A 101,405-nucleotide genomic window follows, 5' to 3' on the forward strand; every position below is an offset into this window, starting at 1 on the left:
CAGTTGCCCAGAGCTCAATATAAGAACATAAGACACACCTGTGCCCGTGGATTTCTGTTCCATGACCAATGATTCCTGCTTACAAGGACACTACAGCATGAACTCAACTTCCAATTATAATGGACACTTGTTACGTTTAACCCTTTTGGGGGGTTAACGTAAAGACTAACAGACCACCAGGGAAAGACTGATACAGCCTGTCAAGATAGTGCTTTTCTTAACAGTAAACACGTGCATATATCAGGAGTGGAGGAAGAGGTGGAACAAACCGGTCTGTGCCAAAACAAAAGTCAAAAAGCAGGGCATCTTAAAACATCAAAAACACAACGGTGGCCACAGCCCATAACCTAGTGTAAATAACAAACAGAATGTCTACGTGCGGCAATGTATGGGGTACCCCGTCCTTACCTAGCCCCACATGCCCTCCACAAACTCTTCCTGTCCATCCGTGAGCAAGAGAGACCCCCCCATGAAACAAGGGAGGAGAGCCTTTAAAGCGGGACTCCGCTGGTGATTGGTCAGATAGACGCAGGGGAGCCAATCCTAAAATACCCCGGGAGTCCACAGGTGGTGTCAATCTTCCTCATCACCAGCACTGCCTGCCTTTCGGTGTTCCACCAGTTCTCTCAGCCTCTAGATGGCGCCACTCTGGGAGGTCACCGGAAACAAAGAACACAAAAGAAACACCAACAACTCCCCTGACACGTAACAACACTATACTGAACAGATAGGACACCAATGTTGATGTTATCTGTAAGTGTTGTATCTGTTGCACATCTGTCTGTTCCCCAGAGAGAGAACCCTCATCTTTGGCTCTTCCTCAGCTTTCTTCTTTGTCTCTAAAATATGTTTTTTTAGTTCTTCCTAAGGTCAGAGGTGTGAAAATTGTATAGGTTGTAAAGCCTTTCATGGCATTTTTTTTTTTTACATGGAGCTGAAAATACATGTAATTTGATTTAAATTCAAAAAGCAAATTTCTGACTGAATTAAGACTATAAAAGTAAAAATACGTGCGGAGGATGACACTTTATATGGATGATTAATTAGTATTCACCAACATTAATTTTCGGGGCAATGGTACTTGAGAAGGTTAGGGTTCTTGGTTCAAGCCCCAGTGCAGACAAGTCCTTGATAGTTGTACTGGTAGCAGGAGGAAATGCCAGAACACCCGCACTTAGGGGTATATTCTGCCTTCGCCAATATGCAATTGGGATGGGCTCCAATACCCACCCTGCAACCCCAAAGAGATAAAGCAGTCATGAAAAAACAAGGCAAAACATTGAAGGTTTGCATGTATGTCCCGTGTGGGAATGATTTAATAATTACAAACAGGGTCACATGTGAGAAGAAATTTATTATACAGCCAAATGATGGATTCAACATTTCTGCTTGGAGACATTTAATAACCAAGGACACATTTCCTGTATTACTAACGCCGTCGTGAATATGTTAATACTCCTCTCCTTCCTCTTCTCCCTCCCCCTCAACGGAGTCGACTCCCACCTCCTCATAATCCTTCTCCAGAGCTGCCATGTCCTCCCTGGCCTCAGAGAACTCCCCCTCCTCCATGCCCTCACCCACGTACCAGTGCACAAACGCACGTTTGGCGTACATGAGATCAAACTTGTGGTCGAGCCGAGCCCAGGCCTCGGCGATGGCGGTGGTGTTGCTCAGCATGCACACAGCTCGCTGAACCTTGGCCAGGTCTCCACCAGGGACCACAGTGGGGGGCTGGTAGTTGATACCAACTTTGAAACCAGTGGGGCACCAGTCCACAAACTGGATGCTGCGTTTGGTCTTGATGGTGGCAATGGCAGCATTCACGTCTTTGGGCACCACATCACCACGATACAACAGGCAGCAGGCCATGTACTTGCCGTGGCGAGGGTCACATTTGACCATCTGATTGGCGGGCTCGAAGCAAGCGTTGGTGATCTCAGACACTGAGAGCTGCTCATGGTAAGCCTTCTCAGCAGAGATGACGGGAGCGTAGGTGGCCAGAGGGAAATGAATACGGGGATATGGCACCAGGTTGGTCTGGAACTCCGTCAGATCAACATTGAGGGCACCATCAAAGCGAAGGGAGGCGGGTGATGGAGGACACAATCTGGCTGATCAGCCTGTTCAGGTTGGTGTAGGTGGGACGCTCGATATCCAGGTTCCTGCGACAGATGTCGTAGATGGCCTCGTTATCCACCATGAAGGCACAATCAGAGTGCTCCAGGGTGGTGTGGGTGGTCAGGATGGAGTTGTAGGGCTCCACCACAGCGGTAGACACCTGTGGAGCTGGGTAGATGGAGAACTCCAGCTTGGACTTCTTGCCATAGTCGACGGACAGACGTTCCATCAGCAGGGAAGTGAAACCAGAGCCGGTGCCACCTCCGAAGCTGTGGAACACCAGGAAGCCCTGAAGGCCAGTACACTGATCGGCCTGCAGACACAGAGGAGAGTCAGTATCACACAGGAGATTCACTTTAATCATGTTCTAGAAAGAATTTACAAATGTTCTCCACGGGATTCCCTCACCAGTTTGCGGATCCTGTCCAGTACCAGATCGATGATCTCTTTGCCGATGGTGTAGTGTCCTCGGGCGTAGTTGTTGGCAGCATCTTCCTTACCAGTGATCAGCTGCTCGGGGTGGAACAGCTGGCGGTAGGTCCCAGTACGAACCTCATCTGCAGAGACACAAACATCATAATTCATCACTGCTGTGCCACAGAGGACCAGATATCGTCATTATTTGATGAAATGTATCTTAAGGGGATCATATCTACCAATGACAGTGGGCTCCAGGTCCACAAAACAGCCCTGGGAACGTGCTTTCCTGCTCCGGTCTCACTGAAGAAGGTGTTGAAGGAGTCATCTCCACCTCCAAGAGTCTTGTCACTGGGCATCTGCCCATCCGGCTGGATACCATGCTCCAGACAATAAAGTTCCCAGCAGGCATTGCCGATCTGGACACCAGCCTGGCCGACGTGGATGGAGATGCACTCACGCTGGGAAGAAAGAACAATACGTGAGCTTGTTTAAGCAAATCAGAGATGCTTCATTTATTTGGCTGCTAAAGGTCACCTTTATCAGACCGTATGACGTGGATAAATAGGGACTTGCGCCCCCTATCTTGGACAGAGAGTATCTGCAGCAGGAGGCACCTCCCTGCACCATCCGCAGGGGACAGAAAATGCCTGACAGCACCCCCACCCCCACCCACAGGAGGCTGCTCTCCGCTTTCCTCACGATTTTTTGTCATCTTGTCTTCACATCCAAACGCTCTCCTTTCTTTTGCAAAACACCAGCACAAATGCAAATTCGACTGGGCACGCGGCGCGTGCACGTTATCCTGGAATATTCCACCTGCTTTGGCTTGAAGGTGAAAAATGAGCCCGAGAACACCGTAAATATAGACGAAATAATCATGTTATTCATTTCTGAGTATTATTTAATTGAATTTGAGAAATCTTTATCTATATATGCTTTAACAAATAGAGACGAAAACGTGAATAATTCCCGTTTGAGTTTTAATAAAGGACAAAATATCATCGTTGCTGTGTTTTTAATTAAAGATGATGACATCAACTCCATCACCACCTTAGATGCTCCTCCCTGCTTTGTCCAGGCATCCATTTGCAAGATAAAGGATGCAGTTTTGATTTATTGACACGAATAATTTATTGGAGAAACATTTATATTGTTGGTGTTAAAAAATAAACGAAAGGAGCAGGCAGCCCTTTATCAAGCCTGACTCTTTATTATCCTCTTTAGAAAAGCCGACTGTGACGCGCCACGTCCATGATGCTCGGTTCTGCCTCTTCTTTCCTCCTAAAATCGCCCGAGACACACAAAAAATCACTTACCATGATTAGTTTGAAAGATTCGAAGTGAGGAGAAGAAGAAAGGGTGAATAAAGTCGGTGTGTTTGCGTTGCGTGTAGAACCCAACGGGGTCAATGCAACAACTGCTGAATGGGAGGGCGGCGCGCTCCTCTTTATAGGCCGGGCAGAGGTTCGCTCCTGCGCAGAGGACCAACAGCTTTACTAGCGATTTACACAATAGCTCTGCAGAGAGGTTGACGTTAAGCGATTGTGTCTGTTTGGGAGATCGAATTAAATATCAAATCACTGTTTTTCAAATGTTTCAGTGATAACAGCTGAATGAAGTGTAAAGAGAATTTCGGGACATATTTAGGAAGCAATAGCGGAGAGGGATGGTGTCCCAGCTCTCTCCCACAGCCTCCTCATCTTCCTCATCATCTTCTTCCTCCCTCGATGACCCAGAAGCCCTGCAGTGACGTCATCTGGTGGGGCGATCACGTGGTCCGTGTCCTCGCTGAAGGTGCCACGCTTCTTCTGGGGAGTAAATGAAGCTACAGCGCGAACATTTCAAAATTTTAGTGTTAAAATAGAATCTTCTCAATATAAATGAATCAATGACTGTATTGGGGTTAAATGTGAAACTATTGGACAAATGAAGTCAAAGATTTAAAGTCCAAGTGTTCGGAAAAAGAGCTAACTTAAGCAAAAAGGAATTAAAGCCTATATTGTCAGCTGTTTTTCCTCCTCCTCTTCCTGCTCCACCCACGCAGCTGTGACTCCGGGATGATGTGACCAGCTGAGAGGCAGGATGGGAATGTTGGAGATGGGAGTGGTCCCTCAGTGTTCTGCAAGAGAAGAATGTGGTACCACAAAGAATGCTTCCACCTGTCACAGCAGCATCCCTGAGTGTCCATTTCAAATTTAGCTGTAATAATAAAGAAAAGAAGACATTCTTACAATTGCAATTGTGTAATTAATGGAATTAGTTCTAAATATATATTGGACATATTAAACATCATCATGGAAAATTTTTCTCACATTACTGGTGCAGATTTCTCCAAAAATAACTCACTCATACCTAAACTGGTAGAATAAAGATGAGTTAAGACATAAAGGAAAAGTCAATAAGGTCTAAGCTTCCACTCTGTGGGTGTGTTGCACTGTCTTTTAAACCGACTGAAAAATGTATGGTCCTTCTTATTGGACACTGAAATGTTAAACCATCCAGACAAGAGACAGGAAGAATGAGCTTTTATGTGTGTGGCTGCTTTGATGGCTGGTGTGAACAAAAGTGTGGAGCCATGTTGATGCGATGCTTTTGTCTTACAAAGACTGACCCCATCATGCATTTATGTGAGCTGAGGAAGCACTCCTGTAAGATGTGCTTATGCTTTTATTTCTTCCAGGCCCTGCAGGTCATCACACTGACAGATTTGAAAAGCAAGGTGACTGAGAGGCTTCACATTTCCTCCCACAGCAGCTGCGGCGCCATCGCCACTGCTGCATTTAAGCTGCATCACGTGACCACCAGATAAAGGCGGTTTGTCTGGATACTTGGCTGTATCTAGGCAACTAGGCTATTTCCTAGCAACGGCTGCACTCTGGAGGCTGGGGGTTGGGTGTCTGTGGTTGTCTGTGTTCTCCATGGCTGTCCTCCATGATTGGACAGAATGACCTTTAATTCGAAGAGACAGGGAACTAAAAGTTGAGTAAAATTCAAATAAAGGTGTAGCATTTTTTAAAAAATAAAGGTGTAGCATTTAAATGTTTCTTTAAAATACTCGAATCCAGTTTTCTCATATGCGAACAAATTTTCGATTTTTTTACAGATTGCATTCATCAATCTTCCTGTGAACTATTTTCTATGGCTAACCGGGTCTGTCTGGTACCATCACAACCTAAGTTACGCAGCATTTTTCGGACACAATGACCCGCAGCGGGATGGTGGGACACGGGCGGTGTCTGGAAAGGCGGGGCTTGTAGAGAGGGGAGCGCTCCACCAATGGGAAGCTGCAAACTCAGACTGGCAGGATTTCAGCCAATCACGGAAGAGCAGTCGCCGGCGCGTCGCGGGCTCGCTTATAAAGCAGTCCCCATCCTAACGCGCCATCTTCTCTTACATCGACCCTTTAGTTGTCGGATTGAGAGACAACGTGAGGAGCTTCTTCATCCCTGTTTTGTGACTTGTTCTGAACAATAATGGTAAGAGCTGTCCAATGGAATCATTCCTTCACGTTAGTTTTACATTTCACTTGACAGCGCTAAAAAACCTAATTAGTTTTAATATTTGTTTATAATAATAATAATAATGATAATGTTCCTGGAGAGGTCTCTGCTGAGAAGAATGAGTTTTAGGACGGTACCAATTGTGTTAACATTCGTGGTTTGAAATGACTGAGCCATAACTGTCTGTGACGGAGCTGAACAGAACTGTTCATCATATTCGTCAGTGAAGCTGCGTAAATCGACCTGAACGCCCCAAAAATCCTCCGACCATCCAAATATCGACCAGCAGCCTCACATTCAAGGGTTCGAACTTTCATCTGCCCCCTTCGTTCGTTATAAACACGTTATACTTTGCTAGTCATGGTTTTACTTGTCTTTCACCTTTCTCGTGTTGATGGTCGCTTAGCAACCATGTGGAGGAACTGCTCAGAAAATAACTTGGCTGTCTTTCGAGAAATGAAAGGAATCTCTAAATTTATAGTTCCAACTTATAGACATTCATTTTAGCATTTATACAGTTTTTTATTTAACCACAAAGAGCGTCATACGGTCTGATTAAAGGTGACCTTTAGCAGCCAAATAAGTGAAGCATCTCTGATTGAACAAGCTCACGTATTGTTCTTTCTTCCCAGCGTGAGTGCATCTCCGTCCACGTCGGCCAGGCTGGTGTCCAGATCGGCAATGCCTGCTGGGAACTTTATTGTCTGGAGCATGGTATCCAGCCGGATGGGCAGATGCCCAGTGACAAGACTCTTGGAGGTGGAGATGACTCCTTCAACACCTTCTTCAGTGAGACCGGAGCAGGAAAGCACGTTCCCAGGGCTGTTTTTGTGGACCTGGAGCCCACTGTCATTGGTAGATATGATCCCCTTAAGATACATTTCATCAAATAATGACGATATCTGGTCCTCTGTGGCACAGCAGTGATGAATTATGATGTTTGTGTCTCTGCAGATGAGGTTCGTACTGGGACCTACCGCCAGCTGTTCCACCCCGAGCAGCTGATCACTGGTAAGGAAGATGCTGCCAACAACTACGCCCGAGGACACTACACCATCGGCAAAGAGATCATCGATCTGGTGCTGGACAGGATCCGCAAACTGGTGAGGGAATCCCGTGGAGAACATTTGTAAATTCTTTCCAGAACATGATTAAAGTGAATCTCCTGTGTGATACTGACTCTCCTCTGTGTCTGCAGGCCTGATCAGTGTACTGGCCTTCAGGGCTTCCTGGTGTTCCACAGCTTCGGAGGTGGCACCGGCTCTGGTTTCACTTCCCTGCTGATGGAACGTCTGTCCGTCGACTATGGCAAGAAGTCCAAGCTGGAGTTCTCCATCTACCCAGCTCCACAGGTGGTCTACCGCTGTGGTGGAGCCCTACAACTCCATCCTGACCACCCACACCACCCTGGAGCACTCTGATTGTGCCTTCATGGTGGATAACGAGGCCATCTACGACATCTGTCGCAGGAACCTGGATATCGAGCGTCCCACCTACACCAACCTGAACAGGCTGATCAGCCAGATTGTGTCCTCCATCACCGCCTCCCTTCGCTTTGATGGTGCCCTCAATGTTGATCTGACGGAGTTCCAGACCAACCTGGTGCCATATCCCCGTATTCATTTCCCTCTGGCCACCTACGCTCCCGTCATCTCTGCTGAGAAGGCTTACCATGAGCAGCTCTCAGTGTCTGAGATCACCAACGCTTGCTTCGAGCCCGCCAATCAGATGGTCAAATGTGACCCTCGCCACGGCAAGTACATGGCCTGCTGCCTGCTGTATCGTGGTGATGTGGTGCCCAAAGACGTGAATGCTGCCATTGCCACCATCAAGACCAAACGCAGCATCCAGTTTGTGGACTGGTGCCCCACTGGTTTCAAAGTTGGTATCAACTACCAGCCCCCCACTGTGGTCCCTGGTGGAGACCTGGCCAAGGTTCAGCGAGCTGTGTGCATGCTGAGCAACACCACCGCCATCGCCGAGGCCTGGGCTCGGCTCGACCACAAGTTTGATCTCATGTACGCCAAACGTGCGTTTGTGCACTGGTACGTGGGTGAGGGCATGGAGGAGGGGGAGTTCTCTGAGGCCAGGGAGGACATGGCAGCTCTGGAGAAGGATTATGAGGAGGTGGGAGTCGACTCCGTTGAGGGGGAGGGAGAAGAGGAAGGAGAGGAGTATTAAAATATTCACAACGGTGTTAATTACACAAAATTGATTGGTTCCAAATGTGTAATTCACAGTTTCCTCTCAATAAAGTTACAGTTGCATGTGAACCTGTTTGTCATTATTTAATAATACATCGCTCTGATGGCAACACTGCTCATTTAATCATCGTTTCCATTTTCAAGATCGTGCTTTAAAACAGTTAATAGTTCCTGGAGGAACCAAATGTTTCAGCCCACAGCAGGAATGAGGATCTGGTGCTGCAGTACTCGCTGTGGCCACAGGAGAGCATTTAACAGACTGAGCCTCGATAAGCTGTAGATGGTTGAAGAGTGAATTGTTACGATACGTGGTTGTCCAGGACCCGAACGCAGGCAAGACACAGTGATGAAAGGTCCAAAAATAGGTTTTATAGAACAAACACAAAAAGGACAGTCCCCCTGGACTGCCGGGAAGCAACAGTTCTTACTCCGGGTGCGCACAAAGAGCTCCAGCGTGGAGCCACAAAAATCACCAAAATCTTCAAAAACCAACAATCCTCCGACACCGGTAGGCCGGAGTCTTAGTACTTATATAGGCGGCTGATCGCTGATGGCCTGCAGGTGCGCCAGCCGGTGGCCGGAGCACTGCTCCACCACGCCCCCTGCAGGAAAAACACAACCAGGAAGCCTGGACCCCAACATGAATATTGTTATCAAAGAGGTGTACAGTTGATAGAAGTCGAGGTCTATCCATCCATCCATCCATCCATCCATCCATCATCTACCGCTTATCCGGGGTCGGGTCGCGGGGGCAGCAGCCTAAGGAGAGAAGCCCAGACTTCCCTCTCCCCAGCTACCTCCTCCAGCTCATCCGGGGGGATCCCCAGGTGTTCCCAGACCAGTCGAGAGACATAGTCTCTCCAACGTGTCCTGGGTCTTCCCGGGGGTCTCCCACCGGAGGGACATGCCCTGAACACCTCACCAGGGAGGCGCCCAGGGGGCATCCTAACTAGGTGCCCAAGCCACCTCATCTGGCTCCTCTCAACGGATGGCAGAGCTTCTCACCTTCTCTAAGGGAGAGCCCAGCCACCCTACGGAGGAAGCTCATTTCGGCCGCTTGTACCCACGATCTTGTTCTTTCGGTCATTACCCAAAGCTCATGACCATAGGTGAGGGTAGGAACAAAGTTCGACCGGTGCAGAGTCCGCATTACTGCTGATACCACACCGATCCGCCTGTCGATCTCCTGCTCCATTCTTCCCTCACTCGTGAACAAGACCCCGAGGTACTTGAACATCTCCACTTGGGGCAGGATCTCCTCCTTGACCCGGAGAATGCACTCCACCTTTTTCCGGTCGAGAACCATGGCCTCAGATTTGGAGGTGCTGATTTCCATCCCAGCCGCTTCACATGCAGAGGCGAACCGATCCAGTGATCGTTGGAGGTCACGGGCCGATGACGCCAACAGGACCACATCATCTGCAAAGAGCAGAGACCCGATCCTGAGGTCACCAATATATCCAGGTTTGGGGTTTTTTTTACCTCCAATGATTTGTTTCTGTGGTGAGAATATTTAAAAAGAAACTGTTCATATTTTGAGTGCAGTGTTTAATTCTTACCACAAGAGGCACTAGAGATCCACATATGAAACCAAAATAAACTTAAATAGCTCTCAAAATACATACTATTGAATCCTTTATTGATTTGTTCCTTTAAGCAAAGAGTAATACGATTTTATATCCTGCACAGGACAAACCTCACATCTCTTCAAATATTTATTGCTGGCATTGTAAAACGACAAATAAAAGGATCAGCAGACTTCCACATCAGCCGGCGAGTGTCGACCTCCGGAAAACCTTTACTCATCCAACCTCAGAAAGTATACAAATAAAGACACCACAGGCTTCCTAACGAAGAACAGATGTAGTCAAATGCTTGTTCAGCATTTTCACAAGGTTAGAAAAAAAGGTTTGTGCATTTTAATCGGGTGATGCTCAACAAAGACATGAATTAATGCTCCACAGAAGACAGCTTAAGCTTCATAGACAGCTTTATACTCCTTCAGGTCTGACCCAAACCAAATAGGTACATGAGCTGTGTCAGAGTTTGCTGCCGTCTTTGTTCTTTCAACACTTTTTTTGTGGACAGAAGACAAATAAACCGCTACAGAGAGCTGAGGAGGTGGCCGCCGTGCACGAGCGCATTCAGCCACAGTCCTACATCACAGGAAGTCTTAGTGTGACCCGGAAGAGCAGGAGTTTGTGGAACATTTGGACCACTTTTATACTTTACTGCTCCAAAGGGAAGTTGGGAACAAAATGTAGGAGATGGACCACAGCAGGTAGTACCCACAGGCGGGGGGGAAGGAAGAGCAGAAGACCATGACGATTCCTGGTGGCAACAGGCACAATGCTGTGTTATTATGAATAAAAGCTACATCAGAACAAGGAAAGACCACTAAAGAAAGTGCAGAACGCTTATTTTTGAACAGGTTAAGAGGATCTTTTATCAGGAGTTCTGAATACAGAGCTGGTTGAATGAACGTGGGTCATCCCTGATGGGAACACATTCCCAGGACATGCAACTCCTGCTCCGACGAGTCCTGAGTATGTTCAACCTTCTGCAGACGCCACATGTTGAAGCAATGAGGAAGGACAAGGTTTTTACCTCCAGCATAGACAACCTTCTTCCAGGCCTGGGACTCCAGCACTCTGTCATGGGGGTAGAAGGTCTGACGGATCATGAAGATGATCATGGACATCGCCAGGACCCGTAACAGGGCCAGATTTCCCCCTGACAGCAGAGAGGCACTGGACAGTATGGCTGAGGAGTAGATGCAGGGCAGCCCACGGTACATAAAGGGGATCCCTGAGGACAAAAGAGTGAGTAAATAAAGAGCAAAGTGAAGATGAAGAGAAGAAAGGCAGAGCGGAAGCTACCGCTGGAGAAGAAGCAGAGGCGGACGAACACCGAGAGGACGTAAAACATGCACAGGATGTTGTCAAAGAGGTCAGGCGTCCTGAAGAGCAACGAGGTGGCGATCCCAAAGGTCGTGAAGTCAGCAAAATCGTCCAACTTGGCACCTGAGTAGGAAAAAAGAAGCCAAAAGGAGTTTTATTGTTGAAATTATCTGCAGCACTGAAGGACACTTTAGCTGCAGCACAGGAGACGTGTAAGACGTCCACATGGACAAAAACATCACTAAAGTGACCGGCTGATTGATCCCGGGGGGATTTCGGTGTGACCCAACATGGCCGACCTTATCGAACCACGTGTTCACCCTCTGTAGAGACGATGGAGCGTTTCGGGGCTGAGATGATTCGGGCCGCGGCCGACATGAATGAGGTGGAATTCCACAGCACGGGGTCAACAATCCAAACAATTTCAGATATGCACAGAACCCAAAGCAATGGGATAAAATGGACAATTGGAGCATGAGCCTGTGGAATTAGGCCGCTTAATCGGAAAGTTATTGTTCATTTGACAAAATAGGTGGGGGGCACAACACCATCCACCTGCAAAGTCATGCAGAAAAAGCAGGTCTGGACACAAAGCCCCCTGAAATGTGCAGCCATGTGATCTATTGTGATGCACCTGAGCGCTGTTTTGGGAGAAACTGCGAAAATGTGAAGGTCGTCGCTGGGAGCTGTGGAAACGGGCGCTGATGAGTCGGGTGGCTCTGTGAGAGCTGCCTGTTGGGGGGGAAAACAAGCTACTGCGGCACTTTTCACATGGTTGTTGTTTACTGCTGGCGAGTGGTGAGGAATGAGGACCAGTCAGCACAGTTTGCTGGAACAGGTCGATCCGATATTCAGCTGCTGCACAAAGGCCAGTAAATAAAGTAAACAGTGATGAAGCAGGTGATTCACCTGCAGTCCAGGATGAAGCTCAGAAGTGACACACCAACATTCCTCCATGCAAACGCTTCTCAGCTCATTGAATCATAACAACAAAAGAACGGAGCAGGTCCAGAGGACGATGTCATATTCCCAGTTCACTCTATCATCCCCTGATCTCTCAGGATATCCCACAATGCACCAGTGACATGGATCCATTTTACTGCCTGGTTTTACTGTGTCAGGATCTCCCGCTGAGGTTTTCGGTGCCAACGGCTGCAGCGTTTCACTCACCCAGTGCCGAGCAGGCATTGAGTCGCCTGGCAACCGCTCCATCTGCCAAATCCAGCAGGTACCCAATCAGAACCAGCCAACACGCAGCGTGATGGTGCCTGGACAGAAGAAGCCAGCGTTACCAGTGGCAACAAGCCCTCTAGATACAGCCCACTCCTCCTCACTGAGAACCACACATAGCTTTTGTCACACGATTCCTTCGGACGGCTCCGATTCAACCCGACATGTCGGGAAGACATCAGGAGGAGTTTCCGTGCTCGTGACATTTCCACATTGAGGTCAGAGACAGCCTGTCGTCCTCGAGTCCTCTCACCCGTTCAGGCTGCTGAGGATGGAGGCCATGCCCATGACCATGTTGGCCACCGACAGAGCGTTGGCGGCATTCTTCCGTGCAAACTCTTTGATCTGCTGTCTGGTGGTCCGATCAGTCAGGAACAGCTTGTTGGTGCACTGGAAGAGAGCTGAGACCACAGGACAACTGCAGTGAGCAACCCTCCCCGTCAGCTGGGTAACGTCAGGGTGAGGAAGCTAAAGCTAAAATGGCTCGTGTTATCAGGTGATCCTGCTGGTCCAGAGATGTTCCCACACTGGTTCCCTTCCTGGTTCTGGTGCCATTTTAGCCCAGAGTCTGTCCCACAGACTTGTTACTATTGTTATTGGACATCACAGGCAGCTCGAATGCTGCGAGGTGAGGAAGCTCACCGGTCTTTAAGAGTGTCGGAACAGGTCTTAAACCAGCAGATATCTGAATGGGGGAGAAGGTTGTGGTTGCTAAACCATAAATGCATGCTTAACACCATGTGTTGGGAATCCTCACAGCCTCACATTTTAGCATGTGTGTGTATGTTTTTGTCTTCAAAGAAAAAAATTACTTCAACATTGATTCCTGCATCTTATGTAAAAGAAGCATCACTTACCAAGGCGTATGTTTATTGGACGGAGACCGACCGTACGATACACTCATCCATCAGATCACTAAAACGCATTTGTTACTGTACAGTGGATCATTTACAGCCTGCCTGGTTAACTACATTAGCTAGTTATGTCTCTAAACTAAAGAGCTCGGACATTTGACTGTTAAGAAAAGGAAACAAAATGGCCACAAGACACCAAACTGCAACATACGAGAAACAAAGGATGTGAAAAAGGACGGACACACACACACACACACACACACACACACACACACACACACACACACACACACACACACACACACACACACACACACACACACACACACGCACACACACACGCTGGTGACCACAATGACGGTCTGGGGGCTCCTGTAGCTGCCACATAACCACCCAGTTTAACACGTTAGCAACCCTTTAAGTGTTTTTTGTCACCCTGAACTTCCTGTGATTCCAAAGCCAGGTGAGTTCAAGACTTTTCATCTGAAAGAAAACAGTGAGTGAGATACAGCAGAATGCCAACAACAACTTAGACTTTCACTGTGACAGCATGCTTGTTTCGTAGCTCCAACAGGACGTTACAGCGCTGCCACCGGCAGCCTCAGCGCTGCCTGGCTCAAACGCACACCCCTGGTCCCCAAAGCTGGAAAACTACCATAAAAACAGGATCTGATGATATTCAAAAGGATACAATTGGAAAAATATCCTGATTTACAGTGTGTCCTGTCATAAAGTGAGGAGAGGCCCAGGTTTGAAACCGTTGCCGTGGTTACCAATAAGCTGCAGCAACACTGGGACTTTGAAGACTGAAATTTTAAAAGGTTGAGAAGCTGCTCTAATGATGCCAACATGTTGCTAGGCAACACCATTTTTCAGAGATAAAAGGATGGAATTTTGCTCGTCTCCTTTTTCTGTTTTCACGTCCAACTTTACTAAAAAATGGGGATTTAATCGGCAAATGTGCTGAAGGAAACGTTTCATTTGGAACACGTGGACGGATCCACGTGCGCAGCTACAGGAACTAAAATAGGGCGAGTCACTTGTGGGGCTGCAGGTTTTTTAGCACCGTCTTGGTCACTAATCCAGAGGGTGAATGCAGAGAAAGACACACTGTCAATTTCAAGCAAGTTGTTATTTCTGGGCTGCTGCTAAATGAGTGCAAAGCATTATGGGAAGGTGCTTGTTACGCAACCCCCCTTTCCTGTTACCTGGTAACAACTAAGCAAAAACAAGAAAAACTACTCAGAAAGAACCTGGAGCGAATTATAAACTCCTGAGATATTGTGAAAAATGAGCCAGTTAAACTGCAATTAATCCTAAACAACATAATTGATCATAAACAACATAATTGATCACAAACAACATAATTCATATGTCTAAAGTGCATATCATTGTCCTTATAATGAAGTCATGAACTACATTCATAAAAAGCAACAGGACAAACACACTTTCCATATTAAAGGACATTAATTTTGCATAAAACTCCTGGATCGTTTGTATTAATTCGAGTAAGGACTCACCGGAAGACGGAGTCAGGAGGATCATGACTGTCAGCTCACAAGAGAACAGCTAAAACATCAGAAATAAAAGTCGTCCCGTCACAAACAGGCCCAGTTATTAAAAAATCAACTATTAAAAACGTTACATGAGGAAACAGCAGAAGCATTTTGATTTCAAACGTTTACATTTCTGCACTTTTTACCGAAAAGTGTGAAAATGTTGCCTGAAATTTGATCGTTTACATTTGAATCTTTGTTCGGGCTCGGCTGCTCTACACACGTACCAGAACCGAATCAGCACCGAACCAGCACCGAATAACGACAAAATATTGATCTGGGGAATGACAGAACGTTTTGGGGAGAGGGCGCACAACTGCGTCATTGCGGGAGGAAGCGCGCAAAGCGGCCGCGGGGCGCGCGGACCCGTCTAAACCTGCGAAAGCGTGAAGCTGCGTGCACGGAAACTGCGCCTCATCTTACCTGAGAGGACTTCACAGTCACAAATCCACAGATGGAGACGATCTGAACGCGCACGCAGCTTCACACGCACTAACTTCAGCGCGCAGCTCCGCCCTATTTTTATTTTCACAAGTTGGAATAAAAGAGATGTTTCGCCGAAGCCGAAGGTTCGAAATCATTGGTTACCAGGAGGCTGCAGCGCGTCCTTTTAAAGCCCAGATCAATCCGCTGGAATATTCCACCGGAAATGACGCCAATCGCCTCCCCAACCCACATGCGCACACACGCACGCACGCACGCACGCACGCACACCACTGGGGGCATCTCAGGCTGTCTGCCTCTTTTCCTGCTTATTTTATTATTTTAAAAGTGAAGCAGAATCAGTAAAATTCTGAACTTTTTAACGAGAACGTTGAACTGCTCAGGTTTATCACGAGTGTTGTGCCTCTGGTCGGGATCTTTACCTGCGCAGGTAAAGGCTGATCAGCCTCTGACGGCTTGATCATGAAGTTTACAGTTGAAAGGGGACTAAAATTAAGAAAGTTGTCCAGGTCTGATCTGCCGTCGGGTCCTTCAGTCTCCAGCTGTCAGAGACTTTGAGAGTAAATCTAACAGTCTTTTTCTGATCAGATCTTATGAGAGTCAGTCAGACAGGTTCTGCCAGTCAGACACAGCAAGAGGATTCACCTGTAGTCGCCTGTAGTCACCTAGAGTCACCTGGAGTCACCTAGAGTCACCTGGAGTCACCTAGAGTCACCTGGAGTCACCTGGAGTCACCTAGAGTCACCTGGAGTCACCTGGAGTCACCTAGAGTCACCTAGAGTCACCTAGAGTCACCTAGAGTCACCTGGAGTCACCTAGAGTCACCTGGAGTCACCTAGAGTCACCTAGAGTCACCTGGAGTCACCTGGAGTCACCTAGAGTCACCTGGAGTCACCTATAGTCTCCTGGAGTCACCTATAGACTGGGAACCAGTCCAACTGGTTTTTCTGATGTGTGATGCTGCCTGGACGGACCGTACCAAACGCCCCCCTCCAGGGGTGGAGCTGCATCACTTTGGGTCATTTTGCTGCTGCACCGTTTGATCCGTTCTGGGATTTTTCAGGCCTCGCAATTATTTACTGAAATTTAATTTGTGAATTTGAGACTAAAACTGAGGATGAAACTTAAAAAGAGGGACGATCTTTGTCCTCTGTGGCGTTCACACGCTGATGGAAGCGTCTTCTCTGGGTTGTTGCTCCGTGTAAATGCCAAGAAAACCAGTCTACCGCTGCACCCCCCACTCTAACCAGTTAGAGTTGCCACAGATTTATCCGGTTCCGCTGATGAGCTAACTCACTTCAGGTGTGTTACCAGGGAAACACACACACACACACACACACACCCTGTACTTGGATTGATTTGGACTCTACCCCCCCCCCCCCCCCCCCTCCCAACAGAATCACAAAAACACACCAGATTCTTTTGGGTTTTTTAATTATGAAACAAAAGGGCAGCGACGAGTGTGTTCAGTCACAGATCCAGGCTGCACAAGGAATCTGGAACGATTTCACTCGTGTGGAAAATCAGAAATGAAACAGTTAATTCAAAAGGGCGAAAAAGTGCAGCTCCGGTAGTTTGCTATAAAAAAAAACGTCGCTTTCTTGGGCACAAGCGCACGAGTGTGTGGAAAATCCAGTTTAAGAGCATCAAACCTCGGCGTTCAGTTATGGGGTTGAGGGACGAGAGGGGAAGACGGAAGAGTGGAGAGCACTGAAGGAGCCGGAGGAGGAACCCAGATCCGTGGGGCTTTTTCTTCGAGTCCGCGGGAATTTAGGGATTCTTTTAAATTGGAGGGTGAAGAGAGAGGAACGTTGGGAATTACTACAAATGTGACTAAATGTTGTTGTTGTTGTTGTTGTTGTTGTCGCCACCGGACGGCCGTCCGGGTGCTTTGGTGTCACGTTCGTTGAGGTTTTAGGTCATGTGATCGTATTCTGTCAACGACGACGAAGCAAATTGAAGTCAAAGGTCAAACGCGGCTCCAGGTCAAGTCCAGGTCTCACGTGGCCCGAACGTTTTGTCTCACAATTATTACAAAGAAAAAAAGCAAACAAAACACCGAAATAAATAAAAACCAGGGATGTGAGAGCAGACGGGGCTCGTTTAGAGGGAAAGGAGCAGAATTTTGCTGACCTCGGCGCGGGCCTGAGGTCAGGATGAGGTCGTCGGGGGGGCGGGGGGGATTCTGTCCTTCATGAATCGCTGCCGGCTCTGCTAACAGACCTGAACCAGTCTGGGTGGATCCTCTGGAGGATGTGGACCGTGACACACACACGTGCACGCAGCGACACGGGAAAACAGGGGCGGAGACAAAGGCTACCTGCTAATTAACTAGCCTCTAATGTTCGTTGTCATGGCAGCGGTATCAGTTTTATACAGAACGTCACGTAAAAATACAAGTTTCATTTGTTGTTTTGAGATCTACTCAATCCTGTAAAGCTCGTTTTTTAATTCAAAGCATCAGTAACTGTGAGGCTGCTTCAACTGCACTACAACAAAACGACATTAGCACCAAAGTATTCTTCTTCATAAAAAACAGACCCAACAGCTGCGAGGCGGATGTGGAAATGGTTGATCTGATGACCTGAGTTGTGGACTGAAGCGGCGTGTGACTAGAAGATCTGCGCTCGTCTCCCAACGGCGCCAAATCAAACAGGAAACAAAGGAGAGCAGAAGGCGTGAGAGCAAAAGTTCCTCTACAGAAGTGAAGAAAGCAGGTCGAGACACAAACATGAACGCAGCCGGGCCCTGAACGGGCCCAGGACACAGTATTAGAACCCAGCCAAGCTGGAGGGCAGTTCGGGTTAGTTTGCTTGTTTCCCCCCAAATATCATAAATTCATGTATATAAATAAAAATTCAGTGCTGTAAAAGATCTCTGACTCCACCGGGTGTGACCCATCGTAGGAAGCCTAACTGGGCCGGTGACTACGACGCTGCAGCGTGTAAACGGTGGGGTTCTCCTGCGTTCAGTCCTTCGTGGGAAACACAACGGTGAGGAAGAGGAGGCGTTACGGCGCCGTGGGTTCGGTTCGACGCCACAAAGAGAGAAACGCTTCTGCTTGTTACGTCGGGTTTGGTTTCGGTAGCAGCCAAGCACCAAGTTTGTGTTGAGTCTGTGTGTTTGACATCACTCAGTCATCAGTGTGTGTGTGTGTGTGTGCGTGCGTGTGTGTGTGCGTGCTGCCATCTATGACGAGCACGGCTGCACGTTGATGGCGTGGGCGGCGTAGGCCTGCAGGTCCACGGTCGGCGCCGGCTGCTGGCCCGGCCGCGCGTTCATCAGTACCAGGTTCCTCATGCAGCCCGCGAGTCCCACCGAGAACTTCCCTCCCGTCATGGCCGCCGTGTCCGGGGCGCCGCCTGGCGAGCCGTTAAAGATGCCGAGATTTGTGCAAATTCTCGACGAGATGAAAGCTCAAAGGGAGCGAAGATGGAGGCAGGATGTGACGCAGGTGACTCACCCAGGTAGACGTTGCCTTTGGTGTTCACCATGATGCTCCTGCCCCTCGACTGGCCGTGCACAGCAGCTCCTCCGTCAATCTGGATGTATCCATCTTTGCCGGTTCTGCACAAATCAATATGTTGATACCAAGACGGGTTTTCAGGTTTCCATGGGAACCAAAGGCAGCTCCCGTGGAGCCGTACCTGACCGCCGTGACCTTGTGCCACCTGCCATCGTTGACGGCCTCTCTGGAGAGGATCTGGGCTTCTCCGCTGCCCAGCTGGTAGCTGCACATTGGAATCAGCGTTAATAGAACATGAAGAGGGGCTGAAACACACCTGTGTCAGAGGTGCTGAGTCACCTGAAGACGAGGTGTCCCCTCTGAAGGCCCAGGCTGATGAAATCCTTCCCTCTCCCGTGTTCTCCGAGTTCCTGGAAATAGACGAGTTCAGTGTTTCAGCTGCTGCCCAGCAGGGAAGCGACCGGTGTCCCTGGTTCATCTCTGGGGTTCCAGAAACGTCAGCCGGGGGACACGTGAGGGCGCCGTGCACAGCACCGATGTGCATTTTGTTTGGCGCGGCAGAAACAAAAGCACTGCTAATTCTAGATGAAGGTCAGATCAGCTGACGTCACCTAACAACATTGTGGTTCCACCCTCACGTTTGTACAGACGTCACATTAAAAAAACACCCGCCAGCAGAACAAGAGTGTGTTTGAGAGGGTACCTTTTTACTAGCATGCACCTTTCGCAAATGGCGAGCGCCATTGGTCTCCTGAGGAAGATGGAGGGTGAATTAGAGAAGCAACATGCACTTATTTAGTGGTGTCCGATCACGGCCAGCCTCAACATGCCCAACAATTAAAAACAGCCGGTAAACGGGCGCACGGAACCAAACACGACGAGTGATGCGAGGAGGTTCTGCAGATGAAATAATGACGTGTGTTAGGTCGAGGGTGAGAAGGTGGGCGGCAGGACGTGAGCAGCGGGATTCGGGCCGGAGCGGGAACCAGCGAGGAGCGGGACTCACCACCCCCTGCCACAGGATCAGACCATCAGAGGAGTCGGTACTGATCTCCAGCTCTATCGTTTCTGGCGAGTCGTGGGCACTAAATCACAAACAAAGTTGTAAGTACGTCTTTACTTTTCTCTTGATTTGACGGGCGAGTGTAAAATATAATTACCTTCGTGGGAAAATGGATTTTGGAAGTGCGATGTATCCGTCCTTGTGAAAATGAGCTTCGAACTGATAGGGTGAATCTGCAGAACAGACAGAAACAGACGGAAGGTCACTCCTGCAGCGCCACCCAGTGGCAGAACCCCGCAACAGCACCGCCCAGGTCCTACGGGTGTTAGAAGGGAAGCAGACAGCACAGGCCCAAGAGCACGGAAGAGAAAGAGGAGATGAGGGAGCGAAGAGCATCTCTGACCCGCTGGAGGCTTTCCTCTACAGCACCAAACGGGTCAGTCCAGAATTCTGATAGATGGGACAGTTCTCTCCATCATTTAGACGCTTCAGAGGGAAACTTGAGCTCTGTACCGTGAGAAGGAGCTCCAGGAGGAGCGTCACACATTAAGGGGTCACATCTGTGACCTTCTGATGAGACTCAGCCTGGGTCCATGCACAGATACGTCACAACAAGCCTGAAATCCAGCAGAACATCTGGACTTGGACGGACATTTGTTAGCAGTTCTGCTGGTGCAGCTTCTGTTTTAAAGCCACGCATTCCCCACGGAGACAGAGAAGAGTAGGAAGCCGCCTTTCAGGCACGGATGAGGCAGAATTCCACATTTCCTCAGGGTTAAAAAATGATCGATTTTACGCCCGAATGCAGATTTTCAGTAGGAAAAAAAACAAAAATGCAGATGCACGTGGGGGGGGGGGGGGGGGGGGGGCGTCCACATGGGAACATGTTAGATAACAGCAGATAACAGACGGCTGGAGCTGAGAAAGGCCCCCGTTAGTCCCCCGTCAGGCAGGCTGAAGAGCTGATACTGTACCGTTGGCCTCGCTAGCTTCAGAGTCCCACTGGGTCTTGGAGAGGCCTGCGTGCAGGATATAGCCATGAGAGTGCAACACTTTTAGTTAACCCCCAGCAACCTGCGTGCACAGCGTGTGCACGAGACATATGGGCTCATTTCTGACAGAAAAGTAGGCGTTAACTCCTGGAAAGGAAGTGCCCAAAAACAGGGCCAGTAAAAGTAAATAAAGTTCTGATTAGCGCTCGTTTGGAGATCATCCAGATCCCCCACAGAAGATTAAGATCAAGTCACTGGAACAAATGTTGGCACCAGAAGATCTGATTTTAAAGGCAGAGCGATCAGAACCATGTGACCCGTGGTGGAAACGCATCGCCCTGTCACATGGGTGAGGGACGAGCTGAGGGACAGGTGGTCCGGACTGACCTTCTCCACAGGTCTGGCCTGTGTAGGCGGGGGGACACACGCAGACTCCTTCAACGCAGATGCCGCCGTTCTGACACTGGCGGTTGGTCTGGCAGACGTACTTCAACACCTCGCAGCGTTCCCCTGGGAACGGGAAGGAAGGTGTTGGAGCTCATGGAACCACCGCAGTGACCAGAGCAGACGTGTGGACCACGCACCTTCGTATCCATCCTGACACAGACACTGGTACTCGTACTCGGCGCTGGACAGGCACTGACCTCCGTTCAGGCAGGGCCGGCGGTCGCAGGGGCTGGCGTCCACACACTGGCGGACAGCTCTGCTCTCTGTGAAGCTGTAGGACAGGTCCACTTTCTTGTTGTTGATGGACACCTGAGCAGAGCAGCGCTTTAGCATCCGACACCTTCAAGAAGCCTTTATTCTCTCCGTGCTTCCTGAAGGAAGAGGTCTCACCTCGCCCACGCATCCTTCAAACAGCTCGCTGACGTTGGCGGGTTTAGGCAGGATGTCCATGTTGGGGACGCCTCCCAGGTACATGGGGGTGTGGACGTTGAGTCCCTGCGCTTTTCCGGGGGAGGATTTCCTCTCAGTTGGGCCTTGGTCCACCCTCAGGTGTCCGGCCCGCTTGTTCCGCTCAGCCACAACTGTGTGCCACTGGCCCAGGGAAACGGGCTCAGGACTGAGGAGGACCGCCTGGCCTGGACATCACAACGGTCCCGCAGAGGGACGTGAAAGAGTTTAGAGAAAGTAGCTGAAATGAGGCGACGTTGGTGCACAAAGCTGCACGTTCAGAGCCTGGAGGCATCTTTAGAGAAACATGTGGAACTGTTACCTGTCCCCAGTTCATATCGGAACTCTACGTGTCCGTCCACCATGGAGATGGACACAAAGTCTTCCACTTTCATTTTCTTCCCTCCACAGAAGAACATCAGGCCGTCTCTTTCCAGGGGCTTAAACTCCAGCTGGACGCGGAGGTCGTCGTGGATGTTGGTCAGCGGAGGATAAGCGATGTACGACTCCTCGCCATCGAACAGCGGCGTGGTCACCAGCTCCCCTGATGAGACATTAATTCAGCCACATCAAAGGCCCCAACCATGATGCAACCACGGACCCTTTTCCATGGTGTCCCGCTCCTCACTGGACCAGAACCATCCTGTAACACCACATCTTACCCTCCATGCATTTGTTTCCTGATTTGCCCAGATGGCAGCGGCAGTCGTAGCCCAGGCCGTTGGGCCGGTTTATGCACGTGGCGTCTGGTCCACAGGCCTCTGTCCAGGTTTGGGGGACAAAGACAGACATGAGCTCAGAGGGATCTCAACTCCGATGGCGGGGGAGGAACGTTCCGGGTACCTGAGTGACAGTGCAGCGAGGAGTGATGTTGGCAGTTGCTGCCTGTGAATCCTCGGGGGCAGCTGCATTTGTACAAGCTGGCCTCAGAGTCCTCGCAAGCCCCCCCGTTCTAAAAGAGGACAAAAACAAACGATACCTCCAGAGGCCTCTGGTTCTGGAACCAAGGTGCCGGTAGGGATGGGGGTGGACTCACCTGGCACGGACGGTCTTTGCAGGTGGGGCAGTTTGTGACTCCTGTGGAATTGCGATGGAGGTCTTTGAAGATCACTTCCTCCCCCTGGATGACCAGCTGACGGATGCAGCCTGGACAGCAGCCAAATCAGGACGCGTTCCAGGATAAGATCATGTGACGCTGGAGCGCCGGTGTCTTACCAACAAACCCAGTCTTTATCCCTGCAGTCTTAGCAAGCAGAGTGTAGTTGGGGTAACCACCCACATGCAGTTCCTCGTTCAGATCCAGGCCCTGGAACTTGCCCTGGGGAGAGCAGAGGTGTGTTTGTGGGCCATCTAGAGGGCTGATATCCCAGCGTCAGCGGTACCTGCGAGCTGCCGTTGACGGGCTCCCCTCCGTCCACCAGGATGTAGCCCAGCGTGTGGTTGCGGTGCAGCTCCACCGTGTGAAACTCTCCCAGTTTGATGGGGTTGGGGTCCCGTATGGTGGCCATCCCCGAGCCCACGTCGAACCTGAGACCGCCAAACACAAGCTGAGTGAAACGCCGTTCCGGTGATTTAGCAGAACTTTGTCAACTGACCTGAACTCCAAACGCCCCCCGACGAGTCCCAGAGAGATGAAATCTGCTCCTGTGCTCCTCTTCTGGCCGTTGTAGAGGATCATCCCTTCACCACAGAGACAGCTGGGTGAGAACTTGCACCAAGACAAGATGTCCAACATGCATTTTCAGAATCCATCTCAACAAAATCCATCGTTTGAGTTGCTCAAAGCCGTCCAAAGGTTTTTCTTTGAGTCACTGACAGATTCGTTCAGATGGACGTTGCTGTGGTGCAGCTGGATGAAAAGCAGCATGCTGAGGGGAGGTTTGAAGCCAACCAAAGCCAGACTAGAACCTGCCTCCTAGAACCTGCCTCCCAGAACCTGCCTCCCAGAACCTGCCTCCCAGAAACTGCCTCCTAGAACTTGCCTCCCAGAACCTGCCTCCCAGAACCTGCCTCCCAGAAACTGCCTCCTAGAACTTGCCTCCCAGAACCTGCCTCCCAGAACCTGCCTCCCAGAAACTGCCTCCTAGAACTTGCCTCCCAGAACCTGCCTCCTAGAACCTGCCTCCCAGAACCTGCCTCCTAGAACCTCCCTTCCAGAACCTGCCTCCTAGAACTTGCCTCCCAGAACCTGCCTCCTAGAACCTCCCTTCCAGAACCTGCCTCCCAGAACCTGCCTCCTAGAACCTGCCTCCTAGAACCTCCCTCCCAGAATCTGCCTCTCAGAATCTGCCTCCCAGAACCGGCCTCCCAGAATCTGCCTCCTAGAACCTCCCTCCCAGAACCTGCCTCCCAGAATCTACCTTTTAGAACCTGCCTCCTAGAACCTGCCTTCCAGAACCTGCCTCCTCTCTGGGCTTCAGTGGGAGTAGCTGCATCACGACACCTTTGCTCCCCCTCCTCCTCCTCCTCCTCCTCCTCGTCCTGTCCCCACATGCTCAACAAGCACCGGAGGCTGATGGGAAGTGGCTCCTCTGGACCTTATAAATGAGGAGCCTCCCATCCTCCAGTCATGCACCTCCACCATTCTGAGGCTGTCCTCTCTATGCTTTACAAATCAACATTCCTGCTTCATTTGTCCTGACTGACAACAGACTGTGTCCATTATTGTCCCCATTATTGTCCCCATTATTGTCCCCATTATTGTCCCCATTATTGTCCCCAGCTCGGCCTCGCTGTGTCCAAGTTCCTTCTGGTACTGTGACTCTGCAGAAAAGGCCATGCAGCATCTCTCACAGCTGGGATGCATTAGGAGCCTGATGGAGCCGCAAAACAGGACTGTCAACGTCACACTTGACTTCCTGTTCTCAAGCTTTGAGACTCACCAGCGTACAATATGAGACCTTCCCACCAAGAGAGGTGAGGGAGAGGGGGGAGGACGCGAGACGCAGTGAAAGTAAACATGTGGAAACACGACAAACACAGTAAGTAGCAGAAAACACAAACACTGTCAAGATTCAACGTGGGAAAGTGCACAATGATACACAACAGGTCCGTCCGAGCCCTCTCACCGTCGACGTTGTCGGGTCTGAAGGTGACCTTGATGTTGAACGTCTTGTAAGCGTTTCTGATGGTGGGCAGGGTGAGGTAGGACAGCGGCTCCTGGGCGAAGTACGGCATCACTCGCTCTGGAAACCAAGCAAAGAAGACTCACTATTTAAGCAGGGTTAGGGTTAGGGTTAGGGTTAGGGTTAGGGTTAGGGTTAGGGTTAGGGTTTGGGTTAGGGTTGGGGTTGTGGTTGGGGTTGGGGTTGGGGTTGGGGTTGGGGTTGGGGTTTGGGTTGGGGTTGGGGTTGGGGTTGGGGTTAGGGTTAGGGTTAGGGTTTGGGTTAGGGTTAGGGTTGGGGTTGGGGTTGGGGTTGGGGTTGGGGTTGGGGTTGGGGTTGGGGTTGGGGTTAGGGTTAGGGTTAGGGTTAGGGTTAGGGTTAGGATGCAGCTCTGCAGGCTCACCGTGGACCTGCAGCGAAGTGAAGGCCTCAACTTTCCCCTGTTTGTTGGAGGCGGTGCAGACGTACGTCCCAGAATCCTCGTGGGTGACCCGAGGAACAGTCAGGGCGTTGATGTCCTGGAAACACTTGGAGGGAAGTTCTCCTTCCAGCTGGGTGGAACCAAAATCAAGTCTTAGTCACCAATAGAAGGTGACTCCCCTCAGCTCATTTCCACTCTCCAGGACCTTCCATTTTGGACTTTTTTAACGAGTCTGACCTTGGACCATCTGATCTGGGGTACGGGGTATCCTGACGCCACACAGGGCAGAACTGCATCCGAGCCCACCGTCACCTCCTTCTTCTCAGGCAGAGCAGAAATTTGCGGAAGAGCTGTGAAAAGAGGACGGACGGAGGCTCCAAATCAGCAGCTCAGGAAATGAGGATGGAGGGTTGGTGTGGTCACTCACACTGCACGTTGAGGACCACCTGGGACTGGACGGAACCCACGTCGTTGGTGGCCGTGCAGCGGTACTGGCCGGCGTCGGCCTCCGTCACCTGCTCGATCCTCAGCATGCCGCCCTTCACCATGATGTGGGAGGGAAGAGCGCCGCCCACTTTGCTCCACTGCACCGTGGGCTCGGGGTCGCCCAGAGCCTGACACTCAAACTCCACGGAGTTGCCAATCATCACCGTCTGGACTGAGGTGCGCACGTTGATCATCACCTTGGGCAGGGCTGCAGCAGAAACAGGAACAAAGATGAATGATAGCAGGATGTACAACGGGCTCCTCTAGCCCCAGCCACAAGGCGCCCCCTGCTGGAGAGGGGCCGCGGCTCCTGTCGAGTGCTTGCTGGACCTTGGATGGTCAGCCTGGCGGCGTCCTGGGCCTGACCGTAGCTGCTGCTGGCCCTGCAGATGTACACTCCTTCATTGCTCTGCTCCAGGTTCTCAATCCTGCAGGAACACATCAAAGCACATCGAGGAACAGTTAATAACACCATTTATTACATCGCTGGGGTGAATAGGGGAGAGTAGGCGGGGTCACCTGAGCACGCCGTCTTTGACGTGGTGATTCGGGGGCAGGGCGCCTCCTTCCTTCAGCCACTCAATTGTCGTATCCACGCCCCCTAATGCCGAACAGGTGAACTCCACGGCGCTCCCCTGAGCCTTCACCTCCACCTGAGGCGACACCCGGATCGCCAGGGGGGCTGCGGAGACGAGGGTCAGCGTTTCCTCTTACTCGGTATTTTCTCATTTCTGGGGGTGAACTCACATCTGACGGTGACTTTGGCCACCACTTGGCTGCTGCCAACGCTGTTGCTGGCCACACACTTGTAGCTTCCAGCATCCTCAGCTGTGGCCAGGTTGATCTGGAGGTCGCCGCCGTTAACCACGGCCCTGGGGGGCAGCCTTCCGTCGAGCCTGGTCCAGGAGTAGGTCAGGGGGGGGGTACCGTGGGCCAGGCACTGCAGCCTGATGACCTCCCCGACCCGGACAGCCACGTTGTCAGGCAACAATGTGGCGTACGGAAGAGCTGGAGAGAAGAAGGAGAAGACACAGAAATCATTTGTTTGATTCGGGTCACTGAAGTCTCGGAGGAGGGTTTGAAACCCGCTGGTGAGCGCACGCCAACATCCCAGAACTCACTCTCAACATCCAGCTTGATGGTGACTTGGCTGCTGCCGATGCTGTTGGTGGCTCTGCAGATGTATTCTCCAGAATCTTGGCGGCCCACGTTGGGCAGCACCAGACTGTTGTTCACCACTTTGTGTCCCCACGGCAACGGAGAGCGTAGCTTGGACCAGGTGATCACAGGGGCTGGAAAACCTGGAAACAGTTTCAACGTGAGCAGATCTGACATGAGTGCCCCCATAAGGTCGGACAGTGGACCCGAAACTGGAAAACCATTTTAGAATTGCGAAACCGTTGCCGTGGCAACGTCCGTGCAAGCGTGGCCCGGGAAGGTGTGATTTTACCATTGACGTGACAGCGCAGCGTCGCAGTCCGACCCTCCACCACGACCATCTGGGGCTGGTCCACAGACGCCCTGGGCTGTCCCTCCACGCTGACCTCCACTCTGGCTTCAGTCGAGCCACCGCTGCTGCGAGCCGTGCACACGTACGTGCCGCTGTCCTCTGGACGCGCCGCCAGTATCTTTACAGGAGGGAAGGTTGACACATCAAAGGCTCTGATTTCAAAAGCTGCGGCAAATGTTGCCACGCGCATCCATACCTGCATCACAGCATTGGTCTCCATGGGAACGGGGCTGGTCAGCATGATCTTACGGTTACTGTCAAGCCTGTGCCATGAGACAGAGGGGCGGGGGTCTCCGCTCGCCTGACATTCCAGGTTGATGGGTTCCCCCACCTTGACCCGGACAGGCCCAGCAGGGGTGACGACGGCCACAGGAGAGTCTGAGGACGCGGACACAAGCACAGCTGCATGGCTCGGCCACTAGAGGGAGCTCCGCCCCTAAAGGTCGGAGGGAGCGTGTCCACTTGTCCCTGTCCTTCTTACCTTTCACGATCAAAGACACAATCGTGTGGGTGATTCCGAATGGGTTGCTGGCCACACAGCGGAAAGTACCGTGGTTGTCGGGCTGAACGTTGACGATTGTGATGACGGAACCGTCGCGGCTGAGCTTGACGTTATCTGAAATTCAAAAAGGCCGTTTTCAATATTCTGAGCATTCTTCCGTTAGTCAGGCCTGGAATAGTGAAGGACAACGGTGTGGAGGTTACCTGGCAGATGCTGGCTGTTGGCCACCTTCCACTCCAGCCTGACAGGCTGCGCTCCACTGTAGACTCTGCATCTGAAGGTCGCCGTCTCCCCGACACGCACCACGGCGCTGTGGGGCTCGATGGCGATGATGGGGCTCTGGAGACCTGCAGCAGGAAGCAGAGAGCACGTTCAGGACACCGGCGTCCTTGATTAATGATGCAGGAACGAGTGGGAACGAGGGTAACGTCCAGGAAGGAGAGCATGAAGGTGAGATCATGGGACACCAGCACCGGACTGGGCCTCCCGCCCAAAGGTCCAGCTGAAAACTACATTTCTGGGGTGAGACCATGAGATCGCTGCCCACTGAAGCGGTCATCACAGAAACATTTCCGTGAGAACACGTGAGCACCTTCTGGAAAATGATTTTAAATTATGATGTGAAAACTTATAAAATATGATGGTATAAAGTATCAAGTATGATTCACTTTGATGCACGATGTGGGCAGGAAGGTTCTGGACTCATGGAACCTATAGTCAGACCAACAACTATATTCGGACCAGATCTGTTTGGGTTACGCACGTGAAGAAGATGAGGTGACGGACACGGAGACGGTGGCCTGGCGAAGGTGAGACGAGGGGTTTCCATGGCTGCCCTGCACCCGGCACACATACTCCCCAGAGTCCTCTGGCGTGGCTGAAAGGATCCTCAGCTGGTTTCCCAGAACCTGTTACAGCAGATGAGGAACGTCAGTGAAACCTTTGCTGTGTGAGGAACAACAACGAGGAACATCCTCATCTCCACACGGTTCGTCCAGAGCTGAGCAGGGAGCCACGACAATCACACGTTTCTGAACAACCTGGTGGTTGGAGGAGAGACGTCCGCTGGCCCTGGACCAGGTGACTCGAGGAGGGGGGTTTCCAGAGGTCACGCAGTTGAGGTCCAGACTCTGGCCCTCCTGGACCTCAGCTATGGAAGGCTGGATGGTGACTACTGAGGAGCTCTGATCCGCTGCACAAACAGCAACACGTCAGGATTTCAATCATCCAATCATGCATCAACGCTAACGTTACGCTAACGTGAGTGACAGGTTTGGAAAAATGAAACGTATACTGGCCGTACTGGGACAGAGAGGAGGGATATTTTTCCGATCCTTTAGAGGACAGTGTTTGAGGACTTCTCACCTTTCAGCACGGTGACTTTAATAGGGGCACTATTTGAGCCAATGCTGTTGCTCCCAACGCACATGTAAGTGCCCGAATCCGAAACCGTGACGTCGGGGATGAGCAGGGTGCCGATATCGGTGCGGATCTGGGGAGGACACGCAGAGGCTGAACCAAGGAAAGGAGTTCTGTGGCAGCAGGAATATTCATACGCTGACATGGAAAGACTGAGTCTACAGAGGACAAACCACATCTCTTACCTTTCGCCGACGCTTGGAAGCAACACAAATATGACGTGTGACGCTACAGCGGTGCTAGCTAACAGCAACACAGAAGCTCTACGGGGTGAACTTTGAAGACGAGACAAGAGCAGTTTCACTAAATGGGTTTGGACTTGGGTTTTATTCGGCCTCCTGCTTTGTACACGTGGCTGTGTGCAAACCAGGGGCAACATTTCTGATGGTTGACTGGGTGGCTGTTAATGCCCGGTGATCTGTGCTAATCACAGCAAACACGCTGTTATTTTAGCCGAAAACCCATGAGAATGAGTTAGAACTGACAGCTTGAGATTAGTCCGATGAAGAGTTTTGAACTCCAAAGTCTGGATGTGGGACAATGGCACTGGGAAATCAAGGTTTCCTCTGGAAGAGCGAAGGTTCCACCCAGAAAGATTCCGTGTGGCGACTCTTCACTCTTCTCAGAAAGAGTTCTGCTGTCAATCATCCCTAAATTCTAACAGCAGTCGGAATATCTGAACCTTCATGAAGGTTGAGAGCCCTCCGGTTGGGGGTAAAACCCTTATTTTGGGGGTCTTGGGACCAGAACTCATGTAAGAACTTGTAGGTCTTTCCGGTCCATTAGCACCCAGGAGTTTGGCTTGTTCGTGCACCGCTGCGCTCGGCTGTCAGAGGCCCAGGAAGGCTGAAAACCAGCTTTCACGAATTTTGGAAACACCTCAGAGGGGAGGAGACAGTGGAGGGGAGGGATTACTGCATCTGCGCAGGGAGGGGGGCAACTGGACAAAGCTGCTTAGCTCTGACCCGTTCACCCGTGAGGGGCAGGCTACAGCGAGCGGGCTCAATGGTGTCTGAACCCATTGAGGAGTTTTCAAAGCGATCCGTTTGCCAGAGCACACAGAATTTCTGCGTGGTCGCACGTCAGAGCCCGGCTCGCCCTGGGAAAGGCTGACAGGACGCCGCCGCTCTCTGAGGCAGAACTAAACAGGCCCCCGGGCCCTCGTGGAGCTGAGCAGGAATCACAAAAACTGCTTCGGTCCAGACGTGCACGGCCGGAGCCCAGCAGAAGGTGTCGGGAATGCCGAGGGAATACCGCTGGGACAGGTGATGGACAGGGACCAGGATCCATAATCAATACCGATACCGATTAGAGGTGGAACGGTCCCGATGGAATCAGCAAATCGAGTGTTTGGGACAGATATTGAAAGGATTTAGGATTCTCCTTCAGATATGTTCAAGGTCGTTTTAAACACGTTTGACCTTGGAGCGACTGATTAGACCATCGAACCGTCCTGATGTTTCCCACAGATAAAAAAATCATCACGGGAAAGAAAAGATTAAAAATTCTATATTGCAGCATCCGGGCGTAACGTCGATTTTATAGATTCCCCCCTTTTGTAAATAAAGTTTTGACCCCTGCCCCTAACGAGGACAGACAGGACAACGGAGGAGCGCTGACACGTGACGGCGTGCACAGTCAAGCAGACCCAGAGACATCGGCTCAAACTACGTGATTCAGAGACACGTCCGGAATCAGGGACACGATGATCATGCACTTAGTGGACGGTGAGGACGAGGTGAGTGGTGGACAGCTGACGAGGAGACAGACAGACAGAGAGACAGACAGATGGACAGACCTGCTGCTGCTCATTACGTCTCTGTAACACATCGAGACTGTTGCTTTTAAACTGATGGAAACCGTGCGAGGGAACGGCCTGATGCAAAGACAACGTCAAACAGGGCGGGGCCAGAAAGTAAACGGGGAAATAAAGGAGGGAGGAGACAACAGAGGGGAGATGGTCAACATTTCAGCAGTATCATGGAGATCCTCTGAGACAAGAAGGTGCAGCCGTGGAAATACTTCATCCGTGCACGTGGGTGAACCTGCCTGGCACGGGGGTCTCACCTGTGGAGGCATCTGCCCCCCGTTCTTCAGCCACCTGAGCTTCGGCGTGGGGGACCCCGTCGCTCGGCAGTACAGCCTCAGCGTGTCCCCTTCGTGGACCTCGATGTTTTGGGGGCTGACCTGGACCTGAGGCTGCGTCCCGGGACCACTGGGGCCGGACTCTGACACAGGACAGAGGCTTTTTAAAGACACGCCCCCAGGAAGCTGCCAGCACCAAGACGTTTGAAACCTACTGTGGACCACGAGGGCGACCCGGGCCGTGTGCTCGCCGTGCGTGTTCAGCGCCTTGCAGCTGTACTCGCCCTGATCGGCGGCGTCCACCGAGGCGAAGGCGAGCACGCCGCCTCGGATCAGGGCTCTGGAACTCATCTTGTTGCCTGGCCCGCCTGGAACAAACCAACATTCACCGTCAGTTCTCTTCCCAAAGTCCCAAAAGTCCCAGAAACACTCACGTGACGTCCTACCCGTCCACTCGATGGCGGGCGTTGGATTCCCCGTCGCCGTGCAGCGAAACTCTGCTCGCTGGCCCTGCTGGACACTCAGCACCGTCGGGGAGGCGGCGGCCACAGGCTGGGCCCCGTCTCCAGCTGTGGAGGGAAACAGAACCATCAAAACCGCGGCCCGACCTTCTGGACTCAGAGAACCGGAGGGTGAGAAGAGGGACGTGAAGGGGGGCCAGGACTTCGTGCTGAGCTCTGGCAAGAAAGTGATCAGTCGACAGACCCACCCCCGACCCCTCGGGGGGGGGGGGGGCACCGTGGATCTTCAGAGCAGACAGAACATCTAATGTAGCAGGGAGACCTCATCCTGGCCTCGGAGCCCACAGCCCCCTGAGCCAGTGTGGCTGCTGCTCCCCCCTGATTTCAGCAGGGGAGGGGGGGGGGGGGCGTCGGGGGGGTCAGGCCGCTTAAATAGATGAAAACATTCATCTCTCTAAATTTGCAGACAGATTAATGTTTTCTTATTTGCACAAATGCAGAAGGTGGCGCCGCATGCTAACGCTAATACGGGTCAACGCGAGGCTGTCGGTTCTGATGGGAGGAGCATGTGATGGGATGTAGCACGCCATGATGTTTGAAGCCCAGAGGACAGATTCCCAGTGTAGCAGGATTCCAGGACAAAACTGGAATGAGCAAAGAAGAAGAAGAAAAAGAAGAGGAAGAGGGAGAAGAAGAGGGAGATCCCTCCATTCTGAGAAATTCTCCTGTGAATCTCAGTGAGACGCACTCTTAAAAATAAATGTGAACCCTCCTGGAAGAACTAGATACCACCTGGAACTCTTTAGGTTCTGATCGGTTCTGCTGAAGATGTTCTTAATCATCTACTGTTAAATGTGCTCGTTATTACAGCATCATCATCATCAGCAGTCATGAACCTTCATCTTCAATCTGTCCGTCTGCTCACTGACGATTCAACTTCTAAGGTTTTCACCTTCCGTCCCGACCCTTATTTTTAAGAGTGTGTCAGCCTTCCTCCCTAAGAGCTCTTCTGAAGGATGAACATGCACGCTTTCCTGCAGTGATGGAGCCCAGAGAGGCAACTGGGAGCCGGTAATGCTCATGAAGAAGCCCTCAGAGACCAGATGTGAAGCGGGTTAGCACCGCCGGCTCAGACCTGGTGGCTACAGGAGAGCTAGCAGGCTGCCCAGGCCTCCCGGTGCAGATGTTGGTGCTGGCATGCGTGAGACAGAAGGAAGAGGCAGCAGCTGCTGCAGAGTCCAGGAGGAGACAGGAAACCATGCCCACTTACGCTTTCTGTGTCCTTCAAACATTTCATAGGCTGTGTAAAACATCCGAGTCTGTGAGGCCTCTGGAATCATGGGAGGGAAGGAGGAGGGGGGGGGACAGGTGAACTGACAGGTCAGCTTTCAGGGTCACAGCAGTCTGCCTCCCATCAACCCCAGAAACCTGCGGCTCAAGGCCTGTTCTTCCAGGAGGAGGAGGAGGTTCCCCTTGACCTTGGCTTTGTCCTCAGCTGGTCCGGAGCTGGTGTCTGGACCAGCCTTGGTTCCTGCTACACCCTCCTCTCATCAGTCCCTCCAGGAGTTTCCAGCACCGGGATCAAGGTGGGTCCGGAGCCTCTTCCTGGTCGGATCTAAAATCACTCCTCTCGTCTCCGTTTGTGCCATCAAACAGCTCATTTGGGCTCCTTTAAACCCTCTTTGGCTACTTTGTTCTTCTCTGACGCAACAGTCCTTAAATGGGATTTATTTTATCAAACATTTCTGTCAACATAGAAAAAATTGTGGCTGGAAACTCCTGGAAGGACTGATGCCGATGGTCTGACTCTTATCTGCACAACATTCCATCTGCAGCACATTTGAGACACATTCAGGTTCCAGACGTCCACTTACCTGTGTGTGTGTGTGTGTGTGTGTGCGCGTGTGTGTGTGTGTGTGTACAGACAAATGCAGCGAAGCCACAAATGAGACATGCAGGTTAGTTGCACGACGCAGCTTTTAAACATGGAAACACTTTTTACAGCTTGTGGTTACGAGTGAATTAACAAATCAGTTTGGTCGTCCGTCGTCATTTTTAATCAGTTTTTGCTTTTTTCCACAAAATAATTCACAGTAAATATAAATACATTGCAGTGTGACACGTGTACATCGGTTGGGAAGACTTTAAAAATAACAGAAGCACCTTTTGAGCCTTAACGTCGAAAAATAGAACAAAAGTGTTACAACGTGAACCTGGGATGTCCTCAGAAGTATAGAAAAGTACTTTCACACAAAACACATGAGATTTTAATCTTTTGTGATTTCAGGAAAACATCTCAGGATTTCAGTCAATCGAAAATATCAGAACATCAGAAACATGTGCTAACGGATCAAATCTAACGTGATCAAGTGTCGATCCTGTGATAAAAACGGTCACTAATAGTCATCAAACACGCGACAGGAGCATCAGGAGACGTCGGTCATGTCAACAACAAACAAACAAACAAACTTTCAGCTTTGAGTTCTTCTGCTTCCTTCCGAATATTGAAGTTCTTGAATGAAGCGTTGGTGGCAGGTTCACCCACTGTAGCACCCGTGGTGCCCCCCATCACCCCCCCGGACAGGAAGTGAGAGACAGGCTCCGCCCCTTCTCACACCAGAGACCAGCGGCTCCACCACAAGCAAACAAACCACCACCGATTCATTCAAACCACCAAGGAAACCGAAAAATGGACCAAAGTAAAGAAGCGAGAGAGGCCAGAGCGTCGTAACTGTGTTATTACTCAGATGTGACCTGGGATTCCTCAAATTTGTCCAGCAGTTACAGACAGACCACAAGCTGTATTTCCTCTTATTAGGAGAGACAAAGCGATTACAGACAAGCAGAGCAGGCAGGGATGCACCGCAGCACACGGGTACGGGGAGACGGCGCCGTTACGGCCACGCCCCCCCGCGGGTGATTTCATTGTTTCATACAGACGTAGTTCCCATTATTACCTTGAACAGGTTCTGGGTAAACAGCTTCCTCATGTTCATCCAAATTAAGCTGCAGAATTTCGCTCTTTCGAGTTCAAACATACTAAAAGATTCATTTATCTGGTTTAATCTGATTGAAATGAGAGGAAGCGGATCAGCACCAAACAAAGTTTGTGGTTTCTGAGCCACGAGGAGCCGTAAATGTAAAACGGTGCATCGCCGCTAACGACAGAAGCTTCTGTTAGAGCTGCTAGCTTCAGATGCTGTTAGCGCAAAGCTGAGTGTTGACAGTGCATGATGGGAAAAAAGCTGAGAGCGCATGCGTCGCTGCAAGCTGGGGGGGGGGCTCGGGTGACAGCTACGGGAGCCAGCGTGGTGCTGGGCGATGGAGGCGGCGGGAGGCGCCGCGGATCACGAACCTGGCACGTAGAGGATGGCGCTGCCCTCGTCCATGGCTAACATGTTGGAACCCGTGCAGACGTACATGCCTGCGTCCTCGGGCTGGACGTTCTGAATGGTCAGGATGCCGTTAAAGTCCATGGCCCGGTTGGGCAGCTTCCCGTTCCCCATCCGGGTCCAAACCAGAGTGTAAGCTGGCGACTGTGGCCGAACAAAGAGACGAATGAGGAATGGGATGGAACCGTTTGACCGTTAGCATGTGACCATGTGACCATGTGAGCAGGTGAGCAGGTGAGCAGGCTACCTTGCTCTTGGCCGTACAGATGAAGCTGACCGTCGATCCCACCCGGACGCTCTGAGCTTTGGGCTCCTCCACCGTCACCTCGATGGCCTTTGATTGGACGTCTGAAAAGAGCAACAGTTCAGCGATGACCTCACCCCCGCCGACCTGCTCCGCGTTAGCCGCGTTAGCCGCGTTAGCCGCACGCACTTGTGACGACGATTTCTGCTCGACTCCTGTTGGTGCCGCGCTGATCCCGGCACGTGCACACGTACACGCCGGCATCGCTCGCCTGGACGCTGGGGAAGAACAGCTCCGCTCCTGCACAGAGGTGGGAACTCTCTCAGAACACCGACAGAACCGCGTGGTTAAACGGGCCGTGGCGGCGCCGGGGGAGGGGCGTTACCTTGTCTCCGCCTTTCGGCGCTGCCAGAGATTAAGCGCCCGTCCTCCCTGGACCAGTAGTAGTAGTGCGGTGGGGCGCCCGACACCTGACAGCGGAGCGTGACGGCGCTGTTCTGGGACGTCAGAACCCTCTCTGGATACACCTTCACCACCAGGGAGGCCGCAGCTGCAGGGGGCAAAGGTCACACGCTCGTCACCTCCGGCCCAATTTTACCGGCTCAACCGAAGTCTCTCACCATCGTAGGGGCGACACTTCACTCTGTCCTGGGGGTTGCCCACATACCCGGGAGCACAGCTGGAGGGGGGAGAAGGAAGGCACCATGAAAGCGGCGTCAACAGCGCTGCTGAGTAAATCAAACGCACCGTTCGCAGTACTGGCCCGTGTAGCCGGGCTGGCACGCCGTGCACTGGTAGCCGCCGTTCCCAAGGCTCTCACAGGTCGGGGAGAACCTGCACGGTGCCGACAAGACAAGAGAAAGGTTTCACACTGGCCAACGGGGGGGGGGGGGACCTGCCCCGGTTAGAGTCAGAGCTCACTGGTTGTCTGGGTCGGTGTGGGGGCAGGCGCAGGGCTGGCAGTCCTCCGGGGTCCCGACCGTCGGGTCGCCGAAGAACCCGGGGGCGCACTGCTCACACAGCTCCCCCTGAGTGTTGTGCAGGCAGCTCTGAGTGAGAAACACAGCAGGTTAGAGAGGAGGCCTCCAGGTGTGTGTCCTGGCCTCCAGGTGTGTGTCCTGGCCTCCAGGTGTGTGTCCTGGCCTCCAGGTGTGTGTCCTGGTGTCCAGGTGTGTGTCCTGGCCTCCAGGTGTGTGTCCAGGTGTGTGTCCTGGCGTCCAGGTGTGTGTCCTGGCCTCCAGGTGTGTGTCCTGGCGTCCAGGTGTGTGTCCTGGCCTCCAGGTGTGTGTCCTGGCGACCGCCTTGGCTTCCTACCGTGCAGATGCCGGTCTCCGGGTGGCAGGAGTCCGAGTGGCCGTTACACTCGCACAGTTCGCAGTGTCCCAGGTACAAACCTCCGCCGGTGCGAGTGTATCCAGGTGCACAGTCCTGGGAGAATAACGAGCACGCAGACCAAGGTGAGGAGAACGTTCAGGACCAGAACGGCGGAGAACCTCAGGACCTAGAGCTACCTGGCAGGACAGCCCCTGGTATCCGGGTGGACACCGGCACTGCTCCACCTCCAGCGCCGGGGCCAAACCGCTGTAGTTGGGCACCGCCACCTCCAGGCTGACGTCCGAGATGCTGGAGGAGCGCATCTCGGTGGAGTAGGACGCTCGAATCAGGATGTCGTCCAGATCAGCCAAAACCATCATCAGGTGCTCGCGGGTGGCCGGCATGCCGTCGGGGCGGCGCCAGTTTTCCTGGGAACCCAAAGAAAAGTCTGGGCTTTGATGCGAAGGAAGGGTGACAGGTTCTTCTCCTTGGAAGAGGCCTCACCTCCCTGAAGACCACCTCAAACCTCCGGGTCTCCCTGCCGCCCTGCTGCCTCCCCTGCCAGGACTGGCGGGCCACCAGAGTGATGTCGTTACCCTACAGCAACACAACAGCCGGTTTGGACGCGCTACAAACACACAGAACCGCCGCGTCCTCGTGTCTGGAGCGCCTCAGGGCTCGGTGCCGAGGCCACGCCCCTTCCCGCCGTCTCCAGGTTCATTCATTGGTTTAGTTTGTGTTACGTTTGTAGACCGTCGTACTCACGATAATCTGGACGTCCCCATCGTCCAGGACCGTCCCTCGTGGACCTGCTACATAGGAGATGGTGAATTTCAGCTTCCCTCCGTAAGAGCCGACCTGAAACAGCGAGAAGACGCTTCAGTTCTGCTGCCAGGTCAAACCGGCCCGGCAGACGCCGGTGCCAGATGGCGTCTCGGAGCAGCACAGCTGCAGCAAATCCAGCTGGAGTCTCCGGTCGAGCCAGTTGGCTCAAGGAGACGTTTCAGATCTGAGACGCAAAAACTCCGATGATGTCATCGAGATCACCGCAGCCCGAGTTGGGGATTAAATAAATCCAGCAGGGAGTTTAGAGTGGTGGAACACGGCAGAACATCTGAGGCCTGATGGAGGAGGAGCAGGAGCAGGAGCAGGAGCAGCAGGAGGAGGAACAGGAGGAGGAGGAGGAGCAGGAGCAGGAGCAGCAGGAGGAGGAACAGGACGAGAAGCAGCAGCAGGAGGAGGAGGAGGAGGATCAGGAGGAGGAGGAGGAGCAGGAGGAGGAGGAGGAGCAGCAGGAGGAGGAGGAGCAGGATCAGGAGGAGGAGCAGGATCAGGAGGAGCAGGATCAGGAGGAGGAGGAGCAGGAGGAACAGGAGGAGCAGGAGGAGGAGGAGCAGCAGGAGGAGGAGCAGAAGCAGGAGGAGCAGGAGCAGGAGCAGGAGCAGCAGGAGTCCACTGACCTTGTCCCCCTGGTAGGCCTCTGAGAGCTGCCAGTAATGAGGCTCCTGGTCGTCAAAGTTGCTGTAGGACAGCTGCGTTCCCTCGGTGGAAACTTCCACAGTGAAGCCGGTGGAGATGCGGTTGGTGCGCTGCTGGTTCACCAGCGCGAATCCCTGGAAGTTCCCCGGAGAGAAGGCGGAGGAGACCTGCAGGTGCACAGGTGGGAGCACAATTATCCCACACGTCCTGAACGCATCACAACCCCCCGAGCGGGGCTCCTCTCATCTGGGGAACGTCATGTTTGGAGAGGCTCAACAGTTTAACCGTGAAGTTTACCAGTTTAACAGTTTAACCCACCACGTCTCTGTAGTAGGCGGAGCTGAAGCACTGCTGGGTGACGCCCATGCAGAAGCACGACAGGCAGCCATCTTTGTTTCCTGAGCTCAGGTGGAAGTTTCCAGGCTTGCAGCTGGTGCAGGTGGGGCCTTCAACGTTCATCTGCAGCACAGGAAATGACACGTGAGGCGCTCCCACCTGTCCCATCCCAGAATACAGGTGAGCGTTGTTACCTTGCAGCGGCACGCGCCGCCATTGTGGCAGCCTTCACTTCCTCTTGGGTCACAGCTGTAGCAGTTACCTGAGCGGGAGGAGAACCGGGCCGTCAACAGAGGTCCGCAGGCAAAGAGTGGCGTCAGAAGAATAACGTACCGTTAACCTCGTTGCCCCCGACGGTGCACCTCTGCCCCAGGAGCGGGTTTCCAGAGTAACCAGGGGCGCATCTGAAATACAAACGCACCCGTCAAAGTTTCCAGCAAGTGGCAACACAATGGGACAGGAAGTGACATCAGAGGTGAGACATCCGAGATGAATGTGATGCTCCTGACACACCGTTCGGAAGGACTGAGTCACACACGCGCCCAAACACACACACACATATACACACGCATCCAAACACACACACATATATATACACATGCGCCCACACATACATATACAAACACACACATACATATACAAACACACACATACATATACAAACACACACACACTCACACATACATATATACACACACGCACATACACACACACACACACAGACGCAGCCCCCAGGCTCGGGGGGGCTCAAGAAAGAGGATTCTACTGACAGAAATGTCTCCACACCTGCAGCAGAGGTTGCTAGCGTACCGCTGCAGACCAAGATGCTACACCGCTAAAGCTAAAGTTGGTCTCCGACACTTTAGAAGCTGCAAAGCGAAACGTCCAGTAAAGCAGGCGGGCAGCAGCGGCGGCGGCGGCGGAGCGAAGGCAGACCCAAGCACACCTGTGCAGGTTTCCCTGGTCTTACCTCACCTGTCCTCTGGCAGCTCCGCAGGTCAGAGGCTTCCGTGCTATGAGCCGTTTTTAAGCTAACGTGTGACAGTTCTAAAGTTTATTCTCTATTCCTGGTTTGGTTGATTTGAAAAAGAATATAAAATGAAAACACATGAAATGGACCTGACACTATGTCGACAGAGAGCTGAGATGAACACAAGAAAATAAAAGACTAAACTAAAGCTAAACGATCTTTAAGAGGCTCTTCTGATGCCAGCAGTCAGCAGGCTGAACATGCTAAAGGAGACAGTTTATGATGGTCGTCCAAACTAACGACATTCCTGATGAACCTTAATGTTTAGGGACAGCTTGTTATAATAAACTGCTAAATCTAAATGAAAATGTCCTCTAACATCCACAATGGACTGATTGATTTACCGTTTTCTTGGCTTTTTTTTTTTATTACAGCAGGTTAGCATATAGCACAGTAGCGTTTGCTAAATATGCTAAAAACAGAACAGTGCTGTTTATGAATCATTAATATGACAGCAGGAGGGGAAAACATGGGAAAAAAGTCATTCAAACGCAGGGAATCAAAGATACTGTTGGGCTAAAATTCGAGGTAGTCAAATGAACACACATAAGAGAAAGTGATGCTAAGCTATCGCTTCATAGCAAACCTTTGTGCAATGCAGAGAGGATGCAGAAACCGACGGTTTCACAAGCACAACTGCTTTCTTTGTCATGTAAAAACGGAAACGTTACAAACTTTAAAGATCGAGGGGCCAAAGCCCCCCAGGACGGTCCTACACATCCCTCAGAACAACAGTTACTTCATAAAGCTCAGCTGGACAGTCCCAGACACAAAGACCAGGGTCAGACAGCAAATGTCAACGAGGTCCGACGATTAACTTAGTAATCAGGGATGATCTTGATGGGAATGGCCAGCCTTCCCAACACAACATGGAGAGAACTGTCGTGGGTCTTTTGCCTCCTGGCAGGAGGGCGCTCGCCCTTCAGGAGCTGCAGCAGGTCTAGAACAGACGGCCGCTGGTCCTGAGGCCGTTTAGCTGCTCTCCTGGCCTCACTTCTGGGTGGAGCCGGTTTCCTCCTCGCGGTCGTGGCGGAATTCTTCACCACGCTCCTCGCTCTGGTCTTAGGGGGTGTGGTTTTACGCCCCTTTGCTGTGGTGGACTTCCTGGACTTAGAGGAAGTGGGTCTGTGTCTTCCTGCTGTCCTGCTGGTGGTCCTGGCTTTAGGGGGGGTGGAGTTACGACGTCCTGCCGTGGGGGTCGTTGCTGGGGCAACTGTCCCAGGCGGTGGGGGTGTGAACGTCTTCCTCCCCGAGTTGTGGTGCCGCTCCACCGGCTCCTTGAAATCGCCCTCTGAGGATTGTTCGCTGGTGCTTTTCAGAACTGGAGCGTCTGAATGAAAGGCCTTCTTGCGCCTGTTGCCCCTGGTCCGGTCGGGCTGGGCAGCCTCTGGGGGCTCCAGCTGGAATCGAGTGACCTCCGGTTCTTTTCTGACTCCTGTTGCCCTCCGACCCCCCTGCCTCGTTGCCGGGGGCTTCGCTGAGGCTCCGCGAGTCCTGGGATCTCTCAGGGTGGACTTTGATTTGACCGCGGATCTGGTTGGACCTCGACTTCTGCTGGACTTGCTGATGGACTGGAGCTGCGTGGAGGTTCTGGTGGACTTGGTGGTGGACTGGAGCTGCGTGGAGGTTCTGGTGGTCTTGGTGATGGCAGCGGTGCTGGGCTGGGTGGTTCGGAGGGCGGGGGTGGGTATGCTTTTCTGCACCGTCGCCCCCCTGGTGAGGGGCCCCTCTGTAACTGGTGGCCGTGGACTTTGGGAGAAGAGTCGTGGGAGGTCAGTGGTGATCGGAGGCAGAAGCTTCCTTTCTCGGGGAGAACGAGCAGAATGTCTGGCCCGTTTTATCCTGTTCATCTCCTGAGCCAGGGCGGTGAAGCCATCGATCAGGATCTCCAGTCTCCCCTCCAGTCTGCTCAGACGGGTCTCCATGTCTGAGTAGCTGTTCTCCAGCTCCTTCACCTTGCTGTCCTTCTGCCCTGGTGACTGCAGAGCAATGAGCTCCTCCAGCTGTGAGCTGAGATGTTTCTGCTGGTCCTCCATACCTTGAATACTCTCCTTTATATCCAGCGTGTTTCTCTCCAACATGCTGAGACGCTGATTGAAGGTGTTCATGTGAAGCCGGAGCAGCTGCTGAAAGCTGGAGTATCTGGTCTCCAGGCTGGGTGTGAAGCGAGGAAGGAGCCTGGTGACTGTTGTGTTGATGCCCACCGTGACCACACCCGTGGAACGCGTGGTCCGATTAGTAGCCAGTAACGTCCTCGTAATCAGGACTGTTGTTCCCACAGTGGTGGTCCACTCATGTCCATCACCACCATCACCACCACCACCACCCTCACCATCATCACCATCATCAACTCCGCTGCCATGATCTTCTATCTCTTTCTCCCAGCTGAAGTTGAACACTGCTTCAGCTCCACACTTCTCTGGTAGCAGCTTCTCCAGGGAAGGATCCCCACAACTGTCAGCAGATGGCTTCTCTTCTCTTAATGTCAAAACAGCAGAATCAGGCATGATGCAGGTAAACAGATGCTGCCCCCACTCCCAAAGCCACCTCCTCATCTTTGCTCAGAGACCAGCAAAGATCGGCGTCCTCATAAATGCCACATCTACATTTATGTCATGAAGACCCAGGAAACACATCCACCTGTTCCAAGACCTCCAACCTTCCCTGCCAGCAGAGTGCAAAGCTGAAGCAGAAAACAAACCCTGTTTCAAAGAGGAAGAAGAGGGAAGAAAGCTTCTAAGGTTCTACCAGACAGGCAGCATCCTCTCACGTCTCCAGGAACCTTCTTGTTCCTGCAACAAGCCTCCACCAAGGAGCCCAACGGCTCGTAAATCCACCTAAATCCACCTTTCCAAACGTCCGTTCAAGAACTCTGAGAGAACACGACACGTCCAGGGAAACCGGGATGGGTGGCACCGCCTTGCATCTCCCATCCCTGCAGACATGCTCAGACCTGAGTGACCAGGCTGTTGCTACCGCCGGCCCCCGCTAACCACAGCTCCCAGCTGGCCCAGTGAGCCCAGTCACCCCCCCACGTCAGCAGAACAGAGAAGCAGAGTCAAGGCTGCTGTGTGCTGGGAGCAGGGAGGTACCTTTCACAGCGTCGGCCGGCGTATCCAGGGGGACAGCTGTCGCACGTGGGCCCGCCGTCGGAATCCTGGTAGCAGGTGGAGGAGAACCTGTGGGGGCAGAAGCGTGGGTGAAACACAGCGCTTCCTCCTAAAGGCTTTTATTCTTTTATTCATCACCAGTCACTTCCCCCCCCTCTTCTTCTTCTTCTTCTTCTCATCATCAGGGTCGTTTTGGTTGGTCTTTAAGCGACTGTGAATAAGAGGAGAACTCACTGGTTGCTGGAGGCCGTTCCGGGACAGGGGCAGCGTTGACAGGCCTGGGCTCCGCCTGTGACGGGGTTTCCATAGTAACCGCTCTGACAGCGCTCACATCTGGGCCCGGCAGTGTTGTGGAGACAGTTCTGTTGGTCAGGAAACAGATGAGCAAGAAGAGGCCGAGATCCGTGGAACAGCGGATCGCACGGACCAACGCGTCCCCACAAGTCAGGATCCGCCAGCCGCTCGTTAGCGGATTCCAGGGCAGAGATCAAAGCAGGCAAAGAAGCAGAAAGGAGGCGGAGCCAACACCCACCTGACAGCTGCCGGTCTCTGGGTCACAGCTGCTGGCGTGGCCGTGGCAGCTGCAGCGCTCGCAGGTGCCCAGGTAGAGGCCGGAGCTGGACCGCGTGTAGCCGTCATCGCACTCCTGCAACGAGAGCGGGAATAACGCGTCTTCTCCGGTGGGAAGGAGGAATTCAGCTCAAGCCGCACGCGTACCTGACAGGATGGACCCCTGTAGCCCTGAGGACAGGCGCACTGCTCCACCTCCAGCGCAGCTCCGCTGCCGATGGACTCGGGAACGGCCACGTCCATCTTGATGTCTGCGATACTGCTCAAAGAACAGCTGGAATTAACGGAATTCCGGAAACATCCTCGTCCTTGTTAGTTCTTCCACCACACCTGCTTTCGGCCATGTTGACCACATAACTGGCCCTGATCATGAAGACGGAAATGTCGGCCAGCGCCATCAACAGGTGCTCCCGCGTGCACGCCTGTCCGTCGGCACGCCGCCAGGCAGACTGTCAACAGGAGGGAGTGTCACAGCGGCGGCGTCGCCCAAACACAGCGATAACCACGGACGATTCGCACCTCTCTGAAGGTCACGCTGAAGGTCTGTGGGGCGTGAGCCGTAGGTCTGGTCTCAGAGTAGTGCTCCAACAAAATGCCGTTTCCCTGAAGAACCACATCTGGCTGGCCGCCGACCTTCAGGGGTCGCTGGGACGGGGAGAAGCGCACGGTGTACTGGAGCTCCCCGCCATAAGCCGTCACCTGAGGGCAGCGCAGTGGAAAGAAAAGCTCGTCTCAACAGTGAATAGCGGAAAGCTATTTCCCTCTGGTGATGCTGTGAGTGTGTGTGTGTGTGTGTGTGTGTGTGTGTGTGTGGGCCCCTGTTATTCAAGGTTCCCAGGATAAATGCAGCCTTGTGACTGAGAACATGAGTTTTCTGCTCTGACCTTATCTCCTCTGAAGCTCTCGGGCAGAACCCAGTAGTAGACGTCACTGGGAAGACTGGAGAAGGAGCTGTAGACCACCTCGGAGGAGCCTCTCTGGGAGATTCCCTCGTTGAAGGTTTGGGTGTTGCCGCTGTTGGAGAGGGAGAAGAGCTGCCCGTTCACGGCGCCCCGGACCTGGCAGAGATCAGGCTCAGGGTTAGCACACGTTTGCCTCCTGTTTCCTATCAAACAGGAACTTTACAGCCCTTCCTGGGCCTAAAGGAACCTTCCCAACTCGCCTGATCGCGGCTCCACGTGGCGCTGGCGCACTGTTTCGTGACGCCCATGCAGAAGCAGCGCAGACAGCCGTCGGGGTTGGCCCCCGACAGGTGGAAGAAGCCCGGCTTGCACTCGTCACACCGAGCGCCCGCCACGTTGTTCTGCACACAGAGAGGAAACAGCGTCGGAACAGGATCCGTCAGCGCGTCGCTCCGGTGGAACGACGTCCTCGGAGCCCAGAGGCGAGCGAACGTCAGCGCGAACAAACGACGGGCTTCACCTTGCAGCTGCAGGGGCTGCTGCTGGAGCTCACCACGCCTCTGCTGTCACACGTGGAGCGTTCTGCTGGCGGAAAGCAAAGCGTTCAGCCTGGCGGAGCTAGAACCACGTTATAACAGACCATAATAACCCCCACAGACTCAGTTAACGACAGTCCAACACCACTGTGCTCACACTTGGGTCACTTTTTTCCCGTCATTACATTAAAACGTAAAACCAGGCGCGTGTACGTACCGTTCGGAACACATTTTCCATTAGGTGCGATGGGGTTACCGTGGTAACCTGGTGCACACCTGAAACACAAAGGAAAAACGATTTTCAAGAGTGACAGCGAGTCCCAGCCGGTGATTCGGGCTTGGCTCACTTTTCGCAGCGTCGGCCCGTGTAGCCGAGCCGGCAGGCGTCACATGTGGGCTGATTGTCCACGTCCAGGAAACACGTGTCGGAAAACCTGGAAAAGGAGCAAAACCACCTTCAGCTCGTCTACCTGAATGAGCCCGAGCGGCGGGTTCGGGGGAGGGGCTCACCGGCGTGTTGTCTCGTAGTAGGGGCAGGGGCACGGCTTACAGTCATCCGGGCGACCTCGGCTCGGGTCTCCGAAGTATCCGGAGCGGCATTTGTCACAGCGGGGTCCTTCGGTGTGGTGCTGGCAGCTCTGCGGGAGAAAGAGCAGCCGACCGGTCAAACCCCGAAAATACGGGAAGCGCTAACGGGCTATTGGGTGGTAGCCTTGGGTTAGCTAACTGCTAACTGCTAACTGCTAGCACAAATGACAGGATTCTGAGAGTGGTGCAGCTACCAGACAGTGTCCGTTGACTGGGTCACAGGCGCTGGCGTGTCCGTTACAGTGGCAGCCGGCACAGGTGCCCAGATAGGAGCCGCCGGGGACCCTCTCGAACCCAGGGGAACAGGCCTCGCAGGACAGCCCATAATATCCAGGAGGACACCTGAAAATGGCGAAGACAGCTGAAGTGGCGGCGGCGGGACGGGGCTCCGGGACCCAGCTCCGCCTGCTCCTCACCTGCACTCCTCCACGTTCTTGGCGTGACCCAGAATGCTGAACTCCACCGTGGTGGTGTCCATGGAGACGTCGCTGAGCGCCGCGCTGACCATGTGGTTGTCATAGACGGTGCGGATGCTGATGCTGTCCAGGCTGGCCAGGGTCATCATCAGGTCCTCCCGCGTGACAGCGCGGCCGTTGGAATGTTGCCAGTTGTCCTGGAAGCAGCAGAAGCAGCTTTTTTTGGGGCTTTTTTCCGCGTGGAAGGAAAGAAAGAAGCGAGCGGTGACCTACTTCTGTGAACTTGATGTCCTTCTGGTGGAGCACGCGGGCCGGGGTGGAGCTGCCTCTGCGGTACACAAGCCTCCGTCCGTTTCCAACCAGAACCACATCGGGTCTTTCTACAGCCTCGGACATGCCGCGGGCCAGCGTGTACCGCACCTTGTACCTCAGGGAGCCTCCATAGGAGTCGATCTAAAAACAACAACATGCAATGAGACAGACAAAGAGCTGCACCAGCGTCTGGAGCCGTGGCCAGAGCTCCGTGGGTGCAGCAGCTTTGGCAGCAGAACTTTGTACAGTCTGTCAGTGGTTCGTGGACCTGGCAACATCCAGGGGAAAGTGCAGCAACAGACGTCTCATGTCTGTAGGAGACGTGGCCACGAATCAAACGCCCACACAGTCGGTCAAACCGTCACCCCCACCACCGTTTAGGAGCACGTTCTAGTCAACGTGGAGCTGCAGATAATTCAGGAGCAAAAACAAAACTGGCCCCAGTACGGAGCCTCGGGGAACCTCGCTGGGCCCGGGTTGATCCGGTGACGACAACCCCGTCCTCATCCCATCAACAGCTACGCGACATGTCAAATGCTGCACGTTCATCCGATAAAAAGGGCGCGGAGACGTTTCCCAGCTCATGACTGGATGTTCTCAGCAGAGCTGTCAGTCAAGGTGCTGCTGACGGAACACAGACGGAACCTTATCTAGAACACGCTGCCCTCCCTCAGCTCTGAGCTATTTAGCCACCCTTATCTCCAGAAAGTATGAAGGCTCCTTTGGAAATGAGGATTTTGTGTCATGTAGTTGAACAGATGCTTGTTTGAGGGTCTGACCTTGTTTCCCAGGAACTGGCGAGGCAGAGTCCAGAAGGAGTCCAGGCTCAGGAAACGGTGTGACAGGTCCACCAGCTGGAACTCTTCCATTTCGGGGTTGATGAGCAGCTGAGTGGAGGACAGAGGAGGAATACCTGGTCTGGAAGGGTAGGAGACGTTCACTCCTGCAAGTATAAAGACGACACCGACTCAGATCCTGTCAGGAACTTTGAGGCTCTTTTCAGCGGCGTTGTGGGGGGTTTCGGTGCCTTTGAAGTCGTCCTCAGCTGTGAATCGGAGGCTGACGTGGTTGCGGTAGCGTCCTGTGTTTTTGCAGTTCTTGGTGATTCCAGCACAGAAGCAGGAGACGCAGCGGCCCTCCACCGTGAAGTGGCCCTCGGGACAGTTCCCTGCAGGAGACACGAGGCCGGTCAGCAACCGGCCGCACACGTTCCCGAAGCCCCCATCACGGTCGGTACCTGGATTTGAGGTGGAAGTGAGCGTCAACACGCCGTCTGGGATCCCGAACACCAGACCTTTAGCATTGATGGCCTCGCAGGTGTACGCCCCCTGATCCGCCTCCTTCACGTCACGAATGGTCAGGGTTCCTCGGCCGTTCTTGCTTGTCATGGAGATCCTGAGAGCCAAGAAACGCAGCACCAATCCCGACTTTATAAGCAATAAAGCCAATAAACCCATCACAAATACCCAGAGGCGGCAACTCATCGGAACATTTTCAGTCTTCCCGATCCCTTGCGCAACTGTCCGGTCCTACCTTGCGCTGGCAGGAATGTGCCCCCAGTTGAGCCTCCAGGTGATGATGGGCATGGGCACCCCCACAGCCTGGCAGGTAAAGGTCACTGTGGAGCCTCTAGCAGCCTGAACGGACTCTTCCGGGGTGCTCGTCACAGAGGGAGGGGCTGTGGAGAAGACCACAAACATCCAACGGTCCTTTTGTGACCTCTCTGTCTGACCTGGTCACGGCTACGAAGAGGAGAGACGCTGCGTGGACTTACTGCAGCCGTGCTCATCGGAGCGGTCGGGGCAGTCCAGCTCCTCGTCGCACTGGTAGCTGGCCGGGATGCAGGTCCGGTCGCTCGTGCACTCGAACTGCTCAGGCGCACAATGGTCGCCAGGCTTCCCGGTGGCTGGAGGGTCAACAGGGCGCCCACATAGGCAGGGGGACACAGAGCGCGCACGCGTTAGCATTACAGACCGTTAGCCTCGCGGACGTCGCTCGGCCGCTATCGGGACACGTACGACATCCGGTTTCATCGGAGTTGTCCTCGCAGTCGTTGTCTCCGTCGCAACGCCACAGCTTGAGGGCGCAGTGACCGTTCTTGCACCTGAACTCGTTGGGCTCGCAGGGGGAGGGGGTGCCTGTCGGGGGGAGAACGGGGATAATTCAGCTGCAGGTCGCCGGCGGGGGGGCGGGGGGCGGGGGCGGGGGGGCGCACACGTCTCCGTCTCGTACCGCATTGGAGCTCGTCACTGCCGTCGGCGCAGTCCCGCTCGCCGTCGCAGATGTAGTCCTGAGGGATGCACTCCCCGCTCAGGCAGGTGCTCTGGTCCACCCTGCAGGGCGCCGCCAGGTCGGGGCGCACCAGGGGCTTCTTGGCGGCGGTGGTGGTGGTGGGAGGGGTTGTGAGGACCGGAGGCGGACCTGGTTTTGGTTCTAAAAGAATCGTCGGAGAAGGTGAGCGCACGTGGCACAGGTCCGGAAATATGATCACCTGACAGGCCTCTGTCACCCCACTGGGTCATGGTTTCCTCTCCTCTCCTCTCCTCTCCTCTCCTCTCCTCTCCTCTCCTCTCCTCTCCTCTCCTCTCCTCTCCTCTCCCCTCCCCTCCCCCCCTCCCCTCCTCTCCTCACCTCTCCTCTCCTATCCTCTCATCTCCTCCTCTCCTCACCTCTCCCCTCCCCTCCTCTCCTCTCCTCCCATCCTCTCCTCTCCTCCCCTCCCCTCCCCTCCGATCCCCTCCTCTCCTCTCCCCTCCTCTCCTCTCCTCTCCTCCCCTCCTCTCCTCTCCTCTCCTCTCCTCTCCTCTCCCTCTCCTCTCCTCTCCCCTCCCCTCCTCTCCCCCTCCCCTCCTCTCCTCTCCTCTCCTCACCCCTCCTCTCTTTCTCCTCTCCTCTCCTCTCCTTTCCTCTCCTCTCTTTCTCCTCTCCTCTCTTTCTCCTCCCCTCCCCTCCCCTCCCCTCCCCTCCTCTCCTCTCTTTCTCCTCTCCTCTCCTCTCCTCTCCTCTCCTCTCCTCTCCTCTCCTCTCCTCTCTACCCCCCCCCCCCCATCAGCAGGAGGGTCCCCCTACATGAGCCTGGTCCTGCTCAAGGTTTCTTTTTGATTGTATAAGACGCTGTATAAATAAAGATTGATTTGATTTGATTTGATTTGATTTGATTTGATTTGATTTGATTGATTTGATTTGGTTTGCACGAGCGCGTCGCAGCTGCAAGCGTGTTAGGAGGCGCAGCGAGAACTCACCACAGTTGGCCTCATCACTCATGTCTCTGCAGTCGGGCCTGTTGTCACACAGGTATTCCATCAGGATGCAGGTTCCGTCCCCACACCTGTGCTCATCCGCCATGCAGGCTCGGATCATGGGCCTGACTGAGGGAGAGGAGCGGCCACGCGTCAGACGCATGCTCACCAACCAGACACGTCAACCAGGTCGGGGGGGGGGGGGGGGATCTGCAGCCTCCCGGACGCACCGGCCCACGGGAGGATGGAGAGAAACCCCGACGTTCCAGAACCGGAACGTTCGTTTGGAGTCTCCCTCCTCAAACACGAGTGACTCTGACGCGGACAGACCGTCACCTGACTGACATCACACATATTTAGGTGTAACCACTCCAAAACCAGGAGGAGCAGTCGAGCTCTCACCACTGTGGGAGGGGGGGGAGCTGGTCAACACTCCCTCACCCCCCCTCACCCCCCGGAGAACACACCGATGCAGGTGTTGGTCTGATGAAACCATGGTTACGCCATCCCCCCCCCCCCCACCATGCCTGGGAGCCCGATGAGGTCGCGTGTGAAGCAGCAGCGTTGGATCAAAGTCATGCCATGCAGGGTTCCACGGGGGCTGCACTCGGAACACTCGGAACACTCGGAACACTCGGAACACTCGGAACACTCGGAACACTGGTGCCTTCATGCAAAACATCCTTGAGACCACATGAGAATGAGGTCATCGGGCTGTTCCCTAAAGGCACTACACTCGTCTGCGCCACGGTCGGCTCATGCGGGCAGTACCAACCTGGCGCCGCTATCGGCTCCCCGGGAGGCAGAGGTTCCGCTAGAAACCAGAGGGAACCGTTAAGGACACGCCCCCGCACAGGTGCACCCCACACCTGCCGCCGGTGCGCTGCACGGACTCACAACAGCGGTCGTGTCGTCTCCGCGCCCTCGAGTGTCGTCTTACCTTCGCCGAGCCGCCTGAACTGGAAGCCCTGCACCGAGGTGACGTAGGAGGCGATGGCGCCCTCCTTCACCACGCCGTACAGCACGCTGCGGATCTGCTCGTCATCGTTGTTGGAGTGGGAACCCACGTCCAGCTCCACAAACACGTCCACGCCGTCCTCGCGGACCAACTTTCTGCAAAGAGTCGGGTCAGAGGTCCGAAAGGTCAGAGGTCACCGTGTCAAAGGCAAACACAGGTGGAAACAAATCTGCATCTTTAGAGCGATCGAATTTTATAACAGTGAAGACTCTTCAACGCAAAAAGTTTAAAACTGTCGATTTTCTTTTAAAATGTTGATTTTACTGTCAGGAATTTGCTTTTAAAATCAGTTTTTTTATTTGGAGCTTGAATCTTAGGTCGAATCCCTCCCTTTCACTCTTCCACTCAAGTTTTGGCCCAAGTCAGGAACCTTTAACAGTGCAGTCAGGAACCTTTAACAGTGCAGTCAAGAACCTTTAACAGTGCAGTCAAGAACCTTTAACAGTGCGGTCAGGAACCTTTAAGAGTATGGTCAGGAACCTTTAACAGTCCCTGGACCTTCTCTAGGGAACTTCTCGAACACCTGAAGGCGGCAGCTGCAGGGTGAGACGAAGTGCGATTTAAAGGATTCGTCTTCTTACTTAATGATGACCACGTTGACGGTCTGGGTCCCTGGAATCCTGTTGTACTCTGACTCGAGCTGTGGGGGAACATGACACAGTAAGACAGAAATAAGCAGCCCCGGGCTTTATTCTGGCCCAGTAACCAGGTGTGTTGATCCTTCAAGAACGAGACCCACCGTGTCAACCACTGCCTCAGAGACCTCACTGAAGGCCACAGAGTAGATGTCCTCCAGCTCGGGCCCGAACACCAGCGAGTCCGTGAAGTTGACAAGAGCTCTGTAATAAACTGGAAACACAGAACGCTGTCAGCTAAACCATCGCTTCCACCTCCAGCTCAAGCTGTGAAGTTGGTTTGGGAGGCGCTGCCCCCCAGGAGGCCTCGGAGAAGAGTCCGGAGAGAAGAGCCCAGCAACAAGAGCAGCTTTAAAATCCTCCAGTTTAGAATAAGAGCATCTCAGGAAGCAGCAGCAGCCTGACAGGAAGCAGCAGCAGCCTGACAGGAAGCAGCAGCAGCCTGACAGGAAGCAGCAGCAGCCTGACAGGAAGCAGCAGCAGCCTGACAGGAAGTGCTGAATCCCACCAAATAATCAAGATTTTCATCCCTGACATCCTGATCAGAGATCAGAGGAGACGCGACTCACATGTGATGGGTGCAAATGTTCGGGACCATATATGAAACTAGAGCAGCTTCCAGTCCCGAGGGCCCGGCCCAAACCGTCCCATCCCGAGCAGACATATCCTTTCCTGCCTCCTTCTTCCCTCGCTTCCTTCTCTTCTCCACCCTCCTCGTGACAGAACAGCTGCCATGAAGTCACTTATTTTAATACGCCAGTGAGTAATCACTCAGATGGGGACTTCCATTTATACTCCCCAAAGCTTTTATGGATCAGCTGTTTTTAGAGTCGGCTGATGCCACAAGTCCCATTTTGGGCTCCAATATTGTAGTTTTAGTCGACTAACTAGCTAATAACTATTGATGAGAGCGAGACGCTGTTGGTGTGATCGAGTATCTTCAGTGAGCCTTTTGGCCTTCGGGATGGGGGGGGGTGTGTGTGTGTGGGGGGGGGGGGGGGGGGGGGGGGGGGGGGGGGTGGTGTGTGGGGGGGGGTTCTCACAGCCCTGCCAACACTCTGCTGGGACGAGTCTGCCAGACGTGACGTTTTCACACCCCCTTTAAAGAGGAAGTCAATATTTGGACTGTTCGTCAGGGTCCTGACGAGGCTGCTGGGTCTAAAAAGAGCTGCGTGTCGTCAATAAACACGGACACGTGTGGACGCGTCTGTTTGAACGCCGACGGGAGATGTTCGCCAGAGCGAACAGGAGGGGGGAACTGTGGGTCGCCGAGCATCGGCTGGACCCGACCCGCCCGAGTCTGTGCTCTGACAACAGTTTCCAGGCCTGGATGTGGAGGCAGAAGAGTGGCAACATCAAAGGTACGCATCAAAGCAACTCAGGTGACCCGCGGGTAATCTAATCACTTGACTGGGTCCTCGCCGTCGGGTCAACAGCAACACGCAGCCGCAACTTCCTGTGAGCGGGTCCACGGCGGGAGCCTTTGATGAGCGCTGCCTGGCTAACGAGCGCTGCCCCGGCTAACGAGCGCTGCCCCGGCTAACGAGCGCTGCCTAGCTAACGAGTGTGGCGAACATCAAGCCCGATGAAACCGTCGGACACGATGGCTCGGATAAAACGGAAAAGCAGCATTCCACACATTGACCACACGAACACGTCCAGCTATTAAAGCCGTTCAGCCGGACTGTGGCGGCTTTGTGCGTCGGCCCTTCCCGGCACACGGGGGCCCACACGGGACAAAGGCCGGATTGAGCCAAGAGCCCGGCTGCCCTTTAAAGCCGAGCCGCTCTGGGCTTGACCTTCGACCCCAGAGGCAGCGCCCACAGCCTCGGGCCGGCACCGGCCCGGCCCTTCAGAGAGGGCAGAATCCGCAGGAACCGGGTCCAAACCACACGCTCGGCGTTCCCATCTGTTCGACAGCACAGTTTTCCCAGCTGTGGGATTTTCCTTTTTCCTCTCTCACTGCATCGAAATGTTTCTATCATAGCATCAGCAGCTCACACACACACACACACACACACACACACACACACACGCACACACACACACACACTCTCTGACCCCTTCCTCATTGACCAGCCAAACATCTCCATCTCCAAATCCCCGTGTTGGGAACGTTCTGGAAAGACTTCTGGGTTCGCCGCCCTTTTGTCCCAAAGCTTCCGAGAAAAGCGTCAACGTCCGTTTTTGTTTACGAGGAAAATATTGTTTTTAACACTCGTTCTGCACCCGCTGGGCGGCATCACTGGGATAATCCCGCCAAGTTCAAACTTGGGAACCAACGTTCCAAAACCAGAGACTTGGCAGCACCGAGGACGAACAGAACCTGAGGCGGAAATATGAGGGTGACATCAACACGATGTTTTTCCACACGTATCCGACACTGTGACATAAATGGGAAAAGAGCAACAGACTCAGCGAGACTTCCTCGGAATGTTTGGGGAGTGCATGAGTGAGCGGAGCAGGTGACAGGAGTGCACGTGAGACCAGAGAGGGCAGAAATCCAGGATCCAACACTCCCCCAGGATTCTGTTGTCTCCTTCAGTGATGAACCACAAGGGGCTCTGGTTCTACTGGTTCTACTGGTCTTTGGCACTGGTTCTACTGGTCTTCGGCTCTAGTTTTACTGGTCTCTGGCTCTGGTTCTACTGGTCTTTGGCTCTGGTTCTACTGGTCTCTGGCTCTGGTTCTACTGGTCTTTGGCTCTGGTTCTACTGGTCTCTGGCTCTGGTTCTACTGGTCTTTGGCCTTGGTTCTACTGGTCTTTGGCTCTGGTTTTACTGGTCTTTGGCTCTGGTTCTACTGTTCTTTGGCTCTGGTTTTACTGGTCTTTGGCTCTAGTTCTACTGGTCTTTGGCTCTGGTTCTACTGGTCTTTGGCTCTGGTTCTACTGGTCTTTGGCTCCGGTTTTACTGGTCTTTGGCTCTAGTTCTACTGGTCTTTGGCTCTGGTTCTACTGGTCTTTGGCTCTGGTTCTACTGGTCTTTGTCTCTGTTTCTACTGGTCTTTGGCTCTGGTTCTACTGGTCTTTGGCTCCGGTTCTACTGGTCTTTGGCTCTGGTTCTACTGGTCTTTGGCTCTGGTTTTACTGGTCTTCGGCTCTGGTTCTACAGGCGGTCAGCCGCGTGGGCGGGAGAGCTTCAGGGGCAGGAGGGGCAGGAGGCGTGGTGGAGGGGGTAGAAACAGGGGTCAAAGGGCAAAGGTCAAACAAGAAAAGCAACACAACGTCCAGGACGACGGCTGGAGTGAGCCGGGCAGAAAGGAGGAACGACGTGTTGAAAGTAAACAGAGAGACGTTTAGGGAGTTCTAATCCATCCAAAAAGCCCCTTTAACATCGAGCTGCAGGAGCAGAACGGGTCCGGTTTAATAATCTGTGTCACTAATCATTACCAGGCCGAGATGCAGCCGCCCGGAAACATACAAGGAAGTTTGCTCGCATGACAACGTGGAGGAGAAAAGGTCGTCTTGTTCTGCTGTGTGGAACAAAGGGGACGTCCTGCACACCAAAAACACGCTTCATCCAGCCTGGGCTCTGCGGCACCGCAGGGAGGAGCTGCTTCCTGTTTTCCCTTCCAAATGGAAAGAACCGAGCAGCATCCGAACCACTTTTAACCAGAACTTTGCTGTCCTGGCACGGACGAGGGAGCCACTTTCCTTCTGCGGTGACTCACTGCTGCAACTGCTCCCAAATGTCAAGCGTGAAGGCTTCTGTTGTTCCAGCAGAACAGGAGGGAGGATCAGGAGGATCTCTGGGATCCTTGAGCCGTGGTCCGACACGGGTTCCGAGCCCAGAGTTCATCAACTTTCACACACAGCAGCAAACAGCCGCTCCTGCTCACTCCAGCTGTTCTTCTGATGAGCCACTGTTGTGGGTGTGAAGCAGAAGAGCGGAAAATGGGAGCGGACCGGACCGTTCTGGATCTGGGACCGGACCGTTCTGGATCTGGGACCGGACCATATAACCTGCTGCTGCGCTCAGGTGGGCAGCAGGTAAACCAGGTTAGGAAAATCAGTTCTGCTCAGTGGGCGGAAACAGATCCAAGTCCCCAAAGTCCGGCCAGGAAAAAGAGCGGAGAGGAAACAGGCCACACCCACCCAAACATCTGAGGGCCCCTCCCCCGACAACGCTGACTCCAGCTAATTAAGGCTAATCAAATATCTGCCAGTTCAAAGGATGCAGATGCAGATAAGAGCCTCATTATTACTCTTTAATGTACAGATCCGGCCGTCACCACTGATGACGTCGGCAAAACAGGAGAAACGACCGTCCAAAAGCATCGGAGCCACGACCGGAAACCAGGAACTAAACACAGAACCACGTCCAAGTGGGCGGAGTCAGAGGAGACGCTCTAACTTTGGCCTTGAACGGCGCCATCAAAGAGGACGCAGGTCGTTCCCCGCGTCCCCCATCACAAATGGAAACTGCCTCATCCCGCTCCCCTCGGCTCCTGGACACCAGCCAGGTCTCCATGGCGACGGGTTTACTGTTGCTACAACATGATGGGGGTCTCGGAGCCTCGATAAGTCTGAAGAACAAAGCCCCTCCTGAGCCGAGGCTGCAGTCACGCTGGCAATTAACTGTCGGGGGACGGAGGCTTTAATCAGCGGCCACAAACAAACATGCACGGCTGGGTTTGGTCTGCAGAAGGTAATAATCCATCTGATTAGAATCTGGGGAAAGGGGGGGCACTGGGGGGGGGGGGGCACTGGGACCAGCATGTGACACCTTCAGGGCCTCTAGCAGAGCAACAACAAAAATATGTCACCAAAAATAACTGCAGCTGCTGGCTGTCATGGTCCCGTGGAGCCGTCCCAGGCTCTGACGCTCCGAAAAGGCAGGAACCTGATGGGGGGGGGGGGTTGGGGAGCGAGGGCAGATGTTTCCTCACGCCGGCTGAGGGGGGCGGAACCCTGATACACTGAGCATCACATCGAGGGTTCAGACCCTCCAACGCCATCGCCATCAAAGATGACGGGCGACCCGCTAACGAGGCTCAAGGAGCCGCAGCTTTTCCAGCCTGGTCAGCGTTTTCCAGCTGTGCTCACGTCACCGCTCCACACCTGGAAGAGATCATCCCAAAGTACCTACGTGGGAATTTGGCCAAACACGTTGTGCTTCAGCTCCGTGAAGTCGCTTCTGTGCAGCTTTGTTTATCTCCAGCGTCCTCCGGGGCCAATTAGTCCCGTCTGTGATTGCGACCAATAAAGAGAAATCGGCTTTTTATCACCAGTAACGGGACGAGACTCCGGATTCCTCCGGATTCCTGCTCCAATCAGGCGGCTCGGCTCCTCTCAGTGGCTGCAGATTACGCAACTATCGATCCTAATTCCCAGCGTTTGACCCAGCAGAGCCTCTGGAAATGAGGGGACATTTAGTTTCTGTTGCTTCCGAAGTGGACGATGTCCCGAGGGGCCTGGGAATGTCCAGAATGGGATAACGATAAGCTCTCCCAGATGAGATGAGATTGTCTGTGATGTGAGAGCAGACGAGAGGTCGGGAGGACATAGGACACAACTCTCGTGTCTCCAGGGACGTCAGAGACGCCGATGAGGAGCAGGAGGACAATGGACAAAAGGTTTAAAATAGCCTGGTCTCAGTGAGGGTTTGAACTCCAGATGTCTCTCACAGCAGGGGGGCCAGCGGCTTGAGACATCAGGAAATGGGAATTCTTTAACCACCGGCCAACTGTGGTACAACAGGATATGAGGCATCGCGGGGCAACGGCGTAACCTGCGCCGGGGGGGGGGGGGGCAGGAAGAGAGACGTTTGGGTGACCAGTCTGGGCAGAGACACGAGTGAAGGATTCTGCATTCAACACAGGAAACCCAATTTCCTTCCCCCGGCTGTCGGACACCGACCCACACAAAGCGTGTCGCACGTCAGCGGAGCAACAATATTTCTGCCACAATCACAGCGGAGAGGCGCCCTGATGTACGACTCTCCCGGAGGTCAGCGAACTAACCGCAGCAGTGTTCTGGTGTAATACCACACGCTGCCTCGAGGGGCGACAGGCGCCCCCTCCTCTGTGCGTCTGGGAGGGTGAAGGGTTTCTGTGGTGTCGGTGGGGGGGTCGGGTCTGTGTCGGTGGGGGGGTCGAGTCTGCAGAGCAACCCTGCGTATCTGAAACATCCCATGATTCACAGCGCTCCATTTCAGCCCTGCTTCCTGTGACAGTCAGGTGACATCAGTCATCATCCCAGGGTTTTGGACGGTGGCCTCTGAGGGTCATAACAGGACCCAGACCCCCCCCCCCCGTCAGATGTGATGTGTGGGGACGTCTGCATTTTCAAGAATCATCTGTTTTACTGGGAATAACGGGCACAAACGCGTGTTTTACGGAACGGAGCGGAGGACAGAGAGGCTCTGCTGCAGCTTTTATCGTCCATCGCTCTCACGTGCACGTCGCCGCTGACACGTCTGCTGCCGCTGAGCAAGACAGAAGACGAGGAGGACGAGAGACGTCCCGGAGACGAAGCCGGAGCGGCTGCGTAGTGACCAGACACACGGCGTCATCCGTCACACACACACACACACACACACACACACACACACACACACACACACACACGTCCGGGCCGGCAGGATTGAGCGACACCGATTTGTCTCAGGTCTGGAGGACTGTCCCAGGTGACTTACTCGTGCTGTCAGAGGTGGGGGGCCACGGCGTGCTGCCACCATCTTCTCCACTGGGCAGGTCTGTGGACACAAGAACGGAGGTCAGGTCGACGTGGAACTTCAGGGTCGGAAACAAAAGAGCGCTTACATTTCTGGACATAACAGGTCAGAGCGAGTTGTCACATTCTTTTATTAGACAGTAAGAGGTCAGAAACGTTCCACCTTTCTGGCCTTTAGAACATTAGCTAACGTGTGAGCATCATTCAGGTCTTTCTATTTAAATATTTAAGTTTGGAACCACTGGAGTTGTGAGTGAGAACTTCAGAACATACAGTTTGTTTTGGTGCTTATGGTTTTTGGGAGGGTTCCAAATCTGAGAAATGAAAACCATTTGTCCAGAATTAAGGACAGCTGTTGCTGTGCGCCCCCCCCCCCCCCCCCCAACACTGAACCCACCTCCCGAGGCTTCATCGGCAGCGAAGTCCTCATCATCGTCCAGTAACGCCTGAGACGCCTTCACATGGTCCGTCTCCAGGTCCTCTGGCAGAGGGACCTCCCCCCACACCTTGGAGGCCTGTGTCACCTGCAGCACAGAGATTTATAGGGGTTGAAGTCTGAACCAAAGGCTGCACCCAGCACCAAGCATGGACCTGGGGGGGGCAAAAAGGTGGGGGGGGTGGGGTAAAAGGGTGGGGGGGGGGGGCTTGCGATGCGTTATGTCAGAGGCTTTTTCAAGGCTACACATGCGAACCGTGGCAGAAATACCACATGGATAGTTGCTGTATTTCACATTTTCATGGAGAAGAATGACAACAGATGTTCACACACACACACACACACACACACACACATGCGCACACACACACACACCTTTAATCAGAAGCAATCATACACACATAGCTCTGATAGCCGGAGCAGACCAACACAAATCTGTCCAACATGTTTTTAACTCTGTCCTGTCTGCTCTTAACAAACACAGCGATCCTCCTCCAGCGGCGCTCTTCCCTGGAATTAAGGAGGAGACGATCACGGAAACATTATGTCACTCGCAGCACCCCAGGGAAGGCGTCAGAAGCTGCGATGGTCGAGTCGTTCTTCTCTTTACATGAATGGAACAAAGGCAGGCGTGTAACTGAAGCCTGGGAGTGAAACTGGAAAACTGCCTCCGTAGGATACAAATCAGCCACAACTCACACAGAAACTGGAATTTTCAGGGAGATTTCGAATCTGCACCATCACAGCAACTGTAAACTTCCGTTTACGCTCAAAATAGAGTTTCACTTTAGCACGTTAGCACGCTAACGCTGTCCAAACGAGTTGACCGCCGCTCCCTAACGGCTCCTGGACGTTTCCCTCCGGACCCCTCCAGCTGTGGAACCAGAAGACTCATTCCAGCTCATTTTTCATGGGATCATCTGGGAACCACTCGTGAACGTCCAGAAGCAGCTGGAAGAGTGACACCAAACTTGTAGTTGATCTCATCGTGATCTGATGGCAGCCTGGAGCGTGGAGCTCCGGGCTGATCATCTCCCTTCTCACCATCTCAGCATCCAGACCGGCCAGACTAGGAGCTTGGATATGACCGTGGCAGGACGCCATTCCTGGCATTTCCAGCTGGCAGGGCCTGCCAGTTCGGATTTCCACCCAACTCAGTCACGGTGGGTTTCCCATTTAAATGCTTCCAGCGAGTAAATAACTTGATCTCTCCTCCAAATCCTCTTTCCCCCGACCGAACACCCTTATAACAACAATCGCCGCTCATTCGCAAAAGCAAACTGCTGACTCGCCACATTCTTTTCAGCCAACCGTTGGTGCGATCATCTCCTGCTTCCCACTCTCTTGGGATCGTGTGGACAATCTGGACGCCATCTGACTGAGACACCTTTGAGGGACAGCCCCCCCCGGCCTTAGAGACGGAGCGTTAAGCTACTTATCGTGTTTGAGGCACATTTGACTTTTCCTTCTCACTGTGCTGCGACATTCTCCGACCTTTGCTTGGCCGGAGGAGACGTGTTGTCTCTCCCTGAAGATGAGGCTCTTGACCGCCGCTGGAACTCTTTAGGCTCCGCCCCCCCCCCCCCCCCCCCCCAGAGGAAAGCAGCACCGCAGCAGGCTGATGCCGCAGCACATGTGGCCTTGAGAGACGATGCCACAGACGTGTACGAGCACGAACTCGCGTCTGACCCACAGACGAGCGTTCGCATTCCAGCCCAGAGGAATTCTGCTGTTTACTTATGAACGGGTCTGCTCACAATGCCGGAAAGCTGCCGGAGCTCTGGGAAAACACGCTGACCCCGCAGCCGATGTGATGGTGGATCGAACGGTTCCACTGGTGCGGCTGACATACGGGAGCAGCATCAGTGATCGGACCAGCTGCACCAGCTCCAGTACCCGATGGCGGTTCTGAGCTAGCTGCTAGCAGCGCTTCAGGGAGGAGACACGTGGAAACACCAGTCAGATGACGACGCCTCGTTATGGGATTTGGGAGATGTGAGGGAACCTCCTGCCTAATAACAGAGAAATCAGCAGAACCACGTGACCCAAACAGCTGTTCTGCCCCCCCCCGGTTCCATCCCTGAGTGTCCGAGGAACTCCTCAGGGGTCTAACTTCGCCCCCTGACAAAACAAAGCTGCTGGTGCAGCTGCAGAACCAACCGAGCCGTGGGAACCTCGTACCAAGCTGGACCGGCCGGAGACCCAAATCCATCAATAACCAACGATCAGTGCTGCTGGGTCATGACCAGGGAGCAGATATGATTGACCGATGAAGATGATGTTATTGAGCTGGGTCGAACGGGAGCTGGGGGAAAATCCTCCAGGAGAATTCCGAGTCCTCCACCTTCAAGGTCTCCTTCGCTCCCTGTGGACCAGCAACAAACATCTGCTGGAGCCTGAAGCAGGAACGGAATGTGAACTGATGGAAGTGTGACACTTCTCCGTAGGTTGGAAAAGCTGAAGAGGCGGAGCCTAACATCCAGCGCCAGGCACCGGCAGGAACCGGACCTGCTGACCCGCTGTTATCAGCTGATGTTTCATCAGATCCATTTCTGAACCTTGATAATGTCTAAATAAATGATTGGTGCCCACAGATGCAGCTCAAGATGAGGCATAAATACCAGCGGCGCCTAATTAAAGGCAGACCGGGGTTATTTCGACTTTAACCAGTTTAATTCCACAGAGACGTCGTGGAAGAACGGAATCTAGATCAAGATGATGGGCGCCACGGCGAGGGGAGGAATCCCGGAGGTGAGTTTGGGTCGATGGTTGTTGGGTTAGGGTTAGGGTAACGAGCTGAAACAGGACCTCCGTGTGTGAAGCTTCCGACGTGTTTCTGGAGGCGTGTGAACTGAAGGACCTCAGCGTTTGTGGCTGAAGCTCTCCTGGGGGGCCCTGCAGCATAAAGGGCCCGACGAGTGAGGGCCCCCAGCTCTGAAGGCCTTTGACAGCCCAGGAGGCCTTAATCCAGACTGAGGAAGTGGAAGGAGGCTCTTCATTCAACAGCCCAACACTCACTCTCAGATCATCCTCCAAAGATGTTCAGACAAGTTGGAGGCTCTCTGAGACAAAAGGTGGGGGTCCCTGTCGGCGTGGGGGGGAGTTCTGAGCAAATGTTTGGAGTGCCTGCACAGATCCCCCCCCCTCACCCCCGGGTCATTCATTCCCCCTCCAGAACAGTTCTGAAGGTCTGGCCTTCATCTGGACACACAAACGTTACACCAGTTCCTAGCGGGGGGATCTGGACTAAAACAACCACATTAGCTCAACGATTAGCATGTTGCTACATACATACATGTTGCTACATACATACATGGTTGCCATAGAGATTTATGTTCAAACGGATTTGCTCAGTCTTTAACTATGTACATGATCTTTATCTTCAAATGCAGCCAATAAAGAATAAAAGCGGCAGATATCATAAATCCCAGCCTTCATCCCGCCCTGACATGATGAAACACATTCAGCTCAGAGCTGCGAGACGCTCCGGCGTCTGATTGGACGTCCAAACAGCTTTTCTGTGGTTAGAAGAAGGAGAAACGGAGCCTGCAGCGACCGCAGGGCCTCACCTGCCTTCGTACCTGCGCTCCCTATTTAAGGGGGCGTGTCTAAATGAGCGCGGACTTGTGGCAACATGGAGAGAAAGGATGCAGAGGCACGGAAAATGGGGAGGGTTTTCATCCATGGGGGGGGGGGCTTCGAGATGAATCCGGAGCTTGGCGACGACAACGTTACCACGCAGGCGGAGCAGAGACGCCTCAACGCCACGTCGGGGGGGGGGGGGTTCAGCCACGTAGGCAGCCTGTTTTTTAAGGCTACGGCCAGATTCCTTTTCCATCCAGGGGGGGATAATAGAGCGTGAACACATTCCAGGCCACCGTCCCTGAGCGTGAAGGCCCATCTGACACCCTCGCTAGCGCCGTCTTTTCAATTATCGCCCCAGAAGGGCCCCCGGTGGGACCCAGCCCCCCCGGACCACCTACGTCTGTGGCCTCGGTGTGATGAAAGGCACAGACGCCACAGACGGCTGCACAGGTGAACGGGGTGCCTGAAAACAGCTGGTTAGGGGCTCCAGCCGGGAGCTAACCAGGTTAACTTTAACAGGACGCCGCCGTTTGTGGCGAGTTTAACAGGCTGGGGGTCGGCAGCTGCTCCCAATGTGGAGAGAAACATCCCAATAAAAGGTTTGGCTGGAGCGGAAGGAGCCGGGCGGAGCCAGAACCGGGCCGCGGGCGGCGGCGCGTCAGGCGTGAGCGCGCTCACCTGATCCGCACGACCCTCAAATGTAAACACACTCCGTCTTTCACGGCTTCTATAAATAAGACGAGCGTTTCCGGCAGCATTCCCGAGGGAGCGACCTGTGCTGGGGGGGATCCAGTTTCCCCAGACGACAGCTGGGGGGGGCCTGGACCAGGGTCCGGAGACTGGGGGGAAGGGGGGGGCAGCAGCGCCGCCGCGGTTATTTTTAGCAGTTAAAAGTGATGGTGGAGCACCGAAGACGCCCCCACGCCGAGGGCAGCTCGGCTCGACCAAACTTCCTCTCCCGCTGCGTCGGCACCACCGGATCCGTCGGCACCACCGGATCCGTCGGCACCCGGCCACCTGGCCTGTTCCATCCCTGCTGCTCCTGAGTCGGGATAAGAACCCCCCACAGAGGAACCGTGTTGGTAAATCCACGTCTCATCCTAGCTAAGTGGGCTTTGCTTTGGGAACGCACAGCAGGTCCAACACGGGAGAGTTCTATCGCGTCTTGGTTCCGCGACCTCAGATGAACTCTGAGCTCCTGAAACCTGCTGGTAGCTCAGCAGAACGCCGTGCTGGGCGCCATCTGCACATCAAAGCATCAAAGTCTTAAAAGTTCCCACAACTTTCACCTCTGCCGAGACTGAGAATGGCACTTGTGAAGGGAAATATTGTCTCAGAAGAAGAGCATCAAAGACACAAACAGGAAGATCTCACGGCGTTCCTCGGCTCCCAACAGCCCCCACCTTCACCCGCCCCCCCCCCCCCCCCCCCCGGAAATCACCCAACAGCTGTTCATGCAAACACGATGTGAGCGAATGTCCACAAGCGACGAGTGGACCTGGCGGATCAGGTGCACCACGATAACACGACCACTCAACAAACGCGACAAAATCTCGCGTCTGATCAAAGATGCGCCCCCTAGTGGCCAACCCTGAGGTCAGAGACGCACATCTGGAGCTCAGGTTTAATGGAGATCATCTCAACCAGCTGCTTTGCCTGGGAAAGCTCAAATTCCCCGTGTGATTCACCTGCACTCGGATCTGCAGAGAAAACGGTCCTGGGAAGTTCTCAGGCAGATCCGCGCTCACTGTCATCAGCGATGATACGCTGGTGAACGCGGGCCAGCAGAACCTCCCGAGGCAGCTCTGACCCGTCCAGGAGAGGACGCGCGGTCACATGATCTCACTGTCGGAGGCGCCAGGACGACCCGTTTCCACGTGACGCGGAGTCATTCTCTGGGCTCGGGGGCGGAATGTGAACCCACCTGAGCTCAGGTTCTTCCTGTCTAGACGGTTCCGTTTGTCAGCTCTGCACCGCCGCCAGAATCGCAGCTTCTCGGATCGATCAACTGACTCAGGTCCGTCCTCTGGAGAAGGTTCCAGAACTGACCCTGTTCTTTAGGTCCGTCCTCTGGAGAAGGTTCCAGAACTGACCCTGTTCTTCGGGTCCGTCCTCTGGAGAAGGTTCCAGAACTGACCCTGTTCTTTAGGTCTGTCCTCTGGAGAAGGTTCCAGAACTGACCCTGTACTTCAGGGGTCGGGATAAGAACCCCCCACAGAGGAACCGTGTTGGTAAATCCACGTCTCATCCTAGCTAAGTGGGCTTTGCTTTGGGAACGCACAGCAGGTCCAACACGGGAGAGTTCTATCGCGTCTTGGTTCCGCGACCTCAGATGAACTCTGAGCAGAACGCCGTGCTGGGCGCCATCTGCACATCAAAGCATCAAAGTCTTAAAAGTTCCCACAACTTTCACCTCTGCCGAGACTGAGAATGGCACTTGTGAAGGGAAATATTGTCTCAGAAGAAGAGCATCAAAGACACAAACAGGAAGATCTCACGGCGTTCCTCGGCTCCCAACAGCCCCCACCTTCACCCGCCCCCCCCCCCCCCCCCCCCCCCCCCCGGAAATCACCCAACAGCTCTTCATGCAAACACGATGTGAGCGAATGTCCACAAGCGACGAGTGGACCTGGCGGATCAGGTGCACCACGATAACACGACCACTCAACAAACGCGACAAAATCTCGCGTCTGATCAAAGATGCGCCCCCTAGTGGCCAACCCTGAGGTCAGAGACGCACATCTGGAGCTCAGGTTTAATGGAGATCATCTCAACCAGCTGCTTTGCCTGGGAAAGCTCAAATTCCCCGTGTGATTCACCTGCACTCGGATCTGCAGAGAAAACGGTCCTGGGAAGTTCTCAGGCAGATCCGCGCTCACTGTCATCAGCGATGAGGGATTATGGGTAATGAGCGACCTCAGCTGTTCCAGTTCTCACGTTCATGCAGCTGCCGCTTCCTCCTCCAGCTCGTTTCCTGTCTGTGCTCGTTTGAGACGCCTGATCCGAGATTTGGGATGGATACGGAATGTTCCCCGTTTCAGTGGTGGAACGGCGGTTTATCGCGGAGGAAGCGCGGACAGGAAAACATCTGCGAGAGCGAAGCGACGCTCCGCCTGCTCAGCATCAGGGGTCAAGGGTCACTTCGCTCACGCCGAGACGTATCCGACCCGGAGCGCCGCGGGAGGACGGAGGTTGAATTCCAGAGGCAGATAACGCCGGCTGCAGGTGTTGGAGCTCCGCCTCCAGCCGGGGCAGCACTGGGATTAGACTGGGAGCAAAGTCCAGCCGGGAGACGGGGCACCGCCCAGCCTCCGGAATGTTGGGATGCGCTCCGAGATTATGGGTTCTAATCCCTAGATCAGATGATCGAAGGTGTCGTCCAGATTCATGGTTTAATTAATCAGGTGGAACACGGTCGTCGGGATTAAAACACTGATAACAGTTATTGATTCCAGAAGAATTGATGATCTTAATCCATCAATTATTGATTAAATATATTAAATTTATGGATCTTATTTACCTAAAGAGGGTAGAATAGTTCTGCTCATATTTCAGCATAAAAGGTGCATTAATGTCAGATTTGCTACAATGTTTCACTGTTGCTGAACTTTGACCTCTGGGGGTTTATGACCGGGCCGATGACATCAGCAGCTCGTTATCAGAGCTCTTTAAAGGGAATTTATGCAGCTTTTTCAAAGATGTCTTTGTATGCGAGACGCCCACTGCAGCCACACACACACACACACACACACACACACACTCACACACACACTCACACTCACACACACACTCACACTCACACACACACACACACACACTCACACACACACACACACTCACACTCATACACACACACACTCACACGCACACTCACACACACACATTCACACTCACACACACACACACACTCACACTCACACACACACACACACACACTCACACACACACACACACTCACACTCACACACACACACACACTCACACTCACACACACACACACACACACTCACACACACACACACACTCACACTCATACACACACACACTCACACGCCCACTGCAGCCACACACACACACACACACTCACACACACACACACACTCACACTCACACACACACACACACACACTCACACACACACACACACTCACACTCATACACACACACACTCACACGCACACTCACACACACACATTCACACTCACACACACACCCACACTCACACACACACTCACACACACACGGTCGTCTGAGGTTTCGGTCTGGAAAAGAACCAGGAGACGCTGAAGGAAGCCGTGTTTGAGCGACCCGCCGGCGGCCAACTGTTGCTCCGCCCCCTCTGGCGCCCGCGCTCGTGTCTCCGGGAGATAGCGAGCACGAATCTGTTTATTTTTTCGTTCCTCGCTGGAGTGATTCAGCACTTCTGACCCGACACTTTTTAATGACCAAAAACAGACATGAATGGTCGGAAGCTAATCCGGCTGCACGCCGTCCGGCTAACGAGGGACTTTCCTGCAGGTCGTCTCCCGGCTTCGGAGACGGAAGTCGTTTATTCCCCCCGTCGGAGGATCCGGGCAAATCTCCGCCCTCCAGAGCCGCTCAGCTTTGCTGCTTTAGGAAGAGCTGAAGCAGCGAAACGGGAACATTCTTCGTCCAATTATCGGGTTCCGCGGCGTGAGCGGGGATCAGGTGCCGCTGTATCGGCGTAAAAAAGCCTCTGTTTTGATTGGCTCCGCCTTTTCCTTCCACAGCTTTAATTCCTCGACTCAAAGTAGCCGAAAGGAGGTGGCGGAGGAGGAGCGGCGCTCCGACGCTGGAGGATCAGGAGGGATCAGCGGCGGTCCCGACTCGGCCTGTCTCACAACAACAACAACAACAACAACACGTTTCCACACGCAGTGGAACCTGGTTGTACCGGGACAGGCGGTCCTAAAGGGACGCTGGCTCCTCTCCAGAACCACAGACGTCTCGGAGCAACAGACAGTTGCAGGACGCAGATACGCTGGTGAACGCGGGCCAGCAGAACCTCCCGAGGCAGCTCTGACCCGTCCAGGAGAGGACGCGCGGTCACATGATCTCACTGTCGGAGGCGCCAGGACGACCCGTTTCCACGTGACGCGGAGTCATTCTCTGGGCTCGGGGGCGGAATGTGAACCCACCTGAGCTCAGGTTCTTCCTGTCTAGACGGTTCCGTTTGTCAGCTCTGCACCGCCGCCAGAATCGCAGCTTCTCGGATCGATCAACTGACTCAGGTCCGTCCTCTGGAGAAGGTTCCAGAACTGACCCTGTTCTTTAGGTCTGTCCTCTGGAGAAGGTTCCAGAACTGACCCTGTTCTTCGGGTCCGTCCTCTGGAGAAGGTTCCAGAACCTCGGAAACAGGCCCCTCAGCTGTGGTGCGGAGCAGCACATCGATGTCGGGCGCAGGTGAATCCCATCAGGTGGCAGAACCGACGTGGCGAAGAGGTCCGGAGCCAACCAGGCCAGATGTGAGGGTCCCATTCCCTCCACAATCACAGGTTATTATGGGATGGGGGCCCGTCAGGTCCAGCAGGGCAGCAGAGGAAGGACGAACGCCAACAACGAGCTCACGGCGTCTCCTCCCTCCCAGCGCCGTCTCTCGTCAGAGGCTTTTGTGTATCGCTGTGGGTCGCTATAGCAACCGACCGTAAACGGGTGACTAAGAATAACGGCCGGGTCGGGTTACAGTCCGAATTATTTCAGGAATGGAAACATTCAGAACTCGGTCGGGACCGTGTTTGTGGATGGATGCGAGCTGAGATCACTGCCCCCCCCCCCCCACGGTTGCCCCCGGCACCGCTGGGATCACTGCCCCCCCCCCACGGTTGCCCCCGGCGCCGCTACTGTAGGAACTGAGGTGGAACCTTCAGAGGAACATGAATCAGCCGGGGGAGTGTTTGGGTTGGGCGCTGAGAAGTTTATCTACAACCTCTTTGATCGAAAACCACAGAAATTCCCGTTGCCGTGCCGACAGGTTTATGATTCCGACCTGCTCCCGTCGGATGAGCCGGGGAGCCTCTGGCCATCGGACGGAAGCTAAGCTAGCACGTCTTTGTTCTTCACGTATGAGTGGAGATCAGGTCCGGACTCGGCTCGGCTCCTCCGTGGATCCGAGGACCGTGTGTGAAAAGGATCCGACAGCCGAGCGGCGGCAGGATCCAAGAACCTGAGCTTCTAATCCCGGTTCTGCACCCAGCAGGGTCCACATTCCGCTCTTATCACAACACAAACTTCTCCCGTTACACCTTCCACAAAAGTTCTCCGAGAGGTCGACACGGTGTGTAAACGCCAGCAGCAAACACCCCCCCCACACACACACCCCCCCCACACACACACACTGATAACACACACTGATAACACACACGTCCAACACGTGTTCCCGTGGCAACAAACACACCTGAGCTTTGACTAAAGAAAAACTGTTTAACAACAAAGATTATCTTGGAACCAACACGGAAGGCTGCCGATCCACACAGGGAGTGTGTGTGTGTGTGTGTGTGTGTGTGTGTGTGTGTGTGTGTGTGTGTGTGTGTGTGTGTGTGTGTCAGGCTCAGAACACGAAAAAGGTTCTAAGGAAGGTTCCTGCTTAATGTAACTGCTGTTCTGTTGCTCACCAACTTTTGTATACTTATGAGGACACTGTGAGGCAGGCAGACAGACAGACAGACAGGCAGGCAGGCAGGCAGGCAGGCAGGCAGGCAGGCAGGCAGGCAGACAGACAGACAGACAGGCAGGCAGACAGACAGACAGACAGGCAGGCAGGCAGGCAGGCAGGCAGACAGACAGGCAGACAGACAGGCAGGCAGACAGACAGACAGGCAGGCAGACAGGCAGACAGACAGACAGGCAGACAGGGAGACAGACAGGCAGACAGACAGACAGACAGGCAGACAGACAGGCAGCACATTGGCTCCAGCCTGCTGCTCTCAGGACGTCCTGCATGAACAGGAAGCGCGTCCACTCGTCCTGCCGATAATTCCAGGGTTGGTTTTCCTGCCTCTGTGAGGACCGAAGGTCTCAGCTCGGTGGTTTAATCCTAAAAACACGCCACCGTGCCGGTGCAGGCTGAGGGTCCCTGGGAAACATTCCTGTGGGAACGCTGAAGTTTTCCGTGTGTATCACAACACTAAAAGACGTGTTGCGTCTGTCAGCGGCCAATAAAAACACACCTGCGTGCACGCTCCAGTTTTCCCTGGATGTTCTCTCATCATGGAATCCAGCTCCCGGTCTGGACCTGGAACTCTCAGCGTCACCTTTAATCACTATTATTATCAGCTATTAGCTGCAGGAGGCTAACGCAGCCATACTGATGCTAACAGACGAGGCCTCCAGGTGTGTGGACACCTGCAGGGCTCCTGGTGACACCCCCTGGAGGCCCAAATGGAGGTGTGTGTGATTTACTAGCAGCTTAGAAACTTTCCTTGTTCTTCAGAGTTTCTCCGAGAGGAAAAAGCTCCGCTCCGCAGGTACGGACTTGCCTGCCAGTCAAAGGAAACGGAGGCGGGACAGGAGGAATCACCAGAGCCGATAAGACAGGAGGGTGGAATTTTTCTCTGGAAACACTTCACTGCATGTCACTGAGACAAAGGGGGGGGGGGGGGGGATGATGGTATTCCTTTCATGTGCCAGAAACCACAAATTCAATAGGAAAAAAGTGTTTGTGGAAGAGGGCAACAACCTCGATGGGAGGGGCCGAACGGGACGAGAGCGCCCCAGAGGCTACTGGTCAATGACACATTCAGGAGAACCTTCAAACACGCCACACGGTCCAGTTAGCATTGATGGACTGTAGGCAGGACCGGGACCAGGGGGGGTCCGGAGCAGCCCGGCAGAGCCGTTCTGGTCCCAGCAGAGCCACATTAAACAGAGGGTCTGTTCTGGGGTTTCTGCCTTTTAAAGGTCAGGCCCCCGTTACATGCTAACGTTAGCTCAAACCATCAGTTGCTAATTATTCGGGAAGTGCACGGAGAGCGTGTGCACTCGTGCCAGCACACGCATGCCGCCGCCACCGGGGCGCAGCTGTGTTTGGCCTCAGACGACTCGTCATCGCGGGGGGGGGACATGAATCAGGTGGGGGGGGGGGGGGGTGATGTCTCCCTCCCAGTTTAAGCTCCAATAACTGGGAAAGACATGAAGGAACCAGGAAGAGGAATTTTCCACTGGAATCTTCTGATGTGGCTCAGGTGCATTTGAACCAGCTCATCTGCTCCTTTTCTACTTCTAGAACTATACGATGGACCCGGAGGAGCCAGGTCGGGCCTCTGGACCTCTGGGCCCGCCCGGGTCACCCCCCCCCGCAGAATCAACAAACACCAGTGTGTGAGCCACGTGCACGTGCAGGAGGACTGATGCCACCGGCCGTCAGGCGGGAGGATGAACCAACGCTGCCTGTTTGCTGACACCTTCTTTAGGCAGTGGGGGGGGGGGGGTCTCAGTGGGGAGGGGGGGTCTCAGTGGGGGGGGCGGGGTCTCAGTGGGGGGGCAGGGTCTCAGCGGGGGGCGGGGTCTCGGTGGGGGGGCTTTGATGACACAGACGGGCGCGCTCGCTCAGCCGCGCTCACAAAGGCATCATCAGATCAAAGTGCAACAGCCAATGTTGACCCCCCCATGACCGGCTTCCTCGGTGGTTTTGTTCCGGGGTCACGCGCCAACCTGGGGGTTCTGGAGCACGTGCGCACACGTGCGCTGCCTCCTTTAGCTCCCATTAACCACAGCGGGTCGCTGAAGCCGACGCCCGACCCGGAAGATCCTATTGACTTTTGATTGTTGTGTTTGATGTGCACGACCCTGACATTCCGGGGGGGGGGCTAAGGAGGGAACAGAGGCTCCTGGTCCACCTAGTGTAATTGGGGGGGCGATTATTGACAAGGCTGTTAATCAGAGTGCATGGTGTGTGTGTGTGTGTGTGTGTGTGTGCGTGTGTGTGTGTGTGGGGGGGGGGGGGGGGTCATGTCACAGCAACGCCTTGGCAACCAAATATTGCTGCTCATATAAACCAGCAGTGATGCTGCTCTCATCAAATCACGCCTAAGAGTGTGCGCGTGCGCGCGCCAGGGTCAGTGTCAGAACAATCGGTGCCGGACCCGCTGGGCTCTGGACCTGAACCCGAACATCTCCCAGAACCGCAGCTTCAAACTTTCCCTGGGTCCAAACGAGAGCGCACGCACGCACGCACACGCACGTTTCCGTGCTGCTGGAGCCGCGCGGTGATGAGGGCTGTGCGCGCGTGTGCTGGGGGCCTGGCACGCTCCTATGAATAGCCCGTTTCTGTGGCCGAACTTAGCTGCGCGTCTCCGCTCGGTCTCATCACTTTTATGCCGCTGCGCGAGCAAGCGCACAGAAATAGACGCAAAAACACGCACGCGGCCGCGGCGGCTTCAGCCGCGCACGGACCAACTTTGGGTCGAGTTCGGCTACTTACGGCGAGGCAGGAGAGCAGCGTGCACAGCAGGAGTCCGCGCGTCCACGAGCCCATTTCCACCAGCGACCGCCGAGCTGCTGCGGGAACTGCGGGAAGCGAAGACGAAGCCGAGGTCCTTCACGCCTCCCGGACACGCGCTCAGACGTCTGCGCCTCTTCACGCGTCGGTCCCGCGGGCACGCGCAGCCCCGCACAGGTAAAAAAAGGTCCGTTTGGCGGAAAAACACGCCGAGTTGGGGAGTCTGGAAAGTTCGCCGGTGCGCTCTCCGAAACTTGGAGCTCTGTGTGGGCTGAGTGTGTGTGCGTGTGCGTGTGAGTGTGTGTGTGTGTGAGAGAGAGAGAGAGAGAGCGGGAGGGGAGAGAGTGCAGGAAAAGTAAAAGGCGGAATGGAATTCAGGAGCGCTGAAAGGGAAGGAGTCTAATCCATGACCAAACATGTCCGCGTGCACGTCTGGACCCTCCGATCACGGAAGTAACGACAGGAAATCTCGGAGTCGGGGGAGGGGCGCGGATATTCGGGGTGGGGGGGGGCAGAAAGTCAGATGTGAGTGAAGTAATGTGGAACCTTGGACCCTCAGAAGGTCTGACCCTGATCCGGGAGGGGACCTCCGAATACCTGTAGACCATCGCAGGAGAGTCTCTGGATGTTCTGACCCCCCCCCCCCCGAGGGTCGGAGCCCGCCCCCCACGAGGGTCGGAGCCCCCCCCCCCCCGCAGAGGGTTGGAGCCCCCCCCCCCCCCCGAGGGTCGGAGCCCGCCCCCCACGAGGGTCGGAGCCCCCGACATCCCAGAAGTGACGTCGCTGATCAACCAGGACGCAGATTATTGATGGCGGAGCTTCACCTGCCGAGTGCAGCTTCCAAACCATCAAATGTGTTTATTTAACGTGTCGTTGGAAAAAGTCCATGATGCAGCAAAATTAATGAAATATGTTCCGGCTAATTGTGTAAATTCAGAAGATTAAAAATCAACAATATATCCATCAGAAGATGAGGTATAAAACAATAGATTTTAATGAAACTAATCTGTTTATTTATTAAACTCTGATGATTGAAAAAAATGTGTAAAATTCTTCGGAAGAAATATTCCTCAGGAAAGCCAATTTATTTAATTTATTTAAACGGTGAAATTTATTTAATCGAAATTAAATGTGGACAGAAGATTGAACAACGCGCGCCACCCTGTGGATAGATGACGGTATTACAGCTCATTTTAAAATGGCTTCCAGTGGAAGTTATTAAATTATTATTATTATTATTATTATTATTAGATTATACTTTATGACCAAGAAGCCTGATCAGGCGTTTATCTGCTGAATTATTAATCTGTATTTAATGGAAGGTTTTCCCATCCTGCCCAGAACCCAGAATAGAAATTAAACTAATTTATGAGCATCGGCGTCGTTTTTACTGGGAACATTTCAGACGATTCGGCGGCGGCGGAACGTGATGAAAGATGATTTCCGGCGCCGCGGGTCAGTGGGCGGAGTCAGTGGGCGGGGTCAGTGGGCGGAGTCACCCGACGCGCCGATGGCTCACAGATATTTGACATTTGGCAGGACGCACAACATCTCGAAGAGGAGGTTGGCGCCGGTCAGCGCGGTGTTCCCTGAGGAGACAAGACGCCGTCACAACCCAGCGAGAGAGCGAGAGAGACGCGCACGTCAACACACACCTGTGGTGTCGTACGCAGGAGAAACCTCCACCAGGTCACAGCCCACCAGGCTCAGGCCGCGGCAGCCTCGGATGATCTCCACCCCCTAAAGCCAGACAGGAAGTTCAGGAGGCTTCAGAACTCGGCCGGGAGGATCCGGGTCCGTACCTGGATGGGAGTCAGTCCCGCTATTTCAGGGGTGCCAGTGCCGGGCGCAAAGCCGGGGTCCAGAGCATCGATGTCGAAGCTGAGGTAGACCGGACCGGCGCCCATCTGGGACCGGACCTCCGCCATCAGAGGGGTCAGGGACCGATACCAGCACTCCTCCACCGGGACCACACGGAAGCCCTGAGAGGCAGAATTCCCAGTTCATTTATAACCCCTCAATAAGGTCCAACCGGTCCAGGTTCTGTCTGCCCCAGTAGAACCCACCTGTGCTCGGCTCCACTCATAAGCATCAGCGGAGTAGCCGCTGCCCCGCAGGCCGATCTGGACCACCCTCTCCCGGTCCAGAAGCCCCTCCTCCACGCAGCGCCTGAACGGCGTCCCGTGGGCGATCTTCTCCCCCAGCAGGAGGTCGCTGGTGTCGGCGTGCGCGTCCACGTGGACCAGGCCCACCGGGCCGTGTCTGAGGACACACCATAGGTTAACCCCGGCGCTAAAGGATCGTTCTTCCCGTGGAGGCGGCGCCTCACCTCTCGGCCACGGCCTGAAGGATCGGGTACGCGATGGTGTGGTCGCCACCTGCAAACGAGCCAGACTGAATCGGACCCGGATTGGTGAGTAGAACCGCTGCTGCAGTACCGGCGGTGGCCACCGGGACTCACCTAGAGTCAGGGGGGTGCAGCCCGCCGCCAGGATGGTCCTGTAGGCGTCCCTGATGCGGCGGCAGGTGTCCTGCAGGTCGTACAGGTTTACGTTGACGTCCCCGATGTCGGCCACCCTGATGGACTGGTACGGCGCCGCCCTGGTGCCGCTGTTGTAGGCTCTCAGCATGGCAGACTCCACACGGATCTGCCGGGGCCCAAACCTGAGGGGGACAGGACATAAACCTGAGCCGGGGATCCGCTCCGTTCTGCTGACCCACCCACAGAACTGTCCCAGCGGAACCCTGGAGAGGGACCCCTGCTGCTGTGGTCCCCGGAGTCCAGGACCCCCCAGGTGCCGTGGAAATGACGTGTTGTTGGTACTTCCTGTTTCTGGCAGCGTGTCAGGGGCGGGAAGGTGTCCCACAGGGTTCCGTTCTAGGACCGGTCTATATCCTCTACTCCAAGACTGGACTTCCAAATCTTGTCTGGAGGATTTTCTCCAACCAAAACAAGAAAAGATTCTCATGTTTGTCTGAGGTGAGGAGGTCCAACTGGTAGGTCAAGGACCCTGGAGTGGTTCCTGCGGGTCACCTGAGGCAGGTGCTCCTCCAGGTCTTCCTGCTGTCACAGTCGAAAACGAGCTTTTCATGCCGACATTTAGAGGAACGCTCATGAATAAATAAATACATTTAGCATTTTTATTTACATTTAACTCTTTAGTTCACACGTGTAACTAATATTTTCAAAGATGACTGTTTCCTTTGTTGTTAACTTCCAACGAACCCTGAAACCAACGCTGACCCGCAGCTCCTGAACCGGGTCTGAAGCTAAAGGCTGCTGTTATTTTTAGCAGAACTGGATCCCCAGATCCCAGAAAGTGGAGCAGGTAACTCAGGCCGAGGGGGGAGGGGGGGTGCAAAGGTGAAAGCACACAATTCTTCTTTGGAACGAACTTTGGAACCTGACCTGGCTCCGGGCCGGTTGGAGGTCCCGGTGTCGATGGGGACGCCCACAAACGCCGCATCGAGCCCGTCTGCGGTCTCCCTGTAGGGCAGCCGGGCCATGGTGGGGATCCCGGACACCCGAGCAACAACCTCGGCGCTGGGGGGCTCATTGTAGCGCTGCCCCGAAGCTTTCCGGCTGGGACCGTCCCGGGTCAGAGTCCGATCCTGGCAACAGAACCCCGGTCCGGTTTTACTAAAGGACGGAGAAAAGAGTCTCCGAACTCTGGGAAAGTTCGTGCGGAGGGCCAACATTCTGGTCTGAGAGGCTCGGGACTCTTCTGTTCCGCCCCCTCGGCCCAATAATATGGGAGCCTGTTGGTGCCGCTCTTGAACTTCCGGAACAAGAAGTGCGGTTCACCTGTAGAAAGAGCAGGTTCAATAAACCACGCCCCTTTAACGCAACCTGAGGATCATTGTGGAAAAATTGTTACTCAAAAGAGATTTTTGCCATTTGTTTCATTCAGAGTTTAGTTGAATAAAGATATTTTGTTATTTTTTAACCTTTGTTGAGTTTTTGGATTGAAATGAAAGTCTCGGTGCTGGATTGTCCGATTGTCCCTGAAGGTTACACTGGGTGCAGTCCTCACAGCCGCCGCCAGGGGCAGCGTTTCCCTGCCTCCTTCAGGCTTCCCACTCAGAAGCTGCTCAGATCATCTCAGAACATCGACCGACCATCATGGTGAGTTCAGCTTTATTGGCGTTTTTCTCCGTGAATTGTAAAATCGGAGAAAAGACGGAAACAATTCAGGCTTTTACCGCTTCACCACCTCAAATTCGAGCCGCTGTTTTCTGTGGCGGCAGCTTTTGTTGCAGCATCAATGTTGATGCGCTGAAATTGTGGGTTTGGTTTGTAGCACCTTTAATCCTGTAAGATCTTTCCTAAGCAGAAGTAACGTCGCTTAAATTGAAACAAACCATCCTCCTGACAAATATTTTAGTTCATATTCTTCCAAAACAGTTGTGTTGTGACAACATCTGGTCCATCAGCAGCTGTAATATTCACACTGAAATAAAACGTCCCGTCCAGGACGGAGTCAGGTTCTTTGGACTGATGCAGGAGCAGCACATGACAAAATGTCTGACCCACATAATCCTGCAGTAATCCTGCCAGCTTGTGTCGCAGCAGAAAATGCTCGGTGCAACAAGCGCTCTGACATCAGAGCTTCTCCTGAGAGGATCTCATCTTGTTTACAGCAGTTTGCAGCATCGAAATAAACATTTCTTGGTATTTGATGACAATGAGGCAAATTCTCCTCTAATTCTGCGTTTCTAATAATCAGGAGAGGTTTTGTAAAATCCTCTTTTGGGTCAGAGTCACCGGCTTTAATCTGAATCCTCTTTGTCTGCACACCAGCGTGAGTGCATCTCCGTCCACGTCGGCCAGGCTGGTGTCCAGATCGGCAATGCCTGCTGGGAACTTTATTGTCTGGAGCATGGTATCCAGCCGGATGGGCAGATGCCCAGTGACAAGACTCTTGGAGGTGGAGATGACTCCTTCAACACCTTCTTCAGTGAGACCGGAGCAGGAAAGCACGTTCCCAGGGCTGTTTTTGTGGACCTGGAGCCCACTGTCATTGGTAGATATGATCCCCTTAAGATACATTTCATCAAATAATGACGATATCTGGTCCTCTGTGGCACAGCAGTGATGAATTATGATGTTTGTGTCTCTGCAGATGAGGTTCGTACTGGGACCTACCGCCAGCTGTTCCACCCCGAGCAGCTGATCACTGGTAAGGAAGATGCTGCCAACAACTACGCCCGAGGACACTACACCATCGGCAAAGAGATCATCGATCTGGTGCTGGACAGGATCCGCAAACTGGTGAGGGAATCCCGTGGAGAACATTTGTAAATTCTTTCCAGAACATGATTAAAGTGAATCTCCTGTGTGATACTGACTCTCCTCTGTGTCTGCAGGCTGATCAGTGTACTGGCCTTCAGGGCTTCCTGGTGTTCCACAGCTTCGGAGGTGGCACCGGCTCTGGTTTCACTTCCCTGCTGATGGAACGTCTGTCCGTCGACTATGGCAAGAAGTCCAAGCTGGAGTTCTCCATCTACCCAGCTCCACAGGTGTCTACCGCTGTGGTGGAGCCCTACAACTCCATCCTGACCACCCACACCACCCTGGAGCACTCCGATTGTGCCTTCATGGTGGATAACGAGGCCATCTACGACATCTGTCGCAGGAACCTGGATATCGAGCGTCCCACCTACACCAACCTGAACAGGCTGATCAGCCAGATTGTGTCCTCCATCACCGCCTCCCTTCGCTTTGATGGTGCCCTCAATGTTGATCTGACGGAGTTCCAGACCAACCTGGTGCCATATCCCCGTATTCATTTCCCTCTGGCCACCTACGCTCCCGTCATCTCTGCTGAGAAGGCTTACCATGAGCAGCTCTCAGTGTCTGAGATCACCAACGCTTGCTTCGAGCCCGCCAATCAGATGGTCAAATGTGACCCTCGCCACGGCAAGTACATGGCCTGCTGCCTGCTGTATCGTGGTGATGTGGTGCCCAAAGACGTGAATGCTGCCATTGCCACCATCAAGACCAAACGCAGCATCCAGTTTGTGGACTGGTGCCCCACTGGTTTCAAAGTTGGTATCAACTACCAGCCCCCCACTGTGGTCCCTGGTGGAGACCTGGCCAAGGTTCAGCGAGCTGTGTGCATGCTGAGCAACACCACCGCCATCGCCGAGGCCTGGGCTCGGCTCGACCACAAGTTTGATCTCATGTACGCCAAACGTGCGTTTGTGCACTGGTACGTGGGTGAGGGCATGGAGGAGGGGGAGTTCTCTGAGGCCAGGGAGGACATGGCAGCTCTGGAGAAGGATTATGAGGAGGTGGGAGTCGACTCCGTTGAGGGGGAGGGAGAAGAGGAAGGAGAGGAGTATTAACATATTCACAATTTGTGTTAATTACACAAAATTGATTTGTTCCAAATGTGTAATTCAGTTTCCTCTCAATAAAGTTACAGTTGCATGTGAACTTGTTTGTCATTATTTAATAATACATCGCTCTGATGGCAACACTGCTCATTTAACCAAATGTTTCAGCCCACAGCAGGAATGAGGATCTGGTGCTGCAGTACTCGCTGTGACCACAGGGGGCAGCATTTAACAGCCTGAGCCGGAACCCTTTTAACATCAAGTTTTAACAATGAACAATATAAAAGATTGTTGGAGAATAAATGAATGTTTGTTAATGTTTTGGTCTTTTTCACAATCAAGTATATAATCTTGACAAACGTGATTATAAATATGTGTGATTTAAATGTTTGAAGAACAGAAGCAGAAGAAAGTTTAGTTTTGGTCTTTAAGTTCAAAACTTCTTTCACAAAAATGTGATTTTTCACAGTGAAGCTTGAAAACACCTTCAGTTTTAAATGTGGGTTGGTCTCCCAGTTTAAACAGCTAAATTACAGAAGTTGCAAACACCCAAATGATTCTATGCAGAAGAAGAATCGATGAGTTTGAATGGAAGAAAACCAGAGCCAAGACAACAGAATATCCTCTTTATTTTCATCTCAAACCAGCAGAAAACTGTTTCAAAAATATTTCTCCCCATCTCAAATGTTAATAATTTATTAGACACCTAAAACCTTCAAACCAAAGCTTGTTCTGTCAAACTATAAACATGTGTGCAACCATGCAGAGCAACTAAAGAACAACCCCCTCGACTAACGAAGCACATCGGCAAGTTAATACTGGAGCTGAAACACCATAAATGTCTACAATTACATTGAGACTAAATAAAACACAATGATTTTAATCAGTGAAGCTTCGGGTGTTGCTATTTAGAACAGATCAATAAAGTGCGTCAGGGTCCATCATCAACATTAATCCTCTCGGGCGCCCCCTGCTGTTCACACCCGGAACTACAACACAACAGAAGCTCGAACTAAAGACTTTTTCAACATCAGAAGAACGTGATGCAGGAACAAGAGAAGCTCTGAGACAAGACAACGTTATTGCTTCATGAATATATGTCGCTGGAACTCAACGGTTGTGTCGATTGGGACCCAGGTCTAAGCCGAGGACACGCAGGCCGGACGCCCCGGCCCACACAGCAGGAAGCCCACGGCGATGCGCAGCTCCTCCAGCTCCAGGTGAGCCAGGAAGCACCTCTGAAGCTCCGCCTCCACCGTGTTGCCTCGCGGCCCGCGGCGCCCCTTCAGGAGCACCAGGGCCGACTGGCACAGCAGCCAGTCCACCAGGCGCCTGGTCCCGGCACCGTCCAGGTGGTCCAGGACCGTCCGTCCCCACAGGCTGAGGTGCAGCATGTTGGCAGCCACACGTGCGCTGGGACGCTGCAGAGCAACAGAGGCGGCGTCAGCTCACAACAAAGGTTCCTGCACTCACGTGTCGCGGTGTTTCAGAACCTTCTCCGGGTTCCTCCTGAGGAGCAGACGGATCACGAGCTGCACGTCTGCAGGGACGTCGGAGGGCAGAGCGGGAAGCTGGGTCTCCTGGTACCGCCCGCTCTCTAGCCCCGCCCCCCCGTAGAACGGATTGGGCCGCCCACAGATCTCAAAGGCCACGGCCCCCACGGCCCACGCGTCCGCTTTGCTGTAGTCAATCACCACGCTGGCTCCAGGGACCGCGCCGATCACCTGTGGGTCGATACGTGACGTCACTGCTCAGACACGGGCCCGTTCCACCCTACTGATGTGGGACCGGTACCTCGGGGGCCATGAGGGACACGTTGCCCCCCCTGCTGACCCACATGCTGCCGAAGGGCAGCTGCAGGCTGCAGTCGCTCTGAGACAGGCAGCAGCCAAAGTCACTGACCACCAGACGAGGGTCACCAGCTGCACACAAAGCTCAGTCAGAACCCCCCCGCAAGCCAGCCCAAAAGGTTCTGAACCCGAGTCGTACCGGGATCCAGCTCCAGCAGCACGTTGTCAGACTTGAGGTCCCTGTGGGCGACGCCTTGTCTGCACAGATGGTCGACGGCCTCCAGGAGCTGCAGCACCATCAGGGCCTGCTGCCTGGGGCTGGGCCGGGACCCGGCCAGGAACCGTCGCAGCGTGAGGGGGTAACTAGAACAGGACGAGACGGAACAAAGACCCGGTCAGGTCCCCACGGTGCTGCTGGAGTCGCACAGAATCAGAATCAGTCTTCATCCAAAGGGGCAGGTTCCGGGAGGTTAACGGGACCAAACGGGAGGTTCCTGGGACCAAAACCAGCCCAGTTTCACGCGGTCTTACTTCTTCATGACCAGGAAGAGCGTGCGGTCGTTGCCCAGACCGGCAGGGTTGAGCCGGGCCGGGAGCATGTCCGGATACTCCTCCAGGGCCCCTGGGAGCAGCGGGACCCGGGCCGTGAACACGCGGCACACGCTGATGACGTTGGGGTGAGCTGCCAGACCTCTCACGGCTCCAAAGTGCCTGCAAACACAAAGCTGTCTCTCAGCACCAGGACAGGACGGAGGTCCTGGCAGGGGGGGGGGGTCACTCACCCGTCCAGGACAACCTGGTCCTGCACATTCAAGGCTGAAGGACCTGCGGGCACCAGCTCCTGGGACATGGACTTTAATATGGCCTCGCTGGACGAGCCCGCCTGCACACATGAGGACAAACATGAGGACAAACATGAGGACAAACATGAGGAGGACAGGACACAGAGCCGCCAGGACACCAGGAAAGTCCACCGACCCCGAAGTTCCACATCATCTTGATGGCCAGAGGGAAGTTTCTGAGCGAGCAGCAGGTCAGAGGTCGAGCGCTTGGCTCTTCACCGTCCTTCAGCTCCACCACGGAGGCCTCGCTCTCCTGCAGGGGGGCGAACGAGGCTGCGGCCTCATACACAGCGGCGTTGGATCCTTTCCCGATCTGGTTCCCGATGACATAATCCTCCAGTTTGTATCCGGAGGTGAACGGCCGGAGTGGCGCCGGGAAGCGTTTCCTCTTAAAAACAGCCTGTTTTTAAACGGAGACGCAGGACGAAGGTTTGATCAGCGACCTCATCAGATATTAACGAGTCAGGTTAGATGGGGCAGTACTACAGTAGTACTACTGTAGTACTGGCCAGTACTACAGTAGTACTACTGTAGTACTACAGTAGTACTACAGTAGTACTGCTGTAGTACTGCTGAAGTACTGCTGAAGTACTGCTGTAGTACTACTAACACTGCAGTAGATTACTACTGTACTACTACTAATACTGGAGTAGAGTACTGCTGTAGTACTACTAATACTGGAGTAGAGTACTACTGTAGTACTACTAATACTGGTGTAGAGTACTGCTGTAGTACTACTAATACTGGAGTAGAGTACTACTGTAGTACTACTAATACTGGAGTAGAGTACTACTGTAGTACTACTAATACTGCAGTAGAGTACTACTGTAGTACTACTACAGAGCAGTTTTCAGAGGTTTAAACCGATTCAAAGAGTCAAATCTCGCCTGGATCTCCTGACAGGCCGCGTCGCTCTTTCTGTCCTCTTCCAGCTGCTGCTCGATGAGCCCCACGCCGAGACCGAAGGCCAGGAACACGGCCCTGTTCCGCGCTGCCCCCCCGCCGAAGCCTCTCCTGAAGGCGGCGGACTGGAGCTGAGCGGCCAGGCCCCGCAGGGAGGTGCGGTAGTAGCGGTAGCGGGAGGGCAGGAAAGCCCGAGGCTGAGCGCTGGGCCCCCGCGGGGCTACGCGGAAGCGCTCCGCTCGGAACTTTGCTACCAGTCGGCCCCCAGATTTGAGGAGCCCCGGCTGAAGGAGGGAGCGGCCCCACTCCAGGCCCCGGCTCACAGCGTGTCTCAGAGACATGGTTCCACCGAGGAGGGTTCACCCTGCGCCCGCTGACAGCAGGACCCGGGACGGCAGCGAGATGTAAACAAAGACGTCACCTCTCAATAAGGAGAGCTGCGATTGGCTGTCGCTACATGACGTCATCGTCCAACGTGGGGCCGTGGGAAAAACACAGTGAGCAAAAACCTTCATAAACACCTGTAAACTCGTTTTTGCCATTAAAATAATTTATATAAATCCATTTTATCCTTGTTTGGTCGGAATATTATGTTTATATATTACATTTAATAAGTGCTGTCTGCCTGTTTTCCATAACTTACCTTCTTGAATCTGGTATTTTATTTTTCTAGAGTTGCAGAAAGTGGTTTAAGTTAATCGAGACTGAGAAGATGGAGGGCAGCTGAATCACAATGTAAATGAGCTGTAACATAATGTGTCGCTTTCAAATCTTCGACCTTTGATCACTGATCAGGCGAGGAGGCTTCAAAGGTTCAGAGTCGTTATTTCATGACGTCATCATGAGCCAGCACCGTGACGTAAGCGATGGTGTCAGCGCCCCCTTCGGCCAAGAAGCACAACTGTCGCTATAAAACGTGATTTACTGACTCTTTAATGTTTAAACTAGTTTTAGCTGTGGATGAGATTCAGTAAATTTAACAGAGTTCAGTGCTCAGTCAAATATCTCATCCAATATAATCATTTATCGATCTAAACAGTGATGACGCAACTGGGTTTAACATTACTGAGTGTTAAAACTGAAACAGACTTAAAATTTCATCTCTCTTTTATTAGATAAGTTGCTATGAGTGTGTGTGAGAGAGGAAAATTAGTATAATTATAATAAAACGGTCAAAGATGTACAGAAGTGAATGACGGTCATATGAGGGAACACATGAGTGCTACAGGACACAGGTGTTACTACACGTTACTACACGTGTTACAGGTACTGTGCATCACCAAAAGGTGGCGCCAAATCCTCCACTGCATAAGAACGGTTTTACAAAATGAATGAGGGCCGTGATTCCTCTTTAGAGGACGAGGTAGCGCCGTCTGCAGACCCCATGGAACCTAAACTACTTCAATATGGACCATTTCACAGCCTGCTACACATTAGTTAGGAAATTGTCATGACAAGTTAAAAGCGAACAAAAAGACGAGTTTCTTCAGCTCTTAAATATTTAGCTAATATGTGAGTTAAACAATCTGAAATCAGCCGACTCAACCAGCCACTGAAACATCCCAGTTTGAGACATGACGTCATAAGTGACCGGCTCTTAAATAAAGACCTGGGCTTTATTTTTCATCTGTCTATTTTCATTTGTTTTTGATGATGTCCTCGATCCAGCCGACGTAGTTCCTGATTCTGGTGTAGACTCCAGGGAAGTACGGGTGTGCACATCCGATCCCCCACGACACGATGCCCTCGAAGTGGCCGTTGCAAACCAGCGGCCCGCCAGAGTCTCCCTGCGGTGATATAAGAGGACGCAATGAACCGTGTTTTATTTGGATGAATGACTCGTTAACTGAGCTGTCAGGAACACGTGACGATACGACACCGACATCACTGGCAACCCAACCTCCTAGCAACATGCTAACATGCACGTCTGTGAATAGATGAATAAAAGCTCGACATCTGTTCCGTGTCAGTGTCGTTCCATGGAACAACTTTGGGCAGATCCCTAAAATCTGACACATTTATTCATAGAGTAGGTAATAACACTGTAATTACACCTGAGCTAACCACCGAAAGCATCTGTACCTGACAGGAGTCTTTCCCGCCCAACCGTGATCCTGCACACAGCATGTTGGGGGTGATCATCCCCCAGTAGTAATAACGCCTGCAGTTGGAGACGATCTGCACGTCCACGGCTCGCAGCACAGGCGACAGGTAGGAACTGTAGATCTGGGTCACGCCCCAGCCGCTCACCGTGCAGGTGTCGGAGGACAGCGGCGGCGTGGCGGCGTCCGGCAGAGCGGCCGGCTGGACGTTGGCGTTGAGCCGCGCCGGCTCGCTCAGCTGCCGCACAAACATTCATTTTTAAAGCTGCTGAACCGACGCGGGGGAGCGGGTTGGACCTGCACTCACCTTGATGAGCATGATGTCGTTGTCAAATGTCCAGTATTTGAAGTTGTTCATGTAAATCTGGGAGACGTTCAGAACCTGCTCGAAGCCTTCGTCGACTTCCAGGTTGTGTTCACTCAACACCACCTTCATCAAACTGCTCCTGAAGACCGAAAGCAGGAGGCATCAAGGTTGGGTTCCACACGTGTTCCATTTGAACTCGTGCAGATTTGATCCAGTCAGCAAACACCTCATTAAACACAAAAATCAGTTTTACATTAGCTCTAAACTCCACCAGTTCCTCTTTGATCCTGAAGTTTACACAGGAAGTCCCCAAAGATCCTCATCAAAGGCATCAGGAAAAATGGAGCACTTTTAAACTGTAATTTCAAGACTTGGCTGCAGTACTCACGGAATCCAGCAGTGGGCAGCAGAAACCACCCACTGAGGGTGCACTAATGTGGCCCCACAGTAGTGTCCTCGTGGAGACTGCAGGGACGCCTGGTACTTGATGGAGAAGCGGGGGACCACTTGACCTCCAATGATCCTGGTGCTGAAACTCTCTGCAGACAGTGACGCCAAATTCATTTCAGGTTTATCATAAAAACGACAACATTTCAGTTCCTCCCTGATTTTACCGATTAGAACCTTTTCGGCAGGTTAGCGTGCGCTAAGAAGCCGCCATGGAAGATCTCACCTGTCACTAAGAGAGCCAGAAGGACCAACACGCCACACCTCTGCTGCCGACTCCTCATGTTAATAAACTGTAAAGAACCAACAGGTAATAACCTTCAGAAACACACAAAGGAGGCTGTGTACAGCCGTTAAACCTGGACGTCCAAATGCGTCAACCTTCAGGGCGTCTCCAACTGGCAGAATCAAAGTTCTCCTGCTGCCTTTTATAGTGCAACAGTATCATCCACACCTTTTGTTTAAATAATCTTTTCATCTGCTTTTAAACCATGTCAGACTTAAACAATGAACTTGACCTACAACAGGACAAAGATGAGGGTTCTGGTGTCTCGATTGTCCCTGTGGATAATTAGGACAGGGTCGTCCTCATCGTTGCAAACGTATGGACAAACAGTAGCAACGTAACATTTCAAATTCATGAACTCGTTAAAAAATGTCGGTCAAAGATCGTGTAGGCTCAGAGTTTAGCTCTGCCATCAGAAAATGTAAATATGAGCCCCAGAAAAGGGCATTTAAATTCATGCTCTGAAACACAGGGGGCAGTATTTCACAGCCACCACCCCCACTGTTCTCTCATGTTCTCATGTTTGGTGCTGCAAGTCCATCAGAACCATTAGAGCCTGAACATTTAAGTTCCAACAGCCACGCCCAGTGGAGGAGCTCTGAAAGTTAATGCTTCGCTTCTGCGTGTGCTAACTTAGCGCTTATCTTAGCATAACAAAGCATGGTTGTCACCTCTGGGGTGTCCTGGATCAAGGCAGTTTAGTTCTGGATCTTTTCACTTCTGTGAAATGAAACACTAAACCTTTGGGTTTTTGTCCAATAAGGACCGGTTTTAGGACCACGTGGACTCGCTACTGCCCCTCAAGGTGACATGTGGTATTTCACTGATTTCACAGAAACGGCTGAACCAAAACAGTATTTGTGAATATCTAAGAAAAAAACAGAGGTTTTACACTCTGTTTAAGCCAGTCAGAACCAAAAGAAAGAAACAGAGACATCAGATGGTTCTGGAGTCCGATGCCGCTTCACTCCAGGGGAGCCAAGATGTTCCTTTAAAAGAAAAGGGCAGCGGTCGGCCCACAGGGGACACGGCAGGAAGAGCGAGGGTCATTAGTGATGGGAGGAGGTCGGGAACTCACCACCGATAAAGCTCCTCCATTTTTAATGAGAGCAGAACAGATGTGGGCCAAAGCTGCAGGCTGGACTTGGTGGCGTCCAGCTCAGGAGGCCTGACGGACGCTCGCATGTATGCAGATGATGTTCGGTTAAATCTGAGAGGCCGCCACTGGGGAAAACCCCTGTCCTTAAATATCAAATATCAGAAATTCATCAAGAAACAAAGGAAAACACAAACAGGGGTTTAATCAAGCGGAATATCACAGTTTCAGCATCATACTCAGCACATATAGACAGGTTTAATCTGTATTTTAACATCATTTAACATTGAAAGAGGATTTTATTCTGATTCTTGTTATCTGGAGTCCAGCTTATTTAAAGAGAAATAAAGGGTACATGAAAATAAATGAGCTCAGCACTAGATTAATAAAGAAATACATATTTATAAAGAGTATTTTAGTGTGTTTTCCTACATAAAACTGATAAAATACTTAATTTTTAATAAAACTGTGAATGTTTGTCTGAAAAAAGTCTGAATAAAGTTTCTTCTATTAAGGGCAACAGAAAAGTGATCAGTTTTCTACGCGATCGATGGGATCTTATTGATGGGAGCGAAGGGTCACACCAAGTCCGCTGGTGTCCATGACAACAGAAATGGGAACTAAAAGAAACCTGAGCAGGTGTAACAGCTTCCTGTTAAAATGAGAGGAGAAGCGCTGCAGGTGGAACACAAGCCTTTGTGCGCCGCCCGCTCCGACATGGACTTACGTTCTGTGTTCCTCTGTGTTCTGCTGGAGGTTCTGGCCGGAAACTGTGAGTACGCCTTTACATTCCCCCGTGCACGGAGAAGCTGGTCCAGTTGGAACCGGACCAGCTGATGTTTGATCCATGTTTGAGAAAAGACAAATCTGACCGTGGAGCTCAGAACGCCCGCGGGTCAATCATCGGGAAAAAAAACCCATTTTGAAACATTTAGACTTTTTTTTAAACTTTGGGCAAACGTGGCCGACGCCCTGCGGTACCAGACAGCTGTGATGCCGCTGTAATTGACCCCGGAGGAGGTCCAGAACCTCCAGAATCTGCCCACTTCTCATTACGTGACGTCCACGTGACTTCGTAGCCGCCACACACGCGATTGATTATCGGATCAATGCTAAAGGCCGTGAGCAGAGAATCATTCGGGTCTGATTTAGAAGATTCTTCCCACTGATGACCGGTACCACATTAGTGAGGTTAGATGTGTTCAGCGGGTCGGGGCTGGTCCCAGCGTCCTTTAGGAACGGATCAATGCTCAACTGGCCCCGACTCAAACGGCTTTAATGGAATTTGGAGTAAACTCAGCAGATGCTTCGTCTCCTCAACCAACCACTCAATTATTGATCACTGTGATCAATTTGGGATGTCAGCGCCTGGAAAAGCCAATCGGATCGGTCGGTTCTGACGAGAATGTTGAGACGAGGAGAGTCGGGAAGGAAAAAGGAGCATTCAGAGGTTGGATTTAGCAAAGGGAGCTTAAAGAAATGTGAGGACGTAAATGTTCTGTAACGGCTTCAGTCGGTGTCAGTGGGATCGAGGCAGAACTAGAGAAGAACCCAAAGGAACCAAAGGTCCACTCAGGACTGTTTTTTTCTTCATTTCTGCACTTTTGAGAGGGGACTAACCCTCAACAAGTGCTGGTTAACCATCACCTGTTTATTATGTTTATCTGAACATTTGAAATCTACATCCTTTCATCTATCAGAACCACATCTTGTTGCCATGGAAACATTGTGTGTTTTTATGCGAATCACTTGATTCGAAGGCTTCTCTGAAGATACGTCAACCTGAGAAATAAAGAACTCTCATAGTCCAAATTCAGATCAATAACGGTGGTCAGTCGCACTTTGATGTATTGATTTCCTTTGATGTGCTGAGCCAGAAGCTTTGTTTTATTGTTCTTGTTGACTCAGCAGCTGGAGGAACAAAATTACAGTTCTGTGGGTCTTTGCTTTGAAACCATCTCACATTTATCTGTGTGCGTGTGTGTGTGTGTGTGTGTGTGTGTGTGTGTGCGTGTGCAGGTCAGAGACGTATCATAGGAGGTTACGCTCCCGTTCCTCATTTCATCAAGTACATGGTGTCCATCCAGACGACGGAGCGGCACCACATTTGTGGAGGCTCGTTGATTAACAAGTACTGGGTCATCACAGCTGCTCACTGCAACGTAGGGTGAGCTCCTCCTCCTCCTCCTCCTGCTGCTCCTCCTCCTTCTCTTCCTGCTGCTCCTCCTCCTGCTGCTCCTCCTCCTCCTGCTGCTGCTCCTCCTCCTGCTGCTCCTGCTGCTCCTCCTCCTGCTGCTCCTGCTGCTCCTCCTCCTCCTGCTCCTCATCCTCCTGCTCCTCCTTCTGCTGCTCCTCCTCCTGCTGCTCCTCCTTCTGCTGCTCCTCCTGCTCCTCATCCTCCTGCTGCTCCTCCTGCTGCTCCTCCTGCTCCTCATCCTCCTGCTGCTCCTCCTCCTTCTGCTCCTCCTTCTGCTGCTCCTCCTGCTCCTCATCCTCCTGCTCCTCCTTCTGCTGCTCCTCCTGCTGCTCCTCCTTCTCCTCCTCCACACTCCTTCCTCTGTTGGTTCCTTCTCAACGCCCAGTATGCAGGAACGGTCTTGTGAACGTCCTGGGTCCATACTTGCTGTGGCTGGCCAAGGTGAAATGCATCATGGGAGTTACTGTCCCAAGTCCACACGTCTGAAGCGTGTGTGAGAAATTAGGGGATCAAGTCTCTGGGAGAACACCTGAGGAACGGCCACCGATGAGCGTCCGTTCTCGTGTTCGTAAAAGACCACGATGTAGACTGGTTCCCAGATGTGCTCCACCCATTTCATCGGGACTAGGTATCCCACAATGCATTTCACCTCAGCCAGCAGCCATAACAGTGCGAAGCACGTGCGTGTGTCATTCGTATGAAGGGAAACGGAGGTCGGGTGTTTCAGTGGTCTGAGTCGAGCTGAGTGGGAAACTTCTTCTTCTTCTGCTTCTGCTTGTCTTTGATCTCTGGAGGTTAAAGAAGATGCTGGTGGTGGCGGGGGATTACTCTCTGAGCATCTACGAGGGCACGGAACAGGAAACACTGCCCCAGCTGCTGGTGCCCCACCCGCAGTACAACAGCACCACCAACAACAACGACATCATGCTCATCAAGGTAGGGTGTGACACGTCGGCGTGCGCGTGGCTCGCCCCGCCCACTCATCCCGCCCTGTCTCCAGCTGAAGGCGCCGGTCGACCTGAACAGCTACGTCTCCGTAGCTCTGCTGCCCCGCCAGGCCGCCTCCATGGCGGCGGGCCGAATGTGCCGGGTGTCGGGGTGGGGCTACACCAGCCCCAGCACCGGGGAGATCCCCTCCACCCTCCGCACCGTCACGCTGCCCATCGTCTCCACGCACACGTGCAACAGCAGCGCCTCGTTTAACGGCAGCATCACGGAAAACATGATCTGTGCCGGTTACAGCGATGGCGGGAAAGATGCCTGCAAGGTGAGAGAGACCGGAATACCGCTGGGTAAACTGGGACCAGGAGAGCCAAACTGGTTCATACCGCTGGTTAAACTGGGACTGGGAGAGTTCAGCTGGGACTGGGAGAGCCAAACTGGTCCATAACTCTGCTGTTCAATCATTAGTGGAGCTGTGATTCGTCGCCCAGTGAAATGGGAATATTGAGGAATTCCCGACGTTCCCGAGTCTGGTTCTGTTTCAGGGGGACTCTGGCGGTCCGCTGGTGTGCGAGGGGCGGGTCTATGGTCTGGTGTCCTGGGGGAACGGCTGCGCTGACCCCCGGTTTCCTGGCGTCTACACGGCCGTGTCCAAGTACCGCCAGTGGATCGACAACACCATCTTCAGCTACTACAGCGGCTGCAGGCAGGATTAAAGGGAAGCGCAGGAAGTTGTGGAATAGCAGAGTCTTAAACGTGTTATTATTTTCTCGATTAATGACTTTACTCTTCACAGGTGCCTCCACACAAATGTGTTTGATTCTTCTTCACGTGTTAGACTGCTGTTGCTGGTTCTATCACATGTTGCTTCTTCTCTTCCGTTGGCTGTGCTTCCCGTCAAACATGCTAATAAACCCGGAAATGGGAAACGGAAAAGATTGTTTTCATTTTTTTAAATCATCTTTTGGTCCATTGACGAATAGATTCACGTGTAAATGTTGTTGTTGTTTGTTCTGAAGAGATGGGAGAAAGGGGAGGGGCTTGAAACAGACCGTTGATATCTGGGTTCTTACCACTAGATGGCGCCAACTGTTGCACCCTGGACCTTTAAACAAGCAGCAGAGCCCCCGAACGGATCATAAAAATAATAATAATTTCTTATAATAATAATAAACGACAGAAAATGTAATCAGGACGTCACATGACAGCAACCCAGATCTGCTCGGCTCACATGACTTCATTTACACCTTCAGAAGGTCATTAAGGAAAATCAGTGAAAACTGGGAACAAGAATGAAAGAGAATCGGTGATGAAGAAACAGAGCAAACAGAGCGTGAACGTGATCTTTGTTCCCCAGAAACAAAACAGACATCAAATATGGAAACATTCAGCTTTGATCTGGACTAATAACATGAATTATAACTGGACTCAGCTGTACTTAATCAAATGAATGCATAATGAAAAGTGTGTGTGTGTGTGTGTGTGTGCGTGTGTGTGTGTGTGTGTGTTTGTGTGTGTGTGTGTGTTCTTGTACTGGCTACATACTGAGCTCCGAAATGCTCTACAAACAATCCAAGGACTTTGTGGGGAAGTGAGGACACTTTGGTTGGAGGGTTAAGACATAGTTTTGAGGTCGGGGTTAAAATTGGGTTTAGGTCAGGGGTCAGGGGTCAGGGGGTTATTTCTGATGGCTAAGGTAAGGAGCTCCATGTATTGTCTATAAATGTTCTCACATAGATAGAAGCACAGGGATGTGTGTGTGTGTGTGTGTGTGGTTTTACACACTTTAATAAAGTCCTGAGATCCAGTTTGGTCTTCTTGTCCCAGAACGGTCCCAGAACGGTCCCAGAATGGTCCCAGAATGGTCCCAGAAAGGTTCCAGAACCGTCCTAGAACGGTCCCAGAACGGTCCCAGAATGGGCTGCCTCTATTAAAGATGCATGAGCGGCTGCTCTGGGAGCGACAGTGATTCCTTAAATCCGCCCTGGAGGCGTCACACCTGATCGCGGCGTCGCCGCGGCATCAATAGTTGATGTCCTACTTTAAAGGCATCTCCGGTGTCGCGGCTGCTGTCGGGCGGGTCGGCGCCGCTTTGTGATCCCACATTTTAGGGCTTTTATGTCTGTTTTTGCAGGCTTGGTTACATAAAGGCCAGGGAAGGCGCCTCGGGGGAGGGGCGGGGCTCCTGACGTGGTTGACCCAAGGTTCCCCGTCCGCTCCTCGCTGCGCTTTGTCTGAGCTGGAGAACTATTGATCGGGCCCAACAAAGTGTGGCCCCCTGACAAACGGCCCCTCCCAGCGGATTTTGCTTTGTTGTATCTGGGAAGATAAAACATGTTTTACAGCCACGGAAGCTTCTCCCCCCAGAAGGAGGCCACCAGTTCCATTCTTCTCCAACAGAGACCCTCATGGGAGAGTTGACGTCCACATTTATCCGGGTCCTATTGTACAAGAGATAAGACGAGTCGGATGTGTGAGAGGCGGAATCATGGATGAATGTGGGAACGTTCCGCCTCTGAAAACAGACGTTCTGAAAGATGTCACCAGGAATCTGCAGTCAAGCCTGAGAAAAGGATGGCGCTGTTCCTAGGTCGGCCACCAGGGGGCAGACGACCACCAAGGCGTGAGGAGAGGCCCTCCCGGCGCTTCCATCCATCACCGCCGTCGCTCCTGAACGGAGGAATAGGCAGGAATAAAGAGCTCCGTCTGGGCTCTGCAGCGGAGCAGGAAGGTTTGCAGATGTGTCCCGAAGCTCAGCGGCAGCACGGGAACGTGACCGGATTATCACGGCGCCGCGAACAGTCGAGAGAACAAACAAGCCCTTTTCCCTTTTTTCCGTCTGACCCTGCGGAGATTCGAGCACTTCGTGGGATGTTTTTGTCTCGCTGATTCTGTGGCCGCAGCCGGAAGGCTGGAAAATCTGGGACATCGGGAACGTTCACAGATGGAAACACGGAAGCTGCGACTCCTTCAGCTGTTTTAGACGACGCTTAAAGAGAAGCAGACGCTGATGGAGCAGCAGCAGCTGGTCCCCTTCGTTCTCCATCGTTCTCCATCGTTCTTGATTGTTCTCCTTCGTTCTCCATCGTTCTCCATCATTCTCCATCGTTCCCCATCGTTCTCCATCGTTCCCCATAGTTCTCCATCGTTCGCCATCGTTCTTTATTGTTCTCCTTCGTTCTCCATCGTTCTCCATCGTTCTTTATTGTTCTCCTTCGTTCTCCATCGTTCTCCATCGTTCTCCATCGTTCTCCATCATTCTCCATCGTTCTTTATTATTCTCCTTCATTCTCCATCGTTCTTGATTGTTCTCCTTCGTTCTCCATCGTTCTCCTTCGTTCTCCATCGTTCTCCATCGTTCCCCATCGTTCTCCATCGTTCTTTATTGTTCTCCATTGTTGTTTTCTAGGATTTTTTAGGAATTAGTGAGGATTCCTGGTGGATCCGGATCGACTGGGATCACCATTATCAGGATCCTTCTCTGGAGCGACCCGACGGCACCACGAGCTTTGATGCTGTTGTTCTTGTGGATCATCTCCTGGATGATGATTCCAGGTTCGGTTTCTGGGGAAATGAAAACGTGGCCTAATTGCAGCCAAACTGCTGCAATTAGGCAAAAACCCCAGAGATGACGGCTAATTAGCACAGCTGATTGTTCCAAGGTCACATGACTGCGTTATTGTTCAGGAAGTGACTGAAGACGGAAATGTTGTGAAAACAGGAGATTCACACACACACACACACACACACACACACACACACATACACTCTCACACACACACACACACGCACACACACAGACTTACACACACATACACTCTCACACACACTCTCACACACACGCACACACTCACACACTCACACACACATACACTCTCACACACACTCACACACACACACATACACTCTCACACACACACACACTTACACACACATACACTCTCACACTTACACACACACACACTTACACACACGCACAGTTACACACACACTTACATACACACACACACACACACACTTACATACACACACACACTTACACACACACACACACACTCACACACACACACACACACACTCACATTTCTTTTCTGCTGCTCTGTAGATTTACCGTCTCTCCTCTGAGGAGTTCACAAAGCACTTTAATCATTTTTCCAGACTCTGACCCACCATCAAAGGGAGGCTGAGCTTTGTTCTATTGAAGATAGTACACACTCACACACTCATGCACACACTCACACACTCATGCACACACTCACACACTCATGCACAAACTCATGCACACACACGCACATACATTAAATTCATTCATTCATTCACCGAGTTCATTTGAATATTAAAATAACTAAACAGCTACATTTCTAAATCATCTTCATAGTTTGTAAAATCTCATATGAACAAAACATATAAAGAAAAAATACCAACACTAAATGATGCCCAAAGTGGGCGTGGCCAATTACAAAATGTGGTGTAGAAGTTGTGCTGGGATGCTAATGTATAAACTGGAGTTCTATCTTGTTCATTTCTGTCTAAATGTGAGAAATCTAATGAAGTTTTGCCAAAACCAAAAGCTAATTTAATCATTTGAATGTGGATGAACGACACTAGTTTGGCCTGACGGTGGCGCTATGAGCGTCGTAGCCTTTGATAAACCTGCGGATGGAAGTCGAGGTGACGCCTGTCAGTGGTGAGAAGGAGGACGTGTCTCTTCTGCTGAAGGTGCCTCCAGCAGGCAGCGGCATCGCCGCCACTAGGGGGCGCTCCGGAGCACGTGACATGATCCAAAACGAGACTCTCAGCGATAATCAGCCCTGATGAGAACCAGAGACGTGTAGCAACATCGCACCTCTGGCTGCGTAGCAGGGCTAATTAGCTCATTACTGAAGGGTGTTAATTAGGATTAACGAGCCCGGGGCTCGAGCCGGCCGACGTCAGCGTCTGCTCAGCCTTCAGGACGGCGAGCAGCACCTTGTCCATCGCCACGGCCTCAATTATTGATCCTTCATCAATATGAAATCACCTCTGGAAATAATGAAGAAGCCGTGTTCCTCATCCTTAAAATGCTTCAGAAATGGAATTAGCAAAGTTGCCCAGAAGCATTTCAATTATGAATTGATTCCTCATTAAAGGTCAAAGGTCGAGGCCATTTATTTTTCTCTGCATCACGTTGCTGCCATGAAAGTTGATCTTTCAGAATCGAACTAGCAAATCCTGCTCTTCTTTAGGGCCCCCTTGAGCTCTTCCTGCCCCCCTCAGGGTGCGTGTGTGTGTGTGCATGTGTGTGTGTGTGTGCGTGCGTGCGTGTGTGTGTGCACGCTAATCGGGTAGCTGAAGCCTCAAACTGTCGCCGTGATGCACGCTCATGCACGCTCATGCACGCTCATGCACGGCAGCAGTGCGTGCACGTGTAGGCCAGCCCAGCTTCATACATGACATTAGCTCAGTTAGCTGTTGATGCTACGCTAGTGGTTCACAGATAGATGAGCACAACAGCCCAGCCGTCACCGTTTGCTACTGCCTCAGCTGTTGCCATGGTGACCAGCCCAGGTTACATAACCGCCATAACTACCAGTAAATCCGGTTTGGACCATTTCACGTCTTTGTTGTGACGTGGCCATTATTGGAGGAGTTGAGTAACATCTGAGTTTGGACCAAATTAGCGGTTCTGCTGATCCCTAACCCTAACCCTAACGAGCTTCTGGGTGAATCAGACGGCGGTGCTGTTGGACCTTCATGATCCAGCTGGCTCAGACAGCACCTTGGTGTCAGTCCTGATCGTTAATGGGCTGAACCAGAACCCAAAAAACAGCTTGAGTTGGCGTCGTTAGCTGCATTCATCTGCTCGCCGCCTCTGAGCTGCTCCACTCTCTGACCCATTTTCACCGTTTATGTAAAACACTGACGGTTCTGAAGGATCTGATCAGATGGATCTTTTATCCCATCAGTGGGTTTCGGGCCTCATTCGGTCCCAATCGGAGGAGAAAAGGATGAAGCGTCATCCAGGTGTCTTTGATTCCTGTGGGATCACCACAGGATCCTGGAGGGGGGGTTGGACGGCAGAAGCTCTCGGATCAGAACCAAACCGTCCGTCCTGTAGAACCCACATGTGTTCAGCAGCTCTGACAGCCCCCCCCCCCCCCCAGTATGTAAATGATGGGGATCATTGGCTCGGGACACAAAGCTTTATTATCATCCACGAGGTTCCGTCATGTATAATTCAGGAGCCGGATGGTCCCGGTGGAGGAGCAACACTGGAAGTGTTCCTGGTCTGAAGCCGTGCGACTGATCTGGAGTCAGAGAATCTGATCCACATTCCCGCTCGGCTCTGGAAGTTAGGCGTGTTTATGTTCCAGTTGGGACCGTCCCACCAGGAGGTCTCCGTTCTGGACCCTCTGGACATCAGACAGAAACTGACGACACCTTAACGAAGGCAGAAAACTCAGAAATGAGGATTTTAATCTATCTTTTAATCTGAGGCTTCCTCAGGATTTACCTAATGAAGCGGAATAATAATTTATTTGTGTGATTTTGTCCGGAACTGATAAAAATAATCCTAATTATTAAAATGATTGAGACTCTGGGGGACGAAACGTCATCCTTGAATAATAGATGTGGTGTTCTCATCTGTATGCTGCTAACAGGCTGTTTTTTGTCCTCGGTCTCCTTGGGAGAGGGAGCTGATTCCCAGGACCGTCCTCCGTGGACGTCCCCGTAAACAGGCGTCTGTTTTTGTCCTGCAGGACAGACGTCGGACCGTCGGCGTCACCGCAGCGTCATCCTGGCATCTCCAACAGACCAGCGAGGACGTGTGGACTGATTAATGCGGGGCTATTTATGGAGGCGAGCGTGGACATCGCGCTTCTCAGCGTGGGAGGACGGGTTCTCATTCAGGAGACGTCCCTTCGTCTCCTGAATGAGACGTTTGATTCATCCGGAAAATAGAGGGAAGAAAACCAGGAATACAAGCGAGGCCGACGCCCACGTCCATCATGTCAGTGATCATAAAAACAAACACTGACGTCATGTTTGTGTCCAGCTGGGAGACCTCTGCTCTCACCTTTGACCTTTGGTGGGGACACCTCAGGATCAGGATCAGGGTCAGGGTCAGGGTCAGGATCAGGATCAGGATCAGGATCAGGTCCACAGCTCCGTCCTACCCAAGTCCCAAAAGTCAGTTCATGTCACAGAAATAATGATCTTAGAATTCCTGAAGGCAACGTCCCGTTCCCATGGCAAATATGTGACGACCCGCCGTCGTCCCGGGACGCGCGCCCCCCCAGGACGTGTCTGCGAGCGCCTGGCTGCAGCTGAGCGGGGGCTCGGTTCTGCTCCGCCAATCACATTAGCCGAGGCGCCGCTGCTGCCGGCTGATACGGCCGAAGGGAAGCTGCTCCTGCCCGGATGGGGGTGGGGGGTGGGGGCAGAGGTGAGGGTGGGGGAGGAGGTGAGGGTGGGGGCAGAGGTGAGGTCCCCAGGTGGCGCCTGCGCCCCGAAGCCAATCTTGTTCTAACAGCTTCTGCCCCCCCCCCTCAGGGCCGCTGCAGCACGTAAATCTTCCGGATCCAATCCAGCCTGACGGAGCTTCCGTGTGGCGTCGACAGATTCCATCCTCAGAGCGGCGGCCAAATCCTCTCATTACAGGAGCTGCAGCCCCACAGGAGGGACGGTTCCTCATAGATCATCTCACCCCGACGGCCCAGGAGCCGCATCCCAAACAAAATCACAGTCAGGCTGGAATCATCCACGGAATTTCACCATTTTCCCTCTGGTCCCTCGATATTCCAGTGATACTGAGGAGAAGCTGCTGCAAGAGACTCCAGACAAACCTCCAGTTTGGACCACAAGTGATCTGTTTCCGGGTCCCCATGGAGGCAGGTTTGGTGGTCACGTGATCCGAACGCAGCAGCAGATCCAGGATCCAGGATTCAGGATTCAGGACCTAGGATCCAGGATCCAGGATCCAGGATCCAGGATTCACTTTCAAGTGTTTTTGGTTACGGGAGCAGCAGCAGGAGAGAAAACTTTTAGTTTAAAGGGAATTGAAACAATTAGTGAAGACAGAAGAGCCGGAGGTCGTTCATGTGCTCCAGACTGAAGGTTGCTGAGAGCACACACACACACACACACACACACACACACACAGACAACCTTACATAAGTGACCTGATTGTTTCTTTTGATTTGATTGGCTGCAGTCAATCACCATAAAGTTCTCTGTGTGATGCCAACGTGCACACACCAGCGTGCACACACCAGCGTGCACACACCAGCGTGCACACACCAGCGTGCACGTGCAGTACCGGAACACTGGTCCTATTGTTGACACCACGAGACCGTCAACCTGCTTGTGTCTGTGAGATTTAGCAGCATCTCGTGTTCAGAGCTCCGGTACGCCGTACCTGCCTGTAAGCCCCGCCCCCTCCAGGTCGGCCTCACGCTGGCCTTTGATTTAGTTCATCTCTGTTCTGATTCACAGTCTAAAATCCTTTTTTTCTCGGCTGGCTTGAAGGTGACGGCTCTGAAGAACGCTTTCATCCGTCTGTCTGATGATGCTTTGAAGTCTTTGATGTTCTTCAGCTGTGAGGAAGATGAAAGCTTTAATTTGGCTCCAGCAGCTTCTGCAGCTCCATGAATGAAGAGCTCCACTTGGGCTGCAACACTTCAGCTTCTCATCAACTTTATTTGACCTTAGATGTTCTCAGGCAACGCTACGTGACAAAAACACGAATTAGTGACGGGTGCTGAACATCGGGGATGCTTAATTAAACAGGCGGAACCGATGACACAGATTCTGGTCTCCACCTGTGAACGTTGCTGAAGGAAATGAGGCTGATGAGCAGGAGAGGAGGGAACGCTGGGGGAACGCTGGGGGAACGCTGGGGGAACGCTGGGGGAACGCTGGGGGAAGGCTCTGATTGATCCGTGCTGATGTCAGATGATTACCTCTAACATTAATTAGCGTGAGTGCTGCGTCCTCCGGCTCCTGTCAGCATTTATCAGAGAGGACGTGTGAAGAGAACAAGACGCAGAAGCAGAGCTGAGGAATCCAGATTCACCTGAAGGCATCGGATGACTTTAATCCTCATCTCAGGTTACAGCTTTAATCTGCGGCTGCTGATGGTCATCGACCGTCATCTGACACGGTCCAACGGTCGTTGGAAGGTTGGGTCACCTTCTGCAAACCTCTGATGCATTTAAAATCCACAAAGACGTGATTAAATGGACACTTTTACACAGAAAACCTCGTTATCATGGATGGATTTCACCCCCCCCCCCCAGCACCAAGGTCACCTCCCACCGTGAGTGGCAGGATTTTAAATGACCACCTGCTGAGCTCAGATGAGGAGAACATTGGAATTATGTCGCCCTTAAATCATTGAACATGGAACATCCAAGCGGAACATTAAAGCTCACATGGAAATGAATCATCAATAGAAGAGAGGAGGTGGAACGGAGGAGGGAACGACACCAGGAACCATCAGGTTTCCTGTCCACGCTCAGCCTGGTGCTGAGGCTCCTGGAGGAACTCTGATCTTCTCCTGATGATTAAAGGGAACAGGACCAGAACCTGATGCCCTTCGCTTGGCCGACTCATCAAACGATGATTCACCTGACTTTCATTAAGCGTCCAGACGAGCTCCTCGGCCTCATCGTCCTGGGAACGGGATGATATTGATCGGCCTCCTGAGGTTTGTGCTTCCCTTCTCATTCCAGCAGACCTGCCTGTTTTTCTCTTTCTTCTCCGGCGCCTTCGCTCTTCCAGTCTTTAATATCTAAAAAGCAGAGTGAGCTGCTCTTTCTGCTGCACGTCCACCCATAAATCAGCCTTCTTACAGCCAGAACCTTCTCTGCACCGTCAACCTCATTGATTAGGCCGCTCGGTCAGAACAGAACCGAGTCCAATTCAATTAGGCCGCCGTGCACGACGGAAATATGAAGCTGGTGGAGGTCAGAGAGACGAATCAGCACTTCTCAAGAGACAGAAACAGCCAAAGTCTGAGGTGAGGAAGGTGATGAGGGTGAGAAGGTGAGGAAGGTGATGAGGGTGATGAGGGTGAGGAAGGTGATGAGGGTGAGGAAGGTGATGAGGGTGAGGAAGGTGATGAGGGTGAGAAGGTGATGAGGGTGAGAAGGTGAGGAAGGTGATGAGGGTGAGAAGGTGAGGAAGGTGATGAGGGTGAGAAGGTGAGGAAGGTGATGAGGGTGATGAGGGTGAGGAAGGTGATGAGGGTGAGGAAGGTGATGAGGGTGAGGAAGGTGATGAGGGTGAGGAAGGTAATGAGGGTGAGGAAGGTAATGAGGGTGAGGAAGGTGATGAAGGTGAGGAGGTGATGAGGGTGAGAAGGTGAGGAAGGTGATGAGGGTGAGGAAGGTGATGAGGGTGAGGAAGGTGATGAGGGTGAGGAAGGTGATGAGGGTGATGAGGGTGATGAGGTGATGAGGGTGAGGAAGGTGATGAGGGTGATGAGTGTGAGGAAGGTGATGAGGGTGAGGAAGGTGATGAGGGTGAGAAGGTGATGAGGGTGAGAAGGTGATGAGGGTGAGAAGGTGAGGAAGGTGATGAGGGTGAGAAGGTGGGAAGGTGATGAGGGTGATGAGGGTGAGGAAGGTGATGAGGGTGAGGAAGGTGATGAGGGTGAGGAAGGTGATGAGGGTGAGAAGGTGAGGAAGGTGAGAAGGTGATGAGGGTGAGAAGGTGAGGAAGGTGATGAGGGTGATGAGGGTGAGGAAGGTGATGAGGGTGATGAGGGTGATGAGGGTGAGGAAGGTGATGAGGGTGAGGAAGGTGATGAGGGTGAGGAAGGTGATGAGGGTGATGAGGGTGATGAGGGTGAGGAAGGTGATGAGGGTGATGAGGGTGATGAGGGTGAGGAAGGTGATGAGGGTGATGAGTGTGAGGAAGGTGATGAGGGTGATGAGGGTGATGAGGGTGAGGAAGGTGAGGAAGGTGATGAGGGTGAGGAAGGGTGATGAGGGTGAGGAAGGTGATGAGGGTGAGGAAGGTGATGAGGGTGAGAAGGTGAGGAAGGTGAGAAGGTGATGAGGGTGAGAAGGTGAGGAAGGTGATGAGGGTGATGAGGGTGAGGAAGGTGATGAGGGTGATGAGGGTGATGAGGGTGAGGAAGGTGATGAGGGTGAGGAAGGTGATGAGGGTGAGGAAGGTGATGAGGGTGATGAGGGTGATGAGGGTGAGGAAGGTGATGAGGGTGATGAGGGTGATGAGGGTGAGGAAGGTGATGAGGGTGATGAGTGTGAGGAAGGTGATGAGGGTGATGGAGGTGTGATGAGGGTGAGGAAGGTGAGGAAGGTGATGAGGGTGATGAGGGTGAGGAAGGTGATGAGGGTGATGAGGGTGATGAGGGTGATGAAGGTGATGAGGGTGATGAGGGTGAGGAAGGTGATGAGGGTGAGGAGGAAGGTGATGAGGGTGAGGAAGGTGATGAGGGTGAGGAAGGTGATGAGGGTGAGAAGGTGAGGAAGGTGAGAAGGTGATGAGGGTGAGAAGGTGAGGAAGGTGATGAGGGTGATGAGGGTGAGGAAGGTGATGAGGGTGATGAGGGGTGATGAGGGTGAGGAAGGTGATGAGGGTGAGGAAGGTGATGAGGGTGAGGAAGGTGATGAGGGTGATGAGGGTGATGAGGGTGAGGAAGGTGATGAGGGTGATGAGTGTGAGGAAGGTGATGAGGGTGATGAGGGTGATGAGGGTGAGGAAGGTGATGAAGGTGAGGAAGGTGATGAGGGTGAGGAAGGTGATGAGGGTGAGAAGGTGATGAGGGTGAGAAGGTGAGGAAGGTGATGAGGGTGAGAAGGTGAGGAAGGTGATGAGGGTGATGAGGGTGAGGAAGGTGATGAGGGTGAGGAAGGTGATGAGGGTGAGGAAGGTGATGAGGGTGAGGAAGGTGATGAGGGTGAGAAGGTGAGGAAGGTGAGAAGGTGATGAGGGTGAGAAGGTGAGGAAGGTGATGAGGGTGATGAGGGTGATGAGGGTGAGGAAGGTGATGAGGGTGATGAGGGTGAGGAAGGTGATGAGGGTGAGGAAGGTGATGAGGGTGAGGAAGGTGATGAGGGTGATGAGGGTGATGAGGGTGAGGAAGGTGATGAGGGTGATGAGGGTGATGAGGGTGAGGAAGGTGATGAGGGTGATGAGGGTGATGAGGGTGAGGAAGGTGATGAGGGTGATGAGTGTGAGGAAGGTGATGAGGGTGATGAGGGTGATGAGGGTGAGGAAGGTGAGGAAGGTGATGAGGGTGATGAGGGTGAGGAAGGTGATGAGGGTGATGAGGGTGATGAGGGTGATGAGGGTGATGAGGGTGAGAAGGTGAGGAAGGTGATGAGGGTGATGAGGGTGAGGAAGGTGATGAGGGTGAGGAAGGTGATGAGGGTGAGGAAGGTGATGAGGGTGAGGAAGGTGATGAGGGTGAGAAGGTGAGGAAGGTGAGAAGGTGATGAGGGTGAGAAGGTGAGGAAGGTGATGAGGGTGATGAGGGTGAGGAAGGTGATGAGGGTGATGAGGGTGATGAGGGTGAGGAAGGTGATGAGGGTGAGGAAGGTGATGAGGGTGAGGAAGGTGATGAGGGGTGATGAGGGTGATGAGGGTGAGGAAGGTGATGAGGGTGATGAGTGTGAGGAAGGTGATGAGGGTGATGAGGGTGATGAGGGTGAGGAAGGTGATGAAGGTGAGGAAGGTGATGAGGGTGATGAGGGTGAGGAAGGTGATGAGGGTGATGAGGGTGATGAGGGTGATGAGGGTGAGGAAGGTGATGAGGGTGAGGAAGGTGATGAGGGTGATGAGGGTGATGAGGGTGAGGAAGGTGAGGAAGGTGATGAATCACTTAAACTCCACATGATTTGAAAACATTAACTTGTGCAGCCATAAAGCAAAATTCGTTGTGAGAGCCGGCGGACCCCCCCTGGTGGTGGGATGCAGTACGGCTCCTGAGCCCTCAACAACTCTGTCCCTGACGGGTCGGAGGTCCAGCTGGGAACACAGAAGAGGACCAGGGTCTGTGCAGGCTCTTCATCATCTGGACAGGGCAGCTGCTCCTCCGTGGCTACAGTCCCGACCGCTCCCGGAACATCACATCACATTCCACTAATCCCTGAAATCGCCCTCCGGCCAGAATCCGTAAAAGCAACAACAGCAACAGAATCCAAACGAGAACAAACTGGAACAAACTGTCGGCTCGGAACTCAGTGGAATAAATCACGACCCTGAACGAGGTCGAGCCGGTGAGGCTCTTTCCTCTCATTCATGACACTTATCGTTGTGGCTGGAAGAAAGCATTCATTTCCTGGTGTTGCCACGGCGAC

At 53.0% G+C, this 101,405-nt stretch overlaps 8 protein-coding genes and 1 pseudogene across 26 annotated transcripts; 3 read left to right on the plus strand and 6 right to left on the minus strand.

The window, feature by feature from the left end:
• Nucleotides 1-1,286: 1,286 nt before the first annotated feature.
• On the minus strand, nt 1,287-4,008 carry LOC105418721 (tubulin alpha chain-like). Its single transcript, XM_029834552.1, is given in 6 exon segments — nt 1,287-2,088; nt 2,090-2,431; nt 2,527-2,675; nt 2,775-2,804; nt 2,807-2,996; nt 3,855-4,008. Coding segments are annotated over 6 exon segments (1,353 nt in total). The 5' UTR covers nt 3,858-4,008; the 3' UTR covers nt 1,287-1,449.
• Nucleotides 4,009-5,861: 1,853 nt separating this feature from the next.
• Nucleotides 5,862-8,311, plus strand: LOC101066234 (tubulin alpha chain-like; annotated as a pseudogene).
• A 1,470-nt stretch (nt 8,312-9,781) lies between these two features.
• tmem269 (transmembrane protein 269) lies at nt 9,782-15,428 on the minus strand. 8 transcript variants are annotated; one of them, XM_011619028.2, is made up of 8 exons: nt 15,371-15,428; nt 15,206-15,298; nt 14,747-14,795; nt 12,626-12,773; nt 12,313-12,410; nt 11,122-11,265; nt 10,850-11,050; nt 9,782-10,573 (listed from the first exon to the last, which is right to left on the minus strand). In XM_011619028.2, the coding sequence occupies exons 3-8, from the start codon at nt 14,769-14,771 to the stop codon at nt 10,464-10,466; spliced, it is 726 nt and encodes a 241-aa protein (XP_011617330.1). In that variant the 5' UTR covers nt 14,772-14,795; nt 15,206-15,298; nt 15,371-15,428; the 3' UTR covers nt 9,782-10,463. The 8 variants fall into 8 exon arrangements, with proteins under 8 accessions (XP_011617330.1, XP_011617334.1, XP_011617329.1 ...); XM_011619032.2 differs by lacking the exon at nt 15,371-15,428 and adding an exon at nt 13,662-13,709 and having other exon boundaries at nt 15,206-15,363; XM_011619027.2 differs by lacking the exon at nt 15,371-15,428 and having other exon boundaries at nt 15,206-15,363.
• A 1,215-nt stretch (nt 15,429-16,643) lies between these two features.
• On the minus strand, nt 16,644-71,299 carry hspg2 (heparan sulfate proteoglycan 2). 10 transcript variants are annotated; one of them, XM_029834546.1, is made up of 83 exons: nt 70,827-71,299; nt 57,764-57,890; nt 57,329-57,388; nt 50,795-50,904; nt 50,637-50,695; nt 49,978-50,150; nt 49,813-49,851; nt 48,031-48,231; nt 47,817-47,936; nt 47,573-47,704; nt 47,332-47,476; nt 47,036-47,193; nt 46,826-46,966; nt 46,578-46,741; nt 45,760-45,939; nt 45,487-45,683; nt 45,265-45,412; nt 44,993-45,120; nt 44,830-44,916; nt 44,700-44,758; nt 44,467-44,528; nt 44,207-44,347; nt 43,929-44,102; nt 43,564-43,743; nt 43,375-43,493; nt 43,192-43,303; nt 43,007-43,120; nt 42,709-42,836; nt 42,457-42,543; nt 38,668-38,738; nt 38,529-38,596; nt 38,317-38,457; nt 37,980-38,165; nt 37,285-37,377; nt 37,024-37,116; nt 36,717-36,947; nt 36,520-36,633; nt 36,127-36,254; nt 35,953-36,039; nt 35,826-35,884; nt 35,591-35,755; nt 35,395-35,505; nt 35,209-35,309; nt 34,925-35,105; nt 32,840-32,899; nt 31,543-31,677; nt 31,324-31,476; nt 31,091-31,251; nt 30,822-30,899; nt 28,970-29,096; nt 28,645-28,796; nt 28,368-28,512; nt 27,808-27,951; nt 27,584-27,718; nt 27,299-27,480; nt 27,043-27,220; nt 26,714-26,893; nt 26,340-26,600; nt 26,112-26,274; nt 25,923-26,020; nt 25,534-25,800; nt 25,344-25,456; nt 25,089-25,236; nt 24,650-24,766; nt 24,464-24,481; nt 23,177-23,261; nt 22,964-23,108; nt 22,797-22,899; nt 22,618-22,727; nt 22,425-22,533; nt 22,244-22,342; nt 21,904-22,125; nt 21,525-21,769; nt 21,272-21,443; nt 21,075-21,197; nt 20,670-20,714; nt 19,853-19,928; nt 19,699-19,777; nt 19,396-19,443; nt 19,032-19,102; nt 18,874-18,957; nt 18,690-18,793; nt 16,644-18,588 (listed from the first exon to the last, which is right to left on the minus strand). In XM_029834546.1, exons 1-83 carry the CDS (start codon nt 70,878-70,880, stop codon nt 18,416-18,418), a joined length of 10,536 nt encoding a protein of 3,511 aa, XP_029690406.1. In that variant the 5' UTR covers nt 70,881-71,299; the 3' UTR covers nt 16,644-18,415. The 10 variants fall into 10 exon arrangements, with proteins under 10 accessions (XP_029690406.1, XP_029690397.1, XP_029690399.1 ...); XM_029834537.1 differs by lacking the exon at nt 49,813-49,851 and adding an exon at nt 49,041-49,166 and having other exon boundaries at nt 70,827-71,298; XM_029834539.1 differs by lacking the exon at nt 49,813-49,851 and adding an exon at nt 49,041-49,166 and having other exon boundaries at nt 31,555-31,677; nt 70,827-71,297.
• A 609-nt stretch (nt 71,300-71,908) lies between these two features.
• Nucleotides 71,909-74,621, minus strand: agmat (agmatinase (putative)). The gene is made up of 7 exons (XM_029834553.1): nt 74,254-74,621; nt 73,306-73,508; nt 73,174-73,222; nt 72,911-73,106; nt 72,647-72,826; nt 72,500-72,584; nt 71,909-72,433 (listed from the first exon to the last, which is right to left on the minus strand). Exons 1-7 carry the CDS (start codon nt 74,541-74,543, stop codon nt 72,360-72,362), a joined length of 1,077 nt encoding a protein of 358 aa, XP_029690413.1. The 5' UTR covers nt 74,544-74,621; the 3' UTR covers nt 71,909-72,359.
• A 326-nt stretch (nt 74,622-74,947) lies between these two features.
• Nucleotides 74,948-77,283, plus strand: LOC101074678 (tubulin alpha chain-like). Its single transcript, XM_029834551.1, has 4 exons — nt 74,948-74,970; nt 75,646-75,868; nt 75,968-76,116; nt 76,212-77,283. Exons 1-4 carry the CDS (start codon nt 74,968-74,970, stop codon nt 77,190-77,192), a joined length of 1,356 nt encoding a protein of 451 aa, XP_029690411.1. The 5' UTR covers nt 74,948-74,967; the 3' UTR covers nt 77,193-77,283.
• Nucleotides 77,284-77,794: 511 nt separating this feature from the next.
• pink1 (PTEN induced kinase 1) lies at nt 77,795-81,425 on the minus strand. The gene is made up of 9 exons (XM_011619025.2): nt 81,362-81,425; nt 80,703-81,171; nt 79,952-80,215; nt 79,756-79,856; nt 79,505-79,684; nt 79,173-79,336; nt 78,978-79,105; nt 78,677-78,907; nt 77,795-78,604 (listed from the first exon to the last, which is right to left on the minus strand). Exons 2-9 carry the CDS (start codon nt 81,057-81,059, stop codon nt 78,323-78,325), a joined length of 1,707 nt encoding a protein of 568 aa, XP_011617327.2. The 5' UTR covers nt 81,060-81,171; nt 81,362-81,425; the 3' UTR covers nt 77,795-78,322.
• Nucleotides 81,426-81,559: 134 nt separating this feature from the next.
• Nucleotides 81,560-85,086, minus strand: LOC101064664 (anionic trypsin-1). 2 transcript variants are annotated; one of them, XM_003977815.3, is made up of 6 exons: nt 84,939-85,086; nt 83,801-83,867; nt 83,516-83,666; nt 83,128-83,266; nt 82,801-83,058; nt 81,560-82,505 (listed from the first exon to the last, which is right to left on the minus strand). In XM_003977815.3, the coding sequence occupies exons 2-6, from the start codon at nt 83,856-83,858 to the stop codon at nt 82,356-82,358; spliced, it is 756 nt and encodes a 251-aa protein (XP_003977864.2). In that variant the 5' UTR covers nt 83,859-83,867; nt 84,939-85,086; the 3' UTR covers nt 81,560-82,355. The 2 variants fall into 2 exon arrangements, with proteins under 2 accessions (XP_003977864.2, XP_029690414.1); XM_029834554.1 differs by lacking the exon at nt 84,939-85,086 and adding an exon at nt 83,956-83,987.
• A 490-nt stretch (nt 85,087-85,576) lies between these two features.
• LOC101064442 (trypsin-3) lies at nt 85,577-89,031 on the plus strand. Of its 2 annotated transcripts, XM_029834528.1 has the most exons (6): nt 86,074-86,406; nt 86,976-87,123; nt 87,948-88,089; nt 88,154-88,420; nt 88,641-88,813; nt 88,892-89,031. In XM_029834528.1, the coding sequence occupies exons 1-5, from the start codon at nt 86,235-86,237 to the stop codon at nt 88,809-88,811; spliced, it is 900 nt and encodes a 299-aa protein (XP_029690388.1). In that variant the 5' UTR covers nt 86,074-86,234; the 3' UTR covers nt 88,812-88,813; nt 88,892-89,031. The 2 variants fall into 2 exon arrangements, with proteins under 2 accessions (XP_011617326.2, XP_029690388.1); XM_011619024.2 differs by lacking the exon at nt 86,074-86,406 and adding an exon at nt 85,577-85,728 and having other exon boundaries at nt 88,641-89,031.
• The last annotated feature ends 12,374 nt before the right edge of the window (nt 89,032-101,405 follow it).

Source organism: Takifugu rubripes, chromosome 3 (genome assembly GCF_901000725.2).
Source record: "Takifugu rubripes chromosome 3, fTakRub1.2, whole genome shotgun sequence".
Classification (NCBI taxonomy): domain Eukaryota; kingdom Metazoa; phylum Chordata; class Actinopteri; order Tetraodontiformes; family Tetraodontidae; genus Takifugu; species Takifugu rubripes.

What these genes read in the sequence shown, in the direction of transcription:
- pink1 (XM_011619025.2), bottom strand. Translation starts at nt 81,059, where the DNA reads ATGTCTCTGAGACACGCTGTGAGCCGGGGCCTGGAGTGGGGCCGCTCC. An exon ending in AGATGATGTGGAACTTCGGG is followed by an intron (nt 79,857 to 79,951) that starts GTCGGTGGACTT and finishes TCATGTGTGCAG; the next exon opens with GCGGGCTCGTCCAGCGAGGC. An exon ending in TGTCCCTCATGGCCCCCGAG is followed by an intron (nt 78,908 to 78,977) that starts GTACCGGTCCCA and finishes ATCGACCCACAG; the next exon opens with GTGATCGGCGCGGTCCCTGG.
- LOC101064442 (XM_029834528.1), top strand. Translation starts at nt 86,235, where the DNA reads ATGGAATTTGGAGTAAACTCAGCAGATGCTTCGTCTCCTCAACCAACC. An exon ending in GCTGCTCACTGCAACGTAGG is followed by an intron (nt 87,124 to 87,947) that starts GTGAGCTCCTCC and finishes TGATCTCTGGAG; the next exon opens with GTTAAAGAAGATGCTGGTGG. An exon ending in GCGGGAAAGATGCCTGCAAG is followed by an intron (nt 88,421 to 88,640) that starts GTGAGAGAGACC and finishes GTTCTGTTTCAG; the next exon opens with GGGGACTCTGGCGGTCCGCT.
- agmat (XM_029834553.1), bottom strand. Translation starts at nt 74,543, where the DNA reads ATGTTGGCCCTCCGCACGAACTTTCCCAGAGTTCGGAGACTCTTTTCT. An exon ending in CTTCAGGCCGTGGCCGAGAG is followed by an intron (nt 73,107 to 73,173) that starts GTGAGGCGCCGC and finishes GTGTGTCCTCAG; the next exon opens with ACACGGCCCGGTGGGCCTGG. An exon ending in CGGGACTGACTCCCATCCAG is followed by an intron (nt 72,585 to 72,646) that starts GTACGGACCCGG and finishes GTCTGGCTTTAG; the next exon opens with GGGGTGGAGATCATCCGAGG.
- LOC101074678 (XM_029834551.1), top strand. An exon ending in CCTGGAGCCCACTGTCATTG is followed by an intron (nt 75,869 to 75,967) that starts GTAGATATGATC and finishes GTGTCTCTGCAG; the next exon opens with ATGAGGTTCGTACTGGGACC. An exon ending in TGGACAGGATCCGCAAACTG is followed by an intron (nt 76,117 to 76,211) that starts GTGAGGGAATCC and finishes CTGTGTCTGCAG; the next exon opens with GCTGATCAGTGTACTGGCCT.
- LOC101064664 (XM_003977815.3), bottom strand. Translation starts at nt 83,858, where the DNA reads ATGAGGAGTCGGCAGCAGAGGTGTGGCGTGTTGGTCCTTCTGGCTCTC. An exon ending in ACGACATCATGCTCATCAAG is followed by an intron (nt 83,059 to 83,127) that starts GTGAGTGCAGGT and finishes TTTGTGCGGCAG; the next exon opens with CTGAGCGAGCCGGCGCGGCT. An exon ending in GCGGGAAAGACTCCTGTCAG is followed by an intron (nt 82,506 to 82,800) that starts GTACAGATGCTT and finishes ATATCACCGCAG; the next exon opens with GGAGACTCTGGCGGGCCGCT.
- tmem269 (XM_011619028.2), bottom strand. Translation starts at nt 14,771, where the DNA reads ATGATCCTCCTGACTCCGTCTTCCG. An exon ending in CCTCCTGACTCCGTCTTCCG is followed by an intron (nt 12,774 to 14,746) that starts GTGAGTCCTTAC and finishes CTGTGGTCTCAG; the next exon opens with CTCTCTTCCAGTGCACCAAC. An exon ending in CCTCTGCTTCTTCTCCAGCG is followed by an intron (nt 11,051 to 11,121) that starts GTAGCTTCCGCT and finishes TTTTGTCCTCAG; the next exon opens with GGATCCCCTTTATGTACCGT.
- hspg2 (XM_029834537.1), bottom strand. Translation starts at nt 70,880, where the DNA reads ATGGGCTCGTGGACGCGCGGACTCCTGCTGTGCACGCTGCTCTCCTGC. An exon ending in CTCCGATGAGCACGGCTGCA is followed by an intron (nt 47,477 to 47,572) that starts GTAAGTCCACGC and finishes TCTTCTCCACAG; the next exon opens with CCCCTCCCTCTGTGACGAGC. An exon ending in CTCGCTGCACTGTCACTCAG is followed by an intron (nt 22,343 to 22,424) that starts GTACCCGGAACG and finishes AAACCTGGACAG; the next exon opens with AGGCCTGTGGACCAGACGCC.